The 129,653-nt window shown below is 30.8% G+C and overlaps 7 protein-coding genes and 1 pseudogene across 10 annotated transcripts; 4 read left to right on the top strand and 4 right to left on the bottom strand.

Annotated features, from left to right (window-relative positions):
- Positions 1-9,125: 9,125 nt before the first annotated feature.
- Positions 9,126-9,626, bottom strand: LOC132947549 (uncharacterized). Its single transcript, XM_061017854.1, has one exon. The coding sequence runs from the start codon at positions 9,624-9,626 to the stop codon at positions 9,126-9,128; it is 501 nt and encodes a 166-aa protein (XP_060873837.1).
- Positions 9,627-13,511: 3,885 nt separating this feature from the next.
- LOC132947548 (uncharacterized) lies at positions 13,512-14,138 on the bottom strand. The gene has a single exon (XM_061017853.1). The coding sequence runs from the start codon at positions 14,136-14,138 to the stop codon at positions 13,512-13,514; it is 627 nt and encodes a 208-aa protein (XP_060873836.1).
- A 25,533-nt stretch (positions 14,139-39,671) lies between these two features.
- On the top strand, positions 39,672-40,392 carry LOC132946444 (uncharacterized). The gene is made up of 2 exons (XM_061016446.1): positions 39,672-40,119; positions 40,223-40,392. The coding sequence occupies exons 1-2, from the start codon at positions 39,672-39,674 to the stop codon at positions 40,390-40,392; spliced, it is 618 nt and encodes a 205-aa protein (XP_060872429.1).
- Positions 40,393-57,654: 17,262 nt separating this feature from the next.
- On the top strand, positions 57,655-58,080 carry LOC132947547 (uncharacterized). The gene has a single exon (XM_061017852.1). It carries the CDS (start codon positions 57,655-57,657, stop codon positions 58,078-58,080), a length of 426 nt encoding a protein of 141 aa, XP_060873835.1.
- A 17,881-nt stretch (positions 58,081-75,961) lies between these two features.
- Positions 75,962-82,137, bottom strand: LOC132946346 (uncharacterized; annotated as a pseudogene).
- A 736-nt stretch (positions 82,138-82,873) lies between these two features.
- LOC132946345 (uncharacterized) lies at positions 82,874-93,050 on the top strand. 2 transcript variants are annotated; one of them, XM_061016317.1, is made up of 9 exons: positions 82,874-83,251; positions 85,117-85,247; positions 86,054-86,206; positions 87,279-87,351; positions 87,425-87,588; positions 87,689-87,788; positions 88,820-89,040; positions 90,427-90,595; positions 92,194-93,050. In XM_061016317.1, exons 1-9 carry the CDS (start codon positions 83,230-83,232, stop codon positions 92,298-92,300), a joined length of 1,140 nt encoding a protein of 379 aa, XP_060872300.1. In that variant the 5' UTR covers positions 82,874-83,229; the 3' UTR covers positions 92,301-93,050. The 2 variants fall into 2 exon arrangements, with proteins under 2 accessions (XP_060872300.1, XP_060872299.1); XM_061016316.1 differs by having other exon boundaries at positions 82,877-83,251; positions 87,689-87,800.
- A 13,009-nt stretch (positions 93,051-106,059) lies between these two features.
- On the bottom strand, positions 106,060-114,306 carry LOC132946423 (uncharacterized). Of its 3 annotated transcripts, none has more exons than XM_061016419.1 (10): positions 113,832-114,306; positions 112,324-112,563; positions 112,097-112,241; positions 111,058-111,950; positions 110,575-110,670; positions 110,424-110,509; positions 110,008-110,069; positions 109,242-109,280; positions 108,412-108,590; positions 106,060-106,568 (listed from the first exon to the last, which is right to left on the bottom strand). In XM_061016419.1, exons 1-10 carry the CDS (start codon positions 113,841-113,843, stop codon positions 106,563-106,565), a joined length of 1,758 nt encoding a protein of 585 aa, XP_060872402.1. In that variant the 5' UTR covers positions 113,844-114,306; the 3' UTR covers positions 106,060-106,562. The 3 variants fall into 3 exon arrangements, with proteins under 3 accessions (XP_060872402.1, XP_060872403.1, XP_060872401.1); XM_061016420.1 differs by having other exon boundaries at positions 110,575-110,667; XM_061016418.1 differs by lacking the exon at positions 106,060-106,568 and having other exon boundaries at positions 108,143-108,590.
- Positions 114,307-120,053: 5,747 nt separating this feature from the next.
- On the top strand, positions 120,054-126,854 carry LOC132946424 (small ribosomal subunit protein uS8A). Its single transcript, XM_061016421.1, has 4 exons — positions 120,054-120,212; positions 120,493-120,647; positions 121,898-122,063; positions 126,703-126,854. The coding sequence occupies exons 2-4, from the start codon at positions 120,515-120,517 to the stop codon at positions 126,794-126,796; spliced, it is 393 nt and encodes a 130-aa protein (XP_060872404.1). The 5' UTR covers positions 120,054-120,212; positions 120,493-120,514; the 3' UTR covers positions 126,797-126,854.
- Positions 126,855-129,653: the final 2,799 nt, after the last annotated feature.

Genomic DNA, 129,653 nt, shown 5'->3' with positions numbered 1-129,653 from the left:
TGATAACATTATAATTTTATTATATTTTAAATAATATTTGGTATATTATTTATCACGCATTGTTCGAAAAATAAATCTCAAGACAGAAAACACTTTACTCAAAACGGGTCAAGATGTGGCCGCGACAGTGGTTATATATATATATGTGTATATATGGTAAGTGGTAACACTTCTTCAGGTATATTCTCCGGTTTTTTTTTTTTTTGAGATTTTTTCTAAAGTATATAATAAATTCAGTTCAATTTACAATCTCTCGAGATGCCGAGATGCCCCATTCAATTTGTCAACATTTTTAACGGTAGAAAATGTATTATTTTTATTTTTTTAACGCGCGTAACTACCTACCTATATATATAAAATAAAAGCGCACACATCATTATAAAACCAATACTTCCGTTCCACTCAGAATCTGAAAAAAAAAAGTCGATATGTGTCGGTCACAGAACATTTACAGTCCATGAGTTCGCATCGTATACATTGGTTATCGTATATATTGGAAATACAAATATAAAACTAAAAAATAGCATTAGAGGTATAACGTGTGGTTTGCAAATATACTATGTACTGAGAAAATCATAAGTTTTCAAATAAAATTGATCGTTTTTTACAAACTTTATTCAAAACTAATAATAATTGGACAAAGTCAGTGACTTTTATAGTAGTTATATATATTATAGAAAATTGTGTTGCAATCCTGAAAGTCAATCATAAACTCTGAGCTTTGACTTGTCGCTTTTAAAATACGATTTAAATGTTTATACGATCAAACACTATATGATACTATGCATATTATTATACTGGTTGGACCAGTTGCGTATGTAGGAAATAATTTCGGGGGGGAGGGGGGTTTTAAAAAAATATATTTAATTAATATATTATAAATTAATCGCTGAATCAAAATGCCGTACCAACAATACATTTCAGGGGAGGGGGTAACTTTTAAAATCGACAACAAACGATAGTACATAGTTCGTTGGAGTATTGTATAATAATATCATATCAATAATCGATACAATAACACCACACATAGGTAGAAAGTGGGCTACTGAAGCTGCAGTGTTTTCATGTTTATCGGTGTTACCAGTGGCGCCGAGCTCTGAAATTTTATGTAAAGCGAAATCTAAAATTGTTATCCCACCAAAACTTTTCATCCATCTAAATCCCTTTGAATACCTGCAGTTACCACTGGGATGTATACACACCAAAAAAAGTTTCTACACATACCAGTGATCACTCGCCCTTTGAATAACGTGTCCCAATGGTTTTTTTTTTTTCGACGGTTATTTGACTTGTTTACTCATAGGTTGCAGCACTTTTACAACAAATTACCTTTAGAGTTTTTGTTTCTTATTTTTGTTTCTAAAAAAAGTTAGCGCTTGAACATTTGCTGGTATAGGTACGTACTGCAGCTACCGTGGTTATCTGCAGTATCAGACAATTGAGATTATGGCATAATGCATTCAAAAAAGTCACCACTGTCTTCAGAATTAATAGATTGGCTTAGTTGTGAGCTATTTATTGAACCGACAAGATTACATTCAGACGAAAATAATGATTTGCGAGTTTGTATGAAAATAGGTAGAACCCAGTTTAATCGAAACTTCGGATGGCGTACAGGTGCTAAAATATATGGTTTGCTTTCAGGCAGATTCAAATCTAAAACAGCTTTGAATTTTTTTCTAGTCCTTTAGAAATCGCTGAAAATAACGGTTGACAATAAACCAAGTGTGAAGTATTCTTAAGTTTGTTCATTAATGATGAAATTGTTGGAGCGACAAATTCCAAAAAACATGAACCCTCACCTTGAAATGTATCTATAATAAAGTCGGTAACCCCGGGCATGTTATTACAATGCAGTGACATTGTGTGAATGATATACGAAAAATGTATCAACACTGTTGGTAATGTATATTACTTGCCACTTTTTTATAGGTAATAGTGTGTTGGTCCAACACTGTTGGAGCTTACACGGAAATCGGAGACGATTGTTTATCGGTCATTGAAATTCGAAACTTTAGTCGGTGCGGGTAAACTCAAATACGTTTTTAGTAAGTCGTCAATTTTTTATATTAAGTTCGATTATATTTCACCCTTAAGGGGATGACTTTTAAGCTTCTTTTTTTTATATTTGTTCTCCGTACCGGTGCTATAATATCATTATACTGTACACCAGTTTTAATAATAAACTCAAAATATTAGCTGGAATTTAAATCGTGTTGGTTTTTACTTTTTAATTAAAACCGACTTAATTTTTTATCTTGAGGTACGATTTGCCGCAGATTATAATTTTTCAGTTGCTGTGAAAACGTTCTAACGGTGTTACGCGTTTAATAATTATTCGGTGTGTATATAAAGTTTTAAACAAAAATATTATATCTTATAAAATCGTATACCGAGGGTTCCTGTTAAGTATTATTTCAAGACTGCCGCGACCACATAAAATAAGAATATAAGTGACAAGATTGTGTGTAAGATCATTGCTGCGTCAATTTATGATGGGTGGTATTTCGTTTACATATTTCACATCATTGTTAAATGTTGAAAATATATACGGAATATTTTATCAATCAAATAATTTCAGTATAAATTCATAGATTAAATATTTTAATTTATTTTGTTATTTATTAAGTATACTTAACTAACCAAGAATATTATTATTATTCAATTTTTATTGTTTTGAAACTTTTTTTTTTCACGATAAGTAAACACCGCTGTTATCGGATATCTGATTGGAAAAATAATGCAAATCTTTCAAACACCGATATGCATATAAGATTGTAAAAACATCAAAGTTGTAATCATCAATGGCGTAGACAAGGGAGGGGCGTGGGGGTCAGATCCCCCATTGGCTTTTTATTACCTTAGTAAAAAGTTTTGAGAGGGTGGGGGATTTTCCAATTTCCCCCTCCCATTTAGCTATGTCCTTTTTTTTTTTTGATCCCCCCTTTCAGAAATCATGTCCACGCCACTGGTAATCATCATAACTCGTGTTAAAATTATTTCAATTGTACTAAGCTAATATTGGCGAAATGTATATTTTATTATCGCTCTTAAAAAAATATACGACCCTATAATAAAATATTAAAACCCGCCTCATCTTGCTGCAAACCGAGTTTTCTGATACACCGGATCGAGTTTTTTTGTTGTTATTATTATTATTATTAGGTACACAGTGTTTTTCTTTGAAAGCGTTATATTATACCAACAGCATTTTCGAGTTAAAATTTAAAATCAAATTCGAGGTGTGGATGACACAGCAGTAAGAAGACCATAGAAGATCGCGCGTAAAGAATCGACTAACCGTATATTATAATAATATTGTAGACTTGACGATGAATATAATGTTATTGTTATATTATTTTTCTGTCCCTCGCAACAGCCACGGTCATCGCCGTTATTATACCAGTTTCGTACTTGTACGCCGTTGTAAAACGTGCACAATTTAATAATGAAGTTTTTGTTTATTATACTCGTAACACCCACTGCACATGCAAGAATTACAACCCTCTAGTGACAATAAAACAGTATGATTGCAAATCACGCGACATGTGTTGCTGCAATTTGCAAATAATGTAATAATATGTTTCCGCGGAACGGCGCGCAGAGAAGTTTTAACAAGCTCGCAAAACTATATTACGATATACACAACAATAATATACACGAAGGTCAATAATAGTATTTACAGTAGTTGTTAATAACGACGATGATTATTATTATTATTATTATACTCGTTATAATTACAATTCTGCAACAGATTAAACTGCAATCGTTGTCGAAGTTTGTTATTCGAAACGACTAAAACGCAATTAACGCCAAATCGACGTGCTGCACACGCACAGACTTAGCCAGGTCGATATATAATAACAATAATATTGTCTCGAGTCCCTTTTGATTGTCGTCTGCTGCAGTTTTGCTATACTTAGCATACTTTAACAGCTCGACGTAGGTAATCATTTACTGTGGTTACGTTATAAACTTATGACATATATATTATAATGACTAAAACTTTTAAATTTAAATGGCATTTTAATTATTGCTTATTTAAACGTTTTTGTAATATTGTCAATCATCATGCACAGTCGGTCAACATCGAGAACAAGCTGATGGTAAAATTTATATATTTTATATTTGAAAAATATCTACTCAAACTCCAAGACCGATGGATTTAAAATATGTTGTTCGCAATAGAAAAAAAAGTGAAAATATTACAAGGTGTGCGTCAATTTTTTTTTTTAGTTTGTGCAAGTGTCATCGAAGAAGTCTCATAAATTAATAATAATATTATTATGTGGATGGTTGTACTTATTAGTTGTCTTTTCCACAAAAAATACAACTCTCAAGTTTCCACTTAACCAATGTCCTATAACACGTTCACTGCGGACTTGTCAGCGTCTTCTATAAGCATTGTTTCATAATCAAGTGCAAACCGTACACTGATATTTTAATTTTTCAATTTTTAGGAATTTTTTTTTTTTAATACTAGAATTTTTTCAGCGTCACGACAAGTATACAAAAATTTGAACCACAGTGAACGTGTTAACTGTAGAGCGCGGATTTTTATGCACTAAAAAGTATTAACATAATATGTTATATAGGTAATATCATGCAGTCTGCAAAGTCATGAAAATATGCAAGAAAAACAATTTTAATTGGGTAGTATGGTAAAAACTTGCAGAATTTTTATTTGATAATAATTATTAATTATAAAATTATGAGGTGTTAAAATAATTTAAAACAACTTGTAATAACTTATAACAACTTATAATAATTAGGTATCAACTTAGTAAATTTATCTTTATTCCAATTACTATGCTTAGTGCCTGAAAAATTTAATTTTGAATTTTCTTCTTGACAAAATATGATTATTTTATACATATAGCTATACTTTTTTTTAATGTTCACTTCATTATGCTATATATTTTGATTTTTGTCAAATATACGTATATTATGAATAATTATATGAAGAAATATGCAGTCATTAAAAATGCAGTAATATGCAAAAAAAAAAATGTCCATAGGTTTCTATCTATTATGACTCGTAGAGATTACTGACGAAAATCCAAAAATGTGAAAATATACAACTGCATAAAAATCCGCGGACTACGGTCTATGTATAAGTATACGGTAAACATATCATATAAAAACATAGAGTAGGTACATAGTAATATTATATATCGTATTTTATAACATTAACGGGCTATTATTTTGATTTGATGACGTTTGTCGGATGAAATACCTAAATGATTAATAATATGATATCGCTGAGTACTCGAATAGGATTGTAGGGTAGGTAGTGGTTACATTCATGTTCGGCCCATTATGACTACATTATGATGCCGTAATTACTAGTATAATAATATGATGTGTGGTACGACATGCATAATACATATTGTAAGCGTACGAACATAAAATTCGATTATTGAATTATTATAATCTAAATTCATGTGTGATGTTAATTACGAGAACAGTGGAACGCTCGCCACGCATTACATAGGTATACATGATAAATAATATTATGTATTATTGGAGTAAGTACAGTATATACCGTGGTAGTCGAGTGGCGACAATTCGATAAATTATTGTATGGTGCGTGTATAAAATATACTGAAATGTCGATTTTCAACATCAATATATATACACTGGTTATGTGTAGCTGCAGCAGCAAACGTGTATTATAAATCGCGCTTTTTATATGATATGTGGAATTTCGGAACTAGGAATCAATAGTCATCATGATAATAATATTAATTATAACCGCAGTAAAACGAGCTGAGTTTCTAATATTATCCAGCTTGTGATATGATTCAAAACCATTTTAATAAGATTATCATGTGGGCAAACAGGTGGAAAATTTAAAATAAACGAATCTAAATCTGTTCAAGTAAAATGTTCACTTAGAAATCTCGATTCACCACCGTTAAATATTCAAACAATTCCAACGGCAAACGAAGTTAAATGTTTTGGACTAACTTTAGGTAAACACCTACACATCAAGCCCACACATAAAACTTAGGCGTAAAACTGTTAACTCTAAATTTCTAAGTCTCCTAAGACCACTCTTGAAATCCAAACTCTCACTATCCAATAAACTTACCATACGCAAGTCAATAATTCGACCAGTTTGGACATACGGTATTCAGTTATGGTGTTCTGTTAAACCATCCTGCAATACCAAAACGCTTTAAGCGTTTCAATCCATCTACGACTAGTAACGTCTTCTTCTTGGTATTTCACAAATAATAATCTTCACAAAGACCTTAAAATGCCTACCCTTAATCAACTATCAAAATTATATTACTTTAAATTGCATACTAACTTAAACTCTCGCAGTAACCTATTAATCAAACAACTATCCTCCTTCTCACTTTCCGGTAATGTACGTAGAAGACTCAAAAGACAGTGGCCTATAAACCTACTAAAATATAAAAAAATAAAAATAAAACAATACTTGAAAAGTATCTGGTCGGGTGGCACTGCAAATTGCTTGCCCATAAACGCTACCTCCTGTTAATAACAAAGCATCAAAATGACTCGTTGTACAAATTGTATTGTATAGATTATAAATAAAATGTTTCATAAACAAATAAAAAAAAGTTTTCAATATAGTTGTAGAGCTTCCTTGACTGCAACATAAACTCGTTTCATTACTATAGCACCTAATTTTGTTTACTTTTCAACAGTTAAAAAATATAAAATAATTACCACGATATCCATTTTTCTACACGTCTGTGCATTATTATGTGCGTACAATATTTTACAATAACAGCAGGACATATTAAATTTAAATTTTATATTTAATATCGCCGATATTCTTTGTTTTTCTGTCGACGTCGCTGGATAGGCACGTCAGTGTCCGTGTTCGTTCGGTTTTCCGCGTCAATAAATGCCCAGCTAAACAGTGATAATAATTTGACGTCAAACAGAGTTGTAACTAGATCGGCTATAACTATTGATATGATAAATCATAAATGTTACAAGTATTTAGAAAATATAAAATATACCTATTCAGCAGAAACTCGATTAACCGTCGCTGTTTCCGGGACCGGGACTATGACGGTTAACAGAGAGTGACGGTTAATCGAGTTACTGCTGTATTTCAATTTTCAACAATTAACATTAACCTACCTTCCGCTAATATGTAGGTATATAATATATGTAATGACTTGGGTTAGGATGTTTATGACCTTAAAAACTCTTAAAAATGTATGCATATAAATGCCTCAAGGTATATATGACCTTAAGAGGACACTATACATAAAAGAACATAATATACCAAGCTGCAGTTAAAAATAATGACATTGAAGAAACTTTTGGCAGACCAATCCTGATCAATTATTTGCCACAGAGGATGGCAAGATCATAACAAGGCCATCAAGGATATTTTGGATTCCGATACAACACCCTCCGGAACCGAGAAAAAAACAAAAAAATCGAAGACTAACGACTGGGCGTGTAAGGGATGACATCAGGGGCATACCCAGAAATTTTCCAAAGGGAGGTACAATTTTTTTTAACACGTGAAAAGTATACAAACAGTGGTTAGCACCTTAAGAATTTAAGAATTTAAAATTCTGTCAATAAAATATGGGGGAGGACCAGAGTCGACCACCTCCCTTGGGTACGCCGATGGATGACGTTGGGGAACCTGTGGATGTAAACGTATCTAACGACGAAGAACCATAGGAGGACGTTCCTGCAGGAAACAGTAGTCCAGCTTACCTATATGTAAGCTAATAAAAACAATGAGTTTTAAACATTCAACGTATATTATTGAGCAATCTTAAACGACCGGAGTCGTTGTTCGCACAACGAATACGCTAAAAATAATACTGTTGTTGTCCGATGGACAAACCGTGCTGGCTGTGCGTTCATCACCAAAACTCAGTGCAGCCAACACCTATATTGGTTGTATTCAAATTATATTATATTTTTTTCAATAATAGCTGTCGTCTGAAACTCGTGAGACTCAATGAGATAAGGGTTCCGAGGGTCGTCAGAATATTATAAAGCCTGGATCACACGGCGCGTCGTGTGGAGTGGTATAGCGCGGTACAGTTGACGCACCAGCACTTTTAAGCCAGATTTACACAGCGCGAGGAGGGTGGAGCGAGCATATATCGCGCACATTTAAAACCGACACGCTGTTGGATTAGATAAGTCGCACCACGCCAATAATTCTCCTTTGGCGCGAGATACAGATAACGACAACAACCTAACCTTAACTAACCTAACCTTTTTTTTTTACGTGGTATCGAAAACTAGGGTGGCACTGACCTGGATCATTTCACCCCTGTTTCCATCGTTTATTGTTCAAAAAAGAATGGTAATTACAATTATAATAACAGATAAGGTAATATAGTATAATTACGTTTTGCTACACATCAATAAATGTGGGGGCCTCTAACCACCCTGTTTTAAGTTGGACTTCGGCCTACAACAAGTTGACCTTAACTAATTAAAGTTTCTGCCTTCTGCGTTCCTCCTCTTCCTTTTTGGTCATTATGTCTCTTACGAACTCTCGCACGGCTGCCCAGTTTTCCTTGTTCTTCAGCATTGTCGATAGGATCGATTCCGGGTTGATGTCCTCTCCTAGAGTGTATTGCAGTCTTCGCCTTCGGTGGTGCCATGTGTCACACTCAAATGCAGTGTGGAACGCGTCGTCCACGGGATTAACCTAACCTAACCTAACCTTTTTTTTTTTTTTTTGAATCGTCAACGGGGAGGGAAATATGGATTCCCATTACTGAAAAACAGAAAACAAAAAACAGTTATTACAATAAAAACATATATAAATTATTACAATGTATGTATATACAAAACTTGGGGGCCTCTAACCACCCTGATTTGGCCGTTTGGCCTACAATTGTTGTATCTTAACTAAGAGGTTATTTTCTTCAAGTTTCCTTAGTCCTAAGCTACTGCTGCTCCTCGTACTCTTTGCCTCAATCTCTCCAATTCCTCCTTGCGGCCCATGATGGACTCCACCATTGAGGAAAACGTTGATGCCATCCTGGAGGCTGCTCCCACTACTCTTCGCCGCTCAGCTCGGTTGTCAGGCAGCTCTTTCGGGTTCGGACCGCACAGTAGATCCATTGCCTCTTCGGGACGGGGTTGCCTTCGAAGCATCAACCTTCATCACGTCTCGCCTCTTCCCAGAAGGGACAACCGAAAATCATGTGCTCGGCGTCGTCTTCTTCCACCGTGCAGTGGGTGCAGGCTAGACTCTGTGCCCTCGCCTTCTTCCATAAATATTTTTGGAAGCATCCGTGGTTCGTGAGCGCCTGAGCCATATGGAAGCTCACTTGGCTCGGTCCCCGATACCACCATATCGCCAGGTCCGGTATCAGCTGTTTGGTCCACGCGGCCTTCGCAGTGGAATCCCAAACCGCTTGCCACTGACCGATCACTTCTCTCGTGGCTTCCGTCTTGGACAGGACGTTGCCGGATTTCTTGGACTCTGCCATCTTCTTCCTCGATGTAGCCAGGAGAAAAGCTGGAGGCATTTTCGCTAGGACTAACGACGCCATGTCCGACACCGTCCTGTAGCACCTGGTGACCCTGTGGGCGGCAGTCTTTTGAGCCTTCAGCAGCGCTTCCTCCGATTTCTTCACGCATTGGGGCACCATACAAGAGCCGGCTGTGTACCACACTCATCAGCAGTCTTTGCTTGCATTGCGTGGGTCCCCCGATTTTTGGCATTAGCCTCCCAAGTGCGGCTGCCGCGACTTTGGCGCCCGCGGCTACCGATGTGGCGTGTTTCACGAACGACAGTCGGGTGTCAAGCCGCAAGCCCAGGTATCGGATGTCCCTTTTCACAGGAACGCTGAAGCGCTGAATTTGGAGATCTGGTGTCCCGAAGGAGTGCTTGCCTGTCAGGACGACGCACTCGGACTTCTCTGAGGCAAGAGTAAGACCGTTCTCCGACAATCCATCTTGTAACGTCAGAGAGGAGTGGGTTCACCAGTTGTTCCAAGAGCTCGACGTTATGTGCTACCACCACAACTGCTACGTCGTCCACAAACGCTATTAGCTTAACGTCTTTGTGGACCGGCAATCGCAGGATGCCGTCGTAGAACAGATTACACAGCGTCGGCCCGAGGACGGATCCTTGTGGTACGCCGCAAGTGACCGGCAGGCTTGACTCTTCCACGGTGCAATCCTCTCCAAGCAAGATTTCCCGCTCGGACATGTAGGATCTGATGATGTTTATCAGGTAGCCCGGAACCGACGACCTTTGGAGAGCTTCATCGATCAGTCTCCAGGGTGCCGTGTTGAACGCGTTTTTGACGTCGATCGTCACAACTGCGCAGAGTCGTCTGTTTTGGACCACACCACTTAGCTTTCCGTATGGCCACTCTAAGAATCTCACGGTGTTGTACGCCGCAAAAGTCGCCTTTCGGTCGTTGGTGTCAGCTCTCCAACCTGCGCGATGGTAGCTCCTGCGGGCAGCAATAGCAGTCCTGCGAAGAATGGCAATGTCTTCGCTCCACCAGTGAACTGCCTTCCTGCCCCTGGGCAAAGATCTCTTCGGCATTGATGCCTCGCAGGCCTGACTCAAGAGATCCTGCAGCTGTTCCGCGTGGTCCTCCGTTGAAGCGTCACTTGAGATAGAGGGAGGTGTTCCCACGTGGCTCCAGTGTTCATTAATGGCCTCTGGGGAGAGCTTCTTTACCGACCATCCTCCCGGCCGCACTACCCTCGAAGACGATCGACGTGACCCGGCTTTTGACACCGAAAACGCGATGTACTCGTGATCGCTTACCGTGTGTCGATTCGCGGGGACAGACCAATCAGACACCAGTGTCGGTTGTTCGCCACTCGTGCAAAGGTTACGTCAATCACCGATGCTGCGTTCACCCTCCTAAAAGTCGGGACGGTACCCACGTTACAGACCGTGAGGTTGAACGCCGACGCGAATCCTGACAGAAGAGATCCTCTTGTGTCGTCTGTGGATGAGCCCCATTCCGCAGAGTGAGAGTTGAAGTCTCCAACCACGATTTTTGTCGCCACGCCATATCGATACCGGATCGACGCCTTGAGACCGACGAGGAATCGATCGAACTCCTGAATGGTGCAGTTCGGTGTTCAATAGCAGCTGTAAAGCAGCGTACTGTTGACCATCGCCCAAGCGAAATCGTCGCCAGAACCTTGGTTGGAAACGACTTTTGTGGACCTGTTCGGGACAAACACGGCTGCCCCATAGGGCGGTTGTAGTCGCTAACGATGACGACATCAGTCCCGAGCTCTGCGACGGTTTGAAGGACGAGCTGCTGGGCCGTCCAGCAGTGATTAGGTTTATCTTCAGAACCTTAATCACTTGTGGGGGGTCTGTACTTAATGGCATGGCGACGTAGGCAGCAACCTCGTCGGAACTACAGTGCGCTCGCTTGGGTCCGACTCATCGGACTGAAATTCCTGGTGCGGGGGTTTACACGAAGCCATTAGGTGTCCAACCACCTTGCGTTGGAAACATCTCCTGGTTTCTGCGCCCACGCAATCCCTGGTCACGTGATCTGGGGCGGAGCATCTAGCGCAGCCTTGTTTGGGCGCCAGCTCCTTGATGCAGCACTTTGACCAGCCAACCTTGAGGTTCTTGAGGCGGGCTAGTTTGAGTCCCGGGGAAACAGGAACCCTCACTATAGCCGTCCTGATTCCGTTCGACCCTTCCTGGATCTTTATTTGGTTGGACTCGTTAAGGTCCAGATCATGGCCCTCAATAGTGATCCTGAGCTCGCTCTCATCAACGGAATCTTCGATGCCGATGATGATCAAGGCAACACTCGGATATGGGTGCCTAACTTCCCGTGAATCACCGTACCGACGTTTGAGAGCGCTGGCCAGGATGTCGGCATTGGCCTTGTCTTTTGTCTCTAGGATCAAGTTTCCCGATTTGGCTGTCCTAGGCGTAATCTCGAAGGTGAGAGCCTCACCCATGACGGTCTCTTTCACCTCCTTCACCATGTCAGCATATGACACTTTAGATGGCTTCTCCTGGACCACTGCCTGCGTCTTGGGGGGTCGCCTTTGTCTCCTGCCGTCAGGCTCCGGAGGTTTCCTTGGGGCGGTGACTGCCTTGACAGGTGGAGCTGGGATTGTTCTTGCACTCCTGTTGCGTCTTCTCATGACGACTTTAAATTTGGAAGGGTCGGGCTCGTTCACTTCTGTTGCTGACTCCTTTTGATTTCCTTGCTCTCTCTGCGATTCCTTAGATCTTGATTTTTCCGTGAGTTGGTATCAGGCAACCACTGCATCGAAGGTAGAGTTTCCCACCAGCACGGTGTGTCCGTCGCGGCATCCACGAGGGTCACTATTGACTTGGTCGAGGCCTCGGTTAGCGTGTTTGTACTAGTTGGCTTCGGAACTAACTGATTGCTAGGGATCCGCTGAACCATTCTTCCCGCCTCACCTTGAGGCCTGTGATCACTTCTGGGACCTCGTCGATAACCGTCTTCGCGTCTGCGCTTCGAATCTTAATGGACGCTTGCTCTAAGCAGTGCGCCTTCTTAAGCAGAAGCTTGTAGCCTCCATCCTAAGTCGTGAGACTTGTTTTAAGCTTTCTCAGCGAGCTGTGAAAGGGAGTGGAGTCGGAACTCTCCGATCCTCACTCAGGTCAGCAGATGCATTTGAGGTTGTGGGGGCCTTGCTGAGCACCCCTACACCTTCACATTTACTTGATAACGACCGAGGTGAGCCCACTACGTTGAACCCGGTGTTGCCACCAGATCCGCCCACAACTGCCGACTCCTGGGGTTCCTGAGACCCTGAAGCAGTAAAATCATCATTTATTATCGTGTCTGTCATGTTTTTATTTGGATTTGTGGCTTGGCCTCCACCACCAGTGCCAGCCTCACACTGTTTGTCCTTGTTTCCGTCCGTGTTCCTGATCTACCTGGCCATCGAGGAAAGACGTTGGCCCCAATGGAAGCGATTTGCTGGTGCTAGCAGGTTCGCCCGGACCTGCCGTCTTTGGCGGGTGTGCCACCGACGGCTCTGTGGGAACTTGCCCTGATCGAGTGGATCAGAGCTGGGTTTGGGACCACTTTGTAAGGCCTAGTTGGCCCGCAAGCTCCCCCACCGCGTCAAGGTGGGTCCCGTTGGGGGAGAACCTTTTTTTTTTACGGTATCTTAGGGGGCCGGAAATACCTGGTGTGGCAATTTGCCAGCTCCCCTGCATCGTTTATTTGTAAATTACATTACAGTTACAACATAAGTGTATAATAAATTAATACAATTGTGGAGGGCCTCTAACCCTCCAGTGAATTTGGCCTTCGGCCCACAATAAATAAGTCTTAACTAAATTAAAATAGCTTCTTTTTGCCTCTCTCGCTCCTCCTCCTCTCTGGTGGACATGATCCGGTGGACGAGGTTGGCGACGGCGGTCCAGTGCCTCAGCGACTTTAGCATTGTAGCGGTCACGGTATCAGATGTGAAGTTGACCGACAACTCCGCTTCCAACTCCCTTCTTGCTTGCCACCACCTATCGCAATTGAAAATGGCGTGTTCGGCGCTGTTCAATGGGTCCTGACAGTCAACACACACGGGATGGACGACTTCTCTAGGCAGAGGTATTTGCCGAAGCAGCCGTGCCCGGAGAGGAATTGGGATAGGTGGAAGTCTACTCTACCAAAGCCTCTGGCGCACCACTTGGTAAGGTTCGGTATCAGCCTCCTTGTCCATTGTCCCGGACTCTCGGGGCCAACATCGTCCCATCTCGCCTGCCATTTAGCGACGGTCAGCCTCTTCAGCTCATTACGAGGTAGGCCATCTTGCCCCGTCCGTCTTACGTCAAACTCGGCTTTACGCTCCCTAGCGAGGAGGTTATAAGGTGGAGTCGACGAGAGGACATTGGATGCTACCTCCAACACCGTGCAATAGGCGCTGGTACATCGCAGGAGGATCTTGCGCTGTGTCCTATTCAGCAACTTCACGTTTACGGGGGCGACGCCAAGGGTATGGCCCCAGCTGGGTGCGCCGTACAGTAACACCGAATGCACGACAGATGACAGAAGTCTCCGCCTATCCTCGCGGGGGCCACCAACGTTGGGCATTATCTTAGACAGCTGAGTGTCGATTTTTTCAGCCTCCGCTGCGGCATTCCAGATGTGGCTTTTGAAGAGGAGTGACTTGTCGATAGTCATTCCCAGATAACGCATTCTAATGACAGGGGGGGATAGGGCTTCCACCCACACGCAGTTTCAGCAAGACGTACTTGTATTTGTACGTGAATAAAACCACCTCTGTCTTGTCAACGGCAATGCTGAGGCCGAGGCTAGCGATGCGCTCGCCAACCTGTGCCAGTGCCCGGTTTGCTGTGGCTTCCAGCTCAGCGACCGTCCTTGCCGAGCCAACGATGAGGGTGTCATCCGTGAATCCCAGGAGCTTAGCACCGCGTGGTAGTTCCTCCCTGAGGGCAGTGTCGAAGGTGATGTTCCAGAGAAGGGGACCGACGACTGAACCCTGTGGGACACCTCCTGTTATTTCGACATTAATGTCTTCCCCATGTGTATTGCCACAGGACACTGTGCCTGATCTGGTCGAAAAATATGAGTGAAACACATTGTATAAGTATGGGGGAACGTCCCATCTCTTGAGGGCCGACAGGATATCAGGCCATTTGATGGAGTTGAACGCATTCTTGATGTCAATTCCGATCGCAACACAGAAGTTCCCGTTGTTCAGCTCCTGGACAACAGTGTTCTGGAACATGCGAACTGCATCATCGGTGGACAACTTCTTCCTAAACCCAAACTGGTTCGGCGATAGGCCACCATTCAGTACAATGTGGTCCTCCAATCTTTGTACTAGGAGGAATTCAAGCACCTTCCCAGCATCGTTGAGGAGACAGAGGGGGCGGTAAGAGGACGGTGCTCCTTCAGGCTTGTTTCCATTCCTCAGCAGCACGATTTTGGAAGTCTTCCACTCCGAGGGAAAATGCCATGGCGGAGGCAGTCGTTATATAGACCTACCATGATCCGCGTGTCAGCCCTGTGGACAGCTGCGAGTATTTTGCCAGTGATGCAGTCGGGCCGGGCGCTTCGTTTTTGTTCTTAGACCTGGCGATGGCCACGTCAACCTCCAATTCAGTGAATAGTACCATGCGGTCGGTAGGTGGCAGGGGTGCTTCAGTGACGGAGGGACGACAGGGAAACAGAGCGCTGGTCACCGTAATCAGGGTCTGTCGTTCCATGGTGGCTGTCACAGGGGGACCCCTCAACTTCCGCAACACAAGTTTATATGGTTTCCCAAAGGGATCGTTGTCAACCGTGGAGATCAGCTCTTTCCAGGATGCCTTTTTGCGGCGGAGACTCGCCGCTTTCAGTAGCTTTTTGACTTCGCGGTACGCATCCTGTTCTTGCCAGCTCGGTCTTGGCTCGGTCTTCGTCAAAGTCGGCACGCGCGTGTTGCCGTAAGCGGGCAATGCGAGACACCATCCTAACCATGTCGCGTTTGGCCCTAATGCATTCTGAGCGTAGGAGGTTAATCTCGTTGTTCCACCAGTGTACGGGTGGCTTACCCTGTTTAGGGGTTCGCCTGGCGGGTAGGGCAAAACTGGATGCAGCCGTGATCCTTGACCGCAAGAATACTGATCTTAGCTCGGGGGCTTGCTCTTCGTAGTTAGGTTAGGTTAAGTGTTAGCATGTCACCAAATTCTTGCAACGTCCGGTTGGTTGACGCGTAGCAGCAATATACTTGCACACCATTAAGCCTTGCAGAGACAAACTCCTTGTCACGCAGCACATTGCCTATTGTCACGCCGTTACTCGCAACGTAGATGGCTGCCCTGCATTGTCCTGTGCCCGTGAGCCAGACGTTTGAGTCGGTAGTCACTCTGTAAGGGTCGCTTAAGAACGCAATATCAATTTTTTCCTCAACCATGTATTGCGAGATCAGGTCTTGTGCTGCACAGCAATGATTGAGGTTGCTCTGAATGAAGCTTAACTCCATACGATTCTTCCGCCCCCTCACGAAGGGATGTGGAGGGCTAACCTAACCTAACCAGGGGGTCATCTTTTTTGCACCTGTAGCAGTGGTGCGGCTTGGCCTCGTTCTGCCATTCTACAGCAAGGTGACCCTTGCCTTGACAGCAGAAGCATGTGGGTTGCCTACTCTCCAGCAGCTTAACCCTGCACTTCGTCCACTCCACGGTGATCGTTTTCCTTTCAGCCAGGGTGATGGCGTCCTGGAGCGGCAAGTTGAGGCTAGCCACGTATTCGCCTCGCCCGCCGGAGTTCTTTCGGATGGTCACATTTTCGGCTGTGATTTCAGTGATTTCTGCCTGGGCAATACCGGCCGCGACGCCCTCGGGTTCCACCCATTCTGGAATGCCAATCAACAAAACGCGTGTCCGGGGATCAGGCAGCCTAACCCTAGCCGTGTCCCCGATCACTATTTGAATCTTATCCACTAGCATGGCGGCCTTTTCAGCTCCTTCCACTTCGAGGAGAATTCCTCCCACCCTCGTATTCCTTGTTGTCAACACTTTGATACCGAGGGACGGTAGGTTGATCGAGCCAGACACCTTCTTCATCGTGGCTGCCAGCGACCCTCCATCAGTAGGGCGGTCGATAGTGACTGCCATGGATTTAGGGGCCCTCCTCCGTAGCAAAGCGATTTTGTCGATGGCTGAGCGTGGTTGCCAGTCAGCTGGTCGTTGTGGCTTCTTCCTTCTTCTACTTACCACCTCGCTCCAGGTCTGCTGCGCCTGAGGTTGCTGCCGCGGTTCATGCTGCTGTAGGGGTTGCTGTTGCTTTTGCTCCAGCTGCTGCTGCTTCTGCTTCTCGCCTGCCAGCTGAGGCTTTGGAGGAAGTGGCTCGCAGGCGGGAGCGTCTGTGTTGGTAGTGGCGTCCTTGGTCGCCACGTCTCCCCACACATGCTCCAGGATGTTCTCCCGTTGGCCTGGAAGGGCGTGGCCCTAACGACTTCAGCAGGTGTTTATGTGTACTGTGACTTACACCCATTGCTCTTGGTGCCCGTACTGGGCGTCCTGCTCTTTACTTTGACGTATTGCGTCAAGACCATGCTTACCTAACCTAACCTAACCTTGAATTTGATTGGGTTTCCTTGAGCTCCATGTGCACGTTCCTGTTGCTCTTAGCAAAGGCACACATGGAATTTACATATCCCCGGAGCATACCCAGAAGTTCATCTTCATCGAGGGCACCGATGTCGATGACCCTCTTCTGGGAACTGGTTGACTGCTTCTCTTAGCCCTTGCTGTCCACGGGATCAGTGTCTTTTGTACCAATGTTGATGGTCCTAGACTTGTCCTAGCTGGTGCTAGCAGGTTCGCCCGGACCTGCCGTCTTCGGCTGGTGTGCCGCCGACGGCTCTGTGGAAACTGGCCCTGACCGAGTGGTTCAGAGCCAGGTTTGGGACCACTTTGTAAGGCCTAGTTGGCCCGCAAGCTCCCCCACCGCGTCAAGGTGGGTCCCGTTGGGGGAGAACCTAACCTAACCTAACCTAACCTAACCTTACCTAACCTATGTTGTGTGTAAAAAGTGCAAAGTCGAAAACCGTATTAGTAATATTATATTAGTAGGTGTGTGCACACGATATAATAACAGCTACTAAATAGCTCTTCGTTTTGCTGTTCAAAAAATTCACCTTCAGGTAAATAAAAAAAAAAAATAGATATAATGGTGATCGTGTGACATAAACGTAGCACACGATATATTCCACTTCGAAGACAATTTATGAATCATAATTAATATGAATTAATTATTAACCATTATTTTGATTGTATATATACCTAGTGGAAATTAAGTAATTATTACATTTTATCCGTTTCTATGATGATAAACAAAACGTTACAAAATATGGGTTTAAAAATATCTTTACCCAGCACAAAAACATATTTTTGTTAAAAATTGTTAGTTTTATATGGATGGTTGTTGCCTTGACTCTATCCAAGAAAACTTGGACTGAAATAATTAAAGATTTCATAAGCGGATACTTTGTCTTTGAGCAGATGTACCTAGATGGTTCATAACAACCCTAAGGTAAATAAAGATTTGTTCGAGATTGATCGAGATTAGAGATTGATATATAGTAATATGATAATAACGACAAAGTAAAGTCATAATCAAATACAGTATATTTAAAGAGTTATAATGATACCGGTATGGAATAAGACTTAGTGATAATATACAATTATATTATTGAAAGTCCTGTACCACGGCGCTGTACCAGAATATATTTGACGGACGACGACAGCCTGGGACTCCACGATGACGATGAAAGGGCACAACTTCTGCACTCGGCGACAACTTCAAATATCACGACTGCACCATGGCGACAAAATTTGAAGGTTGAAAAATTCGTTCCAAGGCAGCAATGACAACAGCGATTGCCTGGGCCAGACCATCCGCATAATACGCATAATAACCGAGACTCGCACCGTCCACACTCGGCGATATGCTTCAGCGGCTGTACAAAATATATAATCCGCAAACTTATACGAACAGTCGGTAACAAGAGCTCGAGAGTCCATGACGGGTCTAAGTGGCTCGACAACTCAACAAAACCACGTCTTCGTGCCAACGTGCAAAGGCGAGAAAAAACGATACATCAATCGGATACTACGGTGAATTATATTATATTGAAATCACGGTTGTCCGCATCACACTATCCGACGTCGATCGAGACACGTAATGAACAAATGTGGGATATAACCATATACCTTATACCTTAGTATAGCAGTGTGCCTAACCCTAACCGTGGTCTGAGCATTGACAACGCATGCACGGGCCAGGAGTGCCAATGTTTGAGTAGTGGTGTCAGGGAGCTTAAACAATTATTGTACTCGGTCGTTGTATTAAACGTAGGTTTCTCGTTGCTATAATAACTTTAAATTTAGCTGTACGACACTTTTTTTTAGTAAATCCTTTATTGGTCAAACGAAAATGGGTAGATATCGTTATTTGAAATCATTCAATACAATGTAGGTAATATCAACGAGTAAAATAATCTCAACTCTATTTGACACCTAAGTTACAGTGATGCGCGTAACCCGACAGTAATTATTATATTTTTTGGTTGGATTTATAGAAATGTAATTAATGATCTCATCCTACGACAATATAATAAAGACTATTATATTATTATACTAGTTTACATGCTGTCGTTATTGTTTAGTTACTATAGTTTCCAATAAAATATACAAGTCTTATGCGTAGCTCATACATATTTTCCTCGTCTGCATTTACAGTGACGGTCATTCTATAGTCCATGACTTGCTTCAGAAAAACTTACTGTTGTTTATATGCATACAGTGTATATATATATCAAATATGTAATAAGCCATGTGCGTATAGGGCATGTGTATATAGCGTACGAATGTGTTTACTAAGCGTATATCGAGTGTGTGACCAAATTGGTTCTCACGAAGGTCTACGTGACCGCATCGGCTGGGTCAGCAGATTCCAAAGGCCCCGGACGGACCGTTGCCACGTGGGGTGGTAAGGGAGTCGCGTACAGTCGATCAAGTGAGTGATAAGTACGTTACTGGTCAGAACCTCTACAGAACTTCAGTTAGCATTTTTAATTCCGAGCATCCACATTTGTATTCAGAATATTCACTCTCTGTCATTTGTATCTTTAATAATACTTTCGTTTATTTTATAAGTATCTATTGTGCGTTTAAATATTCGTTCTTTCGTTCAATAAATAATAAATTGGCAATCGCAGGTAATCATATCGGTATTCAAGTTATTTTATTTAAATAATAATTTACATCAATACCAAATCGGTTGAACACTGTACGACACTTCATTAGTGGTAGCGGTGGGATCATCAAAACGAATTTTCATTTTTTTACAATCTTGGCAGTGAAATTTTGGTGGTTTCCAAAGAATCTACGTGGACTGCTGCCGTCGAAGCTCAGTTTATTTTTTGGTATCAGAAAATCAATACAGAAAATCTTTCACAAAAACGTTGACTGGTGATCGAGTTATCTAAGGTAGTCACGCACGAATTATATAGGTAGTGTTAATTTTTTTATTTAATTAGCATTGTCCTTGCTGCGCGTCATAAGAATCTGACCGGTGTAGTATAATATTCATATACGCCAAGGCAATCCATATGTATAATATATCCATTTATACAATTCATGTGTATAGCTGCGAGACAGCTCTCTGTACGCGTTAACGAGAGGGAGTTTAGTACACCACACTTCAATACAACATTTGATGAGGATGTGGGTACTTGGGTGGGTGGTTGGATGTTGAGTGATTATTTATTATACTATGACTTAATTCAAAATGAAACAATACCTACTAAATACAAGTTCTGAAATACATCTTTTTCATAAGAAAACGTTGCAATTTTACTATGTTATTTATATTTTTTCAATCAGCAAATTATAATAAAAATAATACCTAGAGCATGTGCGAACTCCGATTCAAGCTATTTGAGTATTTATATTTACTTGGTTTATCTATAGATTAAATTGTATTTCAATGATACAATATCGTATAGGTAAAACGATTCTGAGCTAAGTCTGTCAGCCTATATTACATTATTACTAGTATATAATTACAAGTATATAATTTTATGATATTATTGCTATATAAAAGTAATTTATTTTACTGCCTATTAGTAAATACGCAAATGCGTAACAAGTAAATATGTTCTCGTGGTCATGGTTACTTATTAAAAAAAACATATTTATGATTCATTGATTTTCCTAGTAAGTTTTAAAAGGAAAAATATCGATTAGCATGCTATGGTTTGTGTTCTACTCATTATTAGTCCTCTTACAGTTTTATACAATACATCAGTACCTACCTAATAAGTAATAAATATAAATAGTTAAAGATACAGTGATTATAAAGTAATATGCACTGTTTTTCAATTATAACTAACGTCTATGAGTTCTGATATTCACTATAACAACCATAGGCGCGTGGTCTTAGACTTTGGATTTTAAAAGGAATTTAGTCTCGTACAAATTTTAAACATAATATGATATATAAGCCCATGAACATTCCTCCGATAAGCATTTAATTAGGTATTAATGCACTCAAATACATTTTAGCTTTTAAATCTTTTTATTTTATTTTTATCATTGAGAGGGAATAGAAATTTCTATACTTATTACTTACTATTACTTAAGTTACAATCGTGATTCGTGGCTAATGTGATTTTGTCCACCAATCATATTCTATAACTAATTTTCACTATGTTGAGTAATATTAAAGCAAGTAAAATAAGATCTAATTACATTTATATAACATAATTACGACCTGCAGCCACTTCTTTAATGTTTGCCAAAATATCACTTCACACAAGTCGATGATAAAAATTCCATTAATTGAAAACATAACTTTACTTCACTTTAAAATTTAACCACTATATAATATAAAACCTTAAGTTCAAAAAAATTAAAAATCTTATTGGACACAATTAAGACAATTCATAGTCAAATAATAATATCGTACGATTTTAATTTAATTATTCTATTATTTTATTATTTTACAGTGTTTACATTCGTCGTCAACATTAAACAATGTACATTTTTACCAGATTACTATTATAATAATAACATTTATAGCCAGCACAGTATAATATAAATTACAGCATAGAGTTTGTGTTTTATTTTATGTAAAAATTAACCTTCAACAAGCATTATTATCAGGGATGGAAAACGTTTTTAAAACACGTTATTAAACAAAAAAAAACCTTTTAACTTTAAATTTTGATTTTTCTAATTTAGAATAATTAATTTTAACTTTTAACTTGGTTACCTATCTAAATTTGTATTTGTATCCAAAGATTGGATTCACTCGTCATTCATTGTTATCGTATATTCTTTTGGAATTGTTTACATGCCGAAAAGAATAGGTACAATCACACAGATAATGGAGTTGATGAAGAATTAATTCTTACTACAGGTACCTGGATACTAAAATTAAAAATTGTATGTGTGAAACATTTTTATATTCTGTAATTTTGTATATTATAAATTTTTCAGGGGTTGAAAGAACCAAAATTTCAAAGCCAAAAGTATATTGTTAGGGGGGCAAAATGTGTAGAGTTGGATGCTACATCTCATACCTGATGTTGATTGAGTTATTCAAAAGTGTCCATATTACCCGATTGTGAAATATCATTCACTCGGTACAACTTTTTTTGTATCAAATAGCAATTTAAGGTCATAATATAATATTATGCCTATCTAGTCTACTAAAATATATCTATTTACAAAATTATTATTATATCAAGAAAAATAACAGAAATGTTTGTATTATTATAGTATTGGATTATTTGTATAGGTATTGATTTATACGTATAATTCTATAAACCATAAAAACGAAAAATTTCAAAAATATTTAACTTGATAGATTATTTTTAAATATACTGAGGAAAGTTAAATTATGTCAGCAGTCAATTCAACTAGCTAAGTTCAAAAGCTGGTTAGAAAAAAAAATAACTTTTTAACTGAACTTTAACTTTTAATTAGTTAATGCCCACCTTTGCCCATACGACACCTAATGTAGGTACAGCAGAGTGGTACCCACCTTTTTTTCGTTTGCGATTTTAAATTGACTTTTTAAAAAGTCCTAAATAACGTTTTTTTTTATGGAAAATGATTGTTATAAATTTTAATATTGGGTGAGCCTTTCTCAATAATTCCCGGGCCAATTTTAATTTTCTTTTCGTATTATGTGGGACCAACAGAAAATACTAACTTGTTGACTCTTTTGCTATTTTGGTAATTTATTTTCTCATTAAATATAATTAATAATATTAATCATAGGTATTAAGTACTAAAGTATATTTTATAGGAATATTACATAAAAACCTATGCTGCTACTACCCTATGCTGGCTGTATACATAACGAAGATAATGTTACTTCGTAATAAACACTACCTAATCAGTAATCACTAATATTGACAAATATTTAAATACGGCATAACAATGCAATTTAGCTCCCAAGCGATTTTTGGAAATTATTTTTCCGAAACCTACGTATTTCACCGAGTTAAGAACAAAGATGAAATCAGATTTTTTTGGCCGGACTCAAGTTTCAAAGTTATAACCTTTTTAAGTAATTTTAAAAATTTCACACCTAAGCCTAGGTACGTACGCAAATTATTTCACGAATCTACATAACTTTATTAAAAATATATGTAATTATTTATGGTGCATTTATACATGTGCTTATATTATACAGATCACAATGGGCTGTACTGAGAGGTGCTTATGGTACAAACCAAATTCCCCCCATTCCTCCATAAACATGACCAAATTACGCCACTAGTATATACATTATAATATTATATTACAGAAGTGGAGCCTAAGTTTTTTCCGTGGTAATATACTGTGACGCATGTCGTGTAACGATACATTTCATAAGTTTTGTGACTCTACGCAGCCAAATTGCACGTCATTTTATTTCATAATATTATTATTGTCGGCATCGTCGTCGGATAGGCACGTCAGTGTCCGTGTTCGCTCGATCTTCCACGCCAATAAATGCTCATTTAAATAGTAATAATAATTTGACGGAGATCTAATAACGCTGTAACCGGATCGGACCTTTTATCGACATTTATTTCACCGAATCTGATACATCGGAACCATCGATAAACGACAATAATGTAATGTACCTACGCTTGGATCGACTGAAAACTACTGTCGTTAAGTAAACCTAATAAATGTCATCTATCAAAATATTATACATATTTATATATATATACCATGACGAGTTTAAAATACAGCTGTTGAACGCGTATCGAGGAAAATCGTATTGTTTTTATAAAATAAAAAAAAACTGACGTTATTTTTTATCTTTACAATTGACTGGTTTTACGTTACCTTTATACATTCTATATACTATTTTAAGATAAAATATAAAATATTCGTGGATATATAGCACTATATGTCTACCTATATAATGTCTTAATTGAAAGTATGAGATGTCGGGAAAAATCGATTAAGAACATAAAGGCATTTAGAAGAAAAAAAGAGTTGCAAGAGACACACGCAATATCTGTATATCAACTTGTGCGAAGTGAATTTATGAATATATTTTACGTCCATAACTTTCTATGGACTTAAACTATAATGCTATTCGTGCATTACTTCGACGAGATTAACTTAGTTCAGAAAACTCTCGGTATAGAAAAAAAGGTTTATTTTTAAATAAATACAGACAGAATTTAATATTAGGTATGTAGACCTATAGCGACGTAGCTTAGCATAGAAAATTATGTCGTTTCCCTGGAGTGGAACACACCCAAACCAAAATTCACCGGGCACCGTCAATTCCATATTAATATGTTATAAAATAATACTCGACTACCATTCTAATTACATTTGAATTGTTTAGTAGTTTTGTGGCACTACCTAGTTCGTCTATGATTTCATCGAACTCTTCCGTTTTAAATAACGGGTTGACAATGATAATATTATCATTGTATACTTTACAAGCAACAACAGTATAGCAACATAATATCATTATACTGTCCGAATGGCAATAGCGACGTGTAATTCGTTATTTGTACAGAACAAATTGGAGAAGCGATACAAATCACGAACGCAGTTCAAAAGTAAAATTTTACACTTGCCAGTTGCCAATGGTCATTTAAAGTTACACGAATTAATATACTTATTACTTTATTGTGGTCGCGCTGGCAATACGACTGCAATGTTGTAGTTGAGAGATAATTAAAACAGAACCGTGTCACGCTTAATCCGCCTGTTTGGGCAAAGTTGTTCAAGTTTAGTAAAGTGATTCGGATGTATATCGTATGAATAATATAATGTTATAAATGTCATATATTATTTACGTTCCAATATACGCGTATCTGTAAGAATAATACGCGATGGATACTGTAAACCCGGAAACTTCTTAGTCGGTGGATGTTGTTTCTCGTGACTAGGGTTCGGGACTTGTTGCACTAAAAATTATCGAAATGTGCAGTAAAAATTGTCAAAATACGCTTAAATATATACAGCTAAATGTCCATATTATTTTTGAAAAATGCATAAAACATATTACAGTTTTGGAAATAAAAATTCAAAAATAAGAAGGTACATAAACATAGTAAAAATAATTTATACACGGGTTTACTAATTCGTATATAATTAATAATAAATATAATTTGATTAATGTGAACACTTTTGCCATAGGCGCAACTAGGGTGGTGTCTTACAGCCCCCAATCTTTCATTCAGCACCCCTATAGCCACTATTATACAACATGACAAATAATGTGATAAAAGCGTAATATCCTTATTTTATGTGAGATTTGTTTTTTGTATGCCGTTTTTATTGAAAAAACACAAATATTATCAACATATATAGGCCATACGAATAGTAATATAGAAGCATATTTTTTTTAATATTGTTGTGTAGAACACCCTTCAAATTACCAAGCTATGTTCGTTCATAATAATATTATAATAGGTACATTTTATTTTACAAGTACGAGTAATTATATTTTAAACTTCGAGTATCGTGAACTACCGTCACAACCTATTCAAGTGTGTGCAGAATATTTCTTTAATAATTTATTAGCAAACGGTTATGAAACACAACTGTGTAAAAGTGGTGAGCTGTATACGCTCAGATTGTTGCGGCTTTGTACAAATTATTTGATTCAAAACGTTCTATTACAACACCTGAATAATAATAAGTACGTCCTATTATTATCGTGTGTATTATGAAGGTGATTTTCGATATCGTCGATAGCTGCTCTTAAGCACGCATTACACCCATTATGCTTACGGCGGTGTCTCGGCGATGAAAAAAAAATAAACAAAAATAATATTACTTTGTGGCTTTTTGGGCCATTTAACTATTCAAGCATATTTTTACTGCGGATTATAAAAAATATAAAAGCGAGCTGTCGATTTCCATTGCTCGCGTCTCACGTCAGGAGGACACAGATTTTCTCATCTTAAACTGATCTTAATAATATTACACTCAGCAGGTCACTTTTGTACAGACAACGTGTAGTTGTTATTATAGATATAGTCGTCGTACAAACAATATTAATATTTAAATTTAAACATTTGACACGTGTTCGTGCAGATATCATACCCAGTCGGTTATTCTAATATTATAATAATATCGTGTAGCGTTCCCCGACGACCTTACCTAAAAGTGACGACGGCGTTGAATCCATCATAATATACCTACAAGAGCCGGTGATGGTGCAAGATGGTCGTGGAAATTCCATTTTTTCACACCGAACGCTTATTTCATATTTTACACCCGCACCCGAGTCACCTACGCGTACGTCTTGTGCGTCACGACATTTCCTCGGTCGGCCGACCCCTTCGCGGGGTGTACACGCGTATAAATAATTCGTCCTATTAGATGTGTGTACATAGCGGACGTACGATATGGCGGTATATATACATATAGCTGCTGTGCCGGATGCGTGGGTGTACGTAACGCGTCTTTTTTTTTATTTCTGTAAAAAGAGTATTATTTATCGCGTTTTTCTGGCAACCGAGCACACGTTACACGCTTATATTATATTCATATATATATATATATATACGCCAACACGAGCGTCGCGTACACGCATTAATACCTGTTGCATAATGGATCAACCACACATGCCCACGCGGTCGATAACGACAACGATTTAATAAACGGCGCGAACTCGTATAAACCACCAACCTTTGCGCGAATGTAAATAATATATTATTTTCTAGCGATTCGAGGGGGGCGTAATTTTCTTCATCGCCAAGTCTGTAGTGTAATTTGATTTTAGAAGACTGCACACGTCGAGTGGTTGTATAATATAATTTATATTATAATATATTATTATCAGAAACGACAGAAACCGATATCTTGCCGGGCGGCACGGTTCAACGGAGGCAAGTGGTGTGACGCGCAAGCAAACAGTTCGCCCCTGTTGATCGATTCAAAAAAAAAGAAGAAAACCCCGGCACAATCTCTCTCCGTACGCATTTCTCTACATCGTATTATTATAAAATTGGGGCAAACTCACAATTATTATTATTAGTTTCCAGGTCTATATTGTTATCATAATGTAGGTATATAGGTTGTAGATACCTAAATACCATCCGTTTCCAATATGATCACGCTCTCGTGATTTTTAAATCTATTCGGGGTTTAATTATTCTCAAATTGTGTTTGAATAACAGACATTTGTCGTAAACATTTATGACTGTGGAGCTGATTATATAGTAATTAGTAATTAAAGCCGAAGTTTATTAACAATTATTACCTATATAGTATATAACGTCTAAATCCATAAAATTATAAATCATTTAATTTCATCGGAAAAATGAATAAACTTACACTTTATGCAAATATAGCAATAATTATCGTTCAGCTAACACTCCTTATAATCGTGGACTAACAATGCAAACACACGGTACCTATTTTATTACTTGAACGAGTGTACACTTTTGCCCCGTTGATTAACTTACATATGTTTTGTTTGTTATAGTTTGTGAATTAATTATATTTTAAAATACCATTGAATATTACACGTCATAATAAAAAATATTTGTTGTTTTTACACACTGATATACGTCCGTTCTAAGTATACCAATTTCAATCATTTTTGTACAAGGGTTCTTTTTACCGGTACATATTTCCAACTATACCAGAATATATATTATAATATACTCTGATATATAGAATATATAGATACTCTGAACGCCGCTATATAATATAATATTATATATTGTCTTTAGACTTAAAAATTATGACTCGGGTACAAAATAAAATCCAATAGGACGCCCTCGAAAACAAATCGAAAAATATTTTAAAATTAACTATTTAATAATTTTACGATAGGTAGTTGACGTTTAGAAAGGCGTGTCTCAATCTCGGAAGTGTATAAAATCTCAATTATGTAAATACCACAAAGATTACAGATTCCATCAAACATTTTTTATCAAGTGCAAAGGTAAATCGTTTCCAACAGTATCAGTTCTGCCAAAAAGTTTAGGAAATAATTAATTGATCCATTGATTCCACCAATACCAATTATACAAAGTTATAAGTTTAGGTAATTTGATATTGTTTATCATACCAAAAATTCCAAAACTATGTGGACTATTGAAATTACGGAAATATATTATATAAGCATCCCAATCAAAAATTACAAATCGTGATTTCATAAATCGTTTTAAAATCGGCATAGATGGTATTGATATATATTAACATATTATAGTTGTATTATATCTATATAGGCTGCTAACATATTTTCCAAATCAACAAAAAAAAACTGATGTCCTTAAAAATGTATAAATCAGGGAATATTAAATTAACACTACAAAATATAATATTATATTGAGTAACTATTATTCTTCTTACGATTTTGGAGAAATTTTATAATATTGTATTACTGTGTAAACGATAACAATGAGGTGAATGCCGACTATTGTGGGGTTAAAAAACTGGAAAACCCAGGATCTTATATGATATATTATCAGCTGAACTTATAAAATATTGGTAAAAAAAAACTACATCAGTTGATTGATCTATTTTATTTAATAGAATATAGGCTGAATGGATAGTGGATAGTTTACCAGTTAGTTGTAACGAAGCCGTCACCCAAAAAAAGAAACAAGTAGATGGAGACTGGAGAGTAAAAATTATAAAGGTGTCTTCTACTAAAATCGGCTTACGAAATTTGTCTAGAAAACAATGTCAAAATGTCTCATAACATATTTTGTGAATATTTTGCAGGATGCTTGAAGACGTTAAGCATTAGAGGAAAAATTAATTTTGAGAAATGTGTGTACCTACTCGTATATCTATTGTGAGTTCCATCGATGAGCTCAGTGAATTTGTCTACAACAAGGATTATAACATACTATGAAAATATTCGTACACGTATTGTAGTTGTGGATTGATAAGATTTCGTGTTTCTTTCCCGAAACGATAATATTTTATAGTGAGATTATGGATTAATAAAAATAAATGGATAACTTGATGACAGGCGGAGAGAACGAATTGATTTTTCGAGTGCTCCGTACGATCTATAAAAACCGTTTATAAACAATCTAAAACAATAAAAACCTCGCGAATAGCGTTTATTACATTTTGGAGTTTATGTACACCAAAATGCCAACAAATCCATAATAAAAAATAAGATCCCTAGAGGATCGTGTACATAACATGAACATATCTTCCGAACATATACATATACTACACAAAGAGGTACATTCGTATTATCTCAATTTTGGTGATATTGAAAAACAAAATGTTTTTGTTTAGTCCGAAAGTCTTGTATTAAAAGTTATGGCTCATAAAACTATATTTTTGCGAAAGATTCCGATATTTTTCTACTTTTCTTTTTTTTTTTACTTTAGTAGTTTTTAGATTTTTATACTTATAGTTGACGACAGCGGCCAGCTATAATATTTTTAACATCATATAATATTATTTAAAACGAAATATTTTTTTAAAAAAATTTGAAGTATTTGTATAGTACCTACCTATATATAATATATGATGTTGAACACATTGGATCAATATAGTTTTTTATTATTTATAGGCAATCCAAGTTTAGATAAGGTAAGTGAAAAGTGGCAGACACTAAACTTTAAAAGCTCATAAATGCATATTTTTCAACCTCACAAAAATTGACAGAGTGTGTGTTCAAATAGTCGATTCTATAATATAATAATATATTATGTTTACCTATACATTATACATATATTATGTACGCATAGCTGTATAATATTATGATGTGTATTGGTGCATATATTGTTGTGTCGCAGTAACGACGGCTCGGAGAGGTATCGCACGCTTAATTTCCGCATAAACGTAATAATAACAATACAACGTAGGTACCTGTACCTATACGTTTTATGCGAACCCGAAGAGCACTTTGAAATTATTACTTTTGAAGCGACAACGACGACGACGACGACGACGTATTATTGATCACTAGGGAACCCCTCAAAGCAATGTTTATAATAATTTACTCACATTTAATAATTTAAAACGATGACGTGTACATAGATGTCATTAGCGGCTAAAAGCTTTCCAATGCTCCGCTGGTTTCTGTTCACGCCTTGATTATAATGAGTATAAATAAAATATGTAAATATAACAACACCGCGAAAATAAGATTATAAACTGGTGCGCGAGTGATTTCGACAGTGACTCGACTGCACAATATGCGCCCACTCCGATTGAATACACCATATCGTATGGCAGGTTGCGATGCGACTTATTATTGTTATTAAATTGTCTTCATCTCCTGGCGTAGCTACTCTCTACGAGTCTAGGCCTATACCTTCAATATCACACCACCTATCACGCATGTATCAGTTTCTTTCCGATTTGCTGTACCCAGCCCTCATGTTCATCTCGGCTTGCCACGTGTACATTTCCTTTGAAATCAGAGATGTTATTCTTGGTGGTTCACTTTTTTTTTTTTGACCCAAATATGGACCGACCACCGAATCCGTTGGCCTTTGATAAAGATTTCCCCGGTCCTATTATATCCATCAACTCATGCAAGTCCCCTTATATCTCCTTCACCAACTGACTATAGCTTTATCAAGAACTACTGCAGGTCCGTACATTTTTCTCCAAACTTTATTTTCAAAAGTCCACAAATTCCTTTTCGTTACGCTCTCCGTTGCCCAGGTTTCACACCCACTACGTCAGAGTTGGACTTATTATAACAACATACAGTATAATTTTTTTTCAGTAAAAAAACATTTAGGAACTAAGGAATTTCGATTTCGCGTGCTGTCGTGCCCAGTGCAGTACCCTGTGTCCAACGTAATAGCTAATAATAATAACAATAATAAAAATCACTCAGTAGATAGTTATTATATATGCGAGTAGTGAATAAACAGGTTCGCGAATAATCAGCAATTGGAAAGATACATTTCTAAGAAAGGGGTATAATAACAGAAACCTAGTATATGAACGCAACTAAAATATACGTATAACCAAATTATCATGTTTTTAAAACAACGCGTAGTGTATTATAGTTACACACATTTTTTATATTTTAAACTGATGATAGTGCATTATATATATATATATATATATACAATTGTACATAGTGCTTATCAAATTAAAATACGCGTAATGGATAATCGAATATGCGGTTGCAAGTGTTACTCGTTTCTTACTTTAGTGCCTTCCTCGCCATTGATGAGTTCTAAAGGAACAATTTCAAGGGGGTTTTGTTACCATTTACTGCCACCTGTATGTGCTACTGATTACCTTACCACCTTTTCCAATACTACGTTAAACAGGATAGGAGAGGGTGCCTTCTCGTTTTAATCTAGTCTCAACTGTGTACTAATAACACGGTATTGTCTACCCTCACTTTGTGTTTTGGTAGTGCACTTCTTTCAGACACAAACTAGTTAACTATATTCATTTCATAACGAAAAAAAATGTTAGCATTACTTTGTATAACCTTTCATTGCGTGTGCTGCCGTATGCTTTCTTGAAATCTATCAAATAATAATTGCCAGTTACCACAAATTGTGTTGATATTCATATGACATCGACATATTCGATAATACACCCAATGATCGATAATTTCTTTATCGTTGATTTCTCTTTCTGAGACCACACAGATACTCCTTCATACATTCTTTTCACATTTAATACACACTGGATAAATCGATAGTGGTCGTTAAAAATTAAAGACCGGCCGTCATCCATAATATCGTATAATGTATTTAAAATTTTTTTTTAATTAATTCGGATTTTTAATTGAATACATATTACATATTGAAGTTGGTAATAGGCACTTTTGACAACTACAGTCAGACCTTGGACGTAATTAAATTAAATATTATGAAACGTGAATTAAATTTTATAACATAATGATTTCCCTAATTGGCCCCTCAACTCTTAATTTAATTTTACACCGGTCTGTTAATACTCTTATAATACTGTCGATGTCGACTCACATTTATAATTAAACATTTTTTACTTTACTTTTACCATGAAATCTGCGGTTCAATGGTATAAGTACGTCAAATTAAGTATATTAAATTATACGATTTAGTGAGATTCCTATTCGTTTTAATTAAATCCCATAGATTCACGTTGTCTGAGATACGATTAATATAATATTAGAGTTAAAAATAAAAATAAATTGATTATTTATAATACCTGTGATGATAGTAAATGTTTGACAACCCTACCTACTATTTTGGTGTGAACAATTTTTTAGACTACCATACTATTATAGGTATACCAAAAATAAAACCATTAATTCGGGGCAAATAGAAATATTAGAACAGGTTACTTATTATCTTTTTTCAAATCGTAGAATATTTCCTTAGTTTTAAGCATTTAAATAAAACATAATAGTTTGAAAAATGTATAATATTATGTATACTTTATAGTTTATTTTGTTATGTAATAACTAATAATATTATGAATTACCACTTAAAATTCTATAGCCGATGCTACTTTTTTTTTTTTATTATTATTATTATTATTATTATAAGGAAATCTACAATCTATACAGTTTTGTATAATAAGTAGGTTTGATAAAAGACAGAAAAATATAATTAACAGTGAGTCTTAAGACTAAAGAGGTTACCCAACAACCCAAATATGTTTATTTATCAAACCGAAGGATACCGCTCCGACCATTCGTGGTCACCTCACTCACCTACACCTCAATGTACCAGAATTGCCTGTACACTGCGCCGGCCAACCGATAAAACATAATATTATTATTAAATATTATAATCTTGTAAATATAATATGTTTATTAAAAAACATATCGGGAACAATAACTATTGTTACTCACAGCAAGTCTTTGCATTCCAAACGGAAAACTTTACACCATGTAATTGCGCGTTTAACGATCAAAACCAGTGGAGGATTTTCGTATCAGTTTATTCATATTTTCATTTAAACTATAAATTAACCTGTATTTCAAATGAAGAAAATTAATTAAAATCTATTTACTTCAAACTGTGTCGTATGTTAACCTCCGTCTCAAATTTCTCACCTTGAGAGGTTAGGTCTGACTATCGCTAGTCTACGGAACAACTTTTTTTTTTTTTTAATGGGTAAAGTGTATTTAAAACAATCTACCTATATGAAAAATAAGGAAGAATGTTATTATTATTTACTAAACATTTAGACCTACCTATAAATTATTTAACAAGCGTTATTCGAAAGAACAGTTTCTCGTTACATTATTAACTTCGGTAATCTGGTCTGTCATTGTTCGTTTGGATAGAAATTTAACGAAAAAAAAAATAAACATTTATATTACCTAATTTCAGTCGAGTCAAATTTTGACGAGCTCAACTTTTTTAGCGCGTGAAATAAAAAATACTTCGGAAACATTACCGCACCGCCGTTATACGCGTGTGATTTAGTTAAGTCGTACGTCGCTGTTCTGCGCCTCTAAACGGAGATAATTTATATTTATTATCATGATATTATAGCATGCAAATATTTGACGTGATTAAAATGTGTGATACCATCACAGCTAATCAATTGTACTTATTTAATATCAAACTACCAAAGGTTTATACGTAATATTTATTTTTTTTCGTTTCTCAGCCCTTAAATAGATCAAAACGTCAAGATAATATTGAAATATTATATCGGATAAAAAACCCGTTTTTTTCGTCGACGCGTTTTAATTATTATTCGTCGGCGGTTTCGTTTTTTTCTTTTCAAAATCCAGCTGTTCATATTATTAATTAGTCTTTCGCTCTCCGTACTACATTCCGCATCGGGCCAAATATCTAATAATAATAATAACAACAACAGAATAGTATTAGGTATACCCGGTCGCGTCGTAACACACATATATCAATTTAAAGCCTGTCGATGTCGGTGGCGTTTTGGGACCTCGGGACGTGGCGTATTATATATAGCGTATAGTATTATATTATTATATATCCGATTTCGAGCCCGCCTACTGCAGCAGCTGGGGACGACGCAAAGACGCGCGCAATAAATCTTGATATTGTAATAATAATAATAATAATAATAATAATAATAATAATAATAGCATGTATATAAAGTCGAATTTCGATATTGAACGGTGTGTTGTTGTAATACAATATTACATTATAATAGTACCTGTAAACACGAAAAATAGCAAATCTTCGAAATAAATTGCGTTGTTATAATATGTGGAATATGGGTAGTGACGAAGATACTATAAGTTGTATCTTTATAATTAATATACGGTTATGTGATCAATTCAAACTTGATATTGGTTTTGATTTTATAATTAGAAATACGCAGTCTGCATTTTTTAACACAATGTGTGGTGACAGAATACAATTAAAATGCTAGTGTTGAATAAACGAAATAATGTAAATTGTTAAATATATAATATATTAGAATCAAGTTTCTCGACTACGGGGTTGGCAAGGCCCCAAACCTATATATAGGTATAGTATAAGCAACACGCATGCGGCATGCTCATCGTTATGGACCACCGCCGAGAGTGTGATGCGCGGATTAAGAAGACGCGTTTGGGGAAAACTATTGTTGTACAACACCACTAAATCGCATGTTTGCCTTATAATATTACCTAGGCTAAGTTGCGTATATAAAGTAGGCGGTACTCTGATGTGTGTATATTACATTCTGCGGCGCAGAACATTAATAATTGTGAAGTTCGACCCCGTCCGATCAACATCGCACTGTTTTCTATCGCCGCCCGTCAACTGGTTCCCTACGCACTTCCATAGTATGGGAAAGTTATTATTCCTATGTGCACTTCCGGATTACCCACCTTCCGGTTCGTGGTTACGTACCTGCCGGTCGACCAGTTTTTTTGTCACCGCGCTGCCCGTTTGTGTTCACCGTACAACTCGCCCGAATTACAAGCCCAAGGTTATTAGCTTACATATTTTAAAATATTACTACTACATTCAGGTACAATTTACAATACATTTCACAATACTACAATAGGATTATTCTTAGTATGTCCAATGTATAAAAGGAAAAAACAGCAAAGAAAACATATAAAATTATAATATAAGGTTATAAAAATTGATTATTTTTAGAAAGGTTAAAATATTGATAGCATTTTCATTATCAGGTCCAATTGCTTCGTAAAGGTGTTCTGAAATGTTTAAAGAGGTTCCGGTATCTGCATAATTGCGATAGTGTAAAAGGACGTGTTTGATAGTTAGAGCTTCTCCGCAAGTTGTACATTGGATATCAATAGGATTTTCGCGTTTCATGAGATAGCAATGTGTAAGCCACGTATGCCCGATTCTCAGTCTGTTCGTTATGACTTCGTGTCGTCTTTTGGTAAAGAGTGATGGCCAGAGTTTAATAGAGGGTTTGATCCCATTGAGTTTTGTTTGAGACGAAGCCCAACGGTGTTGCCACTGTTGCAATGTCGGGGACTGTATGACTCCATTGATGTCTCTCAGAGAACAAATTTGGACTGAGAAGGCTTCGGGGGAGTTTATTGCTCTTTTGGCGAAAATGTCTGCTGACTCGTTGCACTGCTCTAATAGATGCAATTAATACGTTGACAATATCTACATTAATCATACATTATCGATTTTAGTGAAGTGTGGTACTTTGGACCATATATGGCTAATATAACTATCTTATTGGAATTTGATATGCATTGGTATAATGGTTCTTATTATTACCAACATTGCCTTAATAGACCGTTTAATATTATTATATGGTCATGTACTCATATGTGTCTCGACGTGAAACATAAATTATGCTTTTTAAGTTTTTACTTCAATCACATATAATCAGAAATTTTTATCACTTAACCTTGATTTCCACATAGATTCTTTCAAGTAAGATTGTAAAAAATGTATAATAAGAGCAAAAAATGTATTATAAGTTATAACAGAGTCCATACAGTTAACATCACGTTCAGAAGTTAGTGGACCACTTGACTCTTTCAAAAAATAAATAAATTATAAAGAGCGTTGGTTCGTGATTTTATTTTGGGGTGTTAACTAGCACGCATTTAATAAAACATAGTACCTAACACCTACCTAAATGATTACAATTATTAAAAAATTCGTATAATTATATTACGGTCATAGTGTTTAATGAGGCGTTGTATTACACGCCATGGCAATGTGTTTCTGTATAGGTACAATACTCAATGGACAATGTGGACAATTATACACTTTGCCCAAGCATTTTACCTACACAATGACAAACAAACTGCAAAAATGTAGGTAATGAAAAAGATATAAAACAATTTGGTGTTTAATTAATAATTTACAATTATTTATTCTTATATGATATATGTTAAAAAAAAGTGATAAACATTATTTATTATATTACATTGAGATTTTAATTAAACTATTCATAAATATATTAATAGTTACGTCAATATAATAGTTAATATATATTACTAAAGTAATATAAAATAATAATAAAACATGTTATTATTATATTATATAAAATTATATTTTGTTATTTTTTAACAATTTAACTTACCTAAACATACACTATGAGTTTTTTTCAATCTCAAAAGTATATTAAATTTTTCATAATCTTTTAAAACCCTCATTTTAAATATTAAGTAAAATAATTATTTTAACAAAATACAATATAATAAAAAGTGGGCAAGTGGGTACAACAGGTTTCGAGTAGGTGTAATGGATATTGTGTTAAATTTGAATTCAATTTTAGGAATATCATTATTGTATACGAAAAACGATACTGACAGCCTAATGACAGCCCATTTCATTATATTATGTTGTTTGATATTGCTATAAAACTAACTTATTTTACCATTAATATTACGGTAGGTTGATTTAATTGTTATCGAAAACACTGCATTAACTATTATAATATATTGCTATTATTGTACAATTTATAATAAACGTCAGCCGTGCTAATAATGTTTTTGAATTACAAAATAACTAACATCATTATACTTCGTTTAAATATCTAATAAAGTCTAATAAATTCATAGAACATAATTAATATACTATTTTAAATAAGTCGTAGTAAATTGTGCATACTATGCGTGATTGCGTCAAAAACTCTTTGAAAACTTATTTAAGATAAATATATTTTAGTACACGCATACATTATTTGGGTTAAAGTTTTAAATGTTAGACAACTTTATCAAATATTTTATTAGCATATAACATATTGACCATATAAGTACACGCTAGCTGCGGTTGCAACTTGCAGCAGTTGTACGAAAAGAAATAAAATGCAGCACGAAATACGAAAAGAAATAGGTACCTATAGGTACCATCACGAGAGTATACGAAGGGACTGGAATACATGTGGTTTGTGTCTTTGAAATAGGTGCGAATCGCGATTTATCTTAACCTCTAACAGTGTTTTATACCGAATCAGGTATAATGGTATACCACTGATTTATTAAAATATATTATAGTAACGGACCTACGTGAAACTGGTACTACAAAGTTGGCACAATAATCTAAAACCATTCCAACAAACTCTACTCGGACTTGTTGGAATTTGTTGGAAGCTACATTAAAAGTTATACAATTTCAAAGTTTTTAAGTAAAATTTCCCGTTTTTTTGTTTGTTTTTTCCCGGCGCCTTTTAAAACTAGATTCTGGGAATTTTAAATTTCACCTCCAAAATGCACCAATTATATTCACTTTCCCACCGAAAAAGATACTATAAAGTTGAAAATCGAAGCGTTATTTCGTCTACTTATCGTGTAATGTGTACACAGACATAAAAAAAAATTGAAATAAGAAAACACACATTATCATTGTTAAATCAATACATTCATCGCTTTGCTTAGAAACTAAAATGTATGATTGTATGATGAAAAAACTTTAAAAAAACTAAAACGATTAATTTTAAAATTTTTTTATCGACAGTAATTTTAAAAAAGGTGGGCAAGTGGGTGTCGCTCTGCTGTACATTAGGTTACAAGTGGGTCACTGTAATGGATGGTGTTAAATTTGAATTCAATGATATAATTAAATATCATTGCATAAGAAAAACGATTCTGAGCGAAGAGACATTACTATTGTATTATTATGTAAACCCAATCGGTGTAAATGCAAAAATTCTGGTCGACTTTGTAACTCAAAGTGCCATATTAATTATTAGTTGTGTATGTGATTATAACCATAGGCGGATATTGGAAGGGACTTGGGGAGGCTTAAGCCCCCCCCCCTGAATGTAACAAACCATACTAGATGTCAAAATAAATTGTGTATTTTAATATACCTATTTACACTTGGTGCCTCTGCTAGAATAAAGTAGGAGTACTGAGTAGCCACTAGTTAGTAGGTTGAAGCATTTAAAAATGTATGTTTACGCTAATGGATAAGACAAAAATGTTAAGCACCCCCACGGATGTGACCAAATATCCGCCTATGATTATAATATTAATAAAATAATATAATGCTATCATATGTGCCTAACATTACTTTTTAGTAATAATTAATTTAAATAAAACTATTAAAATAATTATAATTTAATAATAATGAATAATATTCATCAATCATCTTATTCATTTCAAACCACTTTAAGAGATAAGTATTAACTCTTCAGTATAGGAGGTACCATATATTTGATAATAGATTTAAAAACTATTAATAGGCAACTAATATTTGAAGTGTCTATTAATTCGAGTTTTTTTTTATGATTATTTAAGTACTCACAATAAGATGATTTTTAATATATTGAATATTTAACCTATATACTGTGTACAATGCTCAATTTCCTACTTTGCCGAAGGGCGTCATTTAGGGGGGTGGGGGGGGGGGGGGTGTACATTTGCACCAAAATTTTTTTTAAAACGCCTTCTTTGACCTGTCAACAATAAATATAAGCACCGATGTGTTTTATATTTTTTCAGTATTAAAAAAAAATTATTGTACTATAATGTTTAATTTCCAAGAATGTTTGATGTGGTTTTGTGGTCCCACAATATTATAATTATTGATAAAATTATAACACAAACATTGTAAAGAAGGGTACCCATAAAATAAATTTCTGGTTTTATTAAGCTATATTATGGATTTTGAGTATACAGGGAGAAATGTGTAAGTTATGTTCGCTTAGGTATTTTATTATAAAGGTGTTTTATGCCCATTACCCATACATTTATTGACCAAGTGTAAATTCCACTGCACACTGGTATCCACAATATAAAATAAATACATTAAAAGTACACATAGTTACTTACAAACCTACACATAGTTCGTCAAAAATAGTAACAATATTGTGATATTTTCATACAAGTGACATATTAAATAAATTACACAAATATTCTACATTTTTTGCCCCAACTTGAGCCCCCCCTCCCCCCTAAAAAAAGGTTTTTATGTGGCCTGCTAATGATTTGAATGGCCTGCAAACATTTTGGCACCAATAAAAAAAAAGTTGAAATGACGCCCCTGCAGTTTGCGAGTTTGCCCGTAACATATATATACAAAAGATCACCTAAAAGTATAAATCTAGTCACAGAATAATTCAAATCGTAATACCAGAAACTATCCTCGTTAAAATATTATAGGTATAATATTATTATATCAATAATGGTCTTTAGAAAAATTAACGCGCTCGAAATTCTAATGCTGCGGGCCAACGAGAACGATAAACATATTACTGGCCGGCTAGTAGTAATACACGTCGCCGTCGTCGTCGTCTGGGAGATTTTCTCGGAGATCGGTTTCTGTGTTGAACGATTTGTATTTAGATCATTAGCAATTCTCGATTAAATCCCAACGTACACGTATACATATTATCTTCGCTCAAACAAAAGATGGCAACTAACTATTATAACATCGACGCTGTAAACGTCATATTGCACGAAATCTTAGAAGACATTGTTGTCAACATTATGGATGGCACTTACGCTGACGAAACAGACGAATATCTCGTGGGTTTAGTTACCCTTCTTCTGTCTGCCATTGATTCGGGCGCTACTACCGCGAGTGGTGACGATCAGACCCCGGAGTCGGAGCCTGAAGGACAAAATCCGATTCTTGGAGGCGCAGATGAACAGGAGTTTGACGAAGACGCCGAGGAGTCCGTCTCCTTGCACAGTGATGGATTGCCGAGCGGCGATGCGCTGTCATCTGCAGCAGAGTCGGAGCTTGCTCCGATCCCAGAGGCAGCACCACTCGGCAACAACAACACTGTCCAGGAAGACGACAATTCGAAAATTTCGGAAGCAGAAGAGGACCATTCCGTTTTGTTGGCAAGCAGCTGTACGTCGTCGTGTGGGGGACGCGCCGTCCTCGGAGTCGGGGCCTGTCGATCCCACTCCGACTCCTGAGGGCGGACCGCTCGACGACGTTTTGCGTACAGAAGACGCGTTGGATGAGAAAATTGAGCCGGCCAGAGGTATAATTGTAAAAAATAGTCTTGGTGAGCTGGTCGGTTGGCTGGACCTGGCGGCAGCGTCCGGAAAAATCGATCCACCTCGTACGAGGTGGAAAAGTGTGAGACGCTTTTTCCGGGCTCTGTGCTGCTGCCGATGAGAACCCGTCCGCAGCTCACCCCTTGGCCGTAGACGACGGGCAGGATGACGGTGACACAGAGGAGGGGAGGATGTGAGAAAGAGCACGGACGGTGCGCGGCGGTAAGTCACCCACGCACGTTCTCCGGTCACCCGCGGCGCGACGGGTTGTTCGCGGGCGTAGCGCGCTCGGTCGTCTTTGACGCGCGAGACCCTCTGGCGGCTCGGCGAGCGCCCGGCTGCAGTTACGGTCACGTGGAGTGGCGGCGACGGACGACGGCGACGACACGGCGGCTAGTAGATGTACCGGCGCGGGCAACGATTCCGCCCCGACGACGGTACACCGACGATGACGACGGCGATGGCGACTCGGTACGACGGCAGCGGCGGAGACCTTGGCACGGGGTGAGTGGTATGGAGATTTGCGTGCTAGGAACACGGGGACGTCAGCGCCGCCGGATCCAAGGAAACTTAACGGTTTCAGGGTCCGGCGGCGCGCGACTTTACCACCGCGGCGGCGGAACGAAGAAGCGGCCGAAGGGACAACGCCAGGGCGAAAATTACCGAGAGTTGAGGATCGCGCTGCGGGGTCCGCTGACTCTCGCCTTTTCGCCCCGCGGTAATCCCACATAGGCCGCTTCGCTCGTCCCCGCCGGTTCCGCAGCACAAAATCTCAATTCGCTCGCTCCGTGTCTTGGTCTTCGCCGTCCGTCGGCAGAGCGGTCGCGCCGTCGACCGTCAACGCGCACAACATCGCGCACTATAGCCGCCGTTCGTCGCCGACATCCGTGGTCGCTCCGCGGCCGTATCGGTTTGGCCTCGCCGGCTGGGCAAGGTCGTCAAGCGTCCGAGTAAACGCGCCCGCGACATACTCGGCAACCCGCGGGACAGGTCGTGAGAACGTGCAGAGGTGACCAGTGACCAATAACATTGCATATATCCGCACCAAAATTCGCCATCTTGCATCCTCTCCCCCTTGTTTATTGTGTCCTGACCTCCTGCCCGACGTATTTTTTTTTCTTTTATTTCTTTAAATTATTTCAAACTGTCTAATTGTTCATATATTGTAAATTTCGATTTTTTTTTTCTTATTCTCGGCCCTTTTGATATTATGAACATTTAATATTATTAATAGCCAATGTGCTAATTTTTTTCAATCTATCACTATATACTATTTCTGTATTGTAAAATATTGTTTATACATTTTTGTATTATTTTTTGTTTTTGTTATTAAATAAATTTTGTGAAAACAAAAAAATATTGTTTCTTTTTTTTTCGTTTTGTCGAGTGTATACCTAATCAATTGTTACAGATTTAACGACTAAAAAATCGTTAAAATATATAATTTAAATAAAAAATTCGTTAGTTAATTATACAGAGTATAAACGTAGTATATTATAATATGTACCAAGAAATATTTAAGCCATTAAACACTAAAGGCGACGAAAACTGTTGAATAAATCATAAAATAACGCATTAAAACCGCGGCGGGAACGACATGGACAGTTTTATAAACTATACTATACGAGGGTTCTAAATAACAATATGTATTTGTAGAACGTGCGAACGTCAATATAGTCGAATAGTATATAGTTAATACAAAATAATTTTTAAAAAAATGATAATATAATAGCTATGATATAATAGCTGCATGTCGAAAAATAATATTGTTTAAAAACATTTCGGTTGAAATTTGAACCCTTAAACCCCCATGTATACGTGCATGTATACCGATACCATATTATTTTCTACATAATTATTGACTTGAGTTGTAATATCCTAATGTGATCAAAACTTGTAACAGGTACCTTTTCCCTAATATTTTGTATTAAGAAATCACTTTTTGACAGTTGTACAATAATATAATAATTATATGCATAACCGCACAAAAGGTAGACCTTTAACGATAATGGAAAATGCAATAAATGTTCGAAGCACGTATATAACATAAATACAAAATAATATGAATATAGCGTTCACGTGAAGTGTCAATAATAATAATATTTAATAATATGATTGTGTCATAAAGATATTATAAAATATTATAGTTTTTGATAAAAATTGCTTATATGATTTTATAGTTTTTTGAGTGGCGTATATGGTGGGATGGGGGGGGGAGGTTAAGAGTTCAACCTATATTAGCCGATTAAAGTTAGTTAGCATATGGTACTATATTTGATGATATTATTGTGAATAAAGTAATTTACGTGAAGCATTGTTTTAAATTTTCAATCCTTAGGTATAAAAATTGAACATTTTATACATTTTTTACTACAAAATAATTATAAAATGTTCTTAAAATTCGAACTTTAAATGCTTATTAAAAAAATTGTGAATATGAATTTTTAATATTTTCCATCTGTCTTTGAAACAATATATTAGGAGCCTTTTATACATTTTATACATTTTTAGCTAAAAAATGATTTTTAAATTTTAAATATGATACATTTTGTCAAAATTCGAAATCAAAATGTTTGTATAAAAAAAATGTTGCCTAAGTATTATTAATATTTTTTAACTGTTATATATACCAGTATACTACTTATATAGTGACAATATTAGGAATCTTTTATTGCATTTGCAAGCTTTTTGACCCAACAAATAAAATTATATTGACAATTATAGAAAAAAAAAATCAAAAGAATTGATTATTGTTTTATCAACACAAAATATTTAAAAAAATAAAAAATAAAACACATTATTATAAAATCAATACATTCATCGCTCAGCTCAGAAACTAAAACTATTTATATAGGTATCTAATAATTTAACCTCTGAAGTCTGAATAATTTTTTAAAAACGTAAATACCTACTAAATATTTATTGCACACGAAAATCGATTTTGAGCGAAGACTAATTCATTAATCGTTATGATAGGTTAGTATAATAATTGAATAATTGTGCCTACTATAACTACTTTAAATTAAATTGTATAACGGCTTAGTGCCTCATTAGTGCTATAATATAATAAGGCATATTTTATAGTCTTATACATAACTATATTATAATATATACTAGCTACCTACCTTCATAGTTTTATTGTTTTTGTAAATAAAAACAATTGTTATTTAAATCACAGATATTGTGTTCTTTTTTTATTGTTCTGTGATGAATGAATTTCATAGTAAACCGTTTGCTTTTGGTACAACGATAAGTCGAGGAAAACTCGCTCAATGCTGCAATTACATTACAATATTCATATCACCAATCTGCTTAAAAATATTTTTGTAAATCTATGATTTATACAGGTCAGCCGTCAGTATGGGGTCACAGACTTCTATAACATTCTATATACCACAATCATGGTTGTATAATTCCATGATTTTAACCACGACTACGAATAAATTACAAAATTACGAAATCTGTGTGATGATATATTTTTATACCTCCACTTGTCACTCGATCTTTCTTATCAGTTATCGGTGTTTCTCAGATATTGCTATTTGATAATGTTTTGTTCTGTTATGAGTTTATGACAACAGTGCAACGCACAAATAACACAATTTCAATACATCCTCATTGTTCTGTAGTTATTATTAGGTCCATTTCAATGGCCCCCCCACTTTCGAAATTTGAACTTCTGACCACGCCAAACGTTTGTGCATCGTTTGTGCATCGTTTGTGCAGAAATGTGCACCAGGTCCTGACGTTTGTGCACAAAAACTCCCAGCGCTATCCAAAAAATAAAGTGGGGGGGGCCATTGAACCGAGACACCCTCTTTTCGGAAAATTGAAATTTTTAAGGTGCCAAACGTTTGTGCATCGTTTGTGCAGAAATGTGCACCAGGTCCCGATGTTTGTGCACAAAAACTCCCAGCGCTATCCAAAAAACAAAGTGAGGGGTATTAACACGAGGGTCCCCCTTTTTTGAAATTTTAAATATTTGTCATATTAATAAATGTTGTTTACGTACCTAATAGGTTTAATAGAATTTTACTATTGCCATGTAAACGTCTAGAAATAGTAGGGCAGTAGGTTCATAATATATTATATTTAAATATTGTATTATAATAATATGAATAATATAATTATATTATGTTTTAAATATTCCTAGGTTATTTAAAAATTAAATACCAGCGTTTCTAAAATACAAATCCAAAAATCTTAATTTAAAATATCTAAAAACATAACTACCGCTTATAAATTATAACCACAGGTTAGCAATACTAACTTAAAAATAAAAAGTTATAAATTAATATAATAATTGCTTAAGTCGTATACAACCGAACGCAACTTAACCTAATAACTATTAGTTGTTACATCTTATAATACGTATTTTGGGTATAACATTTAATTTTACACTTTTAATTTAATTCTGAATTGAAAATGTATCCCTCATACAGTTTTTTACTGTTACTAAAATAAACATTATTATTTATATGTAATATTATACCCACTCAGCACTCAATATTTTTATAATTTGCTAGAAAACATACATTTGCACCAATAAACACATTATCTTTCTTGAATTACTGTTAGAAGCAATCATAATAAAATATACAGCAAGTTTATAATTTAAGTTAATTTTTTTTTAAAATATTAAAAATATTATCGATTTCTTGTGTTAAATTAACAAAATTGTTTTAATACTATATTAATTAAACAAACAAATCTGGATTCTTTCAGTACACACTATACCAGTGGTCGGCAACCGGCGGCCCGCTTTAAATTCGACGACAACGACATTTAATCGAATATTAGGTATATCAAAAAAATCATATTGTATAAAATATATAATTGAACGTTTCTATCAGTCATATTTTATAATGGTAGATATACCTTGACAGTTACCGATAAGATACCTAGAGTAGATACGACGAATGTATTTGGATTATAATATTAATTTTCTATTCTGTTCAGTAAAGTAAAACGTTGCGTTTTTCAACTACTCGCCAATCCATTTAATATTGATTATGAAGATGTTGATGTTAAACTTCAAATGGAAATAATAGATTTGCAGTCCCCAAGATATCTTAAAAGACTCATTCAAAGCATCTCCTTTACTTTTAGATTCTGAGCGAAGCGATGAATGTATTGATTCTACAATGATGTGTGTTTTTTTTTTTTATTTTTTTTTTAATTTTTAATTTTTTAATTTTTTTTTTTATTTTTGTGTCTGTCATCACCTTTTAAGACAGTAAAAGTGCTTGGATTTTCTTCAATAGTAACTTTTCTGATAGGAAAGTGAATCTAGTTGGTACTTTGGGGGGTCAAAAGTAAAAATTTCCCAATAGTTTTCACAAGCGACGTGAAAAACAAAAAAAAAATTAAGGAAAAACGGGAATTTTTACGCAAAATCTGTTTTCGAGAAAATCGATTTTGGTTTTTGGTGTAACTCTAAAACGAATGACCGTAGGGACATAAAATTTTGACTGAATGTTTATATTAGCATTTTCTATACACCATAAAATTTACAAAATATTTTGACTCTTTTTGAGCTGTTTACGGCCATTGTCAGTTTTCAATTTTTTTAGTTTTTTTTTCTATAAATATCAATAAAATTTTATCTGTTGAGTAAAAAAGCTTGAAAATTTAATAGAAGGCTCCTAGTTTATTATTTCAAAGGCAGATGAAAAAAATTAAAAATCCTTAGTCACAGTTTTTAATTATAAGCATTTAAAGTTCAAATTTTGACAAAATACGGAAAAATCACGAAAAATAGCAAATTATTTTGATGAGAATTCATAAAAATTTTTCTTTTTAAATCTAAGATTTGAAAATGTAATATAAGATTACTCATAGGTTTGTCTACCTTTATCAAAAAAAAAAATGTCAAGAAGAAACTTAAATTAAATTTTTATGAGCGTCTGAAATTTATATTTTTACAACATTTGATATTTACTCGATTTCTCATGTAACAATTTTCTTATTTTATTGTAATTAAAAAACGAATGACTATAGATACTTGAAAATTTCACTGAATGTTTATATTAGCATTTTCTATACACCATAAAATGTTGAAAATATTTTGACTCCTTTTGAGCTGTTTACGGACATTGTCAGTTTTCAATTTTTTTAGTTTTTTTTTCTATAAATATCAATAAAATTTTATCTGTTGAGTAAAAAAGCTTGAAAATTTAATAGAAGGCTCCTAGTTTATTATTTCAAAGGCAGATGAAAAAAATTAAAAATCCTTAGTCACAGTTTTTAATTATAAGCATTTAAAGTTCAAATTTTGACAAAATACGGAAAAATCACGAAAAATAGCAAATTATTTTGATGAGAATTCATAAAAATTTTTCTTTTTAAATCTAAGATTTGAAAATGTAATATAAGATTACTCATAGGTTTGTCTACCTTTATCAAAAAAAAAAATGTCAAGAAGAAACTTAAATTAAATTTTTATGAGCGTCTGAAATTTATATTTTTACAACATTTGATATTTACTCGATTTCTCATGTAACAATTTTCTTATTTTATTGTAATTAAAAAACGAATGACTATAGATACTTGAAAATTTCACTGAATGTTTATATTAGCATTTTCTATACACCATAAAATGTTGAAAATATTTTGACTCCTTTTGAGCTGTTTACGGACATTGTCAGTTTTCAATTTTTTTAGTTTTTTTTTCTATAAATATCAATAAAATTTTATCTGTTGAGTAAAAAAGCTTGAAAATTTAATAGAAGGCTCCTAGTTTATTATTTCAAAGGCAGATGAAAAAAATTAAAAATCCTTAGTCACAGTTTTTAATTATAAGCATTTAAAGTTCAAATTTTGACAAAATACGGAAAAATCACGAAAAATAGCAAATTATTTTGTGGTTAAAAATTTATAAAATGTTTAACTTTTATGGCTAAAGAAAATTTAAAACAAGGCTCCGAGTAAATATGTTATATATAAATTACTTTATTCACAATAATATCATCAAATATACTTGGTAAAATCATAGGCTGACTGACCGTTTTCGCTCAGAATCGTTTTTCTTATACAATGATATTATATCATTGAATTCAAATTTAACACCATCCATTACAGTGACCCACTTGTAACCTACTGTACAGCAGAGCGACATCCACTTATCCACCTTTTTTTTCGTTGAACTTCCGGCATCATTTTCAAAAATTAAAAATATAGCTGCAAAATACTTCAGTATGTTTGGATCCACTTACGTGTATGAACAGGCCTTTTCTCATATGAAAAAAATTAAAAATCCATACCGTTTACGTTCAATTAATGACCATCTCCACCATGTACTTCGAGCCAGCACAAGAAATTTTAATGAAGAAAAACACATTTGTCAATGTTTAAAATATTTGGCTGGAGGTTAAATCCTAGAAAAAAAATTGAAGGAGGATGTTGACGCCCGCAGGCAAATGCATTTTAGAAAACCAAAAAAAAATTTTGAAAAAATTTAACTGTAGGAATACACGTAATGTGTATAGGCAAATGCATTTTAGAAAACTAAAAAAAATTTGGAAAAAATTTTACAGAAGAAAAATACATTTCAAAGTTCAAACTGAAATGCCCAGAACATTAAACAGAAAAAACTATTTAAAATATTTATTTCATAAAACGAGGATTATTCAAGAGGTACCAGATTGTCAATGTTTAAAATATTTGGCTGGAGGTTAAATCCTAAAAAAAAAATTGAAGGAGGATGTTGGCGCCCGCAGGCAAATGCATTTTAGAAAACCAAAAAAAAATTTTGAAAAAATTTAACTGTAGGAATACACATAACAAAGTACAAACTAAAATGCCCAGAATCTTAAACAGAAAAAACTATTCAAAATATTTAGTTCATTAAAGAATGATTATTCATAGGGCACCAAGTTATCAATTTTCAAGTCAATACAAAATATTCAACTAGAGTTACATTACTAAAAAAAAAATTGAAGGAGAGTGTTGGCGCCCGCAGGCAAATGCATTTTAGAAAACCAAAAAAAAATTTAGAAAAAATTTTACAGAAGAAAAACACTTTTCAAAGTTCAAACTAAAATGCCCAGAACATATTAAACAGAAAAAACTATTTAAAATATTTATTTCATAAAACAAGGATTATTCAAGAGGATTATTCAAGAGGTACCAGATTGTCAATGTCTAAAATATTTAGCTGGAGGTTAAATCCTAAAAAAAAAATTGAAGGAGGGTGTTGGCGCCCGCAGGCAATTGCATTTTAGAAAACAAAAAAAAATTTGGAAAAAATTTTACGGAAAAAAAAACACATTTCAATGTTCAAACTAAAATGCCCAGAACATTAAACAGAAAAAACTATTTAAAATATTTATTTCATAAAACGAGGATTATTCAAGAGGTACCAGATTGTCAATGTTTACAAAATATGGCTGGAGGTTAAATCCTAAAAAAAAAATTGAAGGAGGAAGTTGGCGCCCGCAGGCAAATGCATTTTAGAAAACCAAAAAAAAATTTTGAAAAAATTTAACTGTAGGAATACACATAACAAAGTACAAACTAAAATGCCCAGAATCTTAAACAGAAAAAACTATTCAAAATATTTAGTTCATTAAAGAATGATTATTCATAGGGCACCAAGTTATCAATTTTCAAGTCAATACAAAATATTCAACTAGAGTTACATTACTAAAAAAAAAATTGAAGGAGAGTGTTGGCGCCCGCAGGCAAATGCATTTTAGAAAACCAAAAAAAAATTTAGAAAAAATTTTACAGAAGAAAAACACTTTTCAAAGTTCAAACTAAAATGCCCAGAACATATTAAACAGAAAAAACTATTTAAAATATTTATTTCATAAAACAAGGATTATTCAAGAGGATTATTCAAGAGGTACCAGATTGTCAATGTCTAAAATATTTGGCTGGAGGTTAAATCCTAAAAAAAAAAATTGAAGGAGGGTGTTGGCGCCCGCAGGCAATTGCATTTTAGAAAACAAAAAAAAATTTGGAAAAAATTTTACATAAGAAAAACACATTTCAATGTTCAAACTAAAATGCCCAGAACATTAAACAGAAAAAACTATTTAAAATAATTATTTCATTAAACAAGGATTATTCAAGAGGTACCAGATTGTCAATGTTTACAAAATATGGCTGGAGGTTAAATCCTAAAAAAAAAATTGAAGGAGGAAGTTGGCGCCCGCAGGCAAATGCATTTTAGAAAACCAAAAAAAATTTGGAAACATTTTACAGAAGAAAAACACATTTCAAAATTCAAACTAAAATGCCCAAATATTAAACAGAAAAAACTATTTAAAATATTTATTTCATAAAACGAGGATTATTCAAGAGGTACCAGATTGTCAATGTCTAAAATATTTGGCTGGAGGTTAAATCCTAAAAAAAAAATTGAAGGAGGGTGTTGGCGCCCGCAGGCAATTGCATTTTAGAAAACAAAAAAAAAATTTGGAAAAAATTTTACAGAAGAAAAATACATTTCAAAATTCAAACTAAAATGCCCAAATATTAAACAGAAAACACTATTTAAAATATTTATTTCATAAAACGAGGATTATTCAAGAGGTACCAGATTGTCAATGTTTAAAATATTTGGCTGGAGGTTAAATCCTAAAAAAAAAATTGAAGGAGGAAGTTGGCGCCCGCAGGCAAATGCATTTTAGAAAACCAAAAAAAAATTTTGAAAAAATTTAACTGTCGCAATACACATTACAAAGTACAAACTAAAATGCCCAGAATCTTAAACAGAAAAAACTATTCAAAATATTTAGTTCATTAAAGAATGATTATTCATAGGGCACCAAGTTATCAATTTTCAAGTCAATACAAAATATTCAACTAGAGTTACATTACTAAAAAAAAAAACTGAAGGAGGGTGTTGGCGCCCGCAGGCAAATGCATTTTAGAAAACCAAAAAAAAAATTTTGAAAAAAATTAACTGTAGCAATACACATTATAAAGTACAAACTAAAATGCCTAGAAACTAATAAACTAACCCTAACCTAACTATTTAAAATAATTATTTCATTAAACAAGGATTATTCAAGAGGTACCGGATTGTCAATGTTTAAAATATTTGGCTAGTGGTTTAATCATAAAAAAAAATTTTAAAGGAGGGTGTTGGTGGCCGATGGCAAATGCAATTTAAAAAAACAAAAAAAAATTTGGAAAAAATTTTACATAAGAAAAACACATTTCAAAGTTCAAACTAAAATGCCCAGAACATTAAACAGAAAAAACTATTTAAAATATTTATTTCATAAAACGAGGATTATTCAAGAGGCACCAGATTATCAGTGTTTAAAATATTTGGCTGGAGGTTAAATCCTAAAAAAAAAATTGAAGGAGGGTGTTGGCGCCCGCAGGCAATTGCATTTTAGAAAACAAAAAAAAATTTGGAAAAAATTTTACAGAAGAAAAATACATTTCAAAATTCAAACTAAAATGCCCAAATATTAAACAGAAAACACTATTTAAAATATTTATTTCATAAAACGAGGATTATTCAAGAGGTACCAGATTGTCAATGTTTAAAATATTTGGCTGGAGGTTAAATCCTAAAAAAAAAATTGAAGGAGGAAGTTGGCGCCCGCAGGCAAATGCATTTTAGAAAACCAAAAAAAAATTTTGAAAAAATTTAACTGTCGCAATACACATTACAAAGTACAAATTAAAATGCCCAGAATCTTAAACAGAAAAAACTATTCAAAATATTTAGTTCATTAAAGAATGATTATTCATAGGGCACCAAGTTATCAATTTTCAAGTCAATACAAAATATTCAACTAGAGTTACATTACTAAAAAAAAAAACTGAAGGAGGGTGTTGGCGCCCGCAGGCAAATGCATTTTAGAAAACCAAAAAAAAATTTTGAAAAAAATTAACTGTAGCAATACACATTACAAAGTACAAACTAAAATGCCTAGAAACTAATAAACTAACCCTAACCTAACTATTTAAAATAATTATTTCATTAAACAAGGATTATTCAAGAGGTACCAGATTGTCAATGTTTAAAATATTTGGCTAGTGGTTTAATCATAAAAAAAAATTTTAAAGGAGGGTGTTGGTGGCCGATGGCAAATGCAATTTAAAAAAACAAAAAAAAAATTTGGAAAAAATTTTACATAAGAAAAACACATTTCAAAGTTCAAACTAAAATGCCCAGAACATTAAACAGAAAAAACTATTTAAAATATTTATTTCATAAAACGAGGATTATTCAAGAGGCACCAGATTGTCAGTGTTTAAAATATTTGGCTGGAGGTTAAATCCTAAAAAAAAAATTGAAGGAGGGGGTTGGTGCCCGCAGGCAAATGAATTTTAGAAAACAAAAAAAAATTTGGAAACATTTTACAGAAGAAAAACACATTTCAAAATTCAAACTAAAATGCCCAAATATTAAACAGAAAAAACTATTTAAAATATTTATTTCATAAAACGAGGATTATTCAAGAGGTACCAGATTGTCAATGTCTAAAATATTTGGCTGGAGGTTAAATCCTAAAAAAAAAATTGAAGGAGGGTGTTGGCGCCCGCAGGCAATTGCATTTTAGAAAACAAAAAAAAATTTGGAAAAAATTTTACAGAAGAAAAATACATTTCAAAATTCAAACTAAAATGCCCAAATATTAAACAGAAAAAACTATTTAAAATATTTATTTCATAAAACGAGGCTTATTCAAGAGGTACCAGATTGTCAATGTTTAAAATATTTGGCTGGAGGTTAAATCCTAAAAAAAAAATTGAAGGAGGAAGTTGGCGCCCGCAGGCAAATGCATTTTAGAAAACAAAAAAAAAAATTTTGAAAAAAATTAACTGTAGCAATACACATTACAAAGTACAAACTAAAATGCCTAGAAACTAATAAACTAACCCTAACCTAACTATTTAAAATAATTATTTCATTAAACAAGGATTATTCAAGAGGTACCAGATTGTCAATGTTTAAAATATTTGGCTAGTGGTTTAATCATAAAAAAAAATTTTAAAGGAGGGTGTTGGTGGCCGATGGCAAATGCAATTTAAAAAAACAAAAAAAAATTTGGAAAAAATTTTACAGAAGAAAAACACATTTCAAAGTTCAAACTAAAATGCCCAAATATTAAACAGAAAAAACTATTTAAAATATTTATTTCATAAAACGAGGACTATTCAAGAGGTACCAGATTGTCAATGTCTAAAATATTTGGCTGGAGGTTAAATCCTAAAAAAAAAATTGAAGGAGGGTGTTGGCGCCCGCAGGCAATTGCATTTTAGAAAACAAAAAAAAATTTGGAAAAAATTTTACGGAAAAAAAACACATTTCAATGTTCAAACTAAAATGCCCAGAACATTAAACAGAAAAAACTATTTAAAATATTTATTTCATAAAACGAGGATTATTCAAGAGGTACCAGATTGTCAATGTTTACAAAATATGGCTGGAGGTTAAATCCTAAAAAAAAAATTGAAGGAGGAAGTTGGCGCCCGCAGGCAAATGCATTTTAGAAAACCAAAAAAAAATTTTGAAAAAATTTAACTGTAGGAATACACATAACAAAGTACAAACTAAAATGCCCAGAATCTTAAACAGAAAAAACTATTCAAAATATTTAGTTCATTAAAGAATGATTATTCATAGGGCACCAAGTTATCAATTTTCAAGTCAATACAAAATATTCAACTAGAGTTACATTACTAAAAAAAAAAACTGAAGGAGGGTGTTGGCGCCCGCAGGCAAATGCATTTTAGAAAACCAAAAAAAAATTTTGAAAAAATTTAACTGTAGCATTACACATTACAAAGTACAAACTAAAATGCCTAGAAACTAATAAACTAACCCTAATCTAACTATTTAAAATATTTATTTCATTAAACAAGGATTATTCAAGAGGTACCAGATTGTCAATGTTTACAAAATATGGCTGGAGGTTAAATCCTAAAAAAAAAATTGAAGGAGGGGGTTGGTGCCCGCAGGCAAATGCATTTTGGAAAACAAAAAAAATTTGGAAAAATTTTACAGAAGAAAAACACATTTCAAAGTTCAAACTGAAATGCCCAGAACATTAAACAGAAAAAACTATTTAAAATATTTATTTCATAAAACGAGGATTATTCAAGAGGTACCAGACTGTCAATGTTTAAAATATTTGGCTGGAGGTTAAATCCTAAAAAAAAAATTGAAGGAGGGTGTTGGCGCCCGCAGGCAAATGCATTTTAGAAAACAAAAAAAAAATTTTGAAAAAAATTAACTGTAGCAATACACATTACAAAGTACAAACTAAAATGCCTAGAAACTAATAAACTAACCCTAACCTAACTATTTAAAATAATTATTTCATTAAACAAGGATTATTCAAGAGGTACCAGATTGTCAATGTTTAAAATATTTGGCTAGTGGTTTAATCCTAAAAAAAAAATTGAAGGAGGGTGTTGGCGCCCGCAGGCAAATGCATTTTAGAAAACAAAAAAAGAATTTTGAAAAAAATTAACTGTAGCAATACACATTACAAAGTACAAACTAAAATGCCCAGAATCTTAAACAGAAAAAACTATTTGAAATATTTAGTTCATTAAAGAATGATTATTCATAGTGCACCAAGTTATCAATTTTCACGTCAATACTAAATATTCATGTAGAATGAAGGAGGGTGTTGGCGCCGGCGTGTCAGTGTTTAAAAAATCTTTATAGAAAGATCTAGATAGGAATTATATAACAGTAAAAAGTTCTCCGAAGACTCACAAATTTGAAAATATTCATATTAAAAATCAATTGAATGAAATTTATGAAAAAAAATTGAAAGGGTAACGTGGGCTACCGCAGGCAAACGCATTTTAAGAAGCAGATAAAAAATTTAAAAAAAATTTGTTAACCAAGTTGTTAATGTCTTAAAAAAAGATATATATAAAAGAATCAAAAAAAGTTAAATATATAAAAAAATAAATTAAATTGGGAACGTGAGAGAACCTAGCCTGTCTCTTTTCAAATTATATATTATGTACACAGGTACTTAGCGTACTCCCAGGTATAGCCGGTTAATCTTGAAAAATTTTTATACAAAAAAATCTACTAGAGTTCAATGAAGTGAAAAAAAAATTGTTTGAGAAATCTGGGTGAAATAACACTAAACAAAAGAATACGCTGGAAGCTAAATACTGCAATACATATGAACTACAATCCAAAAACTAGGTGTTGTTTACATTATAATAATGCGAACAGTTATTATGATCAGAGGTGTATCACGGTAATATATGTATTAGAAAATGTATAAAAATGAATGTAAATTATAAAGGATGCAAAGAAATCAAATGATAAAAGGTCCTGCACGGACTCTACTATGTGATTGTAATTTATGAAGGACATAATATGTTTAATTTAAAATAATATTGTGTTTGGTGGGTCTACAGTCAATATTAAATTACAAACTATTAAGTCTAAATGCAAATAAAAACATAATAGTCAGATATCTGTTTTAGTCTTTGTAAATATGTGCGGAAAAAAATTAGATTTAGTACAATGTGAAAAAATGTGGAAAGGAAACCCTGAGAACTCTTTGACAATAGGATATTAAAACACAAAACCATATATTAAATTAAAACTATTGATTTTATACATTTTCTATTTACAAAAACTCATAAGTATTGAAAACCTTATAAAACCCTAATAAAATAATATTTTGTTATATTTTAAAATACATTTTATAATTTGTTGTGGTAAAAAAATCATTATTTAATGTTGGCTGTATTTAAGTTTTTAATAACTATACTGGTACAACTCTTTCTGACAGTCTTTAAGACCGTGTTAAAAACTATGATCATTAGTTAACATCTAATTTCCTGGCCTATCCTAACCTAACCTAACCTAACCAAATTAATAATAATTAACTATTTTCTTTCATTGTTATGTTTACAATATCGAATACCTTGATAGTTAGTAGGAAAAGATCATCGCAAAGCTCACGACCGGTGATGGTAGTCGTCTATCATTACCATAGCTTCAACTAACCATAGGTTTACTTAACTAACCTTGTTATGACTTATTAGGACACTTTGAATAAAAAGATCCTGATTTGCAGGTTGCTGAACTTAAGTGTTTGATTATCAAGTTGATCCTTAGATTGTTGACACCTTAATCCGTGCTATGGATGAAGCCCATAGATAATAAAGATATGGATAGTCCACGCCTATGTTAAATACATTTGAGGCCGCGTTCCCGCGGAAGGCAATTGAGGCTCCTTTATATTGATAGTCGATACTCGATTTAGGTATACTTTATTTGGTTGCATCCAAAAACCGCACACTTTTGATTTTAGGTTTGAAAAAGGTCGATAGCCAAAACCGCACAGCTTATCGGTCATCGTATAATAAATTACCGTACATTTATAGTGGGTTAAAACCGCACACTATTTTTAGTGAAAATAGTGAAAAGATAAGGTTATATTATGATATGTACTATATGTACTATTGTTTCAATTTTGGGAAGAATTTTTACGTGACGGACATCGTATAAAGTTTTTAAAAAACGTCGGCAGTCGGTTTCAGCCAATCAAACTTTGAAAGTTTTAATTATTTTTAAAATTAATATTTAAAATTTTTAATTATACCTATATACATTTTTCGTTTTACTTTTTTTTTAAATTATTTAATTTTAAATTATTGAATATAAACATTTTGAAGTTGACATTTTTTTAAAATTGATATTTAAAATGTTTAAATGTATACATTTTTTTTGATGAACTGTGAGAATAATGAGAACAAATAATTAATTATATACATATACATATGCGTTTTTTGTTTATCGACCTTTTTGGGGTCAAAATCATAACTGTGCGGTTTTTGGATACGACAATTTTTAAAATTGTGCGGTTTTAACCTATTAAATGTGTGCGGTTTTAACCTACCAAAAGTGTGCGGTTTTTGGAGTCAACGCTTTATTTGGCCTCAATTGTTCCCCTCGAAGACCGCTGATAAGACCATTATGTTATATCTTTATTATCTATGATGGAGCCAGCTCACTCGTGTAAACAATTTGAAGCACATATTAAAAGCGATCAACGCGTCTCTATTAATGATTTATCAGCATCTAAGCCCAGCCCACCTTCATATTATTCTATATGCAAAAAGTAAATTTAAGACAAATTTATAAATCAATGCACAGTCTCTCTATTGTACCTACTAATATTTGTGATTTCATTAATTTTCAGTATTTTGTATTATTAGATTGGTAAAACTTAAGACAATATAATTTACACAAGACTGTGGCTAACACAATCATACTTTGATAAAAGTATATGATATAAGTACCTTCTATATTTGAATTAATCGTTTTTTTTTTTCGGGTCATTTATTGGTGGACGGCACTTTAACTACGGTCCCTCAACTTACTGAGGCAACCTTGAGGCATTTCCTTTTAGGAAATTAATTAAATCCTCAAACATAACTCTTAATTTAAGAGTTTGTAACTAATACAATCATAATATAATATGAGTATAGTACATTTTGTAATATTTTTTTATAATATTTACTGTTAGTGAAATATTAAGTTTGTATTTCTAATCTGTATATATAAAAATTTCGTGTCACGATGTATGTTCGCGATAATCTCCGAAACTACTGGACCGATTTTGATGAAATTGTTTACACCGTGTGTAATTTGGTCCAACTTAAAAGATAGGATAGTTTTTATTTCAATTTTTTTAATATTTTAAATATTTTAATTAACTTTTTAATAAATTTGTATAATTGCATGGTGTATTTCGGGTTTTCCCGTGACCGACCGCGACAGTATCTATATAGCTGTAATCTGACTTCTTTTCTATTGTGTGTGTTTTATCGTCGGCGGCGTGTAGATATGAATTGTTCCGAGAATTATCTCCATAATATATAGTATAGTTTTTATCTCAATCTGTATATATAAAAATTTCGTGTCACGATGTATGTTCGCGATAATCTCCGAAACTACTGGTAATATATAGGATAGTTTTTATCTCAATATTAGCAGTCCACGGAGCATGCAGGAATACATACAAGATGCGATGACTTATGTACGTCATTACGGTCGACCTGATTTGTTTGTTACATTTACGTGTAATCCAAATTGGGAAGAAATAAAAAGTTTGTTATTACCAGGCCAACAATCAATACATCGTCACGATATCGTTACACGTGTGTTCAAACAAAAGTTAAAATCTTTAATTAATTTAACCGTAAAATATTCAGTTTTTGGTAACACACGTTGCTGGCTGTATTCTATTAAGTGGCAAAAGCGAGGTTTGCCTCATGCTCATATTTTGGTTTGGCTTGAAGATAAAATCCGTCCAGAAGAAATTACCAAATAATTTCTGCCGAAATTCCGGATCCACTAACTGACTCAGAATTGTTTGATATTGTTACCAGTCACATGATCCACGGACCATGTGGTGCTTTTAACATGACATCACCATGCATGGAAGAAGGAAGGTGTAAGAAACGTTTCCCGAAACTCTTTACCAATGATACTATTACGGATATCGATGGTTATCCATTGTATCGCCGCAGAGACCCTGAGCATGGTGGTCACACATTTACAATGCGAAAGCCGAATTCTATAAATGAAGTTGAAATTGATAATCGGTGGGTAGTTCCGTACTCACCATTGCTATCAAAAGCGTATAAGGCTCATATTAATGTCGAGTTTTGCAGTTCCGTCAAATCCATTAAGTACATTTGTAAATATGTTAACAAAGGTAGTGATTTGGCCGTATTTGAAATACAAGATATAAACAAAAATGACGAAATAGCAAGATACCAAATGGGTAGATATATAAGCAGCAGCGAAGCTATCTGGCGTATTTTCAGTATTCCCATACATAAGTAAGGCCAAACAATGTCTATTTGCTGTTTGGATTTGGAAAACACATGTTTCTCACATGGACAGCTATATGTTGCCAGCTCACGTGTAGGAAAACCATCAAATCTCTTCGTGTTAGCGAAAGACAGGTTAACCAGGAATGTTGTACACAAAGTAGTACTTAGATAATTTTTTGTTTTAATAATTTAATTTATTTTTGTATGTTTTTAATGTATATAGTATATTTTGTAAGTAGGTCACTTGCTTTCTAATATACTTTTTCATAAATTAATATTTATTACAGTTGCCCTTTATGATTTGTTTGAACTACTATTAGTTCGATTACGTATTTTTTTGGGAGATCCCTATTATTACAACACCGTTACCAATATGCGTTTTTTTTGGGTTAGTTAATATAATTGCATGTTTTCATGATTTCTTCGTATTTATGCTTATTTTCTTAAAATGTTTTTATATTTTCGGTTCATCCGTTACCTACCTACATACCTACCTACCAAGTGTGTAAATAAAGATTTTTTTTTGTAAACCAATTTGAATTATAATTTATTTTTTTAATAAAAACGTTTTCATTCAGTATTTTTTTGAATTTTAAGTGCATATTTTTGAATATTTCAGTGCATATATTTGCCTGTTTTTAGTGCATACATGCAGGCAAATATTTAACACTTTTTCATTGCATTAAATTCACAGCTCTGCTAATTACTTTTACTTCCAATCATAATACCTACCACAGTTGATGTTAAATGTCAAATTATCAACAATCAACTGCTTCTTCAACTTGATAACACTAAGAGGATGTCAGATTTTTAGCGCACCATTTATTTCTCTCTCTGACCCAATCATTTTAGTGTTTTCTTAATCGTACATTTGGTATGCTAAGCGTGGGTCAAAGATGGGAAACAAATAGTGCGCTGACATCCCAACCGGCAACAAGTTTACACGAGTGAGCTGGGTATGGCTCCATCATAGATAATAAAGATATGGATAGGACATAATGGTCTTATCAACAGTCTTCGAGGGGAACAATAAATTGAGGCCAAATAAAGTATACTTATATCGAGTATCGACTATCGACTATCAATATAAAGGAGCCTCAATTGCCTTCCCCTCCGGGAACGCGGCCTCAAATGTATTTAATATAGGCGTTGCATATCTTTATTATCTATGGACTTCATTCATAGCATGGATTAAGGTGTCAACAATCAAAGGATCAACTTGATAATCAAACACTTAAGTTCGGCAACCTGAAACTCAGGATCTTTTTATTCAAAGTGTCCTAATGAGTCATAAGAAGGTTAGTTAGGTAAACCTATGGTTAGTTGAAGCCAAAGAGACAATAGGGCTTTTGCAATTCAAGATCTTTTCCTACGTATTCGGCATTGTTAACATAACTATTCTACCTTTACACTTTTTCTTCCCCCGTCTCTCACAGCTATATACAGGTCCAGCCACTCTCATTCCACACCTCCATATGATCGGTATTCTGTCTATCCATCTCTTCTTCAGTCTTCTCGTCCATCATTTCTCCTCTAAATTAACTTCTATAGCCTCTCTCACTATCTCTTATCATACAGTGACCGAACCACCTAAACCTATTCTCTCTTGTTTTCACTACAATATGTACACTACCCTACACTACCCTTAATTAATTAATTTCTTATTCTATCCTCTTTTGTACCTTAACACCTTACTTATTATTCTCATATCTGCTACTCTCACTCCACTTACCTACCCAAACCTTACATTTCTTTTTCATCTTTCCCTTTCATACACCAAACATTCTGAAATCCTGTTGACCCATTTACTTATCTTCGCCATATCACACACTTCCTAATTCCTATTCACTCAGTCTCTAGTTACCTACAAGTCATCGTACTTGATTATCGGTGAAAATATTTAAATATCATTGAGCGAATTCCCCACTCGAAAGAATTGCTTAAAAAAATATCATACCTCACCAATTTTCTAATTTTGAACACGACTTTATTGATAGCCCGAATAGTGTTATACCAGTATAGTTACAATACAAATATTGAAAATTTTCGGGCAATACATCCCCTGATCAATTAACTAAAATAAAAAAAAACCTACTGAGAAATAAGAAAATACATACCCCGTGACGGAATCAAAATCTGCTACGAAACTTAGTCTTCGAAACACTGAAACGTTCACAAATTTCAATCTGCTTATGATATATTATTCCCAGTTTGAAAATGTTCATTGTCGAATACCATTTCTGAAATAACACGCATCTTATGCAGTAAAATGTTCTACAATATTCTAATGACCTATGCGTTACAGTCTACAGATATTATATAAACCTACCAATAAATACCTAATATTAATTTTTATTACACAGAGTTTTTTTTTTAAATGTCGTATTCAAGGATTTATTAGTTTTATTTTTATACCTAACAAAAATTACATTTATTCACAAGTCAGTTATCAACTAGAACTCGACTACGAGTAAGACAGCGTTTGGATTGTTCGGACTGGCGTATAATTTATTATTATTATACATTGCGCCTTTGGTAGGCAGTAGTAAACGTATAATATGCTTCTACGTTACTTAGTTAACAGATTTTCCGCAACAATAAATATTTAATTCAAGTCTAAAAAGTAAATGTAAGACCAAAATAATATAAAAACAAACTTACGCATAAACATCGACTCTTCCAGTGAAACCTAGCTGTACTGCAGCACACGCTGTCGTCGAAGAAACAGCTATCTTCATCCGTCTACATCTCGCTCCATCTCCATCTCTCTCTACATCTCGCTAATTGAAACTTATCTAGTATACAATACTAGTATCTTTATGATAATATAATCCGGTGTTCGATAAAAAAGATTGAAATAAGATAAAAATACATATTTTTTTGGTTTTGAATATGAAAGCTGTGAGATGATCGATATGAATTTTGTGAGAAATCTAGAGGTACTAGAAAACTGAGACGAGTATGTTGAATGAAATAAATTAAAAAATTGATTAATACAACAATCGCTTAAAAATTAATTTAATTCAAATAATGAGATGAACCTTATTAGATCATTTAAATGTTCCAGAACAAGCCCCCAGTTGTTGGTCGCATGCCAATTTTAACCATATACTAGACCACAAGTTTATAGACATTCTATAATGCATTCTGCTGCCGGTGGTCCTAGACACTGTTGGGGAAATTATATTTCTTTAGTAATTAAATTACGATACGAATTATAAGTTACGTGGGTATTTGTCCAATACTCGACTACCAGAATTTAAATTAAAGAATGTGATATACCTAGGTAACATATCGATCGATTCTAAAACAGAAACTTAACCTAGGTACAATTAATATCACAATATCAAATAGTGAAATGTGAAAATTTGAAGAAAATTTCCTATAGGTATCCCGTAAAACCCCCAAAATAAAACGTACATTTGAGGTGTTCTCTTAAAACCCTATGCATACAAAATGTATGTTTCACATTTAACGAAAACTAAAACTATCGTGACGGAACTGAATTACGAAGAACGTATAAAACAAAAATAATCGTCACCAAGTGATAGGTATAATCTGCTATGTACTTACAAATCATATTAAATAACATAAATCATTATGTATTTTTTTATTTTGTTAGGTAGGTATAAAAATCTACCTTCCTACTTATAAAAGCATTACCTAATCATTGATTTAAAATTTTAAAAATTATTCTACTATAACAATAAATTAACAGTTGTAGGCAAAGTATTATAATTTAAGGTATTTTTCATAATATCCTAATTTTTGTACACCTATAACAACTGGATTTTAAAAACTACTCTACGTCTAGCGGGTATATAAGTTTGTCTGACAATAAATATTTACATTAGGTCTACCGCGTCAACAGAGTAGTAGGACAAAACTTACGTAATTATTTATTCTTCCGGCGAAACGCGGTCCCTTTGAGTGTATAATATTGTCTAGTGTCAGAGCTGTGCGTTTCCGTCAAGGAAAATGCAGCGCGCGTCTTCATATATCCGATCCAAAAGTTCAGTCTGGAAGTATTGAGATTAATGACATTTATAAAAATAGGCACCTAGCTTAATAACCAGAATGGAACGAAATATGTGAGTACGTATTGGAATCGCTGTTCGTCTCAAACGATTGTCATTTGCCATAGATTATTTATAATTATAACCTAACCGTCCCAATCATAGAAAATATATATATGGTCCTAACCAATGGATGATGGATATTTTTACATTATCTTCCAAAAAAAATTTATTTATTTCTACTAGACGCAAATGCGGTAAATTGAATTCAAATTTATAATATAGATAACGGTTTTTTTACTTGGTAACCATTTATTTATTACTTGGTTTATAAACAAATTCTAATTGATATAAAATAGTAATTATATAAAAATAGTTTTATTGATCCCAATATTTAAAAATAATGTTTCAAATAAAATAATAAAACAAATTTAAGAAATACCTATTAATTAATATGTATTACGCCTAAATAACAAAATAACTAAATAAATTCGTGTTTTTTTTAAACATTTTCACGCCCCCCCCCCCCTTACGAAATTGTGTCACTCCTCCTTAGAGTGGTGCGCCCCTTAGGTTAAGAGCCCTTGAAATAGTGCATGTTTAAAAATCAGCCATATCCTCCCCCCACCCCTTGACAAAATAATTTGACTCATTTAGCTACTTTATGAATTAAGATCGATACATTGAACGTACAAAACTGTACCAACCTACATAATAGTTATCAACCTATTAACCCATCAATAATATTATATTTTTTATTGTGTACACTAATCGATTGGTATATACAAAATAACGTTAAGTTATAAATAGCACGTGGATTTAAATGCATTAAAAATAAGAAAAATGCCTTAAAAATACGATTTAATGCACTTATATTACAAAGCTTAATAAAATGGCCAGAAAAATTAAAAGTCCAATTTAAGCGAATATAAAATATAATTTAGATAAGTGTATAGGTAGTGTATTCGTTATATTTTGAGTTTCATTATAGCACATCAGTCGATCAGATGCTATTTAATATTTTAAAATAAAAAAATTCGACAGTAATTCCATATTGGCAAGTGTTGTTTTCTATAACTGAAGACTGAAGTTATAGTATCGAACATAATGGGTACGTAAAAAAATAGAAATATAAGAAAAAAAATTACCTTTATTTAATTGTATTTAATTTTCTTCTAATAAGTTTTTATAAAATTGACTTTATCCCATATAAATGTTCTAATTTCATTTTTCAATTCGTTGATAATATATGAAACGAATTCTTTGCTTGGAAAGCAATGTTTTAGAAAATTCAGAAAATGCAGTTTATATTTAAATATTATAAATAATAATTTCTGATGTATTGATGCGGAAGAGTGAGGGGGTGGACAATCAGCCGAACCGAAATCTAACATCTTAAACACTTAATATAAACAATTTTTCACACACACGTCATGGTATGAAAATAAAAAAATATTTATAATTCATATTTATACCGATTTTCTACCGAAAAAATAAATTACTTTAATCTCAATATTATTTATTAGTCAACGATATCTTTGCTCAGAATCGTTTTTCGTTTGTTCGTTTTGTATTTTAATAATTTATACGTGGATATATTATTATTACTAATAATTATAGTAGTTGTGTTTGTTTTATTTCATTAATTTATTTAGTACTATACCAATAAATTATATATTAATTAATAATTTTTAAAACATTGTGTTCAAAAAAATAAAAAAAAAATGTGATTTTAATTAGAGTCTTGTAATGTACCTACCTATATTTAAAAAATAAATAAATATAATAATAACTGTTGAACTTTTAGGAACATAATAGGTAACACATTCGTGTATGTAGATTACACTATTTATTTAGGTATATTTATATACCTATACGAGTATATGAATAGGTAATAGGTATATTATTCATAAGTGCGCACACGTCAGGATAGGCAGTTGACCATTCCGTGAATATACTTTTATGTGTACATGGTTATACATCCCTAATCCCTATGATAATATAGAATATAGATATTAGATGAACAATAGAAGTTAAGCATGTGACACTAAATTAATAGTTACCTATAACTTACAACGTTGTATTTGGAAAAAAATTACCAGTTATTAATTAAAATTGTATCTTATGACTATTATCAGTTATAAGTCATAACATATATTTCTATAAATTAAACCAAAATATTTATATATTTATATTAAGTACCCTGTATAGGTATGCACCTATTAATTATAATTATTCTACAAAAAGGGACTGGAAAAACGACGACGGCGTTTATATCTCGCGGATTTTATGTATTTCTAGTCCGGAACTAAAATATGCGCCTACAACACTTGGATAGCACATATTTCGTGACATTAAATATTTGTTTTAAGTCTTAAAAGTAAATTTAAGCCCCAAAAGAATATAAAAACAAACTTACTTTAATTATCGACTCCTTCGGCGGAATCCGTGACGTGTGTAAACTGCGACACCCATGAGAAAACGCTCCAGAATACAGCCAGAACTTAGAATATTGTGATTTATGAAAAATAAAATTATACGAAACGCAGTAAGTTTTTTGCTCATATCTTCTTTGCTTATTGAAATTTTAGAATTTTTAATCGACTGTGTCTTCTGCAACGACTTTGAGATTTGCCATAGATTAAATAAATAAATGATAGATATTATACTAGGTACGTCAATATGTTGAATCCACGGATATAATAAAATGCAACTTTTTATATCAAAGAGTTCTGTGTTAAGGACCAATTTGTTCATTGAAATTTGATAAGACAATAAACCAAAATAGTTTATAATTTTGAATTTGAATTATAATAATATGATATAGGTATTATTTAAATTATTATTTTCGTTTATCAATTTAATTATTGATTAAGGTGGTGAATAGATATTAGATATTAGATAATAGATATTCATAATTTTATGAATTATTAAATAAAAATGTGATTAATGGATTTTAGAGTTAACATTAAGCCATAAACGTATACAGTGAATTCATCAAATACTATAATACCAACTATATTTTTACAATGATGTGTGTTTTTTTTTTTTAATATTTTTAATTATTTTTTCTTGTGGTCTGTGTAAACGATAAGTATTCGTAATAAAGATTCAATTTTCATATATAATATTATATTATAGGCACTCAGTATGTAATCATATGTTTATTTTTAGTTTAATTTAATTGTAGGTATTCAGTAAATAATAATAGGTATACGAAATTGTGTTTTCGAATAGCAATTTATTGTTTGTATTCATACCTACACCATAATAGGGAACTAAAATTTTGTAAATGACGTACAAATATATTTTTGGTGTTTTAAGGCTGCTGTAAGATCAATTTATGAGAATCCTTGCATTAAATTGTTAGGATTATTTGATATGAATAATTATTTTATTACATATAGGTTTATTACATATTGGTAAGTCAATCAGAAACTATATTTACACTGAATGTTAATAGTAAAAAGCTATTAAAAAATCTATTATTTGTATTTATTTGTTAATAATAATTAAGACTTAAATATTAGCAGTAATCTTGTTCCTTTCACAAAATGTTTTTTAATTATTTTTAATTTAATTTACATTTATCCCAAATGATGAATTTAATAGTTACATTCTCGGTTACATTAACTGGATTATAAATTAAAATAAACTACAGTTTCCAGCTTCTACTACAACATTATTTTATATTTTATTTTATGTTTTTAATTTTTTAAACGCAGTCTGCACCTTGTGTTGGTGATTTTACACGTAATATAATAAAATTGATACTAGTGATGAGTAGGTAAGTACCTACCTTATTGTTTAATCAAATTATTTACACGATTATTAACTAAAAAAATATCTATGAAGTATAAACATCCGCATTTCCATTAACTATAAATTCATGATTGTATGAGCTATACATGTTACATATATTTTTCGAAAAAACTATTTAAAAAAACAAGAATAATTCCTATTTGATGTCACACGGGTTGATCTACTAACTGACTGCTACGACAACTGTGCAATTTTTTTTAAGCATAATACGTTTTGAAAACGTCCAGAAAAGAGTTTGTTTTAAGACTGTCTGTCTTGATAACAACTAATTTAATTTAGAGTGTATTGTTATATAATATTATAATGAAATTAATAATTATAGTAAAATATATAATTGCTAGACATTTAATACCTATATCTATAGCCATCTAGGGTATAAACTACACTAAAAAATGTGTAAGTATGCTAATAAAATATATGAGGTGTATAATGTATTTATGTAAATAAAAATATAAAATATAAAGATTAATAACATTATATTGTTTTAAATACTTCGCGCAAACCTAAGGTGATACCCGGCGTATAGTATAACATGCAAAAAGGTGCGTATTAAACTTGGCGTGGTGAAACGAAGACGGTCTCGCGTATTTTATAGATTGCGCTATTGGGATTAAACTTATAAACGCTTCTACGTCACAAAGTTAACAGATTGTCCGTGGCAATAAATATTTAATTTAAGTCTAAATAGTAAATGTAAAATAGTAGGTAATAATATGAAAACAAACTTACTCGAAAACATCTACTCTTCCGGTGAAACGTAGCTAGAGTGCCGCCATCGCCGAAGAAACAGCTATCTTCATCTAATCATATCACTCCGATGAGCTGAAACTTGAAAGTATCGAAATATTTTATGAAAATAACCTGATCAAACGAAATTTGCGAGTTTGTGTTACAACTTATCCGGTTTAACGAACTGTCCATTTATATTTGTGGCCTATTATTTTTTTGTTCACTGAAATCAAAATATACAATATATATTATATTTATAATACAATAGTATTTCTGAAACTATTAGAATTTTTAACCGTCGCCGACGAATTTCGACAATTGACGATTGCCATAGAATATAGATATTATAAAATATATTATGCCATAGATATTATAAAATATATTATTTACTATGATAAATCCAAAGAACTTATATATTATTATATAAGTACTCAGTCGTATACCTATACGGTATATTTATAAATCGTATAATGTTCTTCTACAGAAATCTTTGTGATCTGCAATGCACCTATTATGGTTTTCTATTTCAATTATAGTTCGCATGCCAAATTTAACTATACAAACTGGTCCGCAAATTTATAGACATTCTATAATACATTCTGCCGCCAGTGCCAATAGACAAAGTGTTTGAGAAGTTATATTTTTTTGCTAATTACCTAATTAATTTACAATATGAATTATTTTAAGTTACCTATGTAGGTACTTGTCCAAAACTCGACTACCTGCAAATCATTGGTTTTTATGGTATAGCCTTACGAAGTTCACGATTTTCTGTGTTTTACGCACCTGTACAACGCTTAAAGTTTACCGAGCTTAAGTATTACAAATTAATTTTTTTTTTAATCTAGGTAAATCAACGTTTTAAAATTGATGATGCAAAAATAATTCTGACACCCACCCATGGTGGTTTTACATAACAAGTCGAGGGATGTTTTTGATTTTAATTGTTCGAGCAAGCGCAGTGTGGTACACGGGGTAAATATGAAAATACCAAAAATTTCAATTAGTTATAATACATATAACTTAAAAATAAGACTGACCGCCAAGTTCAGACTTCCCTGTCATTTTCAGTTAAAAACTAATGATTTCCGGCAATTATTTTTTGCAATATCGTTCTTAATTCGTTGTTACTTGTAATATATACATATGCCTATTTTAAAAATATTATTCGTGGGTAATTGAAACGTCTAAAATATATTATCATATACAAATACGATAATAAACAAATAATAATAATTCAACTTAACCGGCTACGGTATTAATAATATTTAATAATATCAATATAAATATAGTATAAAAATATCCTAAGCTGACATATCGTCTCCACTTAAAATCGTTTTTCATATACCTACTATGATATTATATCATTGAATTCAAATTTAACACTATCCATAACAGTCACCCACTTGTAACCTACTGTTCAGCAGAGTCACTTCCAATTTTTTTTTTTAGATTCTGAGGGAAGCGATGAATGTATTGATTTTACAATGATGTGTATATATGTACTATGACAGTAGATACTTGAAAATTTCATAATGTTTATATTAGCATTTTCTATACACGATCAAATTTTGAAAATAATTTGATTCTTTTCGAGCTGTTTACGGACATAGTCAGTTTTCAATTATTTTAGTTTTTTTTTCTATAAATATCAATAAAATTTTATTTGTTGGGTAAAAATGCGTGAAAATGTAATATAAGACTGCTGATATATCGTTCTAATAGAGCAGTTAAAAATATTAAAAATACATAGGCTCAATTTTTATTTATAAGCATTTAAAGTTCAAATTTTGACAACATTTATCAAATTTATTATTTAATAATTATTTTGTAGTTAAAAATTTATAAAATGTCCAATTTTTATTTTATAGTTAAAAATTTATAAAATGTCCAATTTTTATATCTAAGAATTGAAAATTTAAAACAAGGTTCCGCGTAAGTAGGTTTATATAAATTACTTTATTCACAATAATATCATCAAATATAAACTTAGTAATATCATAAGCTGGCTGACCGTATTTGCTCAGAATCGTTTTTCTTATACAATATTATATCATTGAATTCAAATTTAACACCATCCATTACAGTGACCCACTTGTAACCTACAGACCTACTGTACAGCAGATGTCACATCCACTTACCCACCTTTTTTTTTTGTATTTTTAAATTTTTAAGTTGGTGTCCAACAACTTTAAAAAGTGATTCAACAAACTTGTTAACACACCAAACAAAAAGTAAAATTACTAAAACAACTATTCTAAGTTTTTAAATCAACATTTTCTTCTAACACATTTTTCGTTTTTTCACCTAATATTCATATTAAAAAATTTTAACTGTCGTTATATTGAGTTCTGGTGTCCAACAACTTTAAAACGTGGTCCAACAAACTTGTTAACACATCGTAGAAGAAGAAAAATTACTCCAACAATTTTTAAAAATATTTAAACCACAATTTTCGGTATAGCACTATATGGTTCATTTTACACCTAAGTTGTGTGTTTTTTATATGATAGGATTGGAGCGAGACATTATGACGGAGACAAAATATGACAATGACAAATAAGTATAATAATTGAATCTAAAATAAATACATATGGTAACTTTTTCTAATTATTGCGCAATAATTCCAAGTAAATTTCTGATAATGTTGATAATTTTATAATAATTAATTCTGTGTATACAATATTGTTGGTAAATACTCTATGGTCATTAACATTTTACCTTACTTTGGCTTTATTAATTTATCAACTCTTACAGAATTATCAGATATTATATTACACATATAGGTATGTACTCGGTAAATCTTCTACGACCACGAAAGCGGTTCTTAAACTTTTGGTGAACATGCGGACCCTCGATGGAAGACTTTTAAAAATCGCGGACCTCCTACCAATTTTCTTTCGAATACTTACCAACCTTTTTTTACGAAATATCTCATGTTATCATAATTAATATTTTAATACTTATTTTTTATTACAAATTAATTATCGAGTAGGTTTATACCTACATATTTATAATTGTTTTTCTTATACATAATTTTTCATAAAAATGTAGTATTTTAATTTTAGATAGAACCGCTGCTGACCACAGTTAAGAACCACTAGTCTACGACGTCTATATCTTCGGCGATATAAATATACAGTGCACACCTAAAATATTGTTTTTTTTTACTTATCGATCAATTCGCCTCTTCAACAAAATATGTAACAAGTGTGTATAAATGTGTTTTTTTTTTAATTACAATTTTTATTTGTTTATAATATGTTTAAATATCTATTAATATATTAGTTTATATAGTTTTGAACGATTTAACTTATGTACACAACAGGAATCGTCGTCATCATCAAATTTATTATTGAGACATCCGAATCGCTTCGAACGCTTGGAAATACGATTACTTAAAATAATTCACCAAAACGATATTGTTTATTTATTAGATATTATGAGCCCTATCAGGGATGAGGATAAGGTCCGAAATTAAATGCACTAAAAACTATCAAAAAATGCCTTTTCAACGAGATAGTCACAGGTGCGTGAAGTCGGCGGAAAAATTCGAGCACTGATTTCCGCTATAATACCATTATTTAGTGCTCAATTAGTGCTATTCAACCGTAGCGTTTTCGAAATGAGTGCTATACCCAGTAAAAAGTTACAAAGTGCTCAAAGTGGTTTACCTTTCTCCGCAAACTTCACGTAACGGGTTCAACATCAGCACCAAAATCAGCTATAGCGCCAAAATTTAGTGATGATGTAGTGTTATTCGGTACAGTTTTCAAAATTAAATTGATTACTTTAACATTTTTTTTTATAGGGATTCAACTACGCAACCGATAGGGAACAATGGTTTAACTTTTGACATTTTGAACATCTTTATCTCGACTATAAACTAACAATAATACAAAAACTAAATACCTAACTTACCAAGCACGCAAATTAAATAAACAGCTAGTATACTGGAAATGAATGCGGTCGCGATTTATCTCCAACAGCAGACCAATATTAGTGAGTTGTTAATTTTTTTGAGTAATGACACCACATTCTATAATTGCCGACGATGGATAAAGCGTTATCGCTTTAATAATATAAGGATTGGACAATATAAGGTGCTGATGAAAAATCCTTAAAACTATAGGGAGATATATTATGAAAACAATATTTAGCTTGGTATAATATTTTTAATTTCCTATTTTACACTAAAAGCTCGTAAGTATAGGTACTAAAAATGAATAAAATTACCTGGAATGGTAAAAATTGCAAAAAAAAAAAGGTTCATCTTTGAAGTATATCTGTTAAGTGAAACGAATTATGTACTTGGAACGTCTGATGTCCGGGAGCACCCAAAAACCAATGCACTTTCCGTCGAAAAAAGGGAACTACTTATTATTACTATTCGCCGCAGGCGGATTGCCCGTCTCGATTTCATTTATCCCCGAACAACGCCGCGGGTATAGTATATAAGTATCTCTGGTTAGCCTCTAGTACCTATACGACAGTTAGTCAAATTATAAACCGATTTTGGCTTCTGAAAACGATTTCTCGAGTAGATTATCTTATTAATTTATATCGCCGTAGCTTTATTATATATATATGCATATTATTTTTAAATCAAAAAGCGAACCTCGCCGCCGCGGGACCCGTCTATACATTTTCAGTTAACACCTACTGACCTACTCGAATCACTAATTAATAATTATTACCATAATATATGGTCAATTATACATGTAAAATATACAAATCTCGAAAAATGTGTTTAACTTATTATTTATACCAAAGATTGTATGCGGTTTCATATCGGCCAAAGTTGTATTGCTTCTCGTCTCACTGCTGAGGTCCCGCCTATACCTATACACCACTATACACTGTCAATACTTCAAATGAAATTCTATAAGATATTCTTGTACGCTCGTTCTTTACTCCGTATACGATAATCCATACCTAATGCGTATTGTTGGTATGCTAACCAAAATAATAGGCAAACGGTTATTCAACATCCATTTTGTTTCTATGTTTAATTGTTGTTGATTTAACGATATTTTTGTAAAGATTTTTTTTTCAAATAATTCAATAGGTCATAAACCGATATAAGTTTAATAAAAGAATTTAATAGTCGTATTCTTATATCACTTTAAGATACAAATTGAATTTAGAACGAGTAGTTTATCTAGCTATAAGTATTTAAAGTTAAGATGAGTGGAGACCAACATTTTGTGGCGTGACTGACTGCGTACCACCTCACTCGTCTCTTAAAAACTTAAAATATACTTATAACTCGTAAACTACTAGAAATTCGATTTTTATATAAGTGTCAAAATACTTAGAAAATATTCTGATTTAGAATATGAAATCAAAACTGTATGTTGTCGTTTAAAAATGTAATATTAATTAAAAAACTAAGGATAAAAAATATATTGCTTTTTAAAATTTTGTTTTTTAACAACTAAAAACCGTGCAAAAAATTGTTTTCAAAAACATATTTTATACTTCTTGAACTACTGTGTGTTCAATGATGAAATAATCACCCTGTATTATATCTCCCGCGTAGGCTGTCATCGGCATACCCTCTGATAAATCTGTCATACGTGACACGTGGCAGTAAGTATGTAAATTATTATCTTCAATATAATATTAAAGTTACAGATAGGTATCCAAATCAAACAACAGTATCGCTATTGAAATATTCAAATACGCAGTCATTACTAGCGAATAGTGTGAGTGGATGTAAATATGTAATCGAGCAATCGATAATCGTTATCGTCGTACAGGCACGTATCCAAATAAATTCTACCTATATAAATGCGCGGAGCCGTGGACATTATAGAGAATTGAAACACTTATTTCTCTGTACGAAATACTAAAAATGTACATTGCCCACAAACGGTAAATTGGCCGCTGCACAAAATGCGCGGCCATTGTATTACAACATTTCCGGGCAATGTAACCAAATTAAAAACAGATTTTGCTTTTCTCGAATATTATTCGCTTTGACCGTAACCTACACATTTTTGAAATACTTAAAAGACGGTAAGTATTGACGGCAGTAGTGAGGCCTCTTAACTGCAGTGGTACATTATTATGGGTAGGTATGTTTGATCCACTCGTTATAATAATACATATATTAGTGTATACTGTACAAAAATAAAATATTATGATAGCATAATTATTATTGTACACTTATAAACCTAATACTATGAATTATTTATTGTATTGCTACATACAATTCTATTCATATTTTTAATTTCAATTGCATTGTAAAACAACAATAATATTTAGTGCTGCTAATTGAAATTAAAAATTTTAAAATAAACTAGCGATGAACTAGTTAAAAAAAGCTATGTGCTACATAAAATTAAAATACATTTCCAGTAACTCCAAAGCTCTATACATGATGGATATAATATAAAAATTAAACTATAATGTAGGTATCAATAAAATTAGGCCTAATTCATTAAATGGTATATTTTACCAAACAATTAATTATTTTATATTACAATTAATAACCAATTTATTTTAACCATAATATAGGTGAATATAAAATTATCAGAATGATGTGCGTTTTTATTTTTGTGTCTGTGTACACGATAAGTAATCGAAATAAGCTTAGATTTTCAACTTCAGTATCTTGTTCGATGGGAAAGTGAATAATGTTGGTGCATTGGGGAGCTTAAATTTTTAAATTTCCCAGTAGTTTTAAAATGCACCGTGAAAAACAAAAGAAAAATTAAGGGAAAACGGGAATTCTTACGCAAAATCTGTTTTCGAGAAAATCGATTTTGGTTTTTGATGCAACTCTAAAACAAATGACCGTAGGTACATGAAATTTTGATTGAATGTTTATATTAGCATTTTCTATAAACCATAACTTTTTCCAAATATTTTGACTTATTTTGAGCTGTTTACCGATATTTTCAGTTTCTATTTTTTTTTTAAAAATATCAATAAAATTTTATTTGTTGGTTAAAAAAGTTTTAAAATTTAATAGAAAGCTTCTAGTATTTGTTTCAAAGGCAGATAAAAAAAATTTAATATCCATATTCACAATTTTTTTTTTTTAAGCTTTTTAAGTTCAAATATTGACAAAATTCACGAAAACGAGCAAATTATTTTGAGTTAGAAACTCATAAAAAATATTTTATTTAAATCTAAATTAAGAAAATGTAATAATACATTCTTCATAAGATTGTCTATCTTTATCAACAAAAAAATGTCTACAATCAAATCAAATTTAATTTTTATGAGCGTTTGAAGCTCATATTTTTACAAGATTGGATATTCACTGGATTTCTCATGTAGCGATTTTGTTATTTTGTTGTAATTCAAAAACGAATATCTTTAGATACATAAAAATTTTTCTGAATGTTTATATTTTCATTTTCTATACACCATTAAATTTTGAAAATATTTTGACTCTTTTTGAGTTGTTTTATTGTCAGTTTTCAATTTTTTGTTTTTTTCTATAATTGCCAATAAAATGATATTTGTTGGGTAAAAAAGCGTGAAAATTTAATATAAGACTGCTGATATATCGTTCTAATAGAGCAGTTAAAAAATATTAAAAATACATAGGCTCAGTTTTTATTTATAAGCATTTAAAGTTCAAATTTTGACAACATTTATCAAATTTATTATTTAATAATTATTTTGTAGTTAAAAATTTATAAAATGTTCAACTTTTGTAGCTTAGAATTGAAAATTTAAAACAAGGTTCCGCGTAAGTAGGTTATATATAAATTACTTTATTCACAATAATATCATCAAATATACTTGGTAATATCATAGGCTGACTGACCGTTTTCGCTCAGAATCGTTTTCTTATACAAAGATATTATATCATTGAATTCAAATTTAACACTATCCATTTCAGTGACCTACTTGTAACCTACAGACCTACTGTACAGCAGATGTCACATCCACTTACCTTGTCCTTACTACTTGTTGGTGTCCAACAACTTTAAAAAGTGGTCCAACAAACTTTTTAACACATCAAACAAAAAGTAAAATTACTAAAACAACTTTCCTAAGTTTTTAAATCAACATTTTCTTCTAGCACTACATTTTTCGTTTTTTCACCTAATATTCATATTAAAAAATTTTAACTGTCATTATATTGAGTTCTGGTGTCCAACAACTTTAAAACGTGGTCCAACAAACTTGTTAACACATCGTAGAAGAAGAAAAATTACTCCAACAATTTTTAAAAATATTTAAACCACAATTTTCGGTATAGCACTTTATGGTTCAATTTACACCTAAGTTGTGTGTTTTTTATATGATAGGATTGGAGCGATACATTATGACGGAGACAAAATATGACAATGACAAATCAGTATAATAATTAAATCTAAAATAAATACATATGGTAACTTTTTCTAATTATTGCGCAATAATTCCGAGTAAATTTCTGATAATGTTGATAATTTCACAATAATTAATTCTGTGTATACAATATTGTTGGTAAATACTCTATGGTCATTAACATTTTACCTTACTTTGGCTTTATTAATTTATCAACTCTTACAGAATTATCAGATATTATATTACACATATAGGTAGGTACTCGTTAAATCCAATGGTGGGCAAGTTAATGAAAATAATTAACTGTGGAAAGTTAAGTTAATTCAATTAAATTACCTTCAGTTAAGTTAAATTTAACAACAAAATAAAAATTAACTAGTTAAGTTAAAAGTTAAGATGGAAAATAAAATTAACTTAACTCAGTTAAAAAAAAGTTAATTTTTTTTTTTTAAGTCATAATATTCATAAGTCATCAATTTCCCTAGTATTTTGATTTGTACGGACATTTACCAAGACGCTTAGCACTGTGCAAACATACAACTTAAAATTATTATTATATTTCATTGTTAGCAGAAACTTATAAGTTATAGGTTAACTTATAAACTTTAAATTATACTAAACTTGTTAGTCTAGAGAAGATATTAATTATTAGTAGTAGTAAACATTTTACTGTAAGTCTACTATCCTAGTTAGACTTATTATATTTTATAATATACATTAAGTTTTAGAGAAGTTTAAAACTAAAAAACTACCATAATGATAATTATCCTTAAAAATCTAAAAAAAAAACTGTTTGATTAACTAGTATCATTAATAATCAAATCATAAATTCTGAAAACCCTATAAAGTGAAAATACACTGAATTACTAATTACTATACACTTTTATAAGAAAAATTATTCATAAGTACCTATTAAACAATAGAAACATAAAAAATACCTAGTATCTTAAGTAGCAACAAACCAAAATAAAAATGTTTTCAAAATATTATAATACCAAAAATAAATAATATTTGAATAGCATTATTCAGTCAGGCACTTACTAACTGTAATAATAATAATATATATAATATAATAATTATAATAACAGTAACAACAAAAAGAATTTATAATTTAAAATTGTCAACTTAACACTTACAAACAGGAAAATACCATACTTTTGGTAAAATAAAATAAGCTATAAGAATTTCAATGTTATTAAAATTAACAATTAACAATTAAGATATTTGTTATGTTTAAGTAAAAGCGTCATCTCAAAATTCTTCAGCCATTTTGCCTCTATTTTTATCCATCAAATGCCCTCCACCACTAAAAAGTCTTTCCACTGGAGCTGATGATGGAATGGCTGTATTAAACTTAAAATATGCTTTTTTCAACTGTATTGGTAAGTCATTAGGAGTTTTTATAGATGCATTGGATAAATAATTATCCACCAACATTTGAATATTAATTTCATTACAATTAGAAGTAGGAGTAACACTAAATGATAAGAAATCATCTTCAGATTCACTTTCTGTATGTTGTTCAATTGATAATAAAGTTTGTGAAGTAGAAGTAGTATGTACTGAGTCTTCTTCACCAATGTCTTCAACTAAAAAATCTATTAAACGTTGTCTTATAGCAATCTTTTCCTGAGGTTTTGCCCAATTCAATTTAAACTTTGGAACTAAAACCGCAGCCATTTGACAATTATCACAAGTGATATAACGCTGGAATCTAATAAGTAATAGTTAAATTTTAAAATTAATATCTTATAAGTTATATATAGTAATGAATAATGATTGTGTCAACCTTTGAGATAGTCTTATATTTAAAGCCTGGACTAGAGGTTTACAATATTTAAGGTTTCCTATACCATCATAAGCTCTGTTGATTGCGCTTATAGTAGGTAATAAAAAACCAATACAGATTTGTTTATCTCCTTGCAAGACATCTAAACCTCGAGCAATAGGTTTCATTACCTGAAAAATGAAAATACACTTAAATATTTTAAAAATTATTGAAATAAATGCAATACATTACCTACTCAATACTCATATTATATGGGATATATAATAACTATTACCTTACAATATTCATTTAAAAAATCGACATCTTGGGGCTTTGTAAAAAAAAGGCACCTGAAGTTTAGCACAGACTTCATCCATTCTGTCAATATTTTCAAACAACAAGTTAATTGAATCATAAAATGAATTCCATCTAAAAACATATTTTACAAAAATAGTCAGAAATATTATGTAGGCCAAGTAAAATTACGACTGAAAAAACAATTAAAAATTAAATTATCAACTAACAAAATATTAATATAATATAATTAATATTTAATATATATATTAAATATAATTATAATACAATTAATATAATAATATATACCTTGTGGCATTTGGAGTAAGTAACGACCAAGAATAGCTTTAATTTGATCTGCACTTTGACTAGATTGGTTTTGCTTATTGAACAGTGATTGACATTTTTCAAACACGCGTCTACTAAGCCTCTTGAAAGCCATATCATTTTCAGCTGCTAAAATATCTACTGTAGCAATAAGGTTCAATGTGTAAGCAGCACATCGTTGGTGGGGAGGTAAAGTCAAACTATCTAAATTATCGATTACAACATTATCCAATACATCAAAGATTTCAACACTCCTAACAACTTCTTCATTTTCATCTTCATTTGAGGTAATTCCAGTAATTTCAGAATTCTCATCAAAAATTCTAAAACAAATCAAAAATATTTTAAGAAATTATTTAAGAACCTACCAACATCAAGAATATCACATTAAAAATATAAAATAATAATGTATATTTTAACTAGTAGTAACTAAGTAAATACTAAATTGTTAAAATTTAAAATTTAAAATTGTACAAAATTGAAAATAATAAGTACACATTTTAAGTTTAATTGAAAATTTAACTGAGAAACTAAAAATTAAAACATACCTGAAAAGCTTTTACAAAGTTTGATGCATCATCTGTCACAATTAATGTAATTTTATTTTGTAAATTAAACTCATTGACTATTCTATCCAGAATTTCAGCTATGTTATCATACGTGTGTCGTCCAAGCATTCGCCTACAAGTTAAAGCTTTATTGTGTCTTTCCAAATTGCTGTCAAGCCAATGCACAGTTACACCAATATAAGCCCTTTAAATTTTAATAAGCATAAGAATTTAGCATATTTAATAAAACTAGTTAATTTCTCTATAGTTTAACTAGCACATTAATAGTACCTACTTTCAATAAATAATTATTTTATTTTATAATATATTTGGTATTTACATTTAAATGTTCAGTATCAATTATCATATTGTTTCTCAAAACTGAATGAAATTAATAATATATTTATCCAAACAAATAAAAAATAAACATTGGTAAAGTAAATACCTATTATATTATTATAACAATGAATGAATTATTTAAAGTTCATAATACAATTAAAATATTAAGAATTAGGTTTTTAAACATACAACTATGTAAGAAGTAAGAATAGACTGAATATTAAATAGTAGTATAACTTATTTAATATTTATATAAAAATGTTTATACACAGGTACATATATACAACTAGGTATATATAAACATATTATAATATATTATATTATATTATTATACCTATTGGCTATTATACAATTATAGTAGGTATTATAATTTATAGGCACACACATTTATAATATGTCACATATAGATTATAGATAGTATTATAAAGCTAATTAACTAAGTAAGTAGCATTAAAATATAATATTAATTATTTAAAGAGCTAAAGTCTAAAAATGTATTTAACTTACTTGTGAAAAACTGTCCAACAATCTGCTGTTAAACAAACATATTGCACTGTATTGAACTCCATTTTTTATTCTTCAATTGAACTATTGAATAGAATTTCTACGTCTCGCATTAATGTTCTTCGTGATACTGGTATTTTTTATGATGTTACTTTACAATAATCAATGAAAGCTGGGTGTTCTATAAGGGAAAATGGTGATATTGTGTTGATAATAAGTTTTAAATTTGCATTATTGAACTCAGTTTGTGTTAATTTTTTAATAGAATTATGTTCAACTTCACTGAGTTTCAATTGCTTAGGATGTTTTGAAGTACTAATGTCATCACAATTTCTTTTCTTAAATGCTATATTGAAATCATTCAAACGATGAGAATGCACAAGCTAAAAAAAAATAAAATAAAATAAATTTAGCCATTTAGGTACCTAGGTATCTACCTATAGTTTAATTATTAACATACTGTCATAATAAGAATTTTTTTTTAAATTAATAAAATATAGTTAAACAATTACATTCATTGATTTATTAAAACTTTTTTGCACTTCTATGTTAAATACTGGTCTGTAGACTTACCCTTATAGAATTAAATGTAAAAATAATAATTATAACCATAATATTACCAACCTTAATATGAGTTCTGAGGTTTGCTTTGGATGATTGAGATGCAGATACAATTTTCTGTTTAGGTAAACATAACAAACATTTAAACGAAAGGCCAGTCTCACTTTTAGCTTTAACATCGAAAAGTTGTTGAAAAAAAGAATTAATACATGACCATTTTTCAATTTGAACATCATTATTGACTGACATAGTTTACAGTAGTTGTCAGTTGATGAGTTTAATTTACCTATACGATTTTAATAACTATTAATAATATTTTATTATTTAAAGATTTAAGATTTAACTTCAGTTGAGTATTAGTAGATTTTGCTAGCTGTCGCTTCTATAATACTCTATGCCTATACTCCGACGAGAACTAGTCAAATAGACAATCGCCGAGAAATGAGAATAGACTAATCAATAATCAGTAATCAGTAATCGCAAATGATTAATGAATATTATAGTAAATACTAAATATACATTTTTCAATATTATTTATATTTCTTATCAATTGACAATTGTATATTATGCAGGTAGGCTGATTTAAATATTTGTCATTTATAGTACCATAATAGTCTATTATTAAAATAAAATCAATGAATAATGATAATAGTATAATACCTAACCAACAATTGTTTCCATATTTATTTCGGTAATGTTATTTTCTAATCTCAGACGTTTGCTTGTATTTATAAATTATAATTTATAAATATCTCGGACGACTTTTTGTTTTGTCCATTGGAATTGTCGTATTTACCAGTAACCAGTATATATTATTGATATTATGATATCCATTTAAAAACTATGATATTTAGTCTTAAACCTGTTTTTAGGAATTGGAGAGTTAGATAAAACAAAAATCGGAATATTCAATACCGAGTACATCATTAAATAATAGAATTCGTGAAAATAGCCAGTCCATACAATGGATAGTATACTAATTATTACTCTTTATAGTACCTACCTATAGATTATAATATAATTGGATTATTATGAATTGATGATATTATATTATTAGAAAAATAAATTTAAGAATACGTTTTGTCTCTTGGTTCCACATGATAAAAAAAAATGTAATTAACTTAACTGTAAAATAATGATAATTAACTTTAAAAATTTAAGTGAATAAGTTAATAAGTTAATAACAAAAAAAACTAACTAGTTAAGTTAAAAAGTTAAAAAAAAATTAACTTTTTAACTTAACTTTAACTTTTTAAAAAGTTAATGCCCACCATTGGGTAAATCTTCTACGACCACGAAAGCGGTTCTTAAACTTTTGGTGAACATGCGGACCCTCGATGGAAGAAGACTTTTAAAAATCGCGGACCTCCTACCAATTTTCTTTCGAATACTTACCAACCTTTTTTTACGAAATATTTCATGTTATCATAATTAATATTTTAATACTTAAAATTTAAATTCATGCAAAAACATGTGCAAAAAAAAAATAGAAAAAACTTCAAAATCTCTCCAAAAATATTTAAATGCAAAAAAGGATCTTAGAATTTTAACTGTCAAAAAATTCAATGTAGGTATGTTATAAAACGAGTATCGCGTAGCTAGATTTGGAATACAATGCAAAGTGCATCGTAATCCCAACCTCAATCATTACCGTTATAATATAAAAAATCGCAAAATAAACTTTTTTTACAGAGTGATTTTTATTACACTAAATTATGAACGTTAGAACTAAGGACGTTGCTTTTATAGATTACGAGATGTAGTGGTGGGACCAAGTGCAATATTGCAGTGTCAACCAAGTTTTTATTTTTTTGATAATAAAATTAAATGTTTATAGATGGCATACCTTTTAAAGTTTGTAATATCAATGACTGAGTAAGCTAGAAATATTTAATTTTATAAATTACCTAAAATTATAAAATCAACGGTAACATTTTATTTATAAAAAAAAAATGTATTTGATCATTTAAAATTACGTAACAATTAATTTAAATTAATGCTGTAAGATTAAGTTTTAACCAACTATCTACGTATAGATACAATCTACTCATAAATATTTTTACATTTCTTGTCTATATGAAAGAAAACATATCACAAATATACTTTATAACTAATAGGATAGTGAGACAAAAATGTAAAAAGGAAAATATTTTGCCCTCCCCTTGATAAATTCCTGCGGACGCCCTTGCCTACAACGTACGACTGTTTACAATTTTAGCAATACATATATTATAGTAGAGCAGAAATGTAGACATTTTTCATTCGATACAATAAGAAAATTCAAATTTTTAAACATCATTATATAATTTAAACATACTCTTTTATGGCTTTTGAACATATTTCATGGAAATTACCTAACCAGTGACCACAACTCGTGGGGGATGAAATAGCCCATCGTTGTCTATGGGCTATTATGATTTCCTCGCCTACCCATAACATTGAGGGAATATGTAATTTGACATCTCTAGTTGCGCAGTTGCGCCTAGCGATTCTTTCTGTGGAAGAGGATGGACTTAAAATGTGAAAATTCAATTCGTACCTAACCATGAAACGTCATTATAATGGCGCCGGGGTTGTTATGTTTAAGACACAATGTTTTAAACATGTTTAAACCTTTAACAGTGTAAAATCCAAGGGATTATGGTTTTTTTATTTTTTTCAAAAATGAAAAATACACTTAACTGTGAATGGTGCAGACTAAAATGTTGGATAAGTGAGAGAGAAATATCTACCTATATTAATAAATAATACATTTTAAAACAGTAATGTTCTCTAATGGTGGTATCAGTCGTATACTCGTATAGTACCATGGAACAACGTAGGTTACTGTAGGCACGACGAGTGGCGACGTGATAAAGCCCACGTACTATCAGCTGGTGGCGGTGGTGTTGGTGGTACACTACTACACTGGTACAACGTCAAGTCGTCAACAACAATAGCAACAACTTACTACAACACGGTAACCACGAACCACGGTTTAAGATAATATCTGAACAATTAATAAATATTTATCTGTCATGACGTGTTCATGACCCACGTCAATGCGTCATGATAATATTATAAAACAACGTAATACCGCAGAATAGATTTCTTGGGTATCATAGATTCTGTGTGAACGTTTAAAATCTTGTTCGGGTTCGGGTCCACGCACACGTCACGCCCTACCGAAATATCCGACCGTCAAAAAGTTACCGTCGTGTCATACCGTGGCGTGATTTATGATTACACGGCGCAGTGACGGCCGACGGGCGAGCGTACCACCCAATCGTACGTGGAATATAATACAATATCATGAAATGCCACAACTACGTAGACCGCGAATTTAAATATATTATTTTTAATTCGTGACGTAAACGCACATACCAGCCGAACCGTAGATCCTGAAAAAAAAGCGGTATTCCACAATTATTATTACCGTAGTATATTTCACTTACCAGACAGTAAAGTTGAATCACGAAAACTGATAACAATATCTATTGTATGGTAGCTGGTAATCCAGCTGCAGCTCTTGGCATGATATTATTTCGTTATAGTTGGTATAACATGGTATAATATGGTTACGTTTTGCGGGACGTTGTTGACAACGTTTTTTGTTTTCGTTTGTTTGTTTACACTGTAGTTGTGCTCTACACCACGGCTGTGGTTAATTTTTTATAACGCCTACGCCATTTGCAACTGTTGTAGTCGTACCTGCGCTAGTGCCGTCGACATTGTAGTTTGTTGTTCGGAAGTCGACCGGATAAGCACCGCCGTTGATCCGATTCCACGTCGTTCAGTAGTCCAGTCCACGGTCTAGTATAACTCCGCTCTCCGGTCGCCGACGGTTCGTAGCTCACCACATACTTGGTACGAGCGTATAGTTTTCAATCAGAGGTCTCAATCTTCTGAAACAAGTGCTCTGCTTCGACAACTCGTAAGACCATTCGTTTATAGGTAATATCGTTGTGGACAAATCGGCCATGTACAACACTAGAAGTTCAAGTACGGAAAATCGATTTTTGTTACTTATTTTTTTTTTTTTTTTTCATATTTTTCTTCCCTAGGGACAGACGCCCTCCTTTGTTGTATGGACTAGGGGGTTGTGACTGTATCAATCCTACAATAATGTTGTTTCTAGTCCCAAAAGTAATATCGCCTGGGCCTAGTTGGTTCATGCACTAAAAAATGCTTGATTGTAATGTGTGCTCCTCGCGGCTCCTCGGCACCTGTGTTAAAATGTGAACTAAAAACCATTGATTACCTATCTACGCGATAACAACTTCTAAATGTTATGTGAAAAACAATCATAAAAATGTATCCAAAATTTTTCATTTCAATTCATAAACTAAACATAATATATTTTATTCCAACCTAAATTGAATAGGTACCTCCTAAATACATTTTTTTAACATGCAGAGTAAACTCATATAATATGTTATAATTTCTTATAAATCTGTAGATTATTTTTAAACAGTAAATATCGCGCAGGTCCTACCTTATCCTTTGATCTGGTTGTAAATTGAAAACATTTTTTAAAAAAATTGTAGGTAGGTAATATCCACTCTTTTATTTCAATATATTTTATTGAGGCAACTACCTAAAGAATTGCATTGAATTAAAAATGCTTTTTTAATATTTTCAAGCTTGAATGAACGACTGTTGTCGGTGACCAAATTCTTATACAATGATAAAGACCTCCCCTGTCAGAAAACCTAATGTTATATTATTATGTTAAGCATCTATCAATGACAACGTTAATATTTTGTAGTAAAAAATACTTAATATTATATTTTTGTATATCCAACAGACCTATAGTAGAACTATAGTTAGTTGTTCTAATAAATTAATAGCTATAGGTACATTTTGTGTTCAAATAATATACTATATATATATTATATAGGTCTTCCTATATCAAATGTAAACATTATGTAACTAACTTAATTTTGACTCAATGAGCTATAATAATCAACTGAAAATAAAATGTATTTTTCTATGGTTAATTTAGTTCATTAAACAAAACAGGTATGTAAAAACATATTACAGTAACTACAGAGTGTCCTGTGAGGATGTACCCATTAGCAGGGGACATAAACTGTACAAAAACAGGTTTTTTGCCGTTTTACCTATAAACTAAAAAAATTATTTAAAATCATAAGATCAATGAAAATAAAATGTTGAAAAGTCAAAATCTTCAACTGTTTCAAAAACAAAATACAAAAAAAAACTTTTTTATTTTTTTTACCAAAAAATGTAATTAAATTAAAAAATAAGATATGTGTAGTCCTTGTCTCTGAGTCTAATAAAAAAAAAACCGATTTATGAATTATTGATATACCTATTATCTCAGGTGATATCGCAATGGATAAATCCTCGCAGGACACCCTGTATATACCACAGAATAAGACTGAAAATAATATTATCACATTACTTATTTATAATATAAGATAAGTAAATTGCACATTCAATAAATATTGTTTAAACAACATACAGAGTTATTAAAATTAATAATAGAATTATGATGAATTATTTTCTTCCTACAATTTGGTTAAGAAATTGTTCTCTTAAAGAGTGAAATTTAATAGCCAAACGGATGAGTGAAAAACTAGCCACCACTGCTATATTCTAAGGACCAATTATATAAAATAATCCCGATAATAATTAAGTAAAAAATGACAATTTATTGTTTAATTACAAATGAGTAAAACTAGTCTATAGGTACCATAAAAATTGCTGATGCACACTATTTTTTTGAAATTCTTTTTCTGTAATTTATACAGAAATTGGTAAATAGACTTATAATATACAAGCAAATAATGATGATTTAATTTAATTGTTATACTTCTTAATTTATAATTGTTATTTTTTAGGTGGTGGTAGTCACGGTAATCAGTATATCAGAAAGATTGAAACTTTCAGACAACAACAACATCAACTGCAGCAGCAACAACAACAACAGCAACAGCAAACAATGTCTAATGCGGCAAATTGTGTAACATCAGTAAGCTTTTAAAATTAGTTTCATTGTTATCATCATTATTTATTTTATTACCTATTTAATATTAAGTACCTACCTATCAATACTTTGTAATATACAGAATACATACAATATTAGTCTTGTTAAGATTAAGTTATGATATACATGTGCTTTTTAAAAATTTAAATGTGCCTATTTATACTTAGTTGATATTTAACACATTATTAGTTCTAAAATAAGTAAATAGTAAAATATAAAAATGTATAGGATTATTATTTGTAAATCCCGTGTGTTATTCAATGAGTGTAGTTGTTTTGTAATTTCATAAAAAATAGTTACTTCATTTTTACCTCTATAAGTAGGTACTAATTGTACAAACATTAACTATTTAATATTTATAGGTATATAAAAAAAATCTTGCATAATTTTATAATTGTAATTATTGAAATAAATGTATACCTAACAAAGAATATTCACATCAGTAAATCAAATTATAATGATAAAACAAATTTTACGCCTGGAAAAAAGAAATTCTAGTGAAACAGTACCTAATCATATAATATTATTGAGTTTTTTATTTATTCAAATAATAGTTAATTTATATACATTTACTCACCCTATTTATATTTATTTAACTTAAATATTCTAAATGCTTATTGATATTAAATTTATTAAGTTTTTATTAATATAATAATTGACACTCGGTTTTACCGCTATTTATTTATTAGTTTTTTGTTTTCTTGTTTATAAATTAATAATGATGATAATAATATTAATATTATTTATTTTATTGTATTTAATAAATTAACTATATTTGCTTTTATTTTTAGAAAACAACTACTCCAATGAAAAAACCAACTCAACAACAATCCATGCCCTTGCATGATGCACCATCACAACAATCAACATGTCCTAAACCAGTTGTTGAAACTCAAATACCGACAGCCTCAGTTACTCAAACGTCTCCAGTAATAGATTTTGAGGTATATAGCTATGTTTTTACAATTAACGATTGCAATGGTCACATACTCATATTTACATAATATATACACATCAAATCATTGTTATCGCCATTATTAAGAACTTGTTAACAATTTTTTTTACCATTGCCTTGGGCAAAATTAAATTTTTATAGTGAATACCAATTAATTAATTACATTTGTGTATTTAAAATTAAAGGTTTATGTAATATGACACCAAATTATTAATATTTGTATTGATTAAAAAACAAATTACTATAACATTGCAAAAGAACATGTCTATATATTCTGACAAATTTAAGTTTGCCGCATATTTTAAATATTACATTTAATATTACAGTACATCTATTTCAGAGTCGTAGTGCAGATTTGATTAATCCATATCATTTTTGGATTAAAGATTGCAAATATTATTCCTGGGGCGTCTCGCATAAACGTGAGACAGCTAAGCTTAAAATCTGTTGCGGTGATGTAAATTCAGTATGGTTGAAGCTATTACTTGTTGCCAATAATACTTATTATTTTTATATAAATATTAAAGTCCTAATATGATTACCTAACATCGATACAATTAAACTATTCAAAAGAAAAAATAATTTGTGTATTTTTAGTTGCATTAGACTATTAATTAAGCTTAATATGAAAATTAATCATATTTTTATAATAAAATTACCTATACTAAATCATTTTAAAATTTTAGTTTATTGTGATTGGCAACTTGTAAACCCAACCATTAATTTGATGGTATTTATCATATCATGTGACAAGTAGGATTCTATATATACACAAATATTGTGTTTATTTACAGTCCAAGTCAGTGATATTTTGTCATCATTTGTGATGGATTGTGTCATAGCTTTTTTGGTAACTGCATAGACCTTGGCAGATCAAACACCGTCCTCTTATAATAATAATAATGATAATTATAGTTAATACAATTAAAATATTATTATTATTATTTATGCTATACTATTTTGATGTATTATCTGCTAAAGTATATGTGTTTTGCGCTAACTGAAAATACTTCTTCGCCGCGTTTTTAAAAATTGCTTATGTTGTCTCATTGTCTATATAGAATAAACAAATAAAACTTGAAGATGAAAGTTCAATTAGCGAGAAGTCAGAAGTAAAATGGCCCGTCAAACGAAGTATGCAATTCTATTTAAATTAAGTTATTGTCATTTGTGTGAGTTGATTATTTTAAATTTATTTTTGTATTAGAAATTAATAAGAAAGAACGGAAAAAGCGCTTGAATGCTCGAATGCGTCGTTTAGTATCTCCCAAAAGTCCATTAATGGTATTTTCTGAGTTGTTCAAAGATGTACCAATTCAATTACAAGAGCACTCAATAAATAATATTACGGGTTACACTGCTACACTTGAGGTAAGATCAATGTTGAGATATAATTGAATTAGAAAGCTTGATTTTATTTCTTGTGTATTATTATAATAATTAATAATGTATACTTTGAAAAACAATATAGATTGATGGTCAAATGTATTCTGCAAATCACATCTCCAAGACTCAGGCCAAACAAAAGGCATGTGAAAATTTCTTGCGCATTATGTTGGCTAAAAAAATAAGTGAGCGATCTGGTAGGTTGATCTAATTAACTTTTAATGGTAATCAAAAAAAAAAATCCCCAAAGCAAATAGTAATATATATACTTCTTAAAATTCTCATAACACGCTTTAAAATTAAAATATAATAAAAAGCCTATGATATTACCTATATGATAATCTTACATTTAAATTATGATATTTAAGAGTCAATTCACGCCAATTTTTAAACTAACCTGATCTGCTGAGCGTAAAAATTTTCATTTTTTAAATAAGTATTTTTTATATTTTTATATTTAAAATTACTTAAATATTTATATATTATTAATTATTATATTACTGTTTAAGAGTTTTAGTAGACACATAGTATATTATTTACCGTTTCCACTTCATGAAATGGACAACTTTTCATGAAAAGATCGATTTCATATACAAGCAGTTACACTGTTTCCGATCAGACATCAAAATTATATTATAATAAATAAATACTAAATAGGTTTGACTATTAAAAGTATCCGACTAATAATTTAACTTTACAGTCAAATCTACATACATTTGTTACTCAGAGTCGTCAAATTTACCTTCCACTAAATATAAGTAACTGTAGTGTTATGACTTTTTCTCGTCTAGATAATGTTATTATAATTATAAAATGTATAATTGTAATATATTACATATTAATACTTAAGTTAAAATATAATTTAAGATGTTATGATTCATGAACAGAAATACGATTAATTTTAAAATCATTACCTAACTCATTAAAAAATTTATATTATTTAATTTCACTGTTATATTTGCCAAATTGAGATTCTACTTACTCTACTATTATTACTAAAGGGTACTTACCTGTTTATAAATAAATAAATAAATATTTATATAGCAATATTTTATAATATAATATTTATCTACCCATTTATCAATAATTTTTTTTTTTTTGATAGCTTTATCCAGTAGTTAGGTATAGCTTTGGGGATTTTTTTTCTAGATTCCTTTTAATAAACTAGCTCGTATAGTATATACATATATATAAATACTGACATATATTTAATTAGAAAAAAAAGAAGAATCTCCCATGGAAACAGAGGCAGAAGATGGAGAAAATGGTACTGTACCAAAACCTAAAGGACCCCCACAGGAGGATTTCCCGTGGCCACATTTTGCTTCATTAGCTATGCATAACTTAATACATCAATGGGAGCTACAGCCTGTTTCAAAAGCTATTAATTTTCAAGAACATCAACCAAATGTCAGAAGACCACAAGTAAAGTTAAAGGCGAGTAATCATTTATTTACTATTTACAATTTATTCTAAATTAACAGTTATTAATAAAAATTGATAGATTTTGAATTTTCTGGAATTGAAAAGAAAAAGTTAAAATTAAGACTTTTAATCAGTCAACTTGGTGGGACCCAATTTATTATTTATGGATAAAAAACCAAAAATGTTTTTCACATTAATTTTTAATGACTTAAAAAGTAAAAATACAAGTATATACACTACTCTACCTATTGTACTTTTACCAAAAAATAAGATTATTTAATAAAAATAGAAAAAGTAAATGAGATATGCTATATATTATATTTTCTAAAACAACTCTATATAATATTTTATCACTAAATCAATAATTGTACTTTTAGTATGTTAAAATATATTATTTTCCATTTAAAGTGAATATTACTTAAATAGACAGTAAAGAAACACTGTCTTGACTTCTGACCATGGTCAGTGAGATGCAGAACGGCCGACTAGTGTCAACATGTTACATATACAAATAAACAGAATATAGTTATATATTATTTTGGCACAAGATATATTATATTTTAGATTCTGAGTGAAGCGATGAATGTATTGATTTTACAATGATGTGTTTTTTTTAAATTTTTTTTTTATTTTTTATTTTTGTGTCTGTCATCACCTTTTAGGACAGTAAAAGTGCTTGGATTTTCTTCAACAGTAACTTTTCTGATAGGAAAGTGAATCTAGTTGGTACTTTGGGGGGTCAAAAGTAAAAATGTATTAAATGTCTAACTTTTATAGCTAAGGATTGAAAATTTAAAACAAGGCTCCACGTAGATAGGTTATATATAAATTACTTTATTCACAATAATATCATGACCGTTTTCGCTCAGAATCGTTTTTCTTATACAATGATATTATATCATTGAATTCAAATTGAACACCATCCATTACAGTGACCCACTTGTAACCTACTGTACAGCAGAGCGACATCCACTTATCCACCTTATTATATTTGATTTTGGTGTATCAACTTGTAACTAAATAATTATTAATTAAAAATTCACTAGTCATTATTATTTTTTGACTAATGGAATAGTTTTTTTATACTAACATATTATTAATTACATATTTAAAACCCCGATTACAACTTTAAAGTTGATATCACAAAATTAAATATATAATATTAACGATAAAAAAATAGTAACTATGCATTTACTAAAACTGTTAAGGTTGAAAATTGAACAAAAATATGTAGTATCTACTATCTTATTCCCTTTATTATCCAACATAATAGTAATTTAAATACAAATACAAGATCATATGTTATTCATATTTTGTGTTAGCTTTGATATTTTATTTGATATACACAAGTACACCACATCATATTATAGTTTTATAACTTAAGTCCTTTTATTTTAGGCTGGAGCTATGAGAAGGTTTCCCAAAGATCCAACAACTTGCAATCCAGTACAGTTAATAAATCAATTGAAGCCCGGTGTCGATTTTATTGAAACTATTATTAGTTCAAAAACACCATCAGTTTTCCAAGTGAAATGTGAAATAGACTACACTCCATTCACTGGACAAGGTAATATTTTTTTAACGATATTATATTACTGTTTTACATGTTAAACTTATTTTTAGTTGAAAATAGATTAAGAACTACTATTTAATATAAGCTGATAGTCAGTGTTGGGCAAATTACTTTAGTAAAATTACGTACTCGTTACATTAAATATTTTTATTTAAATTACATTTGTGTTACCCGACATTATTTTTATCACTTTACTTTTTCATTCAAAATCAGTCCATAACAAATAATAAGTAGTAGATACATTGTTAATGACTTAAGAGGATTTGATTCTGTGGTTTTCTGTTTTCGTCTAACATACCAATTGATCTAATGAAACGATAAGAATTCTGAAAACAGATTTGAATTTGTTGTCAAGTCTACTTGAAATTGACTTTCCCACATTTTTGATATTATCCCCCAAATTCCTAAAAATTTCATATCAAAAATGTAGGAAAGTTGATTTCAAGTATACTTGACGACAAATTCAAATTTGTTTTTAGAATTCTTATCACTTCATTAGATCAATTGGTATGTTTGGCAAAAACACGTCTTAAATACTATGTTGCGCGTGTGTTAAACAAAAACAGAAAATCATGGTATTGAATCCCCTAAATGTTATATATAAACAAAATGTATAAGTATTAATTCCTGGGATCTTTAATAATATTGTTGATTATTATTTATTATAAAAACTTTTGAAATTGTAAATTAATCTCAAATATCCTAGTCCCTAGTTTTTGTTATAACCTATTTACGTGGAGCCTTGTTTTAAATTTTCAATCCTTAGCCATAAAAGTTTAAACATTTTATACATTTTTAACTACAAAATAATTAATAAATTATAAATTTGATAAATGTTGTCAAAATTTGAACTTTAAATGCTTATAAAAAAAAATTGTGCCTATGTATTTTTAATATTTTTCAACTGCTATTAGAACGATATATCAGGAGCCTTATATTAAATTTTCACGCTTTTTTACCCAACAAATAAAATTTTATTGATATTTATAGAAAAAAAACTAAAAAAATTGAAAACTGACAATGTCCGTAAACAGCTCAAAAAGAGTCAAAATATCAAAATTTTATGGTGTATAGGAAATGCTAATATAAACATTCAGTGAAATATTCAAGTATCTACAGTCATTCGTTTTTTAATGACAGTAAAATAAGAAAATTGTTACATGAGAAATCGAGTGAATATCAAATGTTGTAAAAATATAAATTTCAAACGCTCATAATAATCTAATTTGACTTTCTTGTAGACATTTTTTTTTTTGATAAAGGTAAACAAACTGAGGAATCTTGTATTGCATTTTCTAAACTTAGATTTAAAAAGAAAATTTTTACCAACTAGATTCACTTTCCTATCAGAAAACATACTGTTGAAGAAAATCTAAGCATTTTTACTGTCCTTTTTTAAAGGTGATGACAGACACAAAAATAAAAAAATATATAAACACACATCAATCTAAAATCAATACATTCATCGTTCCACTCAGAATCTAAAAATCTAATACTAGTTTTTAATTTTGCCAAAAAATGTTTATTCATATAAAAACATAAATAAATTATAATAAATATTGTTTATTTGTACTATAAATTTTATTTTATAGGTTCGACTAAAAAGGCAGCTAAGAAGGAATGTTGTATTGCAGCAATCAAACATTTTTGGCAATTTGATTTCCATGCTATAGAAGCTAATTTAGCCTCTAAGAAATGAATATATTTATAATAATATATGTTTGTGTACTAGACAACTTTATTAGTCAACTGTATTTATTTTGTTTTCATAACGTTTAAAGATACTTAGTGGTTATTATTGTATGGTCGTACGGACATAGTATTAATTGTAATATTTATATTTGTTTCCATCATAAAAATATCAATTTATATAATTTACCTTTTAAATAATTTATCATAATCCCCAGATAGTTATTTAAATCTAAAATAGATAGTTCATTTATGTATTGTATATTTATATACACGTTTTGGAAATTAATACACCTAAAAATACAATTCAAAACTTAACTTAACTTTTTACAGAATTACTTTTAACATAAATCATTTTCTTTCTGTAAAATTATAAACCCAAAACTACCACTGCGCTTAGAGGAAAAATTGACAGGAACACTCACTCGCTCACGCTATTTATATCTTAGGTGGAAGAGGGTGATGGGGAATTATCCAGTACTCTGGACAGTATTTAAAGGTGAGAGGAAATTTCCAAACACCAATAAGTTTTAACAATTATTTGTTAATCAAATAATTTGGTTCTCAATGATAAGTAACAAAAATATTATTATTTTTTTTTTATTATTAATTACTAATTAAAAATTGGCTATTTTGTATTATTATGCAGTTTATTAATATTTCATCTTTGAGTAGAATGTATCATTTTTAATAGTGTGTTAAATAAGTATAAATGTTTGTATTTTGAAAATTATATTTAGTATGACGTATATTTCTTAAATGATATTGTTTTATTTTATTTAACTAAGTATACCCATTCTCCAAAACAATTTTAATCACATTATCTTAATTCTAAGGTTTCTCTTGTTGAGAACTTATGTTTTATTACTAATATGTTTTTATAATATCATATTTATGAAATTGTAAATTTCTACTTTCTATTCGCAGTGTGTAAGGCTTACGTACAGTGCTCATGTATAGAAAATGCTAAAAAAAAATAGTGAAAATGTCATGTATTTATGGTTATTTGTTTTAGAGTTATACCAAAAACCAAAATCAATTTTGAGTAATAATTACCGTTTTTTCTTAATTTTTGTTTTGTTTTTCTCCATGCTTTTGAAAACTATTGAGAATTTCAAATTTAGACCTCCCGATCGCATCCAACTATATTCAGGATACCATTGGAAAAGATACTGTTGAAGAAAATCGAAGCAGTGTTACTGCCCCAAACTATGATGACTGATGACAGACACAAAAATAAAAAAACACATCATTGTAAAATCAATGCATTCATCTCTGCTCATTCTCTGCTCAAAATCTAAAATATTAATTTATTAATATTATAACTTAATTCTAAGAAAGCAGATAGTAATAAATCATACAAAAGAGTAATAAGTTTTCTTTTGTCAATTTTCAATATTTTACATATTTTTTTTTTATTATATTATAAATAAAGGCTTTGACAACTAGGGTCATAATAGTGTAAAAAGTTTTCCGTGCTTTTTATAAAAATAATATATATATACAGCAGATAATAGAGAATAAGATTTTAAATTACATTCATATTTACATTTTAAATATTTATTTACAATAGGTGTATGAGTTTACTGGTGTTGAAAAAATAAAGATGGGGTCTAAATTTCACATAATTTTGCAATTAAACACTCAATTGTTTGTTTTGGGTGAGGTCCTTGTATACTTAAAACAGGTAGGTCTAGCTGTTATTAAGTCCATACTTTTCATCATAAAATTTGTGTTGAGAATTTTCCATATGTTTTCGGCTTGAGGATCTTCTCTAAGTATGAACTGCTGTTCAAAAATTCCAACCAATTCTCCCAACACCTTGATGAAGTGTACCACCAACAAGCACTTTTACTAAACCATGTAATTCTTTTTTCCATTCAACATCGCCTAAATGTGGTGAAGAAAAGAGTATGTGTTCTCTCTTGATACCTTATAAACACTGCAATGTAGATGTAGAATCTTCACAAGTCTCGGAGATTTCGTTGCTGAGGGATACAATGTGTATTAAGTATTTTATGGTGCTTTATAAGAATGTAAAAGGAAAGCCCGGACAAACTTCGTTTTATTGATCAAAAACTTAAAAAATTACATTTTTTTCGTATAACGCTCATTTTTTTTTAAAAAAAATACCTAGAATTGAATATCGCTTGGACAAAAAAATCCAAAATATCCCCTGATTTGCTAATCGTATGTAAAACCACCTTGGTCAGGCCTCGGAATCAAACAAAGTTGTTAAAAAGCACATAATCTGCTAACGTTGCCGCTTGCTCGCTGCGCTGCGCTCGAACAAAATAAAATCGAAAAAATGCCAAACACGAGTTCCTCCGCATAGCATTAAAGTAGTGGTGCGCATATGCGTATAAACGTAAAATCGCAAACTTTGGATGGCTATAACTTCCAAAATAATGGTTTTAGCAAAAAAAAAAATTCAAACAGTTTCGAAATCAGCGTTAAAAACACGTCTTTTAATAAAAAAAATTTTAAAATATTCAATTCTAAGAATTTTTTTTAAAAAATGCGTTTTACGTAAAAATTGTAGTTTTTGAAGTATCTAATCAATAACTTCAAAGTTATTCAAAACTAAGTTTTTCCCGGCTTTTTTTTTTACATTCTTATAAAGCACCCTAAAATACACATTTTGGAAAAAAAAATTAAAAAAATCGATAGATTGCTACACCAGAATTATGCCAAAATTAACTCTAAACTGTATAAAGTATAATGACATTTTTTGATTATATTTTCAACTATAGGTATTAATTAATGTGTTAGGTATATTAAGTTAAATTCGTTGGACACTTTCTAGTTTCAAAATACACATATTTTAAAAAAAATTGTCCTCAAAAACAAATATTGTTTGATTTATTAATTAAATAAATAAGTTGATTAATCTTTTGGACTCCGATAGAAATTACTTGCAGCCGACCCTTGAGTTAGGATATAGATATCAATACCATAGGCTCATTTATAATATGTCTATGATAAATATATATTATATACCATGTTCAAAATGAATCAAAATCCCAATATCCCGTGTTGTTACATGAACAATAATACGTAGGTACTCAAATGCTAAAATAGTAAAATTTACTATTAAAAATAAATAAATAGTACCATTGATTATACATCTATGTATCTATATATAATTATTAATAATTTCTTTAACATCTAATAAGACGTGTTAATAAGTCAGTAACAAAAATTGCAATGTAGCCATGTAGGTATAAGAACACAGAGAAAGGGTTCAAAAAGTATAGTGTAAATAATATTACACATCAATATTTTAACTGTACCTGTACCTGCAAGTTACAGTTACCTATTTACAAACAAATAACTATATATTTATTATTTATACAATAAATCAGACAGTCAATAAAATACAAAATATATAATATAAAACACACATATAATAATATAATCACACATTATTTCCTATTACAAAATGGTAACTAATTAAAGATCATTATTTAAAAATAAAAATATACGTCGGTGGACATTTAGAATCCCAATTATAATTATTAATAAATCTTACTAGTTCAAATTTATGTACTTACATAATATTTAGTACAGTAAGTAAGGTAGTTTAGTTTAAATATTAAATATTTTTTTTTTTGATATCCAATACTTTCTTAAATTCTATTAGTTTAATATAACTAATTTTGCGTCTTGTAAATATATTAATAGTGCGTCCAATATTTTAAATGCATATTTGAGTAGGTATTACTCAAATTAACAACGACAAAATGTATTTTTTTTTGTTTACTCGTATGATACACTATAATATTATACACGTATTATACAAAGTTTAATTTGAAGCTTAACTCATTAAATTTAAGTGTTTTAATAGATACTGTTGAGCAAATAAAATAAAAATACAATTCAACTTTACAATATTATTATAACTGCGAAAATTGCAATTTTTTTAAATGTAACTTGAGTTACGCGTTTATTCAATACAGCTATTATACAAATCGTATTATTGTAATGAGTTACATTTCATAGTTTCTTGAAAATTATAAATCTGAATAATAATGTAACAAGTTAAAAAATATATTAATGAGAAACCATTGATTTTTCTTTCATAAAAAAAATCATTGTCTTCATTATTTAACTTATTAGATATGTAGAAATAATATTTTCTTTTTTCTATTGTCCGATTTCACTAACGATTGAGGTTTGACAATACGGAGATAATTATTTTAACAGAATATAGGTATCATTTTACCATTTTTTTTTCTTTAAATTGTTATAATTTATTAATAAGCAAAATAGTCATTGCTTTCTTTAGTTATTCTAAGTTCTTAAAAATGTCTTAGTCATATAATATAATATTATATAGTAATGTTTTTAAATGAAATAATTGTTTTTAATGTATTATATTTACTTTGAATTAGGTATAGTTTAAGTCTATTATGTTATTGAAAGTTGTATACAACAATATTATAAAAATAATTATTTCAAACCACTTTATTGGAAACTCAGTTTTTCATTTAAAGAAATACAATTTTAAAAAAATGTTTGTTCCAGAATTTAATGACAGCTATTATAAATTAGATACATAATTATTTACCACAAAGTAGGGATTGTCTTAGTCCTTAGAGTCGATAAAATAGTTATACAAATTGAATGAGAAAACCGGTTTCTCTTTAATATAAAATTGATAAATTGTTGAAAATGTTCCAAACATTTTGTAGTAAAGGGTTACATCTTCTTAATCCATGTATTTTTCCATAGTCGCGATCGTTAAATGTAAATACTTAATTTGAATAATAAAAAAAAACCAGATGAAATTTACATTTAAAATTATTCAAAGACAAATTAGAATAACAATCTTAACAAGTTATAGTCATTCAATATCTCGTAGAAATAACTTATTTCTATGTCATTTTATTAATAAATCTGAAAAATATTAACATTTCTACCACAATGGAAAAGTTGTCATATCCAACATTCTAGCAATGAAACATTACGGGGTTTCCTGAATTTTTATTGCGTGATATAAATGTATATGTTAACGCATCATCGTCATATGTTTCATTGTATTTTTATTTTTGACAGGCATGATTAAGTTTTATTATGATTTTAAAATTGGATATTTCTGGTTAAACCAATGACAAAATGACATTGATATAACTGTGTGAAAAAGAAATAATGAAAAAGATATGTTTGTGTTCCATTCAAATAGAGTAGGTCTGTTTTCTCTTAGTCCATCTTTGAAGTGACAACTACATATTTCATTGTTTTTTGTGGGATGTGCATCATCTGCTCTCCTGTCATGTAAAAAGTAAAAAGTTAATAATTTAAAATTAAAATAACTTATAACTTTTATCAGTTAATTATATAGGTATACCTCCTACCTATATAATATATTTACAGAATATAACTATTTAATATAATTTACCTCACGGATTTAGCCCAAACTTCGCATTCAACATCATTTGCTGGAAATCTAAAAAACTTGCAGGTTTCTCTGTTGGAAATGTGAACAACGAAACCCAACATTGAACCATTTTGACACCAACTGACACACAGATGACCAAAACAGAACACCGGTGTAACACATACAAGCAGATGGCTCAAAAATAAAAACGATAAATAAAAATATATCAATAGGTATAGTTAAAAAAAATATAAAAATTGGGTACATTAGCATAAATTGGAGGGAAAGTAGTGTATACAATGAATTGCAATGGTTTAAGATATTATTAATATTTAATACTTAACTGAATGATTTGTGTATAATGTGTTTTGACGAAAAAAGGGTACCTATAGCTTCATATTTTTGGTCGCTATATATGTATTAACTTGTAAAGAACACGTTTTTAGAAGTTAGCACTTTAAAAAAAAAAGGTGGATAAGTGGTGATTTGACACCGGGTTTCAATTGATTTATTAACTGTACTGGATTGCAGGTTTTTGGATCTTTGGGAAACTTTCTCATAGCTCCAGCCTAAAATAAAAGGACTTAAGTTATAAAACTATAATATGATGTGGTGTACTTGTGTATATCAAATAAAATATCAAAGCTAACACAAAATATGAATAACATATGATCTTGCATTTGTATTTAAATTACTATTATGTTGGATAATAAAGGGAATAAGATAGTAGATACTACATATTTTTGTTCAATTTTCAACCTTAACAGTTTTAGTAAATGCATAGTTACTATTTTTTTATCGTTAATATTATATATTTAATTTTGTGATATCAACTTTAAAGTTGTAATCGGGGTTTTAAATATGTAATTAATAATATGTTAGTATAAAAAAACTATTCCATTAGTCAAAAAATAATAATGACTAGTGAATTTTTAATTAATAATTATTTAGTTACAAGTTGATACACCAAAATCAAATATAATAAGGTGGATAAGTGGATGTCGCTCTGCTGTACAGTAGGTTACAAGTGGGTCACTGTAATGGATGGTGTTCAATTTGAATTCAATGATATAATATCATTGTATAAGAAAAACGATTCTGAGCGAAAACGGTCATGATATTATTGTGAATAAAGTAATTTATATATAACCTATCTACGTGGAGCCTTGTTTTAAATTTTCAATCCTTAGCTATAAAAGTTAGACATTTTATACATTTTTAACTACAAAATAATTAATAAATTATAAATTTGATAAATGTTGTCAAAATTTGAACTTTAAACGCTTATAAAAAAAAATTGTGCCTATGTATTTTTAATATTTTTCAACTGCTATTGTAACAATATTTCAGGAGCCTTGCATTAAATGTTCACGCTTTTTACCCAACAAAAAAAATGTTATTGATATTTATAGAAAAAAAAACTAAAAAAATTTAAAACTGACAATGTCCCGTAAACAGCTCAAAAAGAGACAAAATATTTTCAAAATTTGATCGTGTATAGAAAATGCTAATACAAACATTCAGTGAATAGTGAAATTTTCAAGTATCTACAGTCATATCGAAACGTCAGTCTTATCAGTAGACAATGTGACGTCAATACTATTTGTGCCTATAAGTAATTTTATAATAGTATTATATATTATTATTAATAATTTATTATCAATGATAGTACTCAATGGTATTGTTTATTTTACGGTTGCCCTATTACCTACTCGGATTGAATTATTTGTATCCAGGTCGTGGCTATATAGTCACCGATGTAATATTGAAATCGTTTAATCATCGTCCATCGATGAGAGTATAGTAGTGTCTATGGATTTTTAATTTTGTACTATGATCAAATACTATAGTACCTATGTAATTGGCATTTTGGCATTTGCCATGATTCAATAAAATATCGTAATAAATTATTATTCAAGATGTCATTAAAATATTCAAATTTGCTGCTGACGTATAATCTACGTCGTATCCCACAAACTCTAGGAAATTAGGTACCTAATACATTTTATTTATTTAGTACGTCATGCAAGACAAGACATTTTTATTATTTATTAGTTTATTGCAAATATCATTTTTTACCCGAATATTGAACAATATAATAATTATAAGGTATTTATTATATTTATAATTTTATTTTATAAAATATATCTATGTTACATTTAATAATATTTAATATTCATTTAGTCCAGTTCTTGGAGATAACTCATCGTGATCAGCGGCGTAGTTATGGCCTATGGGGGTGGTGACCGGGGATAGACCCCCCCCCCTAAAAAAAAAACCTTTTTTATGTTATAAATTATAATGTATAATGTAACAACCAGGTGTGGGGGGGGGGGTTATGAGGTCAGCTGACCCACAGTTAATATTTGCCAATCAAATTGGCCTCTTTTCGGATCTTGGTTAGTTGGACCCTCGAATAAACACACATACAGTTTAAATTAATTGACGCCCCAAAAACTGTATACTATAAATTTAACCATCACAATATTGCAATATTGCAATAAAATATTTATTATTTTTAATTCAAATAGATATTTGGGTAATTTATAACTTTAAAATTATTTATTATTACCACCTACCTATGATTATTAAAGCAAAAATGTATAAGCAACATAAACAACATTAAATAGGTAACTAAATGAATTATAAATTATTATAAAAATAATAGGTACTTAGTTTATAGGTTGAGTGAATGTCTCCTTCAACAAACAGACAAAATAAAGAATCCCGATATTGTTGGCTTTCCGAAACCAAAGTTTAGTTTTGAAAATAATCGTTTAAGTACTTTCTGCTTAACCTAGACCCGCTGGAAATGGCCGGTGGGCCAGACCGACACTATTTATATTAATTATGTAATAAATAATAATAATTAATTAAGCCGGTATTAAAAAAATGTGTTGTATAATAGGTTTAATATAAATTATAAAATTTTTTACAGTACCTAATACAGTGTAAAGTGGAATATTAAAAAAACACGGACCCATACCTGATCACCTGACATTTACCCCCCCCCCCCCTCCCTCTTAACAAAAACACAGTTATGCCACTGATCATGATGTACCTATATTTCTCATATATAATTTTTGATATTTTTTTTTTCATGTAGAATATATTATTTTAGGGTTTTTTTTGTAAATGTTTTATCAAATTTAACAAACACACAAATTAATATTATTACCTATCTATTTAAGTAGGTATAATATAGTACATGTATAATAACTAGATGTAGGCTAAGTTCTTATATTTTTTCAGACATGTAAATTAACAAGAAAACGCAAATACATATGAAAAAGATGATATTATATAGTTAATGAAGACCTTCAATAATAATTTGTCAGCATATATATTTATGTATTTAAATATTTTTCATTCCAATCTATAAATGATGAGTGTCATCAATAATTCCAGATCACTATTAAAATCAATAGATGTTTTAAACTGTGAAACCAGTAAATCATCGATCGTAATCAAGAATATAACTCTTAATACAAATAACACTGACAATTTAAACAAAATATATGAAACCGCAGTAGATCAACCAACTGAAGCAAAAGACTATTATAGTTTTTCTTCAGATACAAATGAAATGTATTATTCAGATTCTGAAGGATCAAAGTTGTTAATTTTACCTCAACGTAATACGTTTGTACACAATATGCCATCTGTCTTACATCCGCCTTCTAGTTCTGATTCTGATATGGATTATTGTAAAGTGATGAGTAACAAACCCTTAGCAACCAGTAGTCCTTTAGGTAAACTTCAAAATAGCATTAAAAATAAATATTACAGGAAAAAAACTTCTAAAAAAGTATCAAATAATCTCAAAATTTCTAATGATGATATAAAATCAAAATCAAAATCAAGTAAGGTTAAAAAAATGTATAAAAATTCTGATAAGACTATTTCTTCATACAAAGCATGCCTTAGTGAAATTCCTAATTTATCAAATAAAACTGCCTCGCCAAAATATAACAATCAGCAGTTAATAGAAAATCAAGAAAAAACTGACAAACATACAAAACCTTCAACTTTTAATAATATAAAACAAGTTTCTCAGAAAAGTTTGAATGACGTGACAAACATATTATACACAAATCAATCCCAAATTACTTTACAGAAATCTAGTTTCACAACAAACACGACGTTGAATAAAAAAAGCGAAAACAGTGCATTTCAATTAAATTTGCTATTTGACAAAACAGTAAATTCAAATCCAAACAAATCAAGTAAGATAGATCTAGTGAACACTGCATGTCTTACTAAAATTCCTAATTTATCAAATAAAACTGCCTCGCCAAACTATAACAATCTGCAGTCAATAGCTGAAAATCAAAAAAAAACTGACAAACATAAAAAACATTCAACTTTTAATAATATAAAACAAGTTTCTCAGAAAAGTTTGAATGACGTGACAAACATATTATACACAAATCGATCCCAAATTACTTTACAGAAGTCGAGTTTCACAACTAACACGACGTTGAATAAAAAAAGCGAAAACAGTGCATTTCAATTAAATTTGCTATTTGACAAAACAGTAAATTCAAATCTAAACGAATCAAATAAGATAGATTTAGTGAATACAGCATGTCTTACTGAAATTCCTAATTTATCAAATAAAACTGCCTCGCCAAACTATAACAATCTGCAGTCAATAGCTGAAAATCAAGAAAAAACTGACAAACATAAAAAACATTCAACTTTTAATAATATAAAACAAGTTTCTCAGAAAAGTTTGAATGACGTGACTCACATATTATACACAAATCAATCCCAAATTACTTTACAGAAGTCTAGTTTCACAACAAACACAATGTTGAATAAAATAAGTGAAAACAATGCATTTCAATTAAATCTGTTATTTGACAAAACAGAAAATTCAAATTCAAACAAATCAAATAAGATAGATCTAGTGTATTCATTGAAAAATGAAAAAAGTTCAACGGAAAACAAAATTGAAGAAAATCAAACCCTCTATAAAAATACAACATTTGATGAAAACTATCCGAATAACTCTGATTCATCAGACATTTTTCAAATGGAATTGAGCTTAAAAATGTTTTCTGGAAATATTGTACCATACATGAATAGTATGAAGCATGAGATATTACAAATAATGAATAAATGCATGTATAAACACAATGAACAAATAACTAAAAGATCGAATAAACATGTTAATGATATTATTAAAAATATTCATAATATTATGAAAGCCAATGTGTACAATTGTATTGACTCTTCATCAAATAAAAAAGATTATTCAACTATACCGTTTGTAGGCGTTGATTTGAATAATTTAAATGTATTAAACAATAAGTTGGATTGCATAAAAAAAAAACTGGAACAAGTTAAATTATGTGAAAATATATCGAATGATCCAGAAGATAAATCTGCCAACCAGTATGTACAAAATGATTTTTTGGAATTTAACTCTCTCGACGATTTAAAATCTTTTAAACATGCAACCGATAATACTGATGCTGTAATTTCATCAACTAAAACTGCAGAACTTGATTCATTTAGTTGTATGAGAGAATTAAATAAATCAAATTCTTTACTACACCCTATTAGTGATTGCATGGATATTAATGAATCATCTCAGAAACAGTTTTTAGAAAACTGTAGTTTAACATGTATAAATGATTTGCCAACAAATGAAATTTCAAAAACCGTGGCACAACATTTAAGTTTTTTGTCTTATAATGAACCCCTTCTTGATAAATTGGCACCTATAAACGATAATCTTACTAGTGAATTTGAAAATGTTAACTATAACGATAATCCGGTGGGAAAAAATCAAAGTCGTTACTGGTTAAGAAAAAATCCAAAATCAACTGAACATTACTTTTCACCTTATTTGAAAACTTCTTTTAAAACTCCTTTAAAAACTCCAAAAAAATCATGTATTAAATCAAAATACAATGATATGTTTATTTGTACAGGCACTGGTAATAAAAAAGTTATTCATCAGTATAAACTTAAATCAGTGTTAAAAGCTAATTCAGATAAATTAATAAAAATAATTTCTCCAGAAATTAAGAGTAAAAAGTTTAATAACAATAATCAAAATACTACTGCTTTTGATATTTCAAATCTGAAACCAAAAAAAATTGAAAAACCTTGTCGTTGTGGAATATTTCCGTCTCAAGTTCCTTCTTCCTGGAATGATTCATTGCATACATCTTTACATAAAAATTTACATAAACTCCAGTTCAAGAGCCAACTTCCTGTAAACGTAGCAAGTAAAATTAATGTCAATGGATTTCTTTTCAACAGAATAAAGGTTACAGAAAATTGTGACGATTCAAACCTTAGACTTACGTTGAAGAATATACAAGATTTTATACATTTGGAAATTGATTTTTCTAAAAAAAGTATTAATAATTTAAACCATACAATATTTTTAGCAGTAGATCCTAAATTCAAAATTATTGGTTATTTAGAAATAGAACCGTTAACAAATGCATGTATTTATCAAAATAATCAGCTTTCAAAAAACTTAATTCCAGTAAAATTTGGAATATCAAAATTATGGGTGATGGTTAAGTATAGGAATAATGGAGTAGCGACAAAATTGTTAAAACAATTTTGTGATGAAGAAAATTTACAAACAAATGATATTGCTTTTGCATTTCATGGAAATCACGGACTGTCCTTTATTAAAAAGCACTTTGCAAATAATTCTATTTTAATTTATTAAAATTAAAATATTTTTTTCTATTATATTATATTTTTAATTTTAGACTATATTTTGTTATTATTTTTTTTTCTTAAACCTCCTTTGTTATTTATTATAAAATTAAGCATAATAAATGATAACAATATTTTTTATACCATTATACATACTCACATAGGTAACTGTTTTAAAATAAATACGTTTGTCATCTTTTGTTTCGTTTGAAAAACATTAATTTAATGAGCAAAATAATATATAGGTATTTGAATGGATAATTTGAATTTACCTTGAGATCCAAAATGTTTGAAGAACCAATTATTTATTCAATTAATTTAAGTAGGTACTTGGTAAAGTAATAAAATGTTCAGCTATAAGCCTATTATAGTGGTCTACATGCTGAAGCTTACATTATTAAAAACCAAAAGTAATATGTATTTATAAGTTTATAAACTTATACACTTATTTCTATAGCATATGAAGGTGTAGGTACTCGTATAAATATGACTATAATATCAATTTTTCAGAGTTATATGATTCTAGAATCACTTTAGAGGTCCAAAATAAACTAGACTTAACATAACATATATTACTACAATAATGAGTCAGCGGTGACATGCCTGGGGGTTAAGTTAGAGGTTATATACTTATATATCCCCCTTACAAATTGTCCATGAATTCCCTTATTTATGTTTTTTGGTATTAACACCACAATTCATTTAAATGTATTTATATGTACCACCTTAAGTTTTTCAGAATATTTTTGGAAAAAGTATTTTAAAATTAAAAGTATTCTGAATACTGTATTCGGACATCGGAATACTACCCAAGACTGACTTTAGGTTTGAGTATAAGGTCTATGGTTAAACACCATCACAATTTATTTGTTTTTTGTTATAATTATTGAAATAGGTACTGCTACTACCTTTTGTTACCTACCATGTAAATAAGCCAAATTCTATTGTTATATTTTGCATATATAAAAATATAGTATAAATTATAATCTTTATTATATGTTAAACACACACGCTTGTTGATATGTTTATGTCTGTTATACATGTGTGGCATGGAATAAATACTAAACAGCACAGATTATATGAAATTTCATATAATCTATGAAAATAGTTGCAAGAAGGAAACAATTGAATTTTGATAACCCAGTAACATCTAGCAAGAGTTAAAGCAGTTTAAAGGCCGGGGGCGGGGGTTTGAGATATTAGACAGGAGCCCCAAAACCAATGATTAAATTCAATTTTTTGTCTATATCAGGTTAGGTCCAGTGGCATGGACATGATTTCTGAAAGAGGGTGAGGGATCAAAAAAAAAACGACATCTAAATGTGAGGGGAAAATTGGAAAATCCCCCTCCCTCAGATGGATCTGCTGTGGGCACCAATGCGCTTACATTTTTACTTGAAAATGTCGTTTATATTGGATAGCATCTTCCGTTCTATTATTGATCCGAGCCTATACAATTGAACGGATGTATAGTACTAGGTACTAGCAATTTAAATGAAAAGAAATACAAAATATAGGTAACAAGAATCATAATTTAACTGGCATATTATAGTTATTGTCTTTACGTTACAACTGAATGAAAAATAATCAGACGTTTGTAACAAATTTAAATTATATTGTTTAACATGAACAACATTTTTTTTTTTTTTTTGGAATACAAAATAAATATTTACAAGTTGTTATTGTTCTGCAAAAAAAAAAAAAAAAAAATAACAATTAAAAAAGTTACTTAACGTATAACAACTTACAAATTTAGTTAATAAAATAAAATTAATCTAATTGATACATGAACAGTAGCCTTAACAAAATGTTTTATACAAATCAGAAAACAGTTTGTATCTAATTATGTGATGTATGTATGTTAAATATAATATGTAATTAAGAGATAATTTTTTTTTTTAAATCAAATTATCTTTTAAGTTAATCAACAGGAAATTAAAATGAGAATACAATATTAATTAGTGACCTTTTGAAATTTGAAAAACAATAAAGTGAGATTACTGATTTATTAACAAATATATTAAGGATGTTTATAAGTTAGAACTTGATGACATAAAATACATAAGATCCACAGCATCAAAACATTTTAAGTAGACATAGTTGATCAGTCATCGAAGTAGACAATTTCAAAATAATATAATATACTTTATGGCCATAAAATGCTGCTACTTCTGTTTTGCTGAAGAATATGGTAGTGAATATTTACATCTGTGACCAACATATAAAAATTCATATTTTGGTTAAAAATGTACAATATTCTGTTCGCATATAAAATTGGCGTTACAAATTTCAAATCGGTATTACAATTGTAAATAAAATAAAAATAACAAATTTCATTGTCTGTCTTACAATAAGAAAAACATATGATTTGTATTTGTAAGCCCTATATATTATAATAATATATGGGTAAACAGTTGCAAAAGGTACTATGTCCATTGTTAAATAATCCTTATTGTACTATAAAAATCGTAAGAGAAATCTGTTTTCTCTGCCTACACAGGTTCGACATGGCAAATCGTTCACTTGTTTCAATAACGTGCTGTTAGTTTTTATGCTAGAGAGACCTACTAGTATTATAAATAAGAACATTATAATATGCGTTTAAGCATCGGCTTTTATTTGATATTTTAATATTCAAGCGAGATATGAGCATTTTTAATTTGTGATATTTCACATACCTATAATATCTTATTTGAAGATTAAAATATTGGAAAAATTTTCAATGCTTAAGCATAAATAATGTTCTTACCTAACAGTTTGATAGTATTTTGCTCTAATATCAAAACTAACAGCATACTATTAAAACTAGTAAACAAAAAATTGATTTGTTTTACATTTGTAAGTTGGAGACGGATGGGTAGCATTCTCTTGAGTTACAGATGTAAACATATGATGTAGTTGCAAAACAGTGTCTGTCCAACCATGTTTTTTTTTTATGAACATACTACTTTTCAACTATTTGACACATATAATGTTACAAAGAAATAATTTATATTATAATATAAAACTAAATTAAAAACTTATCTATAACTGAATAAATGTTATGTCATAATAAACGAGGCAAACAAATAAACAAATATAATAGAATAAAAACATAAATATATAAGTTACATAAATAGTCACAATAGTTAAGGCTATAAATGATTACTAGTAAGTATAGTAGGTACATTTAAATAATAACATATTATATACAAATTATTTATGATAAATAACTTTAAATATTAGAATTAGTTTTAAATATTTTATACTCATTTAACACTTATTGAAGACAGTAAATCAAACAATAGTAATGAATTTTCATATTGCATTCAAATCAATTATATTAATATAGGAATTAATTAACAAAAAAAAAAAAAAAAAAACAAATATCAATTAGAAATATTAAATTCATAAAATAATTTTTTTCCCTCAATATTTTTAGTATATATTAAAATATATAAACCAAATTGTATAAAGCTACAAAATACCATAAGATTATAGTTTGCTTTTATTTTATCATTATAATTGTAAATGTTTCAATGTAAATAATTATAAAAATATATATGTAATTAACATGTGATTGATGTTATAATTTATAAGAAGGTATTGCATAGCATATAGCCAAAAAAGTAAATATAATTACTTACAGTTATTTGGTTTAAGTGTTTTTTTTTTCTTTTTTAGGTAGTGATTTTTTGTATAAATAATTGTATTATATTTATAAAAGAAAATGTTTTTCTTTTATTACAAAAATAATACAATAGGCACAGTAGTACTAAAATTGAATGACTACTATGTGCCAGTTATTCTTATAATAATTACCAAATTAAAAATGTTTTAGTATTGGTACTTGAAATTATTTTTGAAAAATCTCATTAGTAAAAATATGTTGCCAATCAAATAAGTTATGAAAAATTATATTCAACAGTTTGAATTGAATTGATTATAATTAAAAACCTAAATTATAATACATTTAAACACAAAGATGTTGTAAAATAGGGTTGAAATGGTAGTAATATAACAAATTGACAAAAGTAAAAAAAAAGTTGTATATGATTAGGACATCAAATACCTGATCTATATCTGTAATATTAATGTTTTGCCTAATGATCTTCTTTAATCCTTTTTGTTTCATGTTATTATTAGAAACACCTGTTACCCGTAAATGAAGTGGAACTTTCTTGCAATTGCCTTTTAGTCTCTTTGCACTTGAATAAGAGTCTACTTCATCATTATAATAACTATATTGATCTAAACAAAAACAATATTTAATTTTTTTAATTATATCATACACTCTTAATTTATACAAATGAATATCCAACAGAAATTAATTATTGAAAGTAGAACAATTTATCTAAGTACTGAATGATGGGAGTGATAGTAAACAGTTCGCCCCATGCTGTTACCGCTTAAAAAAAGTATTGAATGAAACAGTTATTCAGTGATAGCAGTTTAAAATGATCTATAGGAAGGATTTTTCGGAAGTTAACTAATAGATTTTCTATATATAACTGACATTTTATGGCGTATAATTGCGTAAGACTGTTAATAAATTTATTGAATTATGCTTCTTTTATATTTTTGTATTATAATTTTAAATTTTAATACCTGTATGTTGAAGTTTTGTAACAAAAAATATGTAGATTATGTAGTATGTACTTATATGTATACTATTTAGTATTTATACATATTATGCTTAACTATACCAAATAAGCCAAAAACATCAGAATAAGATAATTTAATAATTACGGTATCTTGAAATGTTTTTCTACGTCAACCCTGGGTCCTACCATAAAATATGATACAATATTTATATGTAAAAGCATTAACTTGGGCCTGGTTTATTAAAAAATAGACAATCTTTAATTAATATTAAGAAAAAAGAAAAAAACATAAACTTACTTTCTGAAAGTAAGATGACTCTTCGGCCATTTGAATTACCTGAAATAGTAAATAGAATTGAATATAATATACAACTTAATAATTGTAATATTATCTTATATCCACTAAACAAATATAAATATAATCTGGGATGTTCAAAGGATTTGCGATGTTCAGCGTAAAAATAATTGTGAAGTCTAAAATATATTTTTGTTTAAAAGCATCTTATAAATACTAACTTTTTTCTGTTTATAATAATTAATTCAATAAAAACGAACTTGAGAAGAAATTTAAATTTTTTGGTAGAAACAGAAAATAGTCATAGTAACTGGTTTAGATGATATTATATTTCTAAGAAGCAAATTAAGGCTATGGCATGCATGAAATAAACAAAGCTCTATGGTTTTCTTAAAGTTTTACAGGACTTCTTGATTTTATCCTACTATATTTGCTGATCAAATGCTTGACTAGCAGTTAATTACTTATTACTTATTATTTATTAAGTATATCACGGATATATTTATTTATGAAACATACAATTTTAAATGTTATGAAATAATAAAATTTTTGAAACTTTTCTATTTTTTTTATTTCAATGAGACCCCTAATCTATTTTAAAAATTACAAAGCCATGTCTCTCCCCCCCCCCCCCCCCCCAAACACAAAAGGAAAGCTAAATCATAATACTATACTAGAAGTTAGTACACACAATAAATTAAAAAAATTATATGAAGAGCAATTAAACATTTATTGTTCAAATTAATAAAATTATAAAATAATTACATACCTTCAGTTTGTACTCTTATTCTTGGTTTGTTAGAATATTTCTTTGTTTTCACTCCATTATCACTGCAAAAAAATATTATTATTTATGATTTACAGTTATTATATTTTATACTCATTTTATAAACTGAAACATTTTATAAAACAAGTAGGTAACTAACTTCTTTAATATATGTCATAATATTAATTTTTTTATGAGTGCTTATGGAAAGATTGATTTATCTTTCCATAAAACACAAATACTTTTAAATGTTTTAATCTGTTAATCCAATATTGACTATTGAGTACATTAAAATCTCTGAAGTGCCGATCTATTTAAATGTATTGTCATTAGAAATTATAATAAATTTAATTTAAAAATATATTTTTAAGAATCTCACTGTACAACTGATATAATATATAATATACATTTAATACTACCTTGAATCAACGGCATCTCTAATTGCAGACTGTAATAACCGAGTAGGATAAAATGATTCTGATTTTTTCTTTAAATCCAATTCATTCTAAATAGATAATGAAATAATTTATGAAACTGGTTAATTAAATATTATTAATTTGTATTTTTTACCATATTTAGTCGAAGAGCTCTTCGTCGTTTTAGTTCTGTTCTCAGATCAACAGAATCATTATGTTGTATGGATAAATTTTTAACATCGAGCACCTGCTGTTTGAGAAACAAATAAAAAAATGATTAAAAACCAGTGGTTTCTGATGTTCCAACGAAGAAAAAGAATACAAATCTTTGGGAGTATTCAATTTCTATTTATATTCAATTTAAACAAACAGAAAAACAATTATTTTGAAGAAGATTGGTTTAGTCTAAGTAGAGATTTTAACTGAAGTTAAAGAAATAGACAACGAAAAAGAGTTTAATGTAAATTTTTAAATATATTTCAAAGGTAGCTTTTGGTTTCATTTCTAATCAATATTTGCATTGTCTACTTCTTTGATCTGAAAAAAATGCTACTTAAATTGGTTTTCTTCATAATATTTTTTCCCCTTATTTATTAAATTGTTATAACTTTTTAGGTTAAAATGTTCTTTTTCTTACTTCTAAAGGAGGATCAAATGGTCTCATTTCCACTTGTATATCAACATGTTCAAGTTTAACTGTTTTCTGTAAGTGATAATTATTATCAGCACATCGAATAATAGGAGATATTTGTCTTGATCTCTTTAGTTTCTTTATTGGGCTATTTGATTTTTTAATGGCATAGCTATTATCTGGTGATCTTGATTTTCTCTTGAGTAGGGGTATACTTTTTCTAATAAATTGAGATTGTCTTCTATTATCAGGCGATATGACTTGTGTTTTTTTTGGAGATGATGAAGGATTCTGAGATTTTGGAGGAGAATATCGTACTGGGGAAAGATTTTTTTCTTTTATTGGTGATAAATTTCTAGGAGATAAAGATGTGTGTTGAGGCCTTGAATGACCAACTGTAGTAGAACATCTATTTAAATATTTAGTATAAGGAGAGATTGATCTTTTTATATTAGATGGCATTGGAGATTTCAAAACAACAGATGATTTCAATAAACTACTTTGAGATGGAGAGTTTGTATTGGTTTCTAAAGTAATTATAGATTCAAGTTCTTCTTTAGAAGGATTTAACTGTGATTCAGAGTCTTCAATTATCTTGGGTTGATTTAATGCAATTTGTTCATTTCTGTTAGTATTCAATTCAGTAGCATTTTTTATCACATAATCGTTGTTTGTTTTTAAACTTGAACTTTCATTGATAGATGATTCACTCACTCCATCAGCAATTTCAGCCTCTATAATATCCATTAATGTATCGAGATCATCTAAATCTTTATCTTTTTCACCCAATGATAAAATATCGCAATCATCTGATTCTTCTCTTTCATTTATTTCTGGTTCACTATCATCACTTTCTTCAGAATCAGATTCATGTTCTAATCTGCTGAATTTAGTGGAAACTGTGGGAAAAAATTTAACATATATAGGTATATTATAATAATAGTTAATATTTTTTTATTATTGATATATAAACTTGAGTTTTATCTTAATATGTATTTTAAATACAACTATTGATTACTCAAAAACTATTACTTGATTTAATTACCTTCATTACTTGAACTAAGAATATTTGATGACTTATCAACCTCAGAATTAAGCGCAAGAGTAGAATTAGTTAAATCACATTCAATATCAGATGGTACAATTGAAATCAAATTACTATTGGAATAAACTGATTTTTTAAAATGTACCTGTAAATAAAAGTAATTAGGTATTAACTAAAAGTACCACCTATATGCAGTTACAATATATTTTAAAATTAAAAAAACTTACATTGCGCGATGAACGTTTACTGGACGAATTATTTGATGAAGGAAACCATCCTCCATTATTTCTTGCAGGAGTATTGTAGGAACTAGCCCAGGAACTACTATATGCCAATCTATTATGAGGAAGACATTTTTCTGATATACTAGTTCCTGTATTGGCTGTATTTATTGGTAAATATGATTTTTTTTTTAACGTCATAAGAGCTGCTAGCCTTAAATTGTCAACATCATCTTCATCAATACTCTAGACAATACACAAGTATTATAATTAGTTAAAAGTTATTTTAAAGTTAATTTTATAAAATAAAATGATGATATTTAATATCTAATAAAATTACTAAAATCAATAACAAATTATATTTTTATTTTTATTAATAAATATTAAATTGAACTAGGTATGAACTTGGGTTTTTTTTTTGTTTAATTAGGTACCTATTTAAAACAATTTGATCAAGATCATGAAAAAATACAAATAAAACATCATAAGTAAAAAATATTTAATCATAGTCGTGTACACAGGTATAGCAAGGTGTACATATAAATCCCCTTAAATCATTCCGGAAATTATGGTCAAGACAGACAAAGGCAAGGTGTACATATAAATCCCCTTAAATCATTCCGGAAATTATGGTCAAGACAGACAAAGGCTGCTAACCATTGTCTATTACTACCTAGTACCTACTAACCCTATAGATTGCAAAGTTAATCATTTTTAAAGTATCTATGTAGTGCATACATTACATAATACCGCCTAGTTTTAAAGTTGATACAGATAGACCATGCAGGGTCAATAATTTAAAATTGCATTGGACCGATTATGAATTAGTAAATCAGGATAAGGGTATATCTAGAGTAGGTATGTAGGTATATGTATGAATATTAGGTACATAGCTTGTGTTAAACAGGTGAAGTATAGGTACCTAAGATTAATATAATACCTATCATAATGAGTAGGTATGCAGTTGTATTATAAAATGTAATACTCATAAAATATAAAGACAATACATTGTAACTAAATGCACCCATTATGAGAAAATGGGTTAGTTAAAATGTCAAAGTAAAACCGAGGTTAAAACACTGCGCGCGTTTAGGGTATGTTTATAAAACATATCTGCATACAGCCACTTATAAAATCATTATCTACACTTTTGATTTGTAAAGCATTCAATCATAACCTAATCGCAAATATTGTGTCATTAATGAAAATAAGCACTAAAACTATCAAACATGCGCTAACAATAAAATATGAACCGTTAAATCGGGAAATATGCTATTGAATCGAAAAAGAATAGGTAGGTACCTATCTAAGTATTCGAAACATACACTAGAAAAAAGTCGGGTTGACGTGGAGCTCATGAGATCGATGAAATAAAAAAATAAAAAAAAACTAAAAAAAAAAACATCTACCTACCTAAATGCAACGTGCAAGTTTAAACGCTAGTACCCTACGGTAGGGCACGCAATAATTATTTTAAGTAGGCAACTGACATGATATTTTGTTTTTTTACTCACGTTGTAATCCATATTTCTTGGTCGTCGAGACAAATTGTTATGAATTAAAGCAACACGGTCGATTCCCAGGTGGGGTATGCTGATTTAAACCGGAAACGATCTTTTGAGTTAACCGTCTATTTGAACGAACACAAAACGAAATCGAATGTTAGCACTCGACCGAGATTTGTTGTCCGTTTATTGGGCGTTCCGCTAATCATTATCGGTGATTAATTAACAATACGTTATTATTGATCCGCGATCGTTACTGATTTCTGGACTGAACTGTAGTCTGTTCGGCATGACGGGCGAGTAACGGACAGCGAGGCACGACTGAGCAGTGAGCAGCGAGCGAGTGGACGTCAAGCAAGACGTGAGCAACGCGCACGATGCAATGCCCACGCTCCCGCCGCAATTGACTAAATAATGACAAAATATTTTGTCAGAATGTCGCAGTGGAAGATATCAAAAAAATACATTGCCACGCGTTGTAACTTGTGACTATAGGTATGCTAACTTGTGCTAAGAGTGGTTATTAATTATTATAATATTAATTATAGATAGCTATTTTTATTATAAGTTTAAAGTTTTAAGATAAGTAGATAGCTGCAGTTGTAGAATAGTAGATAAAGATAACTATATTAACTGTAGTTTACGGCATGGTAGTTAGGACTCGTTTATTTATGTAAAAAATACAAATAAACGTGTCGGCATAACACAATAAAGCCATAATAACGGACCAAATCGCGAGCACTGATTACTGAATCACATACTGCATTGTACTATAATAATTGTCTGTATTGTACATATTATTATAATATTTTGTTTATGTACCTACACCGGCCACACCACAATTAATAATATAATCTTTATAATCGCGTGACCTACACTATAATAATAATAATATATGGTACCCATTGAGTACAACTGCAGACCGATGACAATGGACAACTAGACAAGTAGGTCAACCTATACTAACCACTAACAGGAGTAGGTTACCGCGGACGAGTAGCGACTGTCTACGATTTACGAACTACGAAGTAAAGTACCTACCAAAGTACAGTGGACACAAATTTAATGCAGTAAATAGTAATGCAGACACGCAGTCATAGGCGTGCGCACGGGGCGAGCCGGTCAAGCCCAGGCTCGATCTGAAACTTTTTAGGGACATGGTAAAATATGCGTACCTATATATTTATAAATAATGATATGTTCATGGAGATTATGGAAATTGTATTTGTCGTGAAAGTATAATAAAATCAAAAATAATTGTGTGTGCCAATACGTAAATTGTATTCATTTATCAAAAATATTATACCTTTATACAAATAACAATAAGTAATAACAATATAGTACTATATAGACATTAATAGGTTTATACATCAACATACATGATGTTGATGAGTTAAAAAAAATTAGGAGCGCTATTAAGGCACTATAATTGCCCAGGCTCGACCAGAAATTGAAGTCTGCACACGCCTATGCACGCAGTATTGGCGTATTGCAGTAATCCCGTTTACCTGGTTGCATAAACAATAACTATACTTAATTCACTAAAACTGTGGAGATATGGACTTGACTCTCAGCCATAGGTGCAAATAGGGGAGGGGGGGTACTTTTGAGGCTAAGCTCCCCCAAACATTTCTTACATTTTGTTTTAAGCTTATTCAATATTATCAAAGTAAGGATTTAGCCCCTCCAAATCCCAAACGCGTTTTTGCGCCTATAGGTATGCTCTCAGCCGGAATTTTTATCAACGAAGCAAAATACAGTAAACACGTCTTGATATATTATTGTGTGAATGTCCATGTTTACGAGTTTCGTTTCCGTTGTACCTACGATCGACCTACCTGTACGACCGACGCTTTATTTTTTTCAATAGACGCGGTGATAAAGTTATATCGATTAGGCCGATTAGCAAATAGCATAGGTTCCATATGGGCACGGTTCATGCTTAATTAAGTACTTAAGTAGTTACATTCGTTTACATGTGTTCATTTAACTTAAACTTTATACTTGTATAATTAATGATAGAACAGTATAGGTAGCCGTAGGCACCTAATAAATAATAATACAAATACATTACAAGCTCGGATAGAACCCTGAACCACCGAGTTACCGAGTTTAACTCAGTGGGCTGGATAATTTGGTATATTACTGATTAACTAATAAGTATTAAGTAATATTATAATATAGTACCTAATAAGTAATAACTATACAACTATTTTAACTTAGTTCTTCTAACCTATTTTATCGGGTTTTGCAGGACTGGTAAGAGTGACATATTATTTCCTAGTCGGCACTGCCTAAAATCTAAATAGACCTTACGACTATAAAGACTAAAGAGCAATGAACATTGATATATATATTTAAATTTTAAATAACATAAATGATCTATGGTATTCATATAATGATATTACATAGGTAGGTACCTCCCCTAGATACATAAACATAGCATAAAACCACGGTTTTTACATGTGAAATTGGTATGAAATTCCTGTTGTTATCCGATAAGTAGCTCGTAAAGCATGACAAAAAATATAAATGTAATTTGAATTTATATTTATATTTTGCCATGGTCTAAATAATATGGAATAATATCGAATTGTCGCCTATATACTCGCCTGTCGATCGAAAAAACTCAAAAGTACCTAAATACCTACGTCCGGTGCGCAATTAGCGGTGCCAAGCCGTCAAGTGGCGAGTACTGAAGTAGAAGTAACAATAAAGTACAATCATTGATTAAATATACGATATTACAATAATACAGTATAATACAGTATATTAATTGATCAACGGTACAATAGGTACTGCAAAATATGTCAATCACTGTCCACTGAACTAAATTTAGTTCAGTGATGTCAATGTACATTATGCATTTGCGAGTTGGTTGGTACATTTGGTAATTTCGTACCTCGGTTCACGGTGTCTGGTGGATGCTGCACTGCTGCGGGTAAACGTGTTTATTGCACCAAGTGCCAACGCACTTTTCTCTGGTACAATCGTAGGCACTTGATAGGCGTAAGAATAAATAAATAAATTCAGTTTCACGACGAAAACATAATAATATAATACGTCGAATGGTCTAAAGTAAATATATGGTAAATATGGTAATATAGTCATCGTTGTCGTGCCGCCAAACATGTTTAAAATGCATATCAATCGCCTGAGATCATACGATTTTCGTTGCTGTACAGCTGTTGTATAATACGTCTGATATATACCTATATTCTATAATATAATATATAACACAATCACCACGTGACTACATGAAATTTTAGAAACTTAGTCGTAGTAGTTTATTATGGTAATTGGTATAGACCATAATATTATTATAGTATATTAGTCCATGATCGGGAGGTGGAGGTCAAATGAGAATTTTGCTCCTCTTCCCAAACTCCTATATGTAGCATTGTAGCTATCGAGCAATATTTTATTTATTAGGTACATTATACATATAGTAATATTATATTATTGTAACGATATAGGTACATTTATTACTGGACATTTAATAAGCGTAGGTAATAGGTATAAATAATGGTTTTGAAACTTGAGTTGTATAATACACATATGTCATATCTCGACAATGACGACACAATATAATATGTATATTGTATACTCAGTCTTGTTAAGAACACTATTATTTTGTATTCAGAAGGCGTATTCGAATATTTTTATAATATTTTATTATTCCCCGGTAATTTTTGTGAGTTTTTGAATGGTTGGAAATCAACGTGGATCAAAATATACCTATTATATTTCATTCAAAGAGAAAAACTTTTGTTCACGAATCATAATTTATAATGTGCTCGATTTTTATTAAAAATATTTGTTTTGTCACAAATTTAAAACTATTTTTTGAGTTAAAAAAAATATTTTATAATAAATAAAAAAATATTCAGAACATGTTCAGGTACCAGCTTACGTGTTAAAAAGTATTTAAAATAGTATTCGAATAAAAAAAAAGTATTTGAAAACCTTATAAGACCGTATATTGTATATGTACCTACAATGTACTTATAGCGTACTTATCATACTTATAATACGCTCTTATATTATATAGTTGCAAGACTGCATATCGTGACATCACGTCGTCACTGCAATACCACATACAGAATTATACAGATTGTTTCTATGAGAATAAAAATTATAAGTATACTAGCCACTATAGACACTAGGTACCTATCCGCTATCAATGGCGAGCCTGGCTCAATTTTGTTTATCTAGTATTTATTATGTCAATACCAAATAATTGATCACCTATGAGCCCCTATCAAGCACGTGCGAAGGAAATATACAACAATGATTAAATAGTATTAAATCGGTAGGTATTTATATGAATTATGTAAGTTCATGAAAAATGTTTACATCTATACGATCTATACGACTATACTATAAAATACAAATCGTTGTTGTAATACATTTATTCGACGAGGGGTAGAAAAGAATGGGCTAAGAGTGTGTTTGTATAACTAACGTCTTACTCTGGGGTCACGCAATCATTGTTTATATGATTATGAAGTATGAACAAATTTTAATATATCCGTATCAATGTGTAGTGTATACACGAGTACACGACACGGTCCAGTAAAAAATTATCGTGTATGTAAGTACGTTCTAATGACTTCCAAACATAAATTCTATACTCACTATTGTCATTTGTCGATAGCTACACATTACGACGACGACGACGACGAAAGTCGATAGATGGCCAAGGTGACGATAACACTAATCTGGTGTAGGTATCATTAATCATTACCTATGTTATGCGCATTATATTATACAGGTAGGTACAATTTTACAAATAACATCATAAGATATTTAATATAATCAATCAAAAGTGAAAACACAAAAAAGATTTTCAAGAAATAAATAAGAGTTCGAGAGACAAGATGTTATACGCACGACGTGCGTCGTTCAATATACAAGCATCGGCGCATAGAATTTTAAATTCTGAGCGGAGCGATGAATGTATTGATTTTACAATTATGTGTTTTACAAAAATTGATCTTTACACCGGTTACAAAAAAAAAAAAAAACGAAAGTATACACCTGCAGTACAATGTAGTCACGATTTTCACAAGCCGCATGAATTCGTTTTCCACAAGCGTGTTGACGCGTTCGTTAATAATAATTAATAACCGATAATATAATAATATAATGTATAGGCATTTAATAGTTTAATCGTTATAAAATATATCATTTCACAGTTTGACAATTGTTTTGATAACAAATATATACCTTTTATTGATTAAATAGATACAAAATTAAAATAAATATAATATTATCTAATATATAGGTATATACCATACCTATACAGCAGTATGTTGGTTAATTGGTAAGTCAGGAGTTCTAATTAGATATATAATTTAGACATTCTCCTGTAGTTATAATCAATGGTATTATATAACCAAAATCCTCCTTTTTACCATCCTGGTTTAAAAAAAAAAATTCAAAAAACTTAAAATGTTTTTTTTTGGTTTTTAAAAATTTGAAAATACCCATTTTGTAGAAAAAAACAATTATTAAATTGGTTGAATTTTGAATGAATGAAAGCAACTTATATTTTCAATAATACCGTATAATATTATCGTAGGTCTATTAAATTGACTTGTGCATAGCAGTTCATGATGGTGAAGCCGTTCACACATTAAATTTGAATAACCTGAAATTTGACTGTTTAATCGTTACATAATTTTAGAATTTCGTATAATTCATCTCTAATTGCGCAAAATTGGTTATGTTTTATGATTATAATAAATGATGATAATATATCAAAATATCACATTATTATTATTATATCGGCCTAATATCCTATAATGATCGTAAAAATACAATTGCTATTGTATTACAGTGAAATACACACAAATCGAAACCTATCGACGAATTATTGATAAAACGTTCTGTAAATTGAATATTCGAAAACGAAAAATCAGAGAAGATTATTTTTTAATGCAATTTAAATAAATTGACACTGACCGCTATATAGCTATTATAATACTGCGTATAATGCTTGGCACGAAGACGTACGGGAGTTTTAAATTTCGCGCCGACGGCTACGTTGCCAACTGCACGGCGTGATAATTTTTTTTTTCGGACTACAATTCGAAATTTAAAATGTATTACTAAATACATTCGTAAATTGGAAATTTTAGCAATAGCCGAGATGGATGTGAAATGCTCTTGATGAAAATCCACCGATCCCAGTTTTAACAATATTATGTCTATGGTCGCGCGACGAAATTTTATCACCAACATAAACATAACCTCAAACAGTCGCGCTCTCTCTGCCAGTTCGCCCTGCTGACAACCGTTCGCGATCTCAGTCTTTTTGCTTCGGGCCCGCAGTCGGTGTAATGTTTTGAGGTCTCTGATCGCATTATTCATCCATCGTAATCCCAGGTAATTATGAGTTTCCGCAATCGCAAACCGACCGCTTTCGACCGTCGACTGGTGTACTTCGACAATCTGTTGGCAGCCCGACGATCCGTCGTCGGACATGTCCGGATTTCGAGACCGCTCGTTTCCGGTCATTAATGGTCGATGTTTTTCCGCTTTGGCTCTTCGGCCGATGACGACAACGACGGCGACGATATCACCGTCGCATTGAGCCTGGATCGTCGACGCCGTCGTCGCCCGGTGTCGTTTGTCGAATGCGAAATTATTATTTTCAATTTTTCAGGTGTCTCGAATAAAGTGTCAAGATGGTGCGCATGAACGTATTGAGCGATGCTCTTAAGTCAATAAACAACGCCGAAAAGCGAGGTAAACGCCAAGTCCTCATTAGGCCGTGCTCAAAAGTCATCATCAAGTTCTTGAAAGTCATGATGAGTCACGGTAAGTTACTGTAGTTCGAGTTACCGTGAATTATATCACGGTATATATAATATATAAATATCACAAATGAGATCGGCTCTGTGTTTTTTGTCCAACGAATAAGTTATAATAGCTTGGTTCTTTTATGCTGTCAGTCTCGCAGTGCCGGTGTTCTAACATCCGATTTGTTTCAGAACTCTTGGTGCGTTGCCTTTAAGTGTTACTTCCAATTTACCATAAACATTTACACGCGTCACAATAATATTTCATCAATTCATATTATTCACAAAATACAAAAAAAAAACTAATCAATATATTTTTCTGATTGTTTTGTTCTCTAAATGTACTATAATGTTTCTGTATGTATTTATAAAGAATCATTGTACTAATAGGTACCTACCTACATTCAATTCAATTTTCCTCGTAGTACCTACATATTTGTATGCTTGTCTAATTATGACTGTTAGGTTGTACTGTTAGGTGAGCTCATTTAAGTACCGCAGTGATATATTATTTGAGTTACCTACAATACATAAATTACTTATACAATTGTGAAATTTGAAGGTAGTATACTATCTATTACCGATAGATTTGTAATTTTTAATTATATGTTGTTATACTTTTGGTATTAAAATATTAACTTGGGTAGATAATATGAAAATGTAATATTTATTAATTTTTTTAAATAAATTACCAACTACTAAGTTAGTATTTATTTTTAGTACCTACATCGGTTACTAAGAATATCTAGAACACTTGACTGTATCTTTATATTACATTTGTTTTTACGAATTAAAAATATTATTGCTTCAACACTTCAGAGGACGCTACACAGACATTAGTTGTCTCCATCTTACAAGAGCATAAAATGTTATGTCCAACAGACCATGTTTAGCTCTGTTAGTTAAAAAATGTGTGAAGTGACCTCTTGTAGAATTTAAAGGTAAGATTATTATCTAGGACATCTCATAGCCTTTTCATTATATTTTAATTTTAAAGCGAGTTCTGAGTATTTTAAAATTTTTAACTGTATATCTTAAAATACTCATAACTCTCTTAAAAATTAAAACATATTAAAAAGCCTATGAGATGCCTAGATATTAATCTTACCTTTAAATTTTATAAGGGGTCAATTCACTAATTTGTAAACTAACTGAGCTAAATATGATTTGCTGAGCATACAATTGCTATGTTACGCACTTGTAAGATGTAGACAACAAATGTCCTCTGAACTATAAATATTAGGTACCTAATATTTATTTTATTTTTAGGTTACATTGGCGAATTTGAAATAGTCGATGATCACAGGGCTGGCAAAGTTGTAGTTAACTTAACTGGTCGTCTTAATAAGTGTGGTGTCATTTCTCCAAGATTTGATGTACCAATTAGAAATATTGAAAAATGGACCAATCAGCTACTTCCATCCAGACAGTTCGGGTAATTTTAAGATTTAAATTAATTACCTAGTTGATTAAATTAGGATTTAAATTATATTACATTGATAGTTTTATTTGCTTATATTTATTAGTTATCAAGAATTATGTTATAGTATTATTGGTTAAGTGATATGTAATATTTTAACTTAGTTTATTATATTATAATATATAAATTTAAAATAAGATAAATTTAGGTTCAAAATTACTGTCGTCATGGGGGGATAATTGTAGGGCTTACTGTGAATTCGTAATACAGCCAGTCTTGCATTTATTCCACTTTGACTGCAGAAAAATGTGTTTCAAGCTGCCATAATATGCATGGTAAATAAAGAAGAATCTGGAGTGCGCATTTCTGGGTGGGTACTGTCTACTTGCAATATTAATTCTCATGTTATAATATTGGTTACATTTTTCTTAAGAGTCAAATTTATTTTGTTTATTTTCAATTAACCGTAAAAAAAATGTCAAGTAAAAATGTTTTTATAACAAATAATAATTGGATATTGGCTAGGTCTTGGTAACTAGTTTATACAATTAAAAAAAATTGAAAGAAATGTAATTAATATCTTCCAAATTGTTGATAATTTAAATGCAATAGTTAACTCGCGTTTTATTTTATTTGTTAAGTCATTCAAGTTATTTACCTTTTTGAATTTCTTTAATTTTTCATTTGAATTGTCCATGATTTTTACAGTAATTTTTTCCATGTGATTATTATTCTTAATTCAAGCATTGATTGTACAGTTTAACAACCATATAACCAATTGTAAACAGTTTAGTATTTTAATATTAGTTTTTAACTATTTTTTGTATATGAACTTTCTGGATGAATAACACGATTTCTTAATATTTGGTCAAGAAGCATTACATTTTGAATTATAATTTTAAACAGATATCTCTTAGTTAATTAACTAAAAAGTTATTTTGATTGTTTTAATAATTATTTGTCATAGTTAATAAATATATTATAAATGTATTTATTATTTAAGAATAATTATGCAAACTATGGTAGTGGAACTTTAAAGTATAATGTAATTTTCCTTAAACCTTAAATGATTGCAAAACTAAATCTTACATTATTTTCAGATGTACTGTACCTACATGTCTTTACATTGCTAGCTTGTATAAACAAATTACATTTATTTTACATTAGGATATGCACAATCCGTTATTTTTAGTTCAATAAGTATATTTGATGATAGAATTAATTTTACTAATTGAAATATGATTTACTTTTCACGTTTTGAACTGTTTTTTATATAATAGAAATTACTAAGTGTTATATTATGCAAACCAATAGTCTTAAAACTTTCCAATTTAGTATAATTTACCTTAAACATATACATTTTTCCTAAATTAAAATTCTTTAAAATGTTTAACGTTATTTTAATATGTATGTACTTCCATGCTTATTACATGGCTAGCTTACATAAACAATATGAACTACTTATTTTATATACAATTAAAGGTGCACAAAACCCCAAAAAGGTTGAATTCTATAAACATTTTATAGGTTTAACATTTTGACTCGCATTATTAAAAAGTTATTAGGAATTAAAAAAAAACTTGGGCGCGTACATTGTAATTGCTAACGTTTAAAAATTGCTTGCTTCGCACAATAGCTTAATTACCTTTAAAGTACATTTTTTTTGTACGTATATGATAAGTTTTTATGCACAAAAGATATTGATGGAACTATAATTGTGTCTAATGTGTCTAATGTTTTTTTGAAGTATTTAAAATCTTATAAAAAAATTTTGTTATATATAGTGCGACCAAGTAAGACAATGACCAGTTAACATGGGACCAAACCGGTTTTAGACTGTTATCTGGTCATTGTCCTAACTTGGTCGCACTATATACCTTGTAACTGAAGTAGTCACTTTTTGCAACACAGCGTGTCACAACTTGGCAATATAATATTAAAAAAAAAACTAAATGTTATATAATATATTGCTATTATTGATACCTTTTTTGTCTTGACACAAAATTCATACTTATATACATAAATCAAACATCAAAAATAAAGTTTTTATATAGGTAAATCATTGTGTAAACTGAGCAACATAAGATAGGCAGTATATCGAGTGCAGCCCAATAACATCATTCTAAATACCATTCTAAATACCCTAATATCTCCTCAATTAATATTTTTTTTTTTTACATTGAAAAACCATATATATTTTGACCAAATAATTTTTAATAGTCAACTACAATAATTTAATATTAAATAATAATTTGAACAAAACATATTTTTGCTAATTTAAAGTAAAAATATTACTTTGTACATGTTACAATATTAGTATTACGCAAACAATGGTCTTGGAAAATTACAGTTCAGTGTAATTTTCCTAAAACCTTTATGTTTGCAAAATAAAATCTTACATTATTTTCAGATGTACTGTACCTATATGTCTTTACATTGCTAGCTTGTATAAACAATATAAACTACTTAGATGACTATTTGTTTTCTCTCTCTGATTTAATTGATTTTATAATTAATATCTTATATCTTAGGCTCTTAGCACTAGTACAGTTAATATTTTAGTTTTAAAATATTAAGAATAATACAACTTACGTGTTTTAATATTAATATTATGCAATGTATTATGCAAACAATGGTCTTGGAACATTCCAATAAAGTGTAATTATCCTTAAACCTTAATGTTTGCAAAATAAAATCTTACATTATTTTCAGATGTACTGTATTATATGTCTTTACATTGCTAGCTTGTATAAACAATATAAACTACTTAAGAGAATGTCAGCGCACTATTTGTTTTTTTCTCTATCCCACGCGTAACATAGACAAAACACATTTATGCAGAATCTTTTTTTCTATGATTTTAAGTAACCTTAGAGTAAAATCACCCATTAGAAAAAAAAGAGAATAATATTTTTGAGGGAATGACATAGATTTGTCTAAATATTATCTCAAAACAATTTAAACATAATTTAAATTTACAAAAAATTTTTGTTGATTTTGAAAGTCGAATACAAAGTCAATTAACTATTATGTCATTTATTATGCAAACAATGGTCTTGGAACATTACAGTTTAGTGTAATTTTCCTTAAACCTTTATGTTTGCAAAATAAAATCTTACATTATTTTCAGATGTACTGTACCTTCATGTCTTTACATTGCTAGCTTGTATAGACAAAATTAATTACTTATCAATATATTATATTATAAATTATTTTACATATTGTATTTATTAGACAATTAAGTTTACATTTTTAAGTACCTAAGAGATTTAATATAAGGATTTATTCGACATTTGAAATGTATAATATGTAGTCATATGTATGTTATAATAATAATAATCTTTATTACGGAAATCAATATATTTTCTCTGTACTTATATAATATTATGATTGAGTATATTATTTTTAGAGTATATTAAATGTACTAAATGTATTAAATCATAAATTTTATGATTCAATTTACTTGTGTGTATTAAGTAATTGTAATAATTGTTATAAAAGTATTGAGAGGATTTGGTACAGATATTTGTTGTTTCTGTCAGATAAGTGCAACACGGTAAAAACTTCTCATTTTGCAACCGTTAGAGCAATAATCAATAATGTTTCTATCAACTGATTACCTGCATATGATCAATTAAGAATTTTTCTCCCCGATTTCCAAAAATTTGATTTGGGAGTGAACATTTTTTAACGTCATTTATTATAATTTATTATAATGGCCTGACGATTTCATGTATAATTTACGCTCATTTCAAACCTCTTTTTTAACTTTTACATTTACTTTTTACTCATCACTATTACGTTGATAGTATTGATAGAAGTAAAATCTATAGTTTTTCTCATATTGCACATGTAGAAGACTGAGACAACAAATATCAATACCCTTCTTAAAATAAGTGAACAAACAACTTCAAGTAATCTGATCACTAATAAGTTTGTCACCAATCTATTATTTCTTTGTGTGAATAATCAACATTACTGTAATGCATTCTTATATTTACAATTAATAGAGCTAGTAATTTTTTTTTATATATATATATGTGTTTCTATGTTATAATAATGTTCATAATTTTGAAATTCAAATTATTCAGAATATCTGATACCCATTCAAAAAAAAAAAAAACTTCAAAAATTCTCTTCAAATTTTTTTTGTCATTTTTTATTAACTTCTATAGTTGTGATAAATATAATCTTGGCTATCAACTGAAAAGTATTAGATGACTGATTCTTATGTGATAAAATATAATGTTTTATTTATTCATTCATTACTGTTGTGTTTTGTATAATTATAATAATACAATTAAAATTATAATGAAAATATAAAATATAATTATAATTGTTGCTTGAAATTATGCAAGTTCCGACTGAAGATATTTATTGTTAAATAACTTCTCATGAGCTTGCTAAATAAAAAAAATACATTATTTTCAAATGTATTGTGCCTAATGCCATTACATTGCTAACTTGTATGCACAATTTTAAAATACATGTTAACTTAGCATAATTTTAATATATTTGTTTTTTAGATAATGTTTTATATTCTGATTTTAGTTATATTTTAGTCTACGTATTAAATTGAATAGATGTACTATAGAAAATATTTTGTACAATATCATGAAAGTTAAGTTACTTAACAATGAAATTTTTGTTACAGGTTTGTAGTACTGACCACCAGTGGCGGTATTATGGATCACGAAGAAGCCAGACGGAAACATTTAGGAGGCAAAATCTTAGGATTTTTCTTTTAAATTGTACGTTTTAAATTTAATTTTTATGACTAATAAAAAAAAATGTACCATTACAAAACTGTTTTTTTTATGTTGTTGATAAACAATGTGTTAGGTTCACTTTGCATTTGGTACATTACTGAAAATTAATTAATTCAGAATCATTACATTTACGTCTTAACCTGTAACTTATAATGATAAAGTGTCATCAGGTATTCTTATTGATGTATTTACTATTTTGTATTAAAAGGTATTAAACAAGTTTGTTTTTAACTAAGCAAAAGTTATAAATTATTCTCCTGACTAACTTTTCTTTTAAACCTACCATGCAGTGGTGTACCCAGGAATTTTTCAAGGGGGGTCCCAAATATTTTTAACATGTAAAAGTATACAATTAGTGGTTTGCACCTAAAGATTTTTAAATTCTGTCAATAAATGAGGGACTCCCCCCTCCCTCGGGTATGCCCCTGCAACCATGAATACATTTTGTTTTTGCACTAGTAGTACACTATAGTTATAGAATGCCTGCAGATGATATTATGTTTAGTTCGATACCTATACAATTATTGTAGATCAAATTAAATTTAAGTGTAAGAGGGAGTCACATGTAAAATGTTGTTTTTAAAAAAGTTTTCCATCATTTTTATTGGTTTATACTACCAAAAATGAAGCTTTGTAATAATCGTATAAGTAGTTTTGTTAATATATTCTTGTTAAAGTGATTATATTTTACTACCTATGCCTAAAAAGTCAAAACTATTTATAAAATGTTACAAAGTATAATAGCCACTTGTGTAATAATAATGTGTATTAACTTATTAAATGCTATGTGGGAGCACTTCAAGAAATACTCGTTCAAAGCAAAAATAACATAAGTATGTGTTTAGTTAGCTAAGGAATCCCGGTTGATGACTGATTACAAACATTTTCTGGTTTAACACTCAAAAGTTAAGTACCGGCTTGTAAATGGTAATTTATTTTAACACAACATGAATATGTAACAGCACTAATGATACAGATACGGGTGCATATTATACAGTCAATATACAATGAAAGTGCATTTTCCATTGTTATTTGTAAGTAGTTAAAACATTACCATTTTAATCTAATCGTAATTGATCATGTATTATTATTATTTATCATCTATTCCTGTGAATATATTTAAGTACTTAACTATTGCAGTGGCTGAGTGATTAAATTTAAATTTCACGTAAACGATTGTGCATACATTAAATATTATGTACGCTTTGAAGTTTATAATGCCACGATGGACCTCTTTCTATCTTATTTATGGTATGGAGACAATCCTATGTAGGTACAAAATGTAATTGATGTAAACACCTAATCTGAATGCATTAATTGGAAATTAGCACCTCTGTAGTTGGTACGATTATTAGCTCGTATACCTATTATACTTATATACTTATTCTCCCGCTATGCTGCCAACATAGTATATCGTATTATGCAACGGAAATCAACAATGGCGCGGCGTCCACCCATAGAAAATAATAAAGTAAAGAAAACAAAATAATGTATGCTTCGAGTTTATATTATACTTTTTTATATTTGATACCATGGACTTTTGTTTAGTACTTATCACTTTCAACGGTGGCTGAAGCCCCCCCCCCCCCCACCCTATTCACCGTAGTATTACTTAAAAAAATTAATATCTATCGAGTTTCGACTGTCGTCAACTAGTAAGCAAGGACATAAAATCTTATACGTCTTACCTGATTAGGTATAGTCAATAACTAATAAAATACGTATAGGTAGAAATCCAGAATTCATTTTTGAAAAACAATGTATTTGCATGCCGATTTTCCTAAAATGATCGGTAACTTATTGGTAAAAGTATGAACTTACTATTTGTGCGAAAGGTCTTGTAATAAATTTTCAAGCTTTAGATATACAGTTTTATAATATTTATTACATTTTTAACTAAAAATCAATTGTGGTTTTTTCGAAATTTGAACTTTAAATGCTTATAAAAAACAATCATGTCTATGTATCATTAATAGCATTAAATAGCTATAATATAAACTTATGAAGAACCCTGTACCTATTACATTTCTAAACTTTTTGACCAATCGAATAATTTTTTATTGACATTTTTAGAAAAAAAAACCAAAATTAATCTAATACAATCCAAGCGTAGACGGTCAAAAAACCAAAGTTACCAAACAATTTTAATAAAATTGCCATTTATTTATTTTTGTTTTTCCCAATTATTTTAAAAAGTAATGACAATTTTCAATTTTGAATTCTTATAAGTACCAACTAGATTCAATTTCCTTCTAAAACCTACTATAAAAGTTTATGATTATAGCATTTTTTCTACTAGAAAAGTTGAGAAGTTGAAGTGGTACAAACATTTAAAAATACCACACCTAAATTTCTGTAATCATTAGACTGGACAAAGTAAAAATAAAACCAAGCCTCCCACCCCCTGAAAATTACCCTATGGGCGCTCTTGATGGAAATAATTACACAGTAATAAAAATGTATTTGGATAGGTGTTGCAATAAAAGCAATTTTATTTGGATCAACCTTTTATTTGTTGTCGATTCTAACAAAATATGTTAATTTTAATTATTATAATTTAAAATAAGCTACTCATGCGTTTTTTGTGCCAATCTTACAAAACGTACGACATAGCACACGTTCGCTCACTAGTTTCAATAATGTATTAGTGACTAGTGTGCTGTTAGCCTTTTACCTATTAATTGACCTATTATCAAACTTTTAGAGAAGAACATTATCTGTGCTTAAGCGTTGGCTTTTATTCGATATTTTAATTTTCAAGCGTAAAATGGGTAAGTAAAATATCACAAAATAAAAATGCTCATCTCGTTTGAAAATTAAAATATCGAATAAAGCC

This window comes from Metopolophium dirhodum, chromosome 6 (genome assembly GCF_019925205.1).
Source record: "Metopolophium dirhodum isolate CAU chromosome 6, ASM1992520v1, whole genome shotgun sequence".
Lineage (NCBI taxonomy): Eukaryota > Metazoa > Arthropoda > Insecta > Hemiptera > Aphididae > Metopolophium > Metopolophium dirhodum.
Note: the sequence above shows the minus strand (reverse complement) of the source record. Positions and strands in the feature narration are given on the sequence as shown.

Coding starts and splice junctions, on each gene's coding strand:
- LOC132946423 (XM_061016418.1), bottom strand. Junction 111,951..112,096: donor TCTTAGTTCAAGTAATGAAG/GTAATTAAATCA, acceptor TTTTTCCCACAG/TTTCCACTAAATTCAGCAGA. Junction 110,070..110,423: donor AGAGATGCCGTTGATTCAAG/GTAGTATTAAAT, acceptor ATTTTTTTGCAG/TGATAATGGAGTGAAAACAA.
- LOC132946345 (XM_061016316.1), top strand. CDS start 83,230: ATGTACAACACTAGAAGTTCAA. Junction 87,589..87,688: donor GTTACACTGCTACACTTGAG/GTAAGATCAATG, acceptor AAAACAATATAG/ATTGATGGTCAAATGTATTC. Junction 89,041..90,426: donor GACCACAAGTAAAGTTAAAG/GCGAGTAATCAT, acceptor CTTTTATTTTAG/GCTGGAGCTATGAGAAGGTT.
- LOC132947547 (XM_061017852.1), top strand. CDS start 57,655: ATGACATCACCATGCATGGAAGAAGGAAGGTGTAAGAAACGTTTCCCG.
- LOC132947549 (XM_061017854.1), bottom strand. CDS start 9,626: ATGGTGCCCCAATGCGTGAAGAAATCGGAGGAAGCGCTGCTGAAGGCT.
- LOC132946424 (XM_061016421.1), top strand. CDS start 120,515: ATGGTGCGCATGAACGTATTGAGCGATGCTCTTAAGTCAATAAACAAC. Junction 120,648..121,897: donor GAAAGTCATGATGAGTCACG/GTAAGTTACTGT, acceptor TTTTATTTTTAG/GTTACATTGGCGAATTTGAA. Junction 122,064..126,702: donor CTTCCATCCAGACAGTTCGG/GTAATTTTAAGA, acceptor TTTTTGTTACAG/GTTTGTAGTACTGACCACCA.
- LOC132947548 (XM_061017853.1), bottom strand. CDS start 14,138: ATGACTATCGACAAGTCACTCCTCTTCAAAAGCCACATCTGGAATGCC.
- LOC132946444 (XM_061016446.1), top strand. CDS start 39,672: ATGGCAACTAACTATTATAACATCGACGCTGTAAACGTCATATTGCAC. Junction 40,120..40,222: donor CGTTTTGTTGGCAAGCAGCT/GTACGTCGTCGT, acceptor TGCGTACAGAAG/ACGCGTTGGATGAGAAAATT.